Source organism: Muntiacus reevesi, chromosome 1 (assembly GCF_963930625.1).
Source record: "Muntiacus reevesi chromosome 1, mMunRee1.1, whole genome shotgun sequence".
In the NCBI taxonomy this organism is placed as follows: Eukaryota; Metazoa; Chordata; class Mammalia; order Artiodactyla; family Cervidae; genus Muntiacus; species Muntiacus reevesi.
This window is the reverse complement of record NC_089249.1, coordinates 15884998-15993522: the sequence shown is the minus strand read 5'-3', so window position 1 is coordinate 15993522 and position 108525 is coordinate 15884998. Positions and strand designations below refer to the sequence as shown.

The following is a 108525-nucleotide window of genomic DNA, read 5'->3' as shown; positions in this document are numbered from 1 at the left end:
CACTAGTTTTGACAGGTGTCCCTTCACTTTTCTTGAAAGAATAACATGTCTCTCCCCATCCCTGGGTAGCCCCTTTCACTTCTGCTATTGCAGTGAAAAATAGCTCCCAAAAAATGTAATGTCAGTAACTGGATCACACCATCGTAAACATGATTGACATCTTTTTTTTTTTTTCTCAAATCACATGCAGACTTCTTAAAGTCAGCTAGATACCTAGCCCTTTTCAAATGCCTCTCCTTAACAAAAATTATAGAATCATCTGGGTACTTAATCTAGCTGTGTCATGATCTGCGCCACCAAGGGTCCTGCTGGACTGTGTGGCAGAGCCAGTCTGCTCTTCCTGGCGCCCATTCCCCTTCCTGGAGCCCTGCAGTGCTGACAAGGCGCGCGCCGCCTCCCAGAAAGGCAGCAGGCGCTGATTCTGGGGGGGAGGAGGGATAGGTCATGATGTCTCCTCCATTAGTAAGGAAGAATAATACTGGGTAAGCAATTACTACTGTTTACCACAATGCATATAATGGAATATCATATAGCCATTAATTTTTGAAGAATATTTATTGACATGGGAAAATGCTTACAGTATGTTAAAGAAGAAAGCAGGATACAAATCTGTAAATACAGCATGATCCCAATCTAGTAGTAAAATAAATTATATACGCATAGAAAAAACACAGGACGGAAATACACTGAAACATTAACAGAGACTATCTCAGGTGGTGGGTTGTGGGGTGAATGGTTAACTTTAGCATTTTCTGTATTCTCCAGACTTTCCACGATGAAACATTTATTTTTAAAATCCAAAGGGGAAGGGAAGTCAACATAAGAGACATCTAGTACTGGGAGGCAGCAAGACTGATGGTTGTGAGGGGAGGTTGCATACTTATACCACCTCTGCCCACATCTTTGTTTATAAAGGAGGGACAGTAAGGTCCATCCTGTCCACCTCTCAGGACCAGTGGGTGTGTGAAAGGGGCTTGAAAGGGCCTCAGGTATTTGCTGATTGTTACTCTAAAGCAGCAGCTCAAGCGCCTTATGTTCAAACTTTCTTCTCCATAGTGAAGCCGCTCAGTCGTGTCCGACTCTTTGCGACGCCATGGACTGCAGCCTACCAGGTTCCTCCATCTGTGGGATTTTCCAGGCAAGAATACTGGAGTGGGTTGCCATTTTCTTCCCCATACCCTGTTTTTAAAGATTGGGAGGGATGTGGACACAGGGGCCTGCAGAGCGAAGCTGGCCAGTGTATTCTCACCACCCCCACTGCAGGTCACTGAGCCAGGACATGTCGAGGGGCAGGGCAGGGGGGCGGTGTTGGGCAGCCTGCAGCCCTAATCTCTGACCTAAAGGATTCCACGCCCTTATCTGAAATTCAGTACTAACTGAGCAAGTTTCCTGCTCATATTTCAACTTCATTTGGGTCACCTCCCTACTTAATAAGTTCTTTAAACCAGTTATGCTGAAATAGTTATTGCTTAAAATGGCCCGAGAATTACCAGTCTCCCAGCAATCCAGAGTCATAGGGAGGCACCAGGAGGACCCCGTGGGCAATGTAAAGGGGAAGGTGAGGTGCGGGGGGTCAGGCCAGCCCGAGCTGGAGTCTAACTTGCTGTGTGATGTTGGGTAACTTACTGTGCTTTCCAGAGATGATCTCTAACATGAGATGTGATGGAGGATACACAAGATAAAGATACATAAAAAGCCCAGCACAGAGCAAGCAATCGACAGATGTTGGTTCTCTTTCCATGTGCAAGATGAAGTCACTTTCATCTTCCCCCTCTGCAGATTCTCTCTTCAAAACAAAGCCTAGTGCCCAGCACAGAGAAATCCAAAATGAAACAGAACTCACTGAAAACAGAGGAGCACAGCAACTTAAACAAGACTGTTCACACACTAACTCTGCATAAAGCTGGCGAGATGGTATTTCATTAAACATGTCTTCATTTAGGTAAGCGACACTCATGCCAAAGCTATTTGATTGCAGAAATTATAAAAATATCTTAAAAATGCATTTGTAGAATGAAGTAACAAAAATACTTAAAATTCTTTTTTTTCTAAACTTTTTTTTCACTTAATCTAAAATTATGAATTACCAAGTTTCACTTTATTTACTGTTAAAACATGGGTCGCCCATAACTTCCATTCCCGTTATTTTGGATGAAAATCCTAAAATGTATTGTGTTCTTTCTGGTCTTTTTTTTTTTTTTTCTTTCTGGTCTTTTTATAGAGCATTCTGGATTTAACTTTATTAAAAAGAAACACAAGGTCATCATTATGAGAATTAGTTTACAGGCCGTACTATTGTACGGATACCTTCTGGGTCAACTAGAATGTCCTCTGGGAAACAGATGGTCCCAGACTTATGATGCCTCAAGTAGTTCTCATTCTCCCCACATTCCTATCCAGTTTTCAGTTGGATTTTTTTCTGCTTTCAGTAGGTCTGCCTTCCATCCAACAGCCTCCTCCTTTGACATTTTTCTTTTTTGGTGGACGTGAAAGTCAAGATAACTAAACATGTTAGAAATATATGCAAATTTTAGTAAAGAGGCAAAAAGTGAGATAGATTCTTGAGGCTCTCACGTAGAAATAAATTGTAAGAAACTTTGACATCTCTTTTGGCAGCTCAAAGGCCTTTTAAAACTGAATTCCTGATTTGTACTTTTTGCCAGAGAAGTGACTTCTGGATAAATGACATTTCACTAATACTCTGTGTACTTTATCCTTAGAAAAACTATTTATTACAACTGAGATAATAGATGTAAAAGCACTTTAAAAAAGCACAAACTGTGAAATAGTATTGTTTACCCCAATAAACAATAAATAGTATTGTTTACAAAGAAACACACACAAATGGCTAAATTGAATCAACCCCAATGTTTTATTTAATTTAAAGTTTTAAAAGGCAGTGGTTAAGCACATTATGTGTATATATATATGTATATACATACATACATATATATATATATAAGAGGAAACCAACCCCTTTTCAACTTTAGCCATTGATTAACTAGGCCCACTGTCTATTGCATGATTCATTTTCTACTTTTTCATATGACCAATCTGTTTTACCAAAGTAAAAACAGCCTTAATCAGTTTAACAGTAACTATCTGTGTTTCTTTTTTAAATAAATAAAGTTACCATTAAACTGATCACATATGGTAGGAAGGTAGAACACACACAAGCACACACAGTCCCCAACTTAAAACATGTGACATACGAATGACCTGTATGTACAAATGGGTGCTGCTGTCTCCTCTACCCTCAGCAGAGGCCGCAAGAGAACTCCCAGTACCCAGGGATCCCCATTCCCTCTTCCAGGTTGGAGGGTGTGTTTTCCTGGCACCCCTATGTTAGACCTCAGAATGCATGCTCCCCATGCAGCAATACAGATGGGGGTTCAGTTCTATGGTACTAGTGTTCAGGTTATTAGGGAATAAATAGGCATTGGTAGCTGCCTCAGAACTAAACCATCCTTTGTAACTTTATAGGGAGAAATGTATTCTGAAGTTCTAGATAACTGACAAACTTTTTTGAATGTAATCAGTTTGCAAATCTCGGGCTGTGTGTGTGTGCGTGTGTGTGTGTGCGCGCACGCGCGTGTGTCTCTATGGATTTATACAAAATTGAAACGAAGTGAAGAGTGGGGCTAGGCCTACGGAGCAGCTGCTTGGCTTCCATTCACTCAGTCCTGATCTAAAGGGTCACTCGCCTCAGCCCCTTTCAGCAGCGCATTCTGCTTCTCACGTGCCTCCGTCTCTGGAGAGATTCAGAAAGGGCAGCTCACACAAGTGTGAGGAAGGACACAGCTAAATCTTCTGTTAAGAATCTTGGCAAACAGAACTGCCAGATTCAACCAGGGCTGCTTTATAGAGTGAAGTCCTTCAGTTCCATCTTGACAGAATGGAATTTTTTTTTCCTGTTCCTAGTCCCTGCAACTCCATCTAACTGCAGCTCTGTATGAATGCCTCAATATCGCAAAAACACAGGATCACTTCTTAAATACGCTGGATTCTCAATGAGTAAACCAGTTAATGTGTTTCTAGCCAAAGCAAGGGCATAAATGTTTTAGAGAAAAGATTCCCCTGGAGCTACAGAGAAAAGATGCTGATAAAAGCAATATGGAGAGTTGAGCAGGTGACGCTTTCAGTCTGTGTCAGAGCTGGTCTCCTCGATGACAGAGTACTGGTTGAGTGCTTCCTCCAAAGGCGTTATTGTCCCATCAGGTTTTAGTCCCATTGGTTTAAGCAACTCCTCTCTGGAAAAAGAGATAAAAGAGAGAGAAAAAAGTATTCACCAGCATCACACACACACCCTCCCCCCGCCCAAATCCACATCCTTTAAAAAAAAAAAAAAAAAGTCTTTAAAAACCAAAGTATTTTTCCTCAAGCTCTCTCTGTGTGTTTGTAACAGGAAAGATGAAAGGGGTATGGAAAGAAAAAGAGGGAGATAAAAGACTTCATTCACACAGGCCAAACCTACTAAGCCAATTAAAAGTATGAAAAGTCAAGGTCTAAATGGGCTCAGGACAAGGAGCAGGTCTCTTCTGTTTTTAATAATTAACTTTTTTTCCTTTTGTGGATTTGTTTTAGTGAAGTTGGAGCTGCCAAAACTTCACCTGTCCCAGTGGACCAGTCATGTAATTAAATGGCTTATTTGATATGGATTGATTTCATTTAATGGAATAAATCTGCCATTTGATTTTTCCCTCTCCAGTCCCTAGTGACACATAAGTACTTATTGATTTCAAATCAGTTGGCCTTTCCCAACTTTCTCCCTCCCTTTTCTTTCCTTCTTTCTCTCCTCCTTTTTAAAAAAAAAACAAAACACCATTGCTTTTGTTTGTGGCAGTTTAATTATGGGATTGACAGCCATTTTAATCTCTTCAAAGCTCCCCAACTGCCTCTCCTCAGCTAATCCAATTATATCTACTCCACAAGTTACAGCCTCATCTAAAGATGATTAATTATTGATTAAACCAATCAAAAAGTGTTAGGAAAGATTTATTTAATCTTTTCATGGGCTCTTATTTATTATATGGAGATTATGGTGAATGTACCTGTTGAGCTGCTAACTCTAGTCCTCCTCCCACCCCAAAAAGTCAGCAGTGTACTTTACAAGGAGTCTTGAAGAGGCACATGAGCTGCTTAAAACTTATTTCTCACAGAAACGGGCATCGCCCCCTAAAAACATGTCTACAACAAGAACCCAGATGGCAGCAATTATAATGTTGGTGGGAGCTAGAGTGAAGGAAAATAATAAAGTCTCCTCTCCCTCTGCTTCCTTGTGGTTGTCCCTCAAGCCAGCACAAAGAAGGGCTCCCTCCTGGGAAAGGCCAGCCACACAACTGTGGGCTAGTGTTACAAGTGCAGAGGAACTTCTGGGGAAGGGGAAGGACAGCTCAGTGGTCACTGGATAAGCCAACAGGAGCCTAATCAAGCAGCTCTTACCAGAAGACTATTGCTGAGAGTCTGAAGACTCTATTAATATGGATGGTTGGTTGGTTAAATTGAGGTTGCTAAATATTTATAAAGTAGGAAATGTGTTTCGTGATCCCAGAATGGGGTCAGAATCATAGAACTTAAAGCGGCCTTAGAGATCATTTAGTCCAACTCCCTTGTTTAATAAAGGAGACTGAGTGACTTACCCAAGGTCACATATCTAGTGGCAAAGCTGGGCCTGGGACACAGTCCCTGAACCCCAGTCCGGGTCTCTGCACGTCTGGATTAACTGCTCTAACTGCACTGGAGGAACACACTATGAGTTCAGCTGTCCGGCAACTATGTGCTGAGAACTGTGTCATGTACTGGGGACAGAAGGAAGGCCAGGAACAGCGGCTGCCCTTGAGCAGTGAGTGAAACATACACGTGGAAAATAACTTAGGACATAATGGGGTAAATGCTGAACAGGATCAGGAACGAAGGAAATCACAGCTCCTGAGATGAAGCATCGATCTAATCGCCTGGGAAAGGTGGGAGCGGCGCCTCCAGGGAAGTGTCCTGTGCCAGGCAAAGATGGCACAGGACTTTCCCGGCAAGGGAGAATGTGTGGAGGGCTCTGTATGGTCCCACCGACTTGTGGTTTGTGTAGACCTTTCTGGATTGTGTCAGTTTCTTTCTCTGCTCTCAAGCCGGGAAAGGGCCCTGTGTTTGGGGAGGGTGAGGGTCAATGAAGGAGCAGCAGGAAGTAAGTCTGCAAGGGCAGTCTGGGGTCTGGGAGTCAAGTGTCTTGAATGTCAAAGTAAGCAGCTTGGGTCCTGGCCTGTAAGGAATGCCCGGCCAGGGTTGGTTTATAGGGAAGAATCTCTGACAGCAGTGCAAAGACACATCGGAATAGGGGAAACTGCGGCAGAAAGACAAGTCACAAGGATGTCACTGTAACAGTGCGTGTGAGAGACAGAAAGTTGGATTGTGGCTGTGGTTGTGGGAAGAAAAGGCGTCACTTCCAAGGTACAGCTGTCATCCACTGGGAGGGCAGAGTTGGTAAAGGGGAGTGAGGAAGAGTGTCCCCATGGCGCCCAGCTCAGATGACCATGTGGATGGTGACCGTTCATTTGAGCAAGGGCACAGCAGATGGAGCAGATTTGGGGGGCGGGAGGAGACACTGACATCTTTCAGGACAGTGAAGAACTCTGCATGACAACCAGGTAGAAATGTTTAGTGGAACTAGAGAACAGTCTGCTTCCACTGAAACTTCTCTCTAGCACCATTTCATACTACACATCTGTACTTTAGTAACAATCCTAGTTCTGGTTGTCCTGAAGGACTTTGTGATACTGGACACTGTTTACTAATAATCAATACAGAAGGAGAAGGGGACCACCTTCTGGGGTGAAACATTAAGGGATCAGAATGTTCAAAGGTTTGAAGGGGTTGGTGACTGCAGGAACAGTAAGGTGGGGTGGAGTGAAGGGTATGGGTGGGTGGAATGGGATCAGTAGATGAGACTGTATGAATTCTACCAAGATAATAATGAACTGCAGGGGGGCCATGCCATCACTCCTAGTATTTCTGCATTTCTCTGGTAACAGAATGATACTGGGGCTAGCCACCAGCTTGCACAAAGTAGCCAGTACTTTCTCATCCAAACCCAGCAGGAATAACTTCAAATAAAGTCCACAAGTTTCACCCCTACTCCCTAATCCAATTTTATAATAGAAATAATTAAGAACATTACAAAAGTTTTATGGCCAAATTATGAAAATTCATCTATAGAATAAAGGGGCTGATATTTTAATTCTGACTTGTGAGCTATTCTTCTCACGGGTTTATTTTTTGGATTTTATGTATCGCCCCTCTACTAACATAGATGCTCCTCTGAGGATATGAATTATTTTCTTTCTCACATGGCTACAGGATGCTATAGGATGTCTTGTCTTACTGACACTCCTATAGGAGAGGTGTCAGTGATAACTGGCCACATAATTATGCATTCATGCAAATAAACTAAGGCGGCAGTGTGATACACTGGAAAGAACAAAAAGGTCTAGAGTCAGGAAGTCTGTTTGAAGTCCTCGCTCTTCCACTTACCAGTTGTGTGATCTTGGGCAAGTCTCTGAGTCTCTGTATTCCCATCTGTGAAATGGGGATAATAATACTAGCTCTACCTACCTACTTCCTAGTGATGACTTACGGGGTTATAGTACTAGCAGTGGTAGTAGTAACAGCAACAATAATAGTGTAGATGAAAGAGTTCTATAAACTGTAAAGGAGTCCTAAATATTAGTTGTTGTTATTGTGGTATAGTGAAAGGCATATAGAGGTTTTGGAGTCAGACCTAGGTTCTACAGCAGTAAGATCTTGAACTCCCTGAACTTCAGTTTCCTTATCTATAGACTTAGGATAGGAATACCCACTTCACTGAATTGTCGTGAGGGTGAAAGGTCATTATACATATGAAGTACACAGTGCAATGGCTGGGATGTATTTGGAACCCGTGAGATGCATTTCCTGTCCTTTATGTGCTTATGGAAGGAAGGTTTCCACAAGATTGTTAGGGCACTCTTTGAGAATAAGTGGGGGAAGAATATGCAAAAGCAAATAAAAGACATGGTCCCTGTCCTCAAGAAGCTTTTGGTCAGTTCAGAAGGTAAAACACACACACATTAAACAATATTAAAGGAATTACAGAACAGCAGATCAACAGGCTTGAGATGATTAACAGGCAGAGCCCTGCTTTCCCTAGCTTGACAGTTCAATACATCCCTACTGTATTTGAAATTTATTTAAAGGCGATTTCTCATCCTGTTTGGGAATGGAAGGAGAGAGGATCACTTACAGATAAGTTTTCTCTTATGGACCCCGAGGCTTACTTTTCAAACCCCCATCCTAATGATTCTGATTTTCCTCTCTGTCATATAACAGCCCACAAATACCGAAATGAATTCTTTGATATAGAAACTTACTCCTAAAAGGTCTGAAAAATGAACTGGTTATACTAAACTGCTTCATTTAGTAAGATCTGTTGTATCTAGATCAGCAAGATGTGGACAGAGAATGGGAAGCATTAATGAATACCACAGAACTGTGATTTCACCAGTCATACGGTGCTCAGTATGTACACGTGGGAGGGACACGGAGGAGATGGGGATGCTGATCACAGGCTCCTGGCAGGAGATGGATTCAGGGCCAGACTGTAATGGCAGTGATGGACATAGATTCATGGGGAGAAAGGCATCCCGAAGCAGAAGATTAGTCAAGCAAAGGCACAGAAGCGAGAGTTAGTTGTGTGCAGGGACTGGCAAGCAGGCTGGCTTGGCTGAGATAAAGAAAAAGAAACCTCAAAACAGATATGGGGTACAAAAGAGGATTTGGATGGAGACTGCAATCCTGGGCTGACAAGTCTGGGTTACAGTACAGAGATATTTTGTCTTCTATTTCAAGGGTCCTATATTTTAAGACTATTTATTAAAAATAATTCTTATTACAAAGGTTGAAAGCTATAAAACAATATTGCTTTGACATATTAAAAAGAAAATATTCTACGCTGTATTCATTTTCATATCCCTATGTGTCTAGCACAGTGCCTTGCAGATGGTAGATCCTCAACACGTGTTTATGAACTCAATTTAGCTGCAGTTGATATTACCTTGTATTTTCACAGAAAGGAATCGTACAGTGTTTTATTTGACTCCTAATAAACAAACCCTGACCAAGAGAAAGGATTCACTTTCATCACCAAAATGTACAATTAGGATAAGTATTACCATTCTACAGGGAATTCTGCATGATGCTTTCCAGGGATTTCTCATTCTCTACTGGACTTGAGCAACTTGAGGACAGAGTCCATGTTTTATCTGGCTGTGATCTGCAGTATCTAGGATGGGCACATAATAGGTGCTCAGTAAAGTTCTACTGAAAGAATATAATACACGGGTCATAGCATAAATGGACAATGGTAGAGAACCACTTGCCACGAATCCTCCTCATACTATTTTAACTGTAATCATTTCGCTGATGAGTCAATGTCATCAGACATTCTGATCGTCCAGAAATCAAGGCCCTCTTTGTGCCACACAGCCTGGAATTTCCAACCACTGATTCATGTGAACTCAGCTGCATACATATGGGGCACCAGTGAGTTTAGTCTCAGATTGTCCACTAATGTTCTGGGTGTCCTTGGGCAAGTCATCTCCTTCTCTGGGCTTGAGTCTCCCCATCTATAAAATGAAGGGGTTGGACAAGATGATCCCTAAGATTCTATTCTAATTCCAAGAGTCTAAATATTAGGTTACTAAATAATTATGATCTACTTAAAAAGCTGCTAGGTTTTTAAGACACTAAAACTGCTAGGCTTTTGTTTCTAATCAAGATCTTCTAAACCTAAAAGTCAAGCACAGCAGCCTACCTAACTGTCACTGACATACACCAAGACCACAAGTTCTTTCTGCAAAGCTACCAGCAAATGATTAGAATGATTCCAAAAATAAATCAAAGCAATGGCAAATGTTACAAGGATGGATCTAAATTCAATCATGGCCCTCAATAAACAGGCCATTTCATGAAGAGTTACTGGTCCTAAATTATGAAGGTCCCATCTAAAAAGGATGGCTAGGTGTTAGATACATGTAGATCATGGTTAAACGAAGATACTGTATACTGAAATGTGCATCAGGGTTAAGATATTCACATAGCAATAACTCCTTCATACTTACCTTCAATGCTATACACAGGCCTTAACACAAGTTAAGACTGCCCTCGTTATCATCAAAAAGTACAGTGATGTCTACTGGATAAAGAGCCCATTCTAGGCACTGTGACAGTATCATGGCGGGCTTCTCATCTGATCAGGCATCTGGCCAGGGAAGAGATAAGCCTCCAAGAATGTTCAACTGGAACGAAACATCATTTAGAAATTTGATCTTACTAAACGATAAGGAACCATAATCTATAAGGGCTTGGCCAGGCACGAGGACACAGATAAAGCACGTCCAAGAAAGGAAACCTTATTTTGCCCCAGCCTAACCCTTAGGACTGCTAATGGAAACCAAAAAGTACTTTTTTAAAGGTTTAGGGGTGGGAGATTATGGAATTTATACCATATGTAAAGTTTTATAGTCTGTCTTTTCTTCCCCAGATATAGCTCCACATTTTCCTGAGCCACCATTGCCCTGTGAGTATGCTCCTCTGGGATGCCTGGGCTTGTACAACCTCGCAGGACCTTAGAGAAGGCTCCACCTTTCAGGCTTCTAGTTCCTACATAGCTTTCCCCCGGAAACGACAGTGCAGTATTGGGGCTCAGACACTAACCCAATAGCACACTACAGAGTAGGCCAGATGTGTGTGTGTATAAGACACCTTACTTGACCTGGAAACAAGAGAATACTCTTGCCCAAAGCACATATTTTTGTGCAATACAAACAAAGCATTCAATTCAAGTGTACTTGTTGAAAAACAGGACATAATTAAGCAGTTGGTAAAATGCATTCTTGTTTCCCACTTGCAGATCTCCCAAGAGTCCCTTCGAATTTACCTATACGAGTTTCAGCTTCCCGCTTGCCACTTAGCTTGATAACGACTCAAAAATCATTCCCTTGTTTTCAAGGGCTCTTCTTTCTTGTCTGCTCTGTGTACTACAGGGCAGTATTGACACATGGAATTAATGACAGGGTCTGTAATGAAACAACAGTCATGCAAACACCAGTCTGCTCTTTTGATAAAACAGCATGTTAGAGACCTATTCACCTCCCTCTAATTGAGTACTGCATAATAGTTCCAATCCTTTTATGTAACATATTTTGTTCTATGATTAGAAAAGAAGAAAAAGGGGGAACCTATGAAGCATTGCTTCCTTCAATCACCCCCTGATTAATTCTGATTTTAATGAGGGTGGCTGTTATTTAGGCAGGTTCTGTTACATACTTGTTTTGTTGACTTCTGTACAATGTATAACAAAACCCAGGATGGGATAATTGGGAACCATTTCTTTGGCACAGGGATTCCTGTTCTTAATGTAAGGTTGGCTTGGAAAAAAAGAACCCTGACATTTAAAATTAGCCATTTCGTATTTAATTCCCTTTCACATTTGGAAGATAGGATGAAAATTAGTATATAAATAAGGCATTTTAATTAACAGAGCTTTTCCAAAAATGCCTGCTGTGAAGGAGCCTCTGAGAGCCCGGAGAAGGAAGCTCTGTAATCCCCGCTGTAATTCTGAGAGTGCATCTTATTTCAACATTTCAGCACCAATGGAATAGTCCATCATCTACTGAAGGACGATGGATTTCCTCAAAACTTGTGATATTCTGAAGTGTTTTAAATGCTTTGTCCTCAAGAAATTAATAAAACTTTTGGCATTAGTTAAATGTTCAGTTATATACCATCAGAGCATGTTCTGTGCTGATCCTTCATCTTTAGTATAATCTTCCATCTGATGGCTTCCTAGTGCTGAAGTTATACTCATCTTTTACTAAGCCACTAACCAATAGGTAGGAAAGGTGTGGTGGCTTTTCTGTACCAAATCTGAGGTCTTCAAGCTCCATTTTTCAAAAACATTTCTGAGACCCTTCCCTCAGCCTCACTGTCATGCTTTGGGATTGGGTACAGTTGGGAAGTTAAAATATAGAACATAAAAATATCATTCCCAAGAGAAATGGATATGGTACATTGTCCACACCATGCATGTCCTTCCACTTTGGGAGTTGAATAAACAGGCAACAGCCTTGTAAATAGGGAAGCCTTTCTAAAGTTAATTTTCTTCACATGATCACACTGAATATAAGAATCTGTCAGAATATCTATTCTCTTTTCAAAATAATTAAAATATTTTATATTAACATAGAATTATAGCAATTTTACTGGTTTCCTTCATATGAAGCTGTTTTTGTTTTTGATATAAGCTGCTTAGGATCTGACTTGATATTAGAGGAAAGCTCAATTATGGAATGAAAAAGCAGGAATGGTCTCCAAATCTTAATTTTCTTCTCAGGTAAATATGCTTACTATCAGTCTTTGTCCTTTGAATCGATTTAAAATTTAGAGCATCTTAACTGAATAATCAGACTGACAAATTTGAGAGCTGTATGCTGGTAATTTTTTAAAAATAACATTTAAGATTTGGAGTCTGAAGTCTAAGAACCAAATCCTGACTGTTATTAACAAGATGCCTGATCTTGGTTTAGATACTTAATCACTGGTCCCATTTACGCCTCAATAAAATATCTCTTACCCTATCTAATTCACAAGGCTGTTTTCAAACTTAAAAGCAATGTACAAAATATTAGTCTTTTATTATTCTCATTTCTGTTAGAAGATCACATGCAAAGCTTCTAAAAATGTGCTATCCACCTCACATTAAAGAATATAGTTAAGAAAATACAGAGAAAGAGGTTAGGGATAGTGTTAGAAAAATAAAACTGAGTTTGACCCTTAAGTGAAGGTGATCTTTATTTCTTGGTAATTTCTCTACAGACCTTTCTATTTTGTTGTCCAAAATTAGCAAAATAAATATTAATAATAGGTCAGCATGCCAACTGACAGTGTTGAATAAAGCAGTAGAAATGGAAGTTCTGACATGCTCTTCTCGATTAGAAAGACTTAAAGGAGGAGGGTGACTAAGAGCAAGTAGTCAATGGAGATTATTCTTATTTGATGTTTCTCTAATAAACAAAAGTCATTTTGGCTAGTGCTTAAATCAAGAGCTCATAGGCATTCCTACTACAGAGTTAAGGGACAATGACTACTAATGAGCAATACAAAGATAGCATGACATCCTACTTAGAGGTGTCCAGACAGTGGAAAGGCCCTTTTTAACCTAAAGATGAACAATATCATATTTCTCCTTTACCACTGTAAGGGTATATTAGTTTAACTGGATCCAAGTTCCTTTAATTAAGCTTCTAAGCAAACTTGCAGTGTATTTTTAATGGGGTAGAACAGTGCTGTCTAACAGAAACATAATGTAAGTCATATATATGTAATCTTAAATGTTCTAGAAGCCACATCAAAAAAGTGAGAAAAGATAGGTAAGATTAGTTTTAAAATAATTTGCTTACCCCAATATATCAAAAATATTATTTCAACATAAATTCATAATAAACAATTGAGGTATTTTATATTCTTTTTTTGTACTGAGTCTTTGAATGTCTGAGTACTTTAACACTTAGAAGACATCCCAATTCAGACTAGCCATAGTCATATATGATTAGTGGTTACCATATTGGACAGTGCAGATCTAAAGGATTTTCTGATGTAAGCAATTAAGATCATTACACTTTCATACCCACAATAGATCTTACAATGCTATAAAAACAGGATCATATTTCTAAAATGTACCTACAAAGCATTTTCTTGATTAACTCATCAAGGTGGGAGTAATCACAGTTGTTATTTTTATAAGCAGGGTCAAGAAATTTAGTTATAAGGAGAAAATTATATAGTTATTACTTTCAGTCATAAATTACCTATCCCAGCTTTACTAAGCTTAAAAATAATATTTGGAGACTTAAGGGGAACTATTTCTATATTTGGTACTTGCATTTATTAAGGAAGCCATATCCCGCCAATACTACACAATGGCTGGCAAAAATATATTAGACAAGGAGTAGATAAGAAATGGAAGAAATGGAAAACAATTATTTATATAGATGTAAATTTTAGAAGATTTTGATATAGTTTATAAGCAAAAAGGCAATGTATCTTGTTAAACCGTGATGGGGTAAGTGTGGAGTAGAAGATTAATCAGTGCTGTTCCAATTAAGAAACTAAGGGAGATTAGAAAAGTCAAAACAGAACTTGAAACTTGAAATATTACTCCCCTTGGTTAGTTTAGGCTTAAGTCAGTCAATCCTCTCCCCTCTTCTGGAGGAGGCTGTGCTGTTATATGCAAATTGTGTGCGGTAGCTAAGGTGAATGCAATTGTATTAGCCACACTGGACTTGCTTAACTACAGACAATCCGAATTCTAATCTCCCACTTAAGTTGCAGGGACTTGTATTTTTTCCAGTTCAAAAAAGGAAAGAAGAGGTGGAGAGGCAGGCCAATTTCATCCTCCTTCCCACCTCTGTTCTCACATTAAAAATGTCAAATGAAGCTTTCTATAATCTCCATGCCTCAGGCCTTAATGCTTATGTCTGATAAATATTACAATTATCATTCTATATTAAAGAAATTAGGCACCCCATTATTTAAATTAGCCACTCATGGACCAAAGTACCTTACAGAATTCCTTTCCAGATCTGAATTTTATGACATCTGGTCAAGTAATTGAACTGACAAAAGTATACTTTAAAGTCTTTAAACCATGTAGGCTATTTTATTGAGCAAAAAAATTAACCTTTGATTTGGGGATCAGCTTTGACATTTCATCAAACGCACTGGGAAAATCACAGGGTACAAGGCACTGTACTAGCTAGACATGATGGGATTTATAGGGTTCATATTATTCTCAAACTCTTAAGACCTCCAGGTCCACTGCCAATCCCCTTACCTACAGCAGTCACAAACAGAATCCTTATACTAAAAAAAGAAAAATCACATGGAATACCACTGTCCGTTGGTATTCAATGGGAAAAAAATGTTTCAGCACTGATCTCTCCAGGGTCCTTAAAGATCTAGCTTAGATAAAGTTGCTAAGGTGGTGAGCAACTTAAGGCAGTGGCTATGTCCAGCCTGGAGGCAAAATGGGAATGTAATTTAAATTTTTGCACTGGTGGTTTTTACAGTTTTGGTGGTAAATAACATCTGTACCCTACACCAGGCTCAGTAATAGTACTTGGCATGACCAACCTTAGTCATCACTTTGGTAAGTGCTTTGGCACGGGCCACTGTTGCTAACCACCATCCTGGTGCAGGTCCTTCACATCTGCTCTCCTATGGATGGAAAAAAGGGAGTGTCTAGTGTCCATTCATTGGCCACATCACCTCCAGTCCTATCCTTTACTCACATGCCTTTCAAATCAGGCCCAGGAGAAAATGATTTCATTTTTGGAAAGGAAAGCTAACCAGACAAAGCTACAGTACACTCTTAGCACAGTAAGACTTAGTGGGATGCAGAACATCCTTAAGAGTGACAGCTGAAGGAACTAACCAATAGCACATTGCTGAAGAGGATGATTTAGGAAATATTCTGGCGAACACTGACTCTTAACAGACAGACACAGTAGCACGGTGGACAGAGCAAAGGTCTTGAAATCTGAAACATGAAGTTCTTAGCCTCACTTTAGCTAGAAAGACAGTGTATGTTTTGTAAACTGTGAAAGGAAATGTGTACATTTTGTAAACAGTTTTGTAAACTGTGAAAGGAAATGGATTTTCATCAGTCATTAGCTTGGAAATGTGTGGGGCAATTCTTTGGGCCTTGCTTCCCCTAATGATAAATCTGATAACTTAATCAGATTGTGATAAAATAACCAGAGCTCTTTGGAAGAAAGATGCAGTATGTGAATAACAAAGATTTATCATATCAACAAGAGTAAGTTTCCCTCCACCTGGAATGAATGGTCATTTCTCCATTTGTCAATTTAACAGCTCTTAAACTTCAAGGATCAGCACAATTGTTACCTTCCCTGTGAAAGAGTCCCTGATTTATCGCAACAGAATGAACTGCTCCTTTTCCTTGGGGCGCACAGTTCAATACAGACCTTATTTTGACATTACTTCCTTCTACCCTGTATTCTAGAATAGCTTATAGCCATATCCCACACTAAAACGTGAGTTTTCCAAAAGCAGAGATACCACATTCACCTCTGAATCTTCCTCATCTTCCTAGCACAGTGCCTTGCACAGAGTACCTGCTTAACAAATATTCCCCGAATTTTCTGATTTTAGTCTACCTTGGCTTTATGGCATCTTTTTTACCTCAAAAAAAAAAAAAAAAAAAAAAAAAAAAACAAAACTAAAAACAACAGCGAAAAGAGAGAAGGAACTAAGACAAACACGTAAGACGACGCATAAAGAATGGGTTCATTCTTTGCATTCCAGCTTTGGAATGCCCACTGCTGATCTCCATACAGTTTTGTCATTGACTGTTATTAGTGAGAGCAAATGTTAGAAAGCACATAAAGGCAGACAATGTAAAAAAAAACAAAAAACAAAAAAACCCACCACACATCATGGAAAAGTTGTGATTTAGGATTATTCTCAAAATTGCCTTAACTTTAACTTGAATGGCGAAATTCATACCATCAAAGCCGACACAAGACATATTTTGCTACGGAAAAATCAGTATCACCTTCAGATTGAGCTGGGAGTTGGCTGGATGTTTACTCATCCAGGGCAAATGGGCCAGTTGGATAGTATCTGTGTTATCTTTTAAGAACTCATATTACTGAAATGCAATTTAAGAAAAACGAAATTTATTCAACCTAACTAGTTCACTGTCTTCACGCTAGTATGCTCCCTTCTGGTCCTTGTTAACATCTCCCCCTCCACCTACCAGGCGGACTCTGTTGGTTCTCATCCTAACTGCTGTAGTTACACTGCTGTGTTTCACTTGCCCCATCAGATCTTTGTGAAGTACAAATCTTGTTTTTATTTGTTCATTCAGAACTTGTTCTTCTGCCTCCTATGTTTGCTCTAACAATATATCTTCTCTTGTACTGTAAATTCATTCAGAGTAGAAACATGTATGTATATTCTATACAAAGTATGAAGAATATCATATGCAGAGAGATAACAATGTCTTTTGAATATTATGAGCATGGTTAGCTGTAAATTCTAAGCTTGGGAAAATGATGGAAATTTAAAAGGAATAGCTGGAAGTCAACTAAAGTGTAGTCGTACTAGCTTTTTAGATATGAAGCTACTTACTTGTATGTAAGTCTGTCGCATTAGCAGCAGCATTTGAAAACTCAGGCTCTGTAGAGGGTCTAAATATCCTAACTTGTCACACTTCTCATGTCAGCTCTTCCTGTTTTTGAACATTTCTGCTCTAAGCTTCCTGCTGTGCTCTTAGCCTCTGACTGTTTCTTTATTATACCTTTCCCTTTCATGGTTCACTTTCTGGCTTTACCATTCCAGTTGCTACTTCTCTTGACTGAGGGATACTAGCCTTTGCAGAGTTGTTGTGAAAAAGGAGATGACCAGAAGAAATTCACCTTCCGGTGGCAGCTGCCACCAACACACAGAAGCACTCACTCAAGACGGCTTAAAGGAGACAGTGACTCAATATATGACTAGAAAATTGAGCAATTCAGGCAAGTGTGAAAGGAATACTTTCTAATAGCTCCTCCAAGATGATGTGTTACTTATTAGTATATATTTAGTTTAATTATTTTCAAAACTGGCTATTTTTGGAGGGGAAGGAGGTGTGAAGCAAGAAGGGAAGGGGAAATTGTTTTTAGAATCCCTAGTTAATACAAGTGCCTGCTTTCAGAAAATCCTTCATTTGAGCTATTCCTTTTCACCTTTTCCTAGACAGTTTAGAATTCTTGGTTTCAGCAGCAATCCAAAAAGAAAGAACTGCAAACTTGCACATCAAAAATGGATAAAAATTAAAAGCACCATGATTTGGAACAAAAACCAAAACAGACTAAAACGAAAAAATACAAGAAGCAGCAAAATCATCAAACCTAATTCGCAGCATCTTTTTGAAGACAGGGAGGTTAGTTGGTTAAATATCACAGTGACCTGGCAGCTACTCTCCTAGCTTTGAGAGTTGAAATGTTTAGGAACGCACATCCATAAGCGGCACATGTAGAAGAACCACAGTGGCCAAGAGAGGTCTGAGCTAGTGCTGCCTGGGCCAGCCTGTTCCAATCAACATGGCTCTCCAGAGTTGCTGTTCTATGGTAACTCTCAGTGAGAGAGACAAAGAAATAGAACATTTTTAGAAACCAAGCAAAAAATGGAGGGGAATACAATACCTGGAAAGTTTATCAAGCATGTTGACAAGTTTCATGGCTTCATATTCTTTTTGTTCTTCTGTCATTTCATCTATGGGGTTTGGCATTGGTTCCTCTAAATGACCAGTGATAAGATTAATGCTACAAAAAGAAAAAAAAGTTATGCTGTATGTTTTCAAATTATGCTCTTTCTATACTTTTCTGGTCCAAGTTTTAAGTTATAATAAGAAAGAGTATAATAGCCAAAAAATTGGCAGTAGCAATTTTAGGTATAGAACTGCTATAAGAATTTTTTTAAAAAACTGACTTTTCCTACTAATTTGCTTTGGGAAGTGGGTGATAGCTAACTTGCCAGCTTTCTTTTTTTGAAGGCATGGCTACTTTCTAAAAATTGGAAATTTGATTGGTGCCGTTAGGATAAATATCCTTGGATGCACAGCTTAATTATATAGGGGACAAATGATTTCAGAGAAGAAGAAACCTATTTTGTGATACAGCATAAAACAAGTATGTCAAAAAAATTGGAAAAATGATGACAGGCTGGAATCTGAAAATGAAAGCATGCCAATTTATAATCTCAGGAAATTAGTCCATTAGTGAGACCACAGAAGGCAATGAGTGTTTAAATAATAAAAGATAAAGCAGAACAATTTTAATCAGATTTGATCTGACCTAGATGAGAAAAAAAAAAAAGGAATGAAATCTAGTCTACCAAAAGACAGGTATGCCATCTGGCTTTCTGGAAATAGATTTAATAAAGTACTTAAAATGAATGTGTTCCATAAACTTTGTATGAAGTTCTAATACCAAACCAAACTATCCTCTTAATTAAAAGCCATACTATTTTTTTTTTTTAGGAGGAGGAGGTGAAATAAAAGATAAATCTTTCAATGGCTGCCAAATATCTATAGTTTAAACATCTTTCTGGAGAAGCAGACAAGAGGTTATAATATTCTGTACCATCCAAGTACAGTCAGTAATGTTTTTAATGATCAAATATCACTGCAAACAGCAAAGTGCCAGTAAATTACTTTCTAGGGTTTACACACACAAATGCTTTCAGGGGTCAGGCCTTAAGGATAGGCAGATGAGTGAACTGGTTAAGTAACGTGGAGTACTGTGGACTAGGGTAAAATGGAGAACAGTTCTAGTCTAAACAGGGACAAAAAATCATGTGGGCCAAAACCAAGACATTGTGATTGATTATGTCCTCACGTGGCCAGCTTGCTGGCCTGGCTTTAGACTTTTTACTTGGGCAAGTTGACTTCCTTAACTAAGCAGGGCTTTTCTAACATAAAGCAAGGGCTAGGTACTATAATGTTAGTAAAAATATTTCTTTTTCTACATTTCTTAGAGGCTGCCTGACAGATTTCTTGCAGAAGGACTCAGTGCTCACCATCCTCAAAAACTGGATCTCAAACATCTATTTTACCATTCTTGCATAAAGACCTTGGTCAAGGGCCATGGTTAAAAACTTCTTTTTCCTTCAAAGCAGAGGAACCCCTCACCCTTTTAAACAAATGAAATCTACACAGAAAGCTGATATGTGAAATAGATGAAAGTGGAACTGCTCAGGCAGAAGAGGGGCCAGAGATGGCCAAGGAGAGTGGGGGCCTAAGTGCTTCCCTTCTATCCTCATTCACTTGCTTCCTCTGAAGCCAGCCCCTATGGCACTTTCAAGAACTCTGGGGAAACAGTCTGAAAACCCACGGGCTTGTCAGTGATTCTTAGCCTTGGCTGTAAACTGCAATCACCTGAGAAACTTTAAAGACGTGACCTGGGCCTCACCTGAACCCAACTAAATGTTTTTTTCCCAGGCGACTGTGACACACATTGAGGCTGCAACCCCCTGGGACAGAGCCGACCTGAGACACTCACCGTGTGCTACCGGCCCCTCTCCTTTGTTTCAGGTGCTCATGCATGCTCAGCTGCTAGGTCGTGTCTGACTCTGCGAACCCATGGACTGTAGCCTGCCAGGCTCCTCTATCCATGCGATTTACTAGGCAAGAATACTGGAAAGGGTTTCTATTTTCTACTTCAGGGGATCTGCCCCATCCAAGGATCGAACCCATGTCTCCTCGTTTCCTGCATTGGCATGTAGATTCTTTACCACTGCACCACCTGGGGAGCATCAGGTACTCATAAAAGAAAAGAAAAGGCCTCAAGTTGGTGGCCATTAACAAAAATGTTGAACGGGGTCATCATATTTCCCAAAAGTCAGGAACAAAGAGGACCCAGATAAAGCTTCTGAGAAGGTAATTTTTAAGAAGTCTCCAGATGCTGCACTGAAAATGTAATTCCACCACTCATCTCTTATTTGCTTAGGCATAAAACAACAGGACATATTTTCACTGGTTTCTCTTCTGCTGCTTGTTAAATTAAAAAAAAAAAAAAAACTAGTCTTAAAAATAAGTAAGTAAAGGTACTTATTATAAGGCGCATGCCACTTTCCAAGCAGATAAAAGAAATACGGCCTTAGAAGAAGGTGTAAGGCAGACAGGTGTATTAACTATTTAGGTCATGCTCATCTGTCTCTTAAGAGAAGTCTTCTCTCTTCAAGCTCAATGGAAGGGTGACAAAAAATCAGATCCACACACTATTTTAGAATATAATGAAATTAGCACAGGCCATCATGTGCCTCAGGGAAAAAAATCTGTCAAGAAGGATACCACAGCACATGAAGTCAGATGATTCCTGGATCAGGGCACATTTGATTCTTTTCTTGGTTCTTTTAAGGGCTTAGTGGAAATGATGACTCCTTTCCGCAAGCTGACCTCAAGTCCGCTGCTGCTAAAATGATTTAACAACTTGCTGTGAAATTAGCTACTAGAGTCATACAATCCTTTGCTCACTGAGCATAAAATTCACTCTTACAGAGTAAGAACTTACCATCTTTTACCCATGTAGTAAAACATTCCAACCCCCCCAAGAACACTCTCGGAATTGAGCTTTCAATCTTTTCCTTGAAAAAATATCCCCTGCCCCAAACCCCAACCCGGTACTCAGAAGAATATAATCACCACCATGGCACACAGAAGTTGCTGAACTCTGCCACTCAGAGTTATGGCAAAAATAAATAAATAAAAAACACCAATATACCGGGGGTAGGAGGCAACCTTAGACACTGTCTCCCCTCCTGCTCTCCACTTCAAACCAATCTCATGCAGTTTTCCCACCCAGAGAAAGAGAAAACAAATAGTCACCAGCACAGCAACAGAGTGAGGTTTCATAAAAGAGTATTTTTGCTGAACAAAAACTTGCCACCTTTATAACCTTAAGAGTATAGTCTGAGATGTAACTTTCCAGGTTTCAGGATCTTAACACTGAAATTCTGGGACTGGTTTTTTGTCCAAGACTCTGAGTCCTAAGATACTTTAAGTATACTAACTGCAGTAGATATTTTTTTGGGTAATTTTATATTTATCATAGTTTTTCCCACCTTGTCTCTGCTCCTGGCCTCCATATTTTCATCACTCCAATCCTAACTCTTCTGTGTAATATGTCATCAAGAAATTTGCATTATGTATAATGCCATTACATGACTGCAGCTATCGGTCTGAAGACAAAAGGATTAAGGCTTTTACTCTTCAAATTGTTGCTACATCTGGCCAACATCAATTGCATTGTACTACTCCACTTTAAAAAAAAGAAGGAGATATTAAATGTTCCCTGAGCTATAAGAAAGTTAACATCTATCTCTAAAAAACATGGGTCAAATTTTACTCCAAGCATCCTGGTTAACAAGCTGTAAAGTCAAGTGCCTGCAGAGGCTAAGGCAGATAAGATGAACAAAGAAGATACATTATCAAATCGAAGGAGCTTATGCCTGGTATGACAGGGGCCACAGTCACTCAACTCAGTCAGGTACCATGTGGTGCTGTAGGCCTAATGTTATCAGAACTTCCACCTTTTCAAAAGAAGTTAGGAATCTTAATTTTCATCTGAAAGATATGAATTCTAAATTATTTTAAGCTCTATGTAAAACATATTAAAAGCATAAAACCAAATAACCAATGCAACATCAGGCAAGTGAAGCAAAACCTACTTGTGGGCTAAATCAAGTCTGTGGACTAACGATCTGCAACCTCTAGGAAAGGGATCAGGGTTTTTAGGAGAAGGGATTTGTGAATCCAGATTAAGGAAGAAGAGGGCAGTGGGATGGGAAAGGAGACATTATGTACTCATGAAATTAGAAATATCTTTCCAGGAAAAACTCTCCATAACATCTGCCACCCACAAAACAATAAATAGAATGGAAATTTACCATACCCTGTTTTCTTGAATTCCATCCCTTGGCCATTTCTCAGCTAGATGTGGAGCCTGAAGAGGGCAGGGACCTCATCTGTCTTGGTTATCCTCATGCTAAGAAGGGGCTGACCAACTTAAATTTATTAACACCTTAAAAAAACTAATGTATTCAACAAAAATTTACTGACTGTCTACTGCACATGAGGCACTTTCTGGGGACATCTCAATGAATAAAAAAAATTCTCTCATGGAGTTTATCTTCTACTGGGAAAAACAGACTAAGTGAATAAGTAAATTATATGGTATGTTAGAAGGTGATAAGTGCTATGAAGAAAAAAGAGCAAGCGTGAGGTGGAGGGGTGAAGGTAGGATTGTGGCAATTTTAATGTGGGGACAGAATAGACTTTACCAGGAAGATGATAATTGAGTAAAGACATGCAGAAGCCAAGGGAATGGCCTTATAGCTATCTGGAGAACAGGCATTCCAGGCAGAAGGAACAGTCAATGCCGAGGCCTCAGACAGGAGTGTGTCTGGAGCATGACAAACAGCGAATCACCGTGGTGATAGCACAGTGACAAAGGGTACATGTACATCACTGTAAGGACTTTGGTTTTTAGCCATTGGAGAGTTTTGAGCAGTGTTAATGTCTGACTTACATTTTTATAAAGATCACATTGGCTGCTGTGTTGAGAACTAAAAGAATGACCAAAAAAAAGTAAAGAAGTAAAGTAAAGCAAAAAAAGTAACGAATGACAAAGACAGAAGCAACAAGACCAATTAGGAAACTATTTAAAATGATCTCAGAGGGAGATAAAATTTGAGCTTGGACTAGAATAGTGGCAGTAATGGTAGTGAGGGGTGACTAAATTCTGAATGTACCATGAAGGTAGAGCCAGAATTACCTGATAGATTTATGTGAATCAGAATGAACTCAATAAAATTTTTAACTTTCAGGGATATTAGGATTTATAAAAAATATATTTTATTTCTATTTCGGTTATATCAAAGAAAGATAATAGATGCTCTAAGAACAGGGAGATTACATGAAGGACAAACTTCTCTCTCCTTTTGACTGGCCCTGAAGAATATGGTAGCAGTTAAAACACAACCTTTGACTTCACACTTGTTAGGATGGATAAGATATTAAAAGAAAAACCTGAAAAATAATAAGTATTGGAGAGGATGTGGAGAAACCGGAACTCTGTGAACTGCTGGTGGGAATGTAAAATGGTATGGCAGTTCCTCAAAAAATTAAACATGGCATTACCATATGATCTAGCAATTCCCCTTTGGGTATATACCCAAACTCATACACTCATGTTCATCATTCACAGCATTATTCACAACAGCCAAAAGGTGGAAATAACCCAAGCATCCACTAATGGATAAATCAATGAACAAAATGTGGTAAATACATACAACTGAATGTTACTCAGCCTTTAAAAGGAAGGAAATTTTGACACATGCTATATATTATGGATGCATTTTAGAGACATTTTAAGTGAACTTCATCACAAAAGGAGAAATATTGTATATTATTTTACTTACATGAAGTTCCTGGGCAGATTCACAGAGAAAGTGTAACAATAGTTACAAGGGGTTGTGGGGAGAGGGGATAGATAAAAGTTTCAGCTGGGAAGATGAAAAGCTCTGGAGATGGATGGTAGTAATGGCTACACATTAATGTACATGATGCCACAGATCTGTATGCTTAAGATGGTAAATTTTATGTGTATTTTACCCTCAAAATAAGGTAAAGTGAAAAGTACGATAAAGCCTGCTTTGCCTACCTCAAAAGAAAACAAAACAAAACAAAATCTCAAAAAAGACCACCTCTGGAGTTAGGTCACCTGATTGCTCATGAACTGTGTGCCCTAGACAAGTTCTGGAAACCACTGAGCTTTATTTTCCTCATCTGTAAAATACGGATAACCTTTAGCCCAAAGTTTGCTGTGAAGACTAAATGAGATAATATTACGAAAGTTCTTAATGCAACACATTAGATACCAGTAAATGTCGTTTATTCGCTCAGCTGTGTCCGACTCTGCGACCCCACGGACGGCAGCCCGCCAGGCTCCTCTGTCTGTGGGATTCTCCAGGCAAGAATACTGGAGTGGGTTGCTATTTCCTTCTCCAGAGGATCTTCCCAACCCAGGGGTCAAACTCGCCTCTCCTGCACTGGCAGGCAGATTCTTTACCACTGAGCCACCAGGGAAGTCCCATTCAATAAATACCAGCTATTATTAGCATAAATGAGCTACTGGTCAAGAAGTAAGTAAGCCAGAAGTCCTTGAATCCAGTGAATTAGTTTATTAAGTTAAATCATCACCATGGAGCTGCACATGCAATCTTCATTAACTAAAGAAGCCATGCAACAACTAGGTTTTTTGTGGAGTTTGCTATGGTTAAATCCAGTCACAAGATATTTTGAAGAGATACCAGTTAATAATGGTGACTGAGGTGAAAATTTGAGAATTACTGTATAAGTAAGACAGATTCCACATTCAAGAAGTAGGATAAATTATGGAACAATGTCTTTGTCAAAGATTTTGTATTCTATTAACAATGCAAAGACATAGGGTAATGTGGTGTAATTCATTTATTAAGTATCATGGATCAGCAATATAAGTAGACATACTGAATACACATATATATACCAAGTTGCATGTAGGCAACTAAAAAAGCTCCAAGATACTTTTAAAATGACAGTGTTTTATATGTTTCTTATATTGGGCTGTTGGTTTCAAGTGATATCCTTGATATAAAGGATATAAAAATCTATGGTTGTAAATCTGTAGGAAATAAAATCTGAAGTAAAGCTCAATACTGTAGACTCAGATAACACACCTCTTGCTGGTCATTTACTCAAATTAAAATACAAAAGAAAAAATAGAGAACTCAATTTTCAAAGTGCAAAGCTGGTATGACTGTAAACATCACAAAGGTGAGTTAACCAGTATGCATGGCAGAAGAGGCAGTGATTTTATTTCCAATTCTGGTCTTTAGAGATCTGAATTTAGATTGTATTTCATGACTGCTTATAGGAAATTAATTCTAGCTCCTAGAAAGGCTAGTTACAACCTACTATACATAAATATACCATCATAGTCAAAACTAGGCAAAAAAACCGGAGAAATCTTCAAGTCCTAGTTCTGGTTTATTTACTTCAAGAAATACTAAAAACAAAGCTATCTCTTCATTTGTATAACCCCAACATATGGAGACAATTATAATGGGACTTGACTTAAAGCAGCATAACAAAATCTTGACAAAAGAAAACAAAGTCATTTGTGCTGAAGAAACTATAATATCTATACAGCTGCTGCCATAGCTGCTGCTGAAAAATACGTGGTCAAGAAGCAGACGCCCCTGAGCTGCCTAGTAGTGAAATAATCTCAAATGCTGGGTGCAATTATGAACTAGTGTAGTGTATTAAGAATGTAACAGGGCATCCGAGAGTTCTATCCACTTTGGCCATTCCCTTCTTCTGCCCCTCCATACAGCAGCTCTTTAAAGATACCCTTTTGGACTCAAAGGCTCCTATATGCCATATCAAGCCTGAAGGCAACTAGTCTAAAATGAGTCAAATGTCACTAGGTTGACATATCTGTCAACTGATGTTTGGAATGATGTACAAACCACAGTGATCAGTTACACTATACCACCTATACAGTCAAGGAGCCTTCATACTCAGAGGTAGAAAAGAAACAGGTATAAAGTTAGAATTTAGAAATGTGTGCTAAGTCACTTCAGTTATGTCCAACTCTTTGCGACCCTAGAGACTACAGCCTGCCAGGCTCGTCTGTCCATGGGATTCTCCATGCAAGAACACTGGAATGGGTGGCCATTTCCTTCTCCAGAAAATCTTCCCAACCCAGGGATCGAACTTGCATCTCTGAAGTCTCCTGCATTGGCAGGCAGGTTCTTTATCATGAGCACCACCTGGGAAGCCCTAAACATTATATCACCAATACAGTCAAGGGGCCTTCATGCTCAGAGGCATAAAAGAAACAAGTATAAAGTTAGCATTTAGAAATGTGGTTTCTCTTTTATACAGGAACAAAGCTTATTTAATTATTTTTTTTTACAAACATGGCTAGACATACACCAAAAACCTGTGTGGCGTATACTTGATTCTATGACTGTATTTTCTCTAAGTATGTTAATTGCAGAAAGCTATTTCCAGTCCATTAAATACATTTATCTTGACACAGAAAGGACTGTTGTGATATTAACTGTCTCTCATGGCCTAAATGTAAGCTCCATACAATTCTTAGTTTCAGATTCCACTAAAGGATTACAAGTTACCTTGGTGCATTAATCAGAATCCACTTATATTTTTGACAACGGGATGAGGGCCAACTGAATGAAGGGTAATTTCTTTGCTTCTGCCAATACTAACACTGTTTGTGAATAAGTGCATCATAAGAGAAGCAGGCTGTGATCCTGAGAGCACTGATTGGTGACCATTAATCAGGCGGTAGGGAAATAAGTCATCCTTTCAGATGCTGACTTTATAAACTTGACGAGATTGCTAAGAAGTTTTCATAACAATTTTAAAGGAAGAAGTTCTTTGAGCTTGTGGATCACTGTGCAAAGCACAAAGGATTATCTTGCTTGCAAAGCACTTTGTTTACCACCACTTCCATGGAAGTCATTTTAATAAGTATTTTAAATTAACAAATGAAATGAAACATCCCACTACACTGCTGCACCTGAAAGAGGGAAGATGTAAGAAAAAAACAGATGCAGATCTATCTGAAAAGGGAAGATGTGATGCTATGTTAGAAAGACATATTTACACTTGTAATGAGCAGTGTTTAAGAAACACAACAAGATTTCACAATGGTGACAATTCTGGCCACACTAACACACCATTCCTATTAATGATACAGGCCAGGTCCAAAGGCTGAAGAAGATTCCAACCAGGGATGTAAGGCCTAAGCACAAAATCTTTCTATGGTTGAGAGCCAAGACAATAACAAAATCACACATCATGGTCCTTGATTTCAAAAAACAGTGCTCTCCTGAAATCTAACATCACTTCCATAATGTAACACATTTCTATTTCCTGTACTATTGGGAGAGACCCAATGTTCTTGTATTTTTTCTGAGGTTTTTCTTGTTATAGTAGTATTCTTGTGTTTGCTAGATATATGTTAGTTGCTCAGTCATGTCTGACTCTTTGTAACCATGGACTGTAGCCAATCAGGCTCTTCTGTCCATGGAATTCTATAGGCAAGAATACTGGAGTGGGTAGCCATTTCCTTCTCTAAGGTATCTCTCTGACCCAGGGGTAGAACCCAGGTCTCCTGCATTGCAGGCAGATTCTTTACTTTCTCAGCCACCAGGAAGCCCTGCTTGATATATGACCAATGCCATTTTAGAAGTCATCTACCAAACAAATTCAAAAATACACACTGCGATGCAATAATATCAACCACTCATGAGTACTCAAGAATTTCCTATGCTAGCTGATTGTGTCCACATACCCTGGAACACACTGAATGCTTAATGTAATTTCTTCCTTAACTTAAAAATATGAGACTCTTTAAGTGGTATATTTTAATGTCTCAAATAGAGAAAGGATATTAAACTGATATGGAAATATAGTTTATGAAATGAAAAAAATCAAGAGCCAACAAGAAAAATTTAGAATGATGACTTCTATAATTATGCAAAGATTAATGTATTATTTTTCTACCTTAGCTTCAAATATCTGATAGAGATTCCCAATTTATAACATCAAAATGGTGTCAGTCTTAAGAGTTTAATGCTTAAAGTCACTGCTAGCTTTTTTCCCCCAAAGTCTTTATCTTCTGGGACACACTCTATAAGATCTTACCAAGGCTGAAAGATCTGGGAATGCCACAAGTAACACCACCTACTCAGACCTGATTTGCTAAGAATACCAGCCCTATAAGTTCTGTCTGATTAGGGAAGGATATTTTTTTGTTTCTTTTACATTGGCTTTGGCAAAGATTTTGTTTTTGAAACCACATCAAACTAGGGAGTGATCATCTGACAACCCATTATTTTCATTTCAACAAGGCATAATCTACACTTTTAAAAATGGGCCATATCTTGCAGATAATCATTTTTCCAGCCCTGATCAACTACTACATGATCCACACCACACTATAGAAGACTGTGGGTAGAAAACAGCATATGTCAGTGCCATCATTGATAGGGAAAGGCATACCCTTTTAACATTCCCAAAAAACTGAGCTCAAATAACTCCTAATAAGTAGAAACTAAGAAAATTACCTGGGATTGGAGTTGAGAGGGGGATGAAAAGGATGGGAAGGGGGCAGAAGAGAGTAGAGGTGGTTCGTTTTGGGATGAGAGACAACTAGTGTCTTTGACTTACAAGCACTGAGTCAAAGAAAACTTGATAAAAGTCTCTGGCTTGCCTACCCAGCGGACTAATGCCTCTGCTAAAAGATGGTTCCCTAGTTGCTTAATTAAAATTTACCACAGAGCCAGATTTCTTTCCTTTGGCTAGTAATGTGCCTTGTGGCTTTACTTGATTGACTTATAAGGGCTTTCACACAAGAGGAAAGATCAGAATGTATGGAACCTACATTCAGATTTCTGAGAAAGACTGAAGCATCAGATAACCAACTTAAATACTTGGTCTTGGTTATACCTTATAAAATCTCAACTTATGGAAAGAAGAGCACAAAATGAGCAACAATATCCTTTAAGTATATGACAGGAGACGTTAAAAAACACTACCTCTCTTAATACTTAGGAGAGGACGATGAGCATGTTAAAAGTATCATGCAGCAAAACATTTCTTGCAATATTATCCTTCCTCAATCACTTGACATCATTCTCTAAGGCACTAGCTATGCAACCGTCTCTAAAACAATATTAAACAGAAAGCTTCCAAATCCACAAAAGAAGAGAAATACTTGGAAAATGAAAGACAAAGGAAGTGAAAAGCAAATAACCAATCCAAAGGCAGACAAAGTTAGGTGAAAAGAAATGTGATACTATACTTTGGTTTTGCATTTTTGTATTCTTCAGTGTCTGTGTCCTCGTCCTCTGAGTACCAATTATCTCCTCTTCCTCCAGCCAAGAGGCCCCTGGCCGCCAACAGTCCTGCAGCATTCCCATAGCCAGTGTATTTCAGGAGACTATCCACTGCAAAAACAGAACAGGTTTTTAGACAGGAATCCTTGAGTGCTCACTGTCATCACCAACGAATCACCAACACAGGGAAGCTGGACATACAAGCCATGGTAGTAAATCTTAAAAGTTGAGAGGTTGTCAAAGTGTGGTAGTAGTAATCCCATATGCTCTGAGGACCAGAACCCTTTTATAAGGTATCAGAAATTAAAATGGAGCTGTTTTGAATACATTCTGTGGCAGGAGTGGGGCTTTTGTGACTGCCAGGCCATTGGTAAGGGTGATGTTTTAAGGTTTTGATCACAAAATTGTTATCTTTATTCAGTTTCAGAGAAATGATGATTAGAGTTAATGAAAGCCAGACTGGGATTTTACCAATATAGCATATAATGAAAAATCTTTCTTATTGCTTTTATAGGAACTAGAGGGAAATAAGGAATTAAGATAAGGAATAACAAAACCTAAGCGAAAGTAAAAGATGCTCAGTCGTGTCCGACTCTTTGCGACCCCATGGACTATACAGTTTATGGAATTCTCCAGGCCAGAATACTGGACTGGGTAGCCCTTCCCTTCTCCAGGGGACCTTTCCAACCCAGGGATCAAACCCAGGTCTCCCACATCGCAGGCAGATTCTTTACCAGCTGAGCCACAAGTGAAGTCCTAGAAAACCTAAGGATATTAGCAAATGTAAACAGGGTAGGCTAAGTTACTGCTTTTTCAAAGAAGTCAGAGAAAGTATGGAAGCACATTATACCCAGTGAGTATAAGGCCAGGAACTGCTGGACCTTAGTGATGGCTCTACCACTTCTTAGCAGGCAGACCTTAGGTAAATTATTTTGCAGTTCTTTACTCCAGTTTTCAGATATAGAGAACTGGAATAATACCTACCTCACAGATTAATACATGCAACGTGCTTAGAAAAGTATCTGGTATTAGGTTGGTACAAAAATAACTGCTGTTTCGGACAGTGAGTTTTAAATCATTATAACTAGGCTCAAATGCATCCTTATTAATAAAAATAGGAACCATTACCATGAACACATTTTGCCAACAAAAAGTAAGTTTGTTTATTTCTATAGTGTAAAAATCCATGCTTCAGGATTCCACAAACTCTTGGAAAGCATTTTCTGCCTTCTGCTGGTTGTGGAAGCATTTTTCCTTGCAAAAAGTTGTCGAAATGACTGAAGTGGTAGTTGGCTGGCGAGAGGTCAGGTGAATATGGCAGACGAGGCAAAACTTCACAGTCCAATTAGTCAAACTTTTGAGGCATTGGTTGTGCAACCATGCAGTCAGGTGTTGTCATGGATAAGAACTGGGCCCATTCCATTGACCAATGCTGGCTGCAGATGTTGCTATTTTCAGTGCATCACATTGATTTGCTGAGCATACTTTTCAGATGTAATGGTTTTGCCAGGATTCGGAAAGTTGTAGTAGATCAGATGGGCAGCAGACCACCAAACAGTGACCATGACAATTTTCTGGTGCACATTTGGCTTTGCTGAAGTGGTCTGGAGCATCTTCTCAGTCCCACCACTGAGCTGGTCATCACTAGTTGTCATATAAAATCCACTTTTCGTTACATATTACAATCCGATTGAGAAACAGTTCGTTGTTGTGTAGAATAAGAGAAGACGACACTTCAAAATGATGCTTTTTTTTTTTTTCAGTCAGCTCATAAGGCACCCACTTAGCTTTTTCATCTTTCCAATTTGCTTCAAATGCTGAATGACTGTAGAATGGTCGACGCTGAGTTCTTGGGCAACTTCTCGTGTGGTTTTAAGAGGATCAGCTTCAACGATTGCTCTCAATTGGTCATTGTCTACCTCCAATGGCCAGTCATTATGCTTACCTTCAAGGCTCTTGTCTTCTTTGCAAAACTTCTTGAACCACCATTGCACTGTACCATGAAGGGCACGGAGATGATGTAGGATGAACAGTCCAGGAAAGAATTGTTCATTAAATTTACAAATACTTGAATGACAGAGTATCTCCCTCGACACTGAAAATAGGTAGTTTGAGAGCAAGTAAAAGGAAGTCTGCTTTCAAAGGATACGAAACCAGTGAAATTTATGCAAAAGGAAATATGGATTAATAATGCAGGTAGATTAAATAAAGTTTACATTAGTCACTTTTCACTATTTTCTACATTAAAACCTATTGGTAACTGTGGTCTCTTTGGTACTAATTCTCAATAGGTGCTGGGTAGAATCATTAGAATTTAATGAGGGATCATGGTGGTATAATTTGAAAGCCCTCCAAACAAATCTGATATGCTCTCTCTTGCCATCAGTTCTTCCACAAAATGGAGTGATTTAGATAAATTAATGGATTAATGGATTATTGTATGTGTATGCTCAGTCATGTTCAACTCTTCCTGACCCCACGGACTGTAGCCCTCCAGGTTCCTCTGTCCATGGAATTTTCCAGCCAAGAATACTGGAGTGGGTTGTCATTTCCTGCTCCAGGGGATCTTCCTCATACAGAGATCGAACCCATGTCTCTTGTGTCTCCTGCACTGGCAGGCAGATTCTTTACCACTGCACCACCTGGGAAGCCCTAATGGTTATTAGGGGAAGTGAATAAACAGTGTATACAAATATTCATGATATTCATGACCCTAGACATGGTCAGTTACAAAGCCACTGAGGCTGAAGGATCATGTATCTGAACCCACAGTAACAATGACGCTCTCTTCGCAAGTTTTTGGATAAGATTTATTTTTAAACAAATACAGATATTTAGCAGTTCTAGAAAAAAAATACTCACTGAAATTGTGAAAGTCTAATTTGAGATGCTATGAATAAATGGTTTAAATAAATATACTAAAAAAATAACTAAAAAAGACACAAAATTTAAATAACCACCTACTGTGGCTAAAAAGTAAAATAGTTTAAGAATATAGTTTATAAAAGGCCAAAACAGGTTAAAAACAAGTTAACAGAACACTAAATAACCTGCTTTCCTATGCAGAAAGTCCTCTTGGAAGCTAGTGAAGGGTAAAAATTCCTAGCACTTTTATGAAAATTGTGCTTACTTAAGTTCATTCACTGGAATAAACCTTCTGTGTCAACTCTGTGATAGTTTGGGTTACAAAGACTGTTTCAGACACACCTTGCTTTCAGAACAGTAGATAAGGCTATAGCCAATAATTTAAAAATCAAATGAACATTTGCTAATAAGATAAACACTTAAAAATTGGCGTTGGGAAGGGGAGACAAATGGACTACAAAAACCACATGGTGAGGAGGCATTTTCTTTGTGAAGTTCTGATTTATATTACTGATATCTGGTGGAGTGTTTCTAATTACTTTTTAGTCCATTTTTTGAATATTCTCTATAACATCCTATTTGATATTGGTGAAGTAGTAAAAGGAAAATGGACTGAATTTGAATGTTAAGATGAACTGTTAAGGCAAACAAAAGATCTTCTGAGTGATCCTTAAAAGAAAAAAGAAAGAAACACAACAAATGTTTTTGTTCTTTGTCACAGTACTCATTCATGCACTTAGATGAAACTGCTGCAGAAAAGAAATAAATCAGTATACGGTCAGCAAGTTACAAGAAAGATTTCACCATGATTTTATCAAGATGCTAGAGGGCATTATGAATAGAGGAAAGCAACCACAGCAGCACATGGCAAAGTCAGAACTGCACTGGTAGTAATGACATTACTGCTTATACAAAGCATGGGTTTTATCACACTTGACTAAGAAAAAAAAAGGGGGGGCTTTGCTCTTTTACTGAGGAGAAAGAAAGGCACAAGCAGATTCTACCAGAAACCATTCCCCTCCCTCTGTTACATAGAGAAGGATTTATAGTACTTTTCCTTTCAGCTAAATGCTGTGACGTTTTGAAATATTGTACTAGAAGCTTCCTCTGACTAGTCTCTGTACTTCCAATCTCACACCCCCTCCTCTCCTGGTTACACACAACTCCCTTATATCCTTGTAAAGCAAAAATATGATGTAAGCACCTTCCTGGATAAAACCTCCAAAACCTCCCTGAAAGGCTAAGCTCAAGTTCTAAAACAGGGCCTAGAGGGATCATTTTCTTGCCTCTGCCTTCCTTCCCAAACTCATCTCCTACTGCTTCTGTGCAATGCAGATTCCTCACACTTTGAACTAGTCTCTTTTCTGTACAGAACAAGGCTTCTTCCCACTTCTCTTTTCTCTGGGATGAAGACTTTCTCTGACCTTTTCCACACCAACCAATCATTTCCTCTTCCAGGTTGCTGCCGTACCTGGCATATTCTCTTATGGTGCTTACCAAAGTATATTACAATCATTCCTTTATATGTAAAAGTTCATAAGACAGTGTTTTCACCACACTGAATTCATAGACAACATTAATGTTTGATCTTTCATTAAACATTTATGGGGTACCTACTACCTGTAAGGTACTCTGTTAATCACTGGGGAACCAAAGGTGAAGAAGACAAGATAGCTAATCTAAAGAAACTCAATGTCTAGAATAAAAGTTTAACAAAAAGTTATAATATAACAAACGTCAGAAGCATTTTAAAAAGAGAGAGGAATAAGTAAAAATGGTACAAAGCGGAGAATGATGAACTCTTCATTGGATGATCTTCATACAGATGACACAGATGAAGATTATGATCTTCAAGAATACATAAAGCTCATATGCTAACAAGGATGAAGAAGCATTCCATGCAAAAGGAACAGCGTCTGCCAAGCCATGGAGATGAGCCAAGGAACAGTGCAGTATAATCAGGCAAGAATAAAGAAGTCTTTAGTATGATTAAGCAAAAAGTGCAGGGTAGGGAGTAGATTTAGGATACACTATAAAGCTAGGCCATGGAGGTAAAATTTGTATTTTACCATGGAGGTGACAGAGAGTCATTCAAAGTTTTATAAGGGGGAATGCCAATAGGATATGTGTACTCTAGAACAGTCCGTCTCTCAGTCGTGTGTAAGACAGAATGAAGAAAACCTGACCAGATACAGAAGGAGAGTATTATTTTAATAGTTTATTAAGAGGGATGCAGATTTGGAAATCCCGCTCAAATAGGCTGAAGCAGAAGCCAAGGGAGTGGATAATACTGCTCAGGAAGCAAGGTAAAGTGAGGATGAGGCCAGATGAGAACTTTAGAGAAAGATAGCAATTAGATGTCGACAAAGATAGGAGTGAACAAATCAGACTGAAAAGAATGAACAGAGGTGGGTCAAAAGAAATCTAGGAGTGTGTTGTAGTAGAGACAAACAGTGGTCAACAGTATCAACTGTGACACAAGAAAGATGCTATTAAGGTAAAGACTAAAAACTATCCATTCCTTTTGAAAATTAGTTGTGGCTTCCCTTGTGGCTCAGACGGTAAAGAATCTGCCTGCAATGCAGGGGACCAGGGATTGATCCCTGGGTTGGGAAGATCCCTTGGAGAAGGAAATGGTAACCCACTCTAGTATTCTTGCCTGGAGAATCCCATGGACAGAGGAGCCTGGAGAGCTACAGTCCAAGGGGGTCTCAAAGAGTTGGACAGGACTGAGCAACTAACACTTTCTTTCTTTGAAAATTAGTTACTTTGTGACCTTACTGAAAAGTGACCTTACCTTCCTTACTGAAAGCATTTTCAGTGGACTCTGGGAAGTAGGGAATGGTGGAAATGCCTTACTTGCTGCAAGTTGAAGTCTGAGTGGGTAATGAGGATACTGAAAAGAACAAATCAGGAAGAGTTAATAAAGGAACAAAGGGTTAACACTTGATGGAGCAAAGCTTTTGAGAAGACAAGAGAAAAGATCATCAGGAGAGGGAAACTGCTTGGTTTCAAGCTAGACACTCCTGTGCCTGAAATAAATGAGACAAAAGTAGGTGTATAAAGGTGTGGGGCTATGCGCTGAGAGAGTTTAAGCCTTATTTATTTCTGCAATTCAGCTTCTGCCCTACCACAGTGCCTAACACATGCTGAGAATTAATAAATGTGTTAAAACGAGGGGTTTGGGGAGGGGGGAAATACCCCACAAAGGCTTGTTGTTTTACAAATTATTTTCTTTTATTAAACTATGTGAGGCTTGTGTTAGGGCCCCTGTATAAAGTACATAATTGGCAGAACAGGTAATAAAAATTTAGTTTTGTCAGGGCTTAACAAAAGAAGGAGGCAGCTATTAATTGTGAGACATGTTTAGCCCGGCACAGAGGGCACTTGGATAGCTGTTTCTGTAACAAATCTTCCAGAAAGTTTTGAATTTGTATCTCGCTCTGTTTCAGGTTTCATTCTTAATCTCATCTCTGTGTTCCTAGCCCAATTTGACTGCTTGTGCTGTTTCTACTTAGTGGTCTGATCTTTGTGCCTGGATCATGATAACTTAACTTTCAAACTCAGCTTAAGGACATTCATCTTTAAGAGGCAAGTTCAATCACTCTGATAAATTATTTTAAATTTATTTTATTGTGATATAATCTGTCTCCAAACCCAACCCAAGCTCCAAAATCTTATGATGACTTATAAGTTGAATATGGACTACAAACTTTTTGGTGGTTTTAAATTAGAATTAGAATTTTAAATTAGAATTAGTTGACAGCATTTAAAAACTGAGGAATTTTATGTAAAAATCCAGAGTCCTGGCTCCTCTTGAAAAATCTAGATGATTTGGTAATATTGGCCACATGTCCCTTCATGGTAACAAGCAGCTGGAGCTAAATAGCAGCAAGGTCCTCTTTCCAGTCCCCCACATTCCCCTTGCTCCTCCACTCCCAACCCACTGTCTCCCCAACAATTAGCTAAGTGTCAGGTTTCACTGATCATCTTATGTTCCATCCATCTGACTTACTTTATTAATTTTGTAGGCATCTGAATTTGTAATCCTTGATAAAGAAAGTAAATAATACTGAGGGCAGAAACCTCGTTTATCATGTATACCTTTGTATTCCCAGGGTCTACCTCAAAAGTATTCAAAATTTGAATAAGCAAATTTGTATTCCAGAAGAATACTTTTACTATTAAAGTCTAACTGGAAGGAAAAGCAGATGAATATAAATAATTGTTAAAGATCAAATGAAAAAGATAAAGTTTTGCTAACATGCATTTGGGGCTCAAAGTTAGGACTATGAAACCTTGAATACTGAGTCCTGGGGGAACAAAGTTAGCCATTTCAAATAAAAAACAATTAACAAATTCATTTTAAATGTATATACAATATGTGTTATGACAGTAACACATACGTGAGGTGATTGATTATATTTATATATATACATTTATATATAAAAGACACTTGCTCCTTGGAAGAAAAGTTATGACCAACCTAGACAGCATATTAAAAAGCAGAGACATTACTTTGCCAACAAAGGTCCATTTAGTCAAAGCTATGGTTTTTCCAGTGGTCATGTATGGATGTCAGAGTTGGACTACAAAAAAAAGTTGAGCACCGAAGAATTGATGGTTTTGTGATGTTGGAGAAGACTCTTGAGAGAGTCCCTTGGACAACAATGAGATCCAATCAGTCCATCCTAAAGGCAATCAGTCCTGAATGTCCACTGGAAGGACTGATGCTAAAGCTGAAACTCCAATACTTTGGCCACCTGATGTGAAGAACTGACTCATTTGAAAAGACCCTGATGCTGGGAAAGATTGAAGGCAGGAGGAGAAGGGGATGAGAGAGGACAGGATGGTTGGATGGCATCACCGACTCCATGGACATGAGTTTGAGTAAGCTCTGGGAGTTGGTGACGGACAGGGAGGCCTGGCGTGCTGCAGTCCATGGGGTCATAAAGAGTCGGACATGACTGAGCGACTGAACTGAACTATAGTTAGATTTATAAAATTATTTAGATGTATATTTAGAAATGTAATTTATGTATTTAGGTAATATATGTATTTAGATATGTAATTAGATATGTTATATATATTTAGATTTTAATTACAGATGAAATAAACTTCATTTTTCCCCTCTTAAAAACTTTACAAGTACACAAGAAAAGCATGCTCATTGTAGAAAACTATAAAATACAGAGAACTAAAAAAAAATCTCCAGGCATTCTACTACTTAGAGGTACCAATGGATAAGATTTTGATGTATATTTTGATAAACAATTTTTAGTGAATACATACACATGTGTGGTTTAGATGTATGTGTGTGTATACACACACACACACAATTATACTTGAAAAACAGCTAATTTCTGATCTCAGAAAAATTGATTCAATTCAGGAAGTACTTACAGACTACTAAATGCAAGGCACTATTCCAATCACTTAATTTTACAATATGGGATCTTTTTTCATAGAAATAATTGAACTGCTTAAAAGAGCAGATGTTAAATGAGCTAGTCTATGAGAACAGTTGAGGATAATTACTGGTGACTCTTGAACAACACAGGTATTAGGGATGATGGCCCTCCAAGCAGTTGCAAATCCTCCCATAACTTTATAGTTGGCCTTCCATACTTGCAGTTCCACATCTGTGAGTTAAACTGACTGTGGACCGCACAGTACTGTATTATATATTTATCTGCATGTAAGTGGACCACGGACAGCAGTTCAAACCCATGTTGTTCATTTGTATTGCATTATGGGTCAACTGTATTATGAAAGGAAATATGGCAGAATGGAAACATAGGACTCAAATTTAGGCTTAGCTTTAAGCAACTGCATGACCTTGGATAAAACCCTTGCCTCATTTATGATATTGAATAATAATAATATTTACATTATAGTCCTTATGAGAATGAAATGAAATTATAGCTTAGAATGTTTGACACATGATACTGCAATAGTTGTGTTTATTATCACTATAGTGATATTGATCTTATTAATATGCTATCTTAGCAGTAACTTAAGTGGTTGTATCAATTAATCAGAAATGAAGGTTAAGAATTCAATGAATCCAACTCAATAACAAAAGTTCCCAAACAATTCAATTAAAAATTAGGCAAAGAACCTGAATAGACACTTTTCCAAAGGCATACAGGTGCCCAACAGGTACATGAAAAGGTGTTAAATGTCACTAATCATCAGGGAAAATCCAAATCAAAACACAATGAGAGATCATCTCACATCTATTAGAATGGCTTTTATCAAAAACAAGAGATACAGGGATATGGCGGGGATGCGGCAAAGACAAAACCCTTTTACACTGTTGGTGGGAATGGAAATTGGTGTAGCTACTAGTTACTATTCCAAGAGTCATGTACAGATGTGAGAGTTGGATCACAAAGAAGGCCAAGAGCCAAAGAATTGATGTTTTTGAATTGTGGTGCTAGAGAAGACTCTTGAGAGTCCTCTGAAGTGCAAGGAGATCAAACCAGTCAATCTTAAGGGAAATCAATCCTGAGTATTCACTGGAATGACTGATGGTGAAGCTGAAGCTCCAATACTTTGGCCACCTGATGTGAACAGCTGACTCACTGGAAAAGACCCTGATGCTGGGAAAGACTGAAGGCAAAAGAAGAGGGCGGCAGAGGATGAGACGGTTAGACAGCATCACTGACTCAATGAATTTGAAACTGAGCAAACTCCGGGAGATTATAAGGACAGGGAAGCCTGGTGTGCTGCAGTCTGTGGGGTCATAGAGAGTTGGACATGACTTAGTGACTGAAGAACAACTAGAGAAAACAGTAGTGGAGGTTACTAAAAAATTAAACATAGAACCACAATATAATCTAGCACCCCACTTCTGGAAATATATTCAAAGGAAATGAAGTAATAACTGAGAGAGAGCTCAGCTCCCATGTTCACAGCAGCATTTTTCACAATAGCCAAGAAATGGAAACAAACTAAGTATTCACCAACAGAAGAACAGGTAAGACACACGGAGTTGGCCCTTAAAGAATCCCAGGGTTAGGGATGTCCACTCTTCATGCAGCTGAAAATCTGGATATAATTTTATAGTCTGCTTTCTGTGCCTGTGGTTCCACATCCACAGACCCAACCAACTGTGGACCTAACCTATCATGGGTCATGTAGTACTACAGTGTGTATTTATTTTAAAAATATCCACATCTAAGTGAACCCAAGCAGTTCAAACTCATGGTCAATGGTGAACTGTATATAAAATGGAATGTTATTCAGCCACGACAAAGATGAAATCTTGCTATTTGCAACACATGGATGAACTTAGAGAATATTTATGCTAAGTGAATAAGCCAGACAGAGAAAGATAAATACTGTAGAACTCACTTATAAATAGAACCTGAAAAAAAATTCAAACTCATAGAAACAGAGAGTAGTGATTACCAGAGGGTAGAGGGTAGGGAAACAAGGAGATCTAGTCAAAGGGTACAATTTATAAGATGAATAAGTTCAGTTATAAGATTAATAATTTCTGGGGATCTAATGTACAGCATGATGACTATAGTTAATGATACCCTGTTGTACACTTTAAAGTTGCTCAGACAGGAAATCTTTTTTTTTTTTTTTTTTAATTTTATTTTATTAGTTGGAGGCTAATTACTTCACAACATTTCAGTGGGTTTTGTCATACATTGACAGGAATCAGCCATTGAGTTACACGTATTCCCCATCCCGTCAGACAGGAAATCTTGAGCGTTCTCACCACACACAGCCACACACACACAGACACACACACACACACACACAGACACACACACACACACACACACACACACACGTAACTACATGAGGTGGTGAATGCGTTAATTAACATGACAGTGATAATCACTTCACAGTGTATATGTATATCAAATTATCGTGTTGTATACTTTAAATATATACAATTTTATATGTCAAATATACCCCAGTAAAACTGGTGGGGGAGAAAAGAATTCAACTGACGGACGATTTTTAGAGAAGTGAGTGAAGTTTCTCACCTCTAAGCTACCTATCTCACAAAACTGGGGTACTTTAAAAAGTGAAATATAAAATCTGCTTAGTTTGGGACTTTTACTAGTATTTTAAAAACTAGGAGATGAAGAAAGAAATAGGTAAAAATACCTGAATAACTTGGTTAAAGTTCTTGTTTGGAGAACTTTTGCAGAGCAAAATAACCCAGTCATTTAAATTGTTAGATATATTTCAGAAGACAGTCACTTTATATGAACTTATAGAATAGTATTTATTATAGTATAGTTTTTAATTTCTTTCTACTTTTGTCTTACCATTAACTCAAGGTTAAGGGATGTATCTTTAGCATTTATAACTCACATTCAATAACTTTTTATTGATTAAAGAAGAAATGAAGAGATCAAAACTCCTGTAGCTTTAATTCCAAGAGAAATTAAAAAGAGGAACTAACCTAGTCCTTTGCCTGGTTATCAAAATAGTAGCACCTTAATTACGTAAGTCGATTCTTCATAATGACTCCAGGTCCTGACTCATAAGGATTAAGAAGTCTGGGTTAAGAATACAGGAGGCAAAGTTGAAATGTGAGTGTGTTTAGTAGTGTATCTGTCCGCATGCCTCAATAAATTCAGAAGTGTATAGAAAAGCTTTTAAATTATTAATTTTTATTATCTCCTCAAACCCTCTAATGTAACAGATAGACAATAAGTTCTGAAAACAGCAGAACAAGATGGCCACTAAAAACAGAAACATTTCGCAAATACCCTCAGAAAGGTGAAAAAGTAGAGGGCAAAGAGTTTAACCTACCTCTCTCTTTGCAGAGGACAAAAAGGAATTCAGCAGCAATTTGCTTGACTCCCAGGTCAACATGTGTCATGAGGCGCACCAGCTTATTTCTCACAGTTGAGCCAACTTCAGGTCGATTTGTCACATCTCTCAATGGTGGTAAAACCTAATGGCACAAATGCAAAACCATCATCAATCATTTAAGTGCTAGATTAAGAAAGAATGGTACCATCCAACTAGTCTTTTCTTATAATGTCTACAAAGCTCAGTTTTGTAGGAGTAGAACAAACATTAAAAAAATAGTTTTCCAAATAAAATAAAACTAAACAACAACACTGACTCAATGGACATGAGTGTGAGTAAACTCCAGAGGTTGGTGATGGACAGGGAGGCCTGGCGTGCTGCAGTTCATGGGGTCGCAAAGAGTCAGACACAACTGAGCGACTGAACTGAACTGAACTGAAACAACAACAACAAAACCAAACCTCTTATGATTTCATTTCATGTCTGCAGTGAAACTTCATCTGAAGAGAAACAGCTCTTCCCTGACCACCATGACATATTCAAATCCATTCCTGGGTGTTTGCTCATCTCAGGACCTTGGGATGCCCCAGCTGCCTCTACCAAAATCCATTTTAAATTCTGGGTCAAATTTCCCTTTCTCCCTCAGAGACTTCTTTAATACCCTGACTCACTGATTTTTTCCTTCTTTTAATTCTTGCAACATTTTCATTAGTAACAAAACAAAACAAAAAAATCCTGTACATATGTTTTCTAGTTGTTTTCTTTATAATAAAATGGTTATTATTGAGCACTTCCTATGTGCTAGTTGCTGTAACAGATGATATACATACATGCTCTGTAATCAACCCTCACAGTCACCACACAAGGGAGGTGGTATCAACACTGTCATTCCTATTATACAGACTGGTCCCCAGAGGAGTTACAAAACTTGCTTGGTTTGTCTGTTTGATAACTCACTCACTCACCTAGACCCTTGCTCTATTGGTTCTCCTATTATTTTACTGCTGGCTTCATCTTAGCCTCTGAGCCAATTCTCTTTTATTCTCTTGTTCTTTAAAAAAATATTTTTGGCTGTGCTGGGTCTTAGTTGTGGCACATGGAATCTTTAGTTGTGGCATGCTGGATACTTAGTGGGAGCATGTGGGATCTAGTTCCCTGATCAGGGATCAAACCTGGGCTCCCTGTATTGGTAGCATTGAGTCTTAGCCACTGGACTGCCACGGAAATCCCTTTCCTCTTGTTTTTTAACTATTGGAATACTCAGGGGTTGAGTTCTTGGGCAACATTTCTTTACTATTTTCACCCTCTGTTGGTGATCTCATCCAGTTTTATGGCTTTAAATGTACTGCTAACTCCCTAAAGTATATCTCTATCTTGATTTCTTCCATGACCCCCAGACTTTAAAAAGCTTCTCAAATTTAGCATGTCCTGAACAGATATTGAAGCTCTCAACAAAGTTGTTTCTTCACAGTTTTCCATCTCATTAAATGACAAGTCTATTCTTCCAACCTGGGCTTCCCAGGTGGCGCTGTTGTTAAAGAACTGCCTGCCAATGCAGGAGACATAAGAGAATCAGGTTTGATCCCTGTTGAAACGATTCCCTGGAGAAGTGCATAGCAACCCACTCCAGTATTCTTGCCCGGAGAATCCCATGGACAGAGAAACCTGGCAGGCTGCAGTCCACAGGGTTGCAAAGACTTGGACATGACCGAAGTGACTCAGCACACTCTTACAACTGTTTACTGCAAACAGCCTTAATTCCTCTCTTTCACATCCCACATCCAGTCCATCAGCAAATTATTTTGGCTCTACCCTTGCATTATATCCACAACCCGACCACTTCTCACTACCTCCTCTAGTATTACTAAATTCAAGGTACCAATATTTTTCACCTGAACTGTTCCCACAGTCTCCTAAGTCATCCCTGCTTCCATTCTGGTCCTTCTATGATCTATTCTCTACAGAGCAGTTCCTTTGAAAGTCAGGTCATGTCATTCCTCTTCTCAAAGTCCTCCAGTTCCCATGGCCTCTCATCTTATGCATAGTAGAAGTGGAGATCCTTGCAGATTCCTTGGGTTTCACATAATGTGTCTTCCTGCTACTTTTCTGACAATTTCTTGCTCACACTGCTACACTTTCACAGATGGAACTCCTTAAACTCACTGAGCATTTTCTTGCCTCATGGTCTTTGTATTTGCTGCTCTCTCTGCCCAGAAACCCTTTTTCTAGAAACTGGCTTGGCTCATTCCCTTACTTTCTTCAGGTCTCTGTTCAAATATCATTTACAGAAAGACAACCCTTGATCATCCTAAGGAATTCACCTTTAGCATTATCTTTTCTCATCCCCTGCTCCTGGTCTAGTCTTCCTCACAGCACTTATCACCACCTGACATAGTATACACTTCTTTCTTAACTGTCTACCTTCTTCCACAAGAGTCTGGGGGCAGGGATTTCTTTCTGTTTTGTTTACCACTCTCAATGCCTGGCATATTACAGGTTTCAATAAATATTTTCTGTCTGAAGGAAGAATGAATTAATTCAAGTAACTTTTTAAAAGTACCTTCTATAGGTGAGGCACTATGCTAGGAAATGAAGATAGACACAAGTCAAATTATAATTTACTATGCCAGACTCTTCATGTGCATATTACTTTTATTTAATCCATTCAGCTGATTTCCTTCCTTCCTTATCTCTTTATATACTAAGTGCCTACCATGTATCAGGAGATTTAAAAAAAAAAATCAGAAAGGAAATCTCAGAAAACTGAATAATCTACCCAAGTGTTTATAGGATCCATATTTCAGTATCTCTGGCATGACAGAGCAAATTGCTATTTGTGCCCTGTAAGCATAAAATAATTACACAGTAAATTCTTATTATTTGATTCAGCTAACCCTACTGAGTTTATCTCCCATTTCTAGAGAAATGAGACATGAAACAAGAGATTTCATGTAGTATGTACCTAAAGTTCCAGAGCATAGTATCTATTAATAAAGGTTATCACACAAAAATTTTATTAGCTATGTTTTCAGTTCCTTAAAACAAGAAATTCTGTAGTTTTTATTGTTATATATCATGCCCACACAAACTGCATAAGTCTGGATCATTTCTGGTGGTGGTGGTGGTTTAGTCGCTAAGTTGTGTCTGACTCCTGTGACTGCATGGACTGTAGCCATGTCCCACTCCACTGTCCATGGGACTCTCCAGGCAAGAATACTGGAGTGGGTTGCCATTTCCTTCTCCAATGGATCATTTTTCTCAAAAATTTCTATTTTCCCCCAAATTCTACTTTTCATTAAATTTTTTCTTTTGAGAAATCTTGTCCAGTTCTTTTTTCAAACTCATGAAATCTTCATCTCTTCTATATGCCTCTCCAGACTAATCCAACCTGAATCAGTAATTTCTACCATCTGTTCTCTTTCTACCTGCCCAAATACTGAACATTCAAGACCAATTTACTTTGGGTATGCACAAGGTAGATTTAAGCAGGTATTAACCACTGAGAATGATAACTAACTAGCCATGGTTCCATTTACACTATTACCAAAGCTAATCATCTGTTACTTGAGGTTCTGCCCTTCTTGATCATCATAGTCTAGAGTACATCTTCCTCAGAAAGAAAGTTGATTTTTGTATTGTGTTATCCTTCTCTAGTTAACTTTTTACTTGTTATGTCTCCTTTGTACTGCAGTATTTCTTTGAGGACAAACAGTGGGTCTCACAGTCTTTTGTGCCTACAAAATGTATAGACCAAGGCCTTCATATAAAGAATTTGTTTAACAAACAGGATATGTTCGGGGTATCCTGCTTAGAGATAGCAAAATCTAAACAGTTTAGTGGAAAGTGGATCTCCTATGTGAAAAGCTAAAATATAGGACACAAAATATTTTCATGTATTATTCTTCACTAAGTCTTTCTAGTCAGAATAGATGTCTTAAAATAATCAAACTTGGAAATGACCTTAATTCAATTATCTAATTTATTTTGCTTAAATGATTATTCATGTTTGATGATACCTAGTCCTCTAATAGGAGAAGGCAATGGCAACCCACTCCAGTACTCTGGCCTGGAAAATCCCATGGGCAGAGGAGCCTGGTGGGCTGTAGTCCATGGGGTTGTGAAGAGTTGGACACAACTGAGCTACTTCACTTTCACTTTTCACTCTCATGCATTGGAGAAGGAAATGGCAGCCCACTCCAGTGTTCTTGCCTGGAGAATCCCAGGGACGGTGGAGCCTGGTGGGCTGCCGTCTGTGGGGTCGCACAGAGTCGGACACGACTGAAGCGACTTAGCAACAGCAGCAGCAGTCCTCTAATGGACTATAAATTCTTCAAAGATACGAGTCCCTACTTTCTAATCTCTCCTTATCAGCAATATCTATTAATATGCTCTACACAGACCAAAGTGTTTATTAAATCTTGACCATAAACATACAGAGAAAAATGAACCTAGTTCATTTATTAAGAGAAATTCTACATGACAATAAACAATGGGGTGAATGGTGGCGCCATGTATTGAATGAGGAAAGAAGGAAAAGATAGAGGGATGGAGGACCACAAGTCAAGAGATTAGTTTCGGATATGTTAAACTTAAGATACCTACTACCCATCTAAGGGGAGGAGATAGGTAGGCATACATTATATAAGTCTGGAGAGTTTAGGGGACAGTCACAGCTAGAGATAGAAATTTGGGAGCCATTGACGAATAGAAGATTTTCAAAACCAAGATTGTTAAATGAGATCAACAAGAGAACAGACATAGAGACAAAGATAACACTGTCTTGGGGAACTCAGAACACTGCGAAGAAGAGGTTCCCTGTTGTGTCCAAGAAACCAAGTGAAGAAATTACTTCAAAAAGGAGAGAACACTTAATTATATCAAAATGGTATTGGGAAATTAAAAAAAAGATTTGAGAACTATTAGATCTGGCAATATTGGGTTGATGACTTTTGATAAACACCTCTGTAGTGGACTGGAAAACATGAAAACCTAATTTCAAGGGGTTCACAAGAGAATCAAAATGAGCAAAAAGGAGAGAGAAGGTGAGCACAGAAAACTCTCCTGAGGAACACTGCATGAAGAAGAGCAGAGAAATGGGGAGGCAGCTTGAGAAGTGGGATTAAGGGAAGGTTTTTCTGCCTATAAGATGGGAGATGTGTTTGGGTACAGACAAAAATGATCCAATACATTAAAAAAAAAAAAAAAAAGGATGAGAAGAAAGAGAATAAATGTAGGAGCAAAGTTCTTGAGGTGAGAGGGAAAGGGTTCCAGGATATGAGCACAGAGGCTGGCCACAGAAGGAAGCAGGGACAGTCCATTCCCTGTGACAGAGGGGAGACATAGGATATGGTGGTACAGACAGACAGTAGATGCAGAGGTGGGAAGATGACTTCTTACCATGAACTCTAACTACTACCATCATAACCTTCAGCATCAGTTCTCTTTTGGGATGGTCTCCTCACATCTACTCACACTCCTCTGGCCTATCTAGTAGCCAGAATATCTTTAAAAATAAATGAAGTCACACCACTTCCCTTCCCAAATCCATCCAGTGCTTTCTTTCCCACATCACTTAGAAGAAAGTTGAAAGTCCTACACAACCTTACGTTGTTTGATTCTTGCTTACCTCTTGTACTTTATCCAGCACTCTCCCTCTGGCACAACATTGTCTAGCTTTTCTGTTTTTTCTTAAGCATACCAAAATATCCTCTCATCCAGAGACACTGAACTCATTCTCTCTGGTACATTCCTCTTCCAGAATATTCCCAGAACTATTCTCAGAGATTATCCTCTTCTAGATATTTTCAAAGATCCTTTTCATAGTTATCCAAGTTTCTGCTCAAATTTTCTCAAGAGAGGCTCTTCCTTATTCCCTTAAGTTTTCCCTTTCTCTGTATCCTTCTTCAGAACACTTATCACTACTTGCCATTGTATCAAGATACTTATTTGTTTACTTTTTAATCCCCCTACTGTAAGGGAAACTCCACAAGGCAAAGACTTAATTTGTATTTCAAGGCTTAGAACACAGCATACAAATCTCAATAAACATTTGTAGAGTAAATGAATGAATGACTTAAAAAATATACAGGGTCACTTATTTCTGGATTAGGAAGATTTCAAAGATTAACACTTAAGTTTTTTGAGTTTCTGACATTCTGAAAGGAAATCATTGTGAAAGAATTCAATTCATTGATTTTATGTTAAAAAATACATATAAGAAGACTAACTTTGAGATGAAATATGCATTAAACAGTTACCTGATCTTTGAGAAATTTTCTGATGTTTCGATGGGCTCGGGAACATTCTGTTAACAAGCTGAGAACTGGAGTGAGACCCTCTCTATAGCTGCTTCCCTACAAAGAAACACATGCTGCATTAGTTTATAATAGTATTACTTTTCTTCATATAACTGAGTATATTAATACTCCTCTTTTTGAGGGGGAGATATTTTATGTTACCAAAGCTGTAAAAACTATTTTACAAATTATTTTCTTAAAAAATTTCTATTTCATGAGTTTTCGTCATGCTTACTAATGCTTATTTGTATCCTTCTTGATTTTTCCTGCATTTTATAGGATTCTCACTGGCTCAGACAATGGGCTGAAAGGCAGCAAAGGTTTTCATGACCGACCCAAACTAACTTTCTGCCTTTTAATATAGTTACTTGACAAAGACAGTGATCAGAAAGGAGAAAATAAGCAGCTTACAGAGGCAATTTTCCTTTAAAGGTGTCTTTTGGGTGTTATGGAAAGTATTTATCATCAATTTTTTTGGGGGGAGGGGGATAATTTTTACTTCTAGAACTTATAAAATACCTACACTAGAAAATTACTTTTTCCTTTGTTTTCAGGCACTAGTCACAATTTTGGTGTCACATCAACACAATTTTCAGCTTTAAACAAATAAATTCACTTGGTTTCAGCAATCTGTCATTTATGGTAAATAAAAAGCTTTCCAGAGTATAAATAATTATTCAGGATATCAGCTATAAAAAATATAGATTCAAAAATCACATCCTGTGATGTTGGTATATGTGTACAATTACATTCTTTAGAAGCATCTTCTCCATTTTATCAGTATTACCTTGTCTATTCTCTTCTCCATAAAATTGAGTAAGACATGAATGGCTTCCATATTCATACCATTGTATACCATGGTATTGCTTTTCAAAACTGTTTCTTTCTCAGCTGTTTTATCACTGGGCAGTTCATCTAGAGTCGTTGCTTCTTGGGCTGTTTCTTCATGGGTTAATGGACAAATGAGAACATCCAAACAAGAGACCGGAACATTGCTTAAAAGGTTGACTGCATTGCTGAAAAGCAATTTAAAAAGACAATATTTTAATTTGATTGAATAGTCCTTTAAAATGCAAACACAGTAAGACTTTTAGGAGTCAATTAAAATTCTTCTTTTTCAAAATAAGCCTTTAATATTATTTGGCATTTACTGACTAAGAGACAGAAAATAAAGAGAACTGTTTCAAATACACACATGGCAAATTAGAAAGAACAGATGTTAAATGGACATACACAATCACATGATGTCATGTCACTTTCTGAAATGCTAAAATAGGAATTAGTGAGCTTTAACACTAGCTCTTTAACTTTATTATGATACAATACTAGTCTTGCAGTTTTTCCTTGGGGTTTTAAATCCTTTTGTGGATCCACTGGTGTTTTATTATTCCTTAGATTACAACATAAAGCATTTGAGAAGCACTGTATATAAGCAGCTTATCACGGCGGCAACAGCATTAAGAACCAAATATTGCAGGATTAAGTTTTGTCCTTCCTAGATGTAGAAATACAATTTTTAGATCATCCCCTTTTTCATAAGACATTTGCCGAAAATGGTAAATGGTGCTTTTTCTCTCTCTCTCATCCCCAGATTTCTTTAAAAGAGGCCAATATAGCTATTTCAAGTCTTCATTCCCCTAGGCCTTTCTTGCTATGTATTAATGGAATCACGAGCCTAGTATGTACACCAGTAGGGGGAACCCAAACCTTGTATTTTTTGGTATTCCCTAAAAATTTTGTTCTGCTTGGTGTGTAAGAGATTAAAATGACATTAACAATTTAAAAATCAGACATGCTCTTATTTAATATATTTTCCTTCAGGTATTATTTCATATTTTTTCATTTAAAAGGAGAGGTGGTGTTCTGCGCTAACTGGATCTTAAAAGCCTGTGCCTCAGAACTTCCTGATAAACAACAATGGAGAGACAGGCATTACATTTCCTAGTGACAGAGAAGCAGATCTAAAAATAACCACATCCTGACTAAAAATAAACTCTTGCAAATGCAATTTAAAAGTCTAACCACTTGGAAACCAAATTCAGGGCTTAATCTAACTGATGCGGTCTTAATTTAGACCACAGTAGTTTCTTTTAATTTAGATTATAGTGACACCCTCAAAAATAAAAAATAAACAAAAACAAAACAGAAATAAAATACAAAATATTTTCTCTCCTCTGCCCTGAAGTGTGGCTACATTTCCCTAAGAATGGGTATTTCTTTTCTTTCTTTTTATATTATGGGAAAAAAATTTTGTAAGAACTCCAGGTTTAAAAAGTAGACAATGGAGAACAGTAAGTGGTTAAAGGGCATCAAAAAAATCAGAACCAAGAAGAAAAATAATTTAACAAGTCCTATGAATGAATGGTTCCTGATAAAATACAAGTTATTTGGTTCTACCCACAAAGAACCTACTACAGCTGCTGCTGCTGCTATCACTGCTGCTACTATTCAACAAAGTCTCTTTTTGGTTATTTGTAAATGATCACAATTGGCTGAAATACAATAGTTTTCCCTCAAGCCTTCCTTTAAAAATTTTTGCAATTATCTGTAGATAATTATCTATAGATAAAAATATTGCTCTTAACTTAAACATTTGAGAACTATTATTAGATATCATAGATTTACTGGGGGTAAAAGAAAAAAAATAGAACTCTTAATTAATTTCTAAAACCATAAAATCCATTTTGAAATGTTACTGGTATTTTTTCAACACAGAGGGCAATAGGCTGGTATCTAACACTGAGACCACACTGAAAAGTTTAAGGTGATGCATTACATTATAAAGGACTGCTTCCCTTTAAATTCATCTAAAATTAGCAGTTTCTAGGAATTTGGTAAATTTAAAAAATAAAATGTAGAGTTTGAATCAACAAATATTTGGAGGTTTTAGACTTTTCAAGAAAAGGTTCAATTTTCTCGTTTCTTATTGAACAACTGGGTTACCAAACAACTACAAAATTAATTTTCTGGCTCACTATGTTCAAGCTATTCTTTTTAAGTAAGGAAAGCCAGCTTTTTGAGTTCTGTCACTTCTCTGACAGTTTTATTTGTGGTAAAAGAGTGTATGAAATTCTCCAGCTACCAGGAAGTCAGTGGCTATGCACAGATCTGCACAATGGTGTTTGCATTCCTACTCCAGGGGGTAGAAATACTGTGTATATTACTCTCCCCTTTTCAGCCTCCTAGAGATCATTAATCACTGGGACATGACATCCTCCCACTCAAGCTCCCAGCCCCCTCCTGATATGCAGATTCAAAAGCAGGGCCTATTTAGAGCTCCTTAATGCTCTGATTAAAGTCTTGTTACTTGTGGGAGAAGGAAGGCAATATGAAATCCAGTCCTGTATCAATCGCTGGGCTAAACATAATTTAATACCAGATGACACTGAGGAGCATGATAACAGTATAAGCAGACCTACAGCTGTTAGCAAACTTTTCTGGTCAAATGTATCTTCTTTATATTGGGAGCTCACATACCTTTTTTCATGGCTGGAAAATCTATTTATATCAATCTCAAGATCTCCAAAAGATTTTCAGAGGTAAATACCTAAGTTTACCTTAATCTAACTCAATTCAGTAATTATTAATTACTTATGCCAGGCATTTTTAGACTGGTATTATGAAGAAAACAGAGGTAAATCCCTCCCCTTCTGGAGCTCATTTTCTAGCATGCAGAGATCAGTCAAAACAATAAAGCTGATTGCGTAGAAGGTGATAAAAGGTGTGAGAGTAAAATTCAAGAGGGTAAAGGGACATGTGTACGGTCGTTTAGCCACACAAACTTCTTGGCAGTTCTTCACACCTGCCGCTGCTCCTGCCCTGGGCCCTTTGCTTCTGCGCTATTTCCTGGACCGCCCTTTCCCCACACAGTCAAAGGGCTCACTCATTCCCTCACTTCCTTTAAGTCTTCGCTGAAATGATACCATCTAGGTGAGGTCTGCCCAGATTACCCTATTCAAAACTACAACTCATCAACTTAGTTGGTGAGCCTTGGAGAACAAAGGTCATACTCTCTTTATGTTTGTTGCCTCTAGGGCTCAACATAGTGTCTAACACATAGTAAGTACTCAGTTTATAAATATAAACCAAAATGAAATGTTCCAATTTTCAAACATTTATCAAAAGTCTGCCATGTGTGAGACATTATGCTTATTTTTTAACATTTTGTATTTGTAATACGTGTATCAGATCAGCACACTGTACTCCTTAAATGCACATAATGTTATATGTCAATTATGACTCGGTAAAGCTAGGGAAAAAAAGACATTATGCTTAGCACTGTAATGAGGTGTCATTAGGTGCTAAACTGCCCCCTTAAATATGTGAAATAAAATGAATTGGTCTAAACAAAGAACAACAAAAAAAGCAAGGAAGCAAGTACTTTTCAAATACACACTGGCACTTTTGGATACAAAAAAAAAAAGAAAGAAATCTTTGTAGATGCCAATGTGTTGAGTGAAAGAATTAGGCTGAGAAGTTGAAGGAAATTAAATCAGATCTGGTCCTTCCCTCTCCTTTCTTCTCTAGCATGCGGGCCATCCCCATCTTCCCCCTTCTCTCCAAAATAAAACAAAACCACAACCACATCCACAAGCAACTCTTCTTTTTTTTTGGCTAAGTGTTTAGCATAAGCTTACTGATTATGGACAAGAGGGCTGAAAATACTCTCAGGCAGATAGCAGAGATAGACAGAATTAGGATGTCCTTTAATGGAGCCACAAAGGTGGGTCATACCAACAATTTACTTTTTACCATAAATACAGACAAAAGGAAATGAAATAGAACATATAGATTTTAGAAACTATATAAAATTCAGATTAGTGGTAATAAAGCTGATGTCAGGGTCAGTTGTCTTTGTCAGCTAGTTCATTTTATCTCTATGTCCATGTCCTCCTGATTTCTCTAGGGGAAAAGAGAAAGGCACTGTCTTACAGAGACAACGTATCAGAGAAAGCTTCTGCTCAGCCATATTTTTACTCACTTGTCTCCTAGCGCACCTTAGCAGGCTCCTGATGTGCCTGCCAAGCATCGGGCTTGATAAAATCTTAGATTAACAGAAAAGAGATTTCACTACACAATCACAATATATATAAAGAAACAGCTTTCTAAACAAAATATCAAAATTGAAGAAACTTTAAAGAAGAGATTTAGAATGAAATATTGACTCTCAAAGCCAATATGCTCATTATAATAACAGTAACAGAAGCAGCAGTGGCAGTAGGGTTGTGGTGCTGGCAGGAGCAGCTTCTCCCCCATTTACTGAGAACTTACTCCATACCAGGGAGGGATGGCTTTACTAATTTCTCATTTAATCACTATTACAATCGTTTGAATTTGCTGACAACGCATAACCATCTACCACACTATCTAGGTTTACTTATTTCATTACATTTTTCTTCTTAAAAAAAAAGCAAAAACAAATTTACAAAATAAAGGTAAAAATGGAATGAGATGTTGAAATATGAAACATTCTGATTTATCTTTAAAATGATGCTTTTAACTACACACATTCAGAGCCACTACAACTGGGCAGAATTCAGTAGATGTTACAATTCTAATAAGGTTCTTAAAATAACCCTTTGAGGCTGATAGAGTTTTTCTGCATTTAAATAGATTAGCTTAGAGTCATTACTGCTCAAATGATACTAATCACTTTAATTCTGATTAAAGGGACATGCAAGGCCAGTCCAGATAAACTGTCATGTCAGCAGCAACCTCAATCTCCAAGGAAAGCCTTTTAGAAATACATATAAATCTGTCTGTGGGTTTAGGGACATTCCTTCTTATTTACAGTAGAGCTAACACATAATTTATCAGAGCAACTTATAAGATAAAAATAAATTTAAAGCAAAATGTTTTTTAAATTTAAGAAAAATAAATATTTAAAGCAAATATCACCAGAAAGTAAAATAAAGACATCAGATTACTTTAAAAAAAAAATCTTTTCTTGTTAAAACCTCTATACAGTTTTGCTCTCTTTTGATGAATACTGGGTACTGTTTTAAAATATTAAATTCACTCTTCAGAGAAATCCTTAGCAATGTTTTTGTGACTAGTGTAACAATTGCCATATGAGAAGACTTTCTTCTCATCTCCTTGTATGAATGTCATTTAACTTGCAATATCAGATTTCCAAAATAAAAAAATTTATATCTGGGCTTATAAACCCAGTTTCTTTTAGCTTTAATATCTAGGTTTCCAGTGTTTCTTGTTATGAAAAAATTAGTGAGACAAAAATGCTTAATAAAATCTTTTTTAGAGGATTTGAGTTACTGCAGTTAACCTGATTATTTTTTAAGACACAGTTCCAGATATTTAAAGGAACTTTTGATCTGTAGCTGCAGAAAACAGTATACCTTTTAACTGTGAAGAAAACAATTTTTTGAAGGCTTGCAGGGCAGAGTACATAGGTAACCCACTGACAAACTGAGTACAATATCAAATGATAAACTGCCAATCATAACTAAAATAATATGGATATGACTGAAAAATAACAAGGGTATGTTTTATTTTACAGTCTGGTTGTATTTCTATACAGTTTTACTTAAGCTATATTTTGGATATACTATATATTTTGGATATACTGTATGTACTGTGTATACTGTAAATATAATGTATGTTTTGGATAATTTCTAACGGTAATTTCTATTATTAGAAGAACCCAATTTTAAATTGTTTTTAAAGGAGATTTAATGCCAAAGTTTACAAATTTGAATTTATTTGAATTGCTTAAAATGCCACTTGTGTTCTTACAGAATAAAACACCATAGACAATCTCATGTTAAAGTCAGAAGTGTTGTTACTACTAATCTGACATAAAATAGAAAGTAAGAGAACTAGAAAAATGCATTAATACTTCTTCAGTTGTTCTCAGAGAATGATAACTTTTAATAGCAGTCCATAATAGCTCTAGTAGGCAAGTCACAAAACTTGAACTATTTTTTTATATATTGATACTTGAGACTGTGACCCAATTCTTAAATAAGCTTTTAAAATTTAATTAACATTGCTTAAGATATACTTTTTGATAAACCCTCTTACAATGAAAATAGAGTATTAGTTTAAGTGTAGTAATTAAAATCAGGGTTCAGCCCCAAGCTCTTTCACTTATACACAATCTCAGAGAAGCTGCTTGATTTTTCTATGACTTAGTTTCATCACGTATTGAAAGGGAAAAATAGTACCTACCTCATAAGATTGATGTGATGATTAAAAGAGGTTAGTTTTTATAAAGCACTCAGCATAATGCTACGCACAGTATTCAACAACTGTGTGCTATTATTATTGTTGTTCTGGGTTTTATTGTTGAATGCAACAAATGCCAAATTCTCTTCTCTTGTTGAGGGGCTCAATATAACAAAGTCAAAGGAAACAGAATGAAAATTTCTCACCAGGGCATAGTAATGACTTTTGACCTACTGGCTACCTGATTTACTATAACATTTCCACTTTCTTGTGTTTTTAACAATTAAAATCAGATGCATAAAAACAATAAGAACTGATTATGTCTTTCATTGAGATACCAACAGAGGTTACTTACCTGTGTAGCTCTTCTGTTTTGTCTTCAGTTGGACCTACGATTAGTAAACAATGGCGAAGGACAGCTGCCATGACGCGGAACTGATGAGACTCACTCTGTGGCAAACAGAAGAGAAGGAAGACTGGAGATTCAAAGAACGCTTTGACAAAGAGTCTGGTACATTACCACGCTCCTGGGAGCCATCCTATGGCATATCAGACCCCCAAAACACCTGTTCTCATGCCATACATAATAGACACCAGGATAGTCCAGGAACAATTTCCCAGGTAACACTAAGTGAACAGTCATCTCATATGAACAGCTACAGCTACTGCCAGAAATGGCTGAAACCAGAAATTGTTGATCTGGCCTCTCCCTTATGACATGTCAGTCAAAGAGAATAATGATCAGATCCATATATTAACTACTCTGTTTTACCTGATCACAAGATTCAATGCAACTGGGGATCTTTTCCATTTCCAGAAAGTCTAGATTCTTTTGTTGGATAGTATACTGTTCCAGTTTACAAGTCAGTATAAAAATTCAAACAGATATAATACTATCAGATATTTCAGAAGCAGGTTGTGTGTTCTCAATAAAAATATCTTCTCTCTTAAATTTCAAAGACAATGGATTAAAACCTACTAATCTATCTACTTCATTTTATTGAATCTTCTTAATCTCCTAATTCCTCCCAATCTTGCTCCTAGGCTCTCCAAAGTGACAAGCAAGTGATAAAATACAAGCAATCTGAGTTTAATCTCCTATTTTCCTAATGTTTACTCATTGGTAGTAGTATTAAAGACAGGTAGAGTCAGATAGCTCAGCTGGTAAAGAATCTGCTTGCAATGTGGGAGACCCCAGTTTGATTCCAGGGTGAGGAAGATCGGCTAGAGAGCGAATAGGCTACCCACTCCAGTATTCTTGGGCTTTCCTTGTGGCTCAGCTGGTAAAGAATCTGCCTGCAATGCGGGAGGCCTGGGTTCAATCCCTGGGTTGGGAAGATCCCCTGAAGAAGAGAAAGGCTACCCACTCCAGTAGTCAGGCCTAGAGAATTCCATGGACTGTACAGTCCATGGGGTCGCAAAGAGTTGGACACGACTGAGCAACTTTCACTTTCAGAGAGTCAGAGGGAAAGCAAATAATAGGAAATAAACTAAGCTCTGAATAATCATTTGGCTTACCTCTTTATTTTTAATGAGATCTTGGGCCACTACAATTTTTTTAACCATCTGCATCAAGGTCGTATCTTTTTTATTTCAGATCTTTAGTAATTAAGAAGACATATGAAATTAGTGATAATTATCTATTATAATCAGATCCTGGATATGTTACATTTTAGGAAGTTTCCAATTACTTCAAAAGCTATTAAAAACTTTAAAGTTTTGTTTATATATATATATATATATATATATATATATATAATTGATTTCAAGTCTATGTAAAGTGAAATATGGCTACACATTATACATATATAGGACTGATGCTGAAGTTGAAGCTCCAATACTTTGGCCACCTGATGTGAAGAGCCAACTTAATGGAAAAGACCCTGTTGCTGGGAATGATTGAAGGCAGGAGAAGAGGGTGACAGAGGATGAGAATGGTTGGGATGGCATCACTGATCCAATGGACATGAACTTGGGCAAACTCCGGGAGATAGTGAGGGACAGGGAAGCCTGGCATGCTGCAGTCCATGGGGTTGTGAAGAGTTGGACATGACTTAATGACTGAACAACAACATCTTATATTCCTATATATAACTTAGCCCTTCTAGAAAGATGCCTTTTATAAAATCTAACAAATAACAGCACAGTTTCATTACTCATAATGTAATATTTTGAATATCTCAATATTTCATATGTCAATACTGAAATATTTCAATATTTTGAAATAACACTATCACGTTTGATTTGGAAAAGATGAAGGTCTCAATGGCATGATAGAAAAAGCACTGCAGTTAGAGTCAAGAGTATAGGTTGTGACTTTAGGCAAATCACATAGCTTCTCTGAGTCAGTTTCCTCTATGCAGCTCTACAAACATGAGACTGCTGGGGTTACAAAAGGATTAAAGAAGCTGATATACATGAAAATGCTTAGTACTTTCAATGAAACATTTGAGGGTGAGGGGAAAGGATGAAGTAGGAAGAAATCAAAAGGGAAGACTGATAGAGCTCAAATGAGTGATAAGGAAATTATTGTGTGTTGGGGAGGGGGGAACCAGTGGAATGCTAGAGATGCTAAGAGCTTGGAATGAATGCTGTTCTACTTGCCATCCATCTTCAAATGCCTGAATCAAAATCCTCTAATATGCAAATTACTTTTACATACATCACATTACATGAAGCACACTGAAATGCATGTGAAATTCATCTATTACTTAACTCTTGGGGTTCCCTGGTGTCTCAGATGATAAAGAATCGCTTGCAATGCGGGAGACCTGAGTTTGATCCCTAAGTTGGGAAGATACCTTGGAGGAGGGCATGGCAATCCACTCCAGTATTCTTGCCTGAAGAATCCCCATGGAGAGAGGAGCCTGGCAGGCTAGTCCATGGGGTTGCAAAGAGTCGGGCACGACTGAGCAACTAACCATGGCAGTTAACTCTTAAAAAGATCATATTTTCTTTGGTTTGGATAATTAACTAGGAATACACTTCAACACTAGATTTTTCTTTATTTTAAATATCACATCATTCTTTTCTCCTGCTGATGTCAACAAGCCTCTTGCAAAACTGCATGCTGGTCTTTCCACTACTCTTTTCACTTCTGCAAGTGAAAATCCTACTTCTTTCCATCCCTTCTCCTCCAGTCCCAATCTTTGTGACACCAATTCCAAGGTTGTACCTTGTCTGCATATCCTCTTTTACTGTAAATACACTAAATTCTATTTCTGTACTCAAAATAAATACTAAAGTCCCTGGAGTTTTTGCCATAGTTATCGCTGATTCCTTTTCATCCTCCAGGTCTCAGAGAAACCCCTTCTTGGACCACCTTATCTAAGTAGATTCCTTCTTTTATTATTCTCTTTCACTGTGTTTTGTTATGATTTCTTTCAGGGAATCATAATCTGTAATTTCACATGTTTATATGCTTACATAGGCATTGTTTTCTCCATCTATTACCTTCACAAGTTTAGAGGGCATATGTTTAATAAATGTTCAATATTTTTTAATGTAAATAAAATATAAAAAAGTGCTCAAATCCTAAGTGTACAGCTAGATAAACTTTCACAAAATGAGCACGTCCATACAACCAGCATGAAAACAAAGCAATGGCAGGACTGAGAACCTCAGAACTGCCCTCATGACCTCTTCAAATGAGCTCCTCAATTGTAATTCTAAAAAATAACATCATAGGTGAGTGATTTTTGTTGTCATGAATTTTATATGAAGGGAATCATAAAATAGAGACCCTTCTGCATCTGGTTGTGGGACTCAGCCACTTTGCTCTGTGCAGTTGTAATTTGTTCATTTTCATCACTTGAGATTAGTGTTATTGGAAGTGCTGGTCTGCACTTTTTGCCACTGATCTGCAATGCCATGAGGACAGAAGGTACACTTGAACATTTAGAAACTTTTCAAGCAGTTTGACATTGTGTATAATACTGTATTATAAAAGAGTTCCATTTTGACATCTAGGGAAAACAATCTGTTTCCTCACAGCTAGGTTAGGAAGTCACTGCTGAATATGAGTATATTATAATTCACATATCCATCCTACTCTTGCCAGACACTTGGGCTATACTGAAGAGTGCTGCTATGAACATGTACATACTCTCTTACATATCATCTGGTACACTGGGTCATATACATAAGACACACTTTAGGAAGTTCCACAAAACAGTGTTTCAGAGTGTTGGTACCAGCTTATACATCTACAGCCATGCCCACACTTGATAGTATCAGCCTTTTAAATCTGCCATTCGGTGCATGTACAGAGATTTTATTATGCATTTTCCCAATGGCTGATAATGTTGAACACATTTTTTTCTTATAAGTAATTTGTATAGCTCTTTTATGAGGTGCCTGCTTAAGCTTTTTGCATATTTTTCCATCGGGTTGATTGACATTGTTTGTAGAACTTCTTTAAAGCATTCTTGGTAGAGTACCTATTGCATATATGTATTACAAATATAATTTCCCATTTGGTAGCCTGCTTTTTTACCTTCTTCTCTTGACAAACTCATTTTAATGAAAGCCAGTTTGTCAATTTTTCCTTTATGGTTTGATCTTTATTTTGTACTGTTTTAAAAATCTTTCGTATTTAAGAAATGTTTGATTTATTTAAAATAGAGTCATGAAGATAATCTTCTGCTTTTTTCCAAAAGCTTTTATTACTTTACCTTTTACATTTTTAAATCTCTTACCCATCACAAATTAATTTTTTCTGTATGGTATAAGGTAGAGATTTAAATTTATTTATTTAGTTTTGGCTGTGCTGGGTCTTTGTTGCTACATGCGGGCTTTCGCTAGTTACAATGAGTAGGGGCTACTCTCTAGTTGTGGTGTGTGGGCTTCTCATTGCAGTGGCTTCTCTTGTTGCGAGCACGGCCTCTAGGCATAACACAGGCTCAATAGTTGTGACTTGCTGGCTCCAGAGTGTGGGTTCAGGAGTTGTGGCCCACAGCTTAGTTGCCCCGTGGCATGTGGAATCTTGCTAGACCAGGGATCAAACCTGTGTCCCCTGCATTGGCAAGCAGATTCTTAACCATTGGACTACCAGGGAAGTCCCTAAATTCATTTTTAATTGATTACAAAACTCACCTTTTCCCACTGCACTTCAATGTTACCTGTATCATAACTCAGTTGACTATATATGTATATGCTTGTTTCTAAACTTTTTATTCTATTATTAGTCTATGGCTCAATAAATATTTATTGAATAAGAGCTATCATTTAAGATGTCTTACTTAACAAAGGTTAGAGTGGACATGATTTCCTACTATCAGTTATTCTGCTGGGTGACTACATAAATAAACTCTTTGATCTTCACTGTCTTCATCTGTCAAATGAGATTAATATTCCTCCTGTCTCATATAGATGCTTGAAGGATTAAATATAGTTGCTCATTACAAAACAGTATACAAACAACTTATAAACTGTCATTTACTTCTTCAAGAGCTTAGATTTGATATTTTTAGGGCATCAACATTTTCTCCTCTGTAATCCTACTATCTCCAAAGATTGATAAGGAAAAAAAATCCCTAAGACAAAGAGAGGAGGAAGAAAGAGAAAAGCAAGCAAGCTTGTTGGGACAGTGGAAATCAAAATGAGATAACACTAAAAGAGAGGTAGAAATTCATGAAACTCTTTGGAATCTTTTTTTGGTGGGGGGACCTTTCTATATAGACTTTGCTTCTTATTTACAGATTCCACTACTGTACCATTACTTCCAAGTTCAAGTTGGTTTTAGAAAAGGCAGAGGAACCAGAGATCAAATTGCTAACATCCAATGGATCATTGAAAAAGCAAGAGAGTTCCAGAAAAACATCTACTTCTGCTTTATTGACAATGCCAAAGCCTTTGACTGTGTGTATCACAATAAACTGTGGAAAATTCTGAAAGAGACGGGCATACCAGACCATTTGACCTGCCTCTTGAGAAACCTGTATGCAGGTCAGGAAGCAACAGTTAGAAGTGGACATGGAACAACACACTGGTTCCAAATAGGAAAAAGGGTACGTCAAGGTTGTATACTGTCACCCTGCTTATTTAACTTATATGCAGAGTATATCATGAGAAACGCTGGGCTGGAGGAAGCACAAGCTGGAATCAAGATTGCCGGGAGAAATATCAATAACCTCAGATATGCAGATGTCACCACCCTTATGGCAGAAAGTGAGGAAGAACTAAAGAGCTTCTTGATGAAAGTGAAAGAGGAGAGTGAAAATGTTGGCTTAAAGCTCAACATTCAGAAAACTAAGATCATAGCATCTGGTTCCATCACTTCATGGCAGATAGATGGGGAAACAGTGGAAACAGTGGCTGACTTTATTTTTCTGGGCTCCAAAATCACTGCAGATGGTGATTGCAGCCATGAAATTAAAAGATGCTTACTCCTTGGAAGGAAAATTATGACCAACCTAGATAGCATATTAAAAAGCAGAGACATTACTTTGCCAACAAAGGTCCATCTAGTCAAGGCTGTGGTTTTTACAGTGGTCATGTATGGATGTGAGAGTTGGACTATAAAGAAAGCTGAGCGCCGAAGAATTGATGCTTTTGAACTGCTGGTGTTGGAGAAGACTCTTGAGAGTCCCTTGGACTGCAAGGAGATCCAACCAGCCCATCCTAGGGGAGATCAGTCCTGGGTATTCATTGGAAGGACTGATGTTGAAGCTGAAACTCTAATACTTTGGCCACCTGATGGGAAGAGCTAACTCATTAGAAAAGACCCTGATGCTGGGAAAGATTGAGGGCAGGAGGAGAAGGGGACGACAGAGGATGAGATGGTTGTATGGCATCATCAACTTGATGGACAAGGGTTTGGGTGGACTCTGGGAGTTGGTGATGGACAGGAAGGCCTGGCATGCTGCGGTTCATGGGGTTGCCAAGAGTCAGACACGACTGAGCGACTGAACTGAGCTGAACTGAACTGTACCATTGCTTTTTTCTACTATGCAATCTGGAATATTTTCATTTTTGTTTGGTAAAGGTATCAATATCTTCCTACCTTTTCACTGAAAGCTGTAACTGATCTAATCAAGGTCTGAGAAAAAAGTCTGAAAGGAGAATACTTCACACCAGTGAGTCCTAAACAGGCTATGTTATCCCAGGGTAGTTCTAATTAGTTCAAGAAGGTTTAGGAAACTGGTCCTATGAAAATTCAATTTCAATTCTACAAAAAGTGAAACATAAATACACACGTACACACAAACGTACACTTGTACTCCTACCTGGAAATATAGCTATACCCTGGGTAGTATTTCACCCTGTATTTTACCCAGGCTATTTTTCAGTTATTTGTCCTTCTAAATTATATATGTTCAAAGATCTGTCTCTTTATAGGCAAAGATTAAATATTCTACCTCCACATCTTTTACAGCTAACATGGTGCTGGGCATAAAGTAATAAATGTTTTTTTGAATTAACTTACAAAGGGAAATATAAATGCCATAAAATAGTGTGCTGTATCTTCAAAAAAGCTAGAATCTGCTCTCTAAACAATGTTATTAAATGTTTTAGGTTTCTAGAAAAAAATTTTAATAGTTTTGAAAATTTTGAAGGTATCATAAACTTTCTTTCCTCCCCATCACTTTGGGCTATTTCTCTTATATATTTCTATTTATGCAGATTGCACAGACTGTATCACATTTTATTTTTCATAAAACAAATACTCACTTAAACATTTACTCTGTGCTAGGTACATTGCTTAGCAGAAAGACTAAGACAGTGAGGTCAGACATACCTCCAAAGATCTAGAATACATGGCATTTGTAGCATCTGTATATTCTGAGGTAGTTCTTTATTTTCAAACATACAGAAAATGGAGAGAAGAACAGTAAATAATATGACAAAACAGTTATGTATCCATCTGTTGACATGTCTGATTTTCCTATTGTACTGTTAGTTCTCTGAGGGCAAAGATGCTTTATAATGCATATTGTGTACCTAATACAAAACTCTGCATGTGTTGGGGACAAAATAAATGTTTGTTGAAAAAATGATTCAGTTAAAAGAGATCAGCTTTATTTTTAATTAAATAATGTCATGTATTTTTTTCACATTTCCTTCCAAGTCTCTAAAATAATGATGGAATCAATCTCTTCTGTTACAGTGTGACATTCCAACTGACTCCTAAAGATACTCACTGTCTTGTCTCACTCAAACAGCATCCTTTAATACTCAGACACTTGTACCACTTCTCTGTTTGTGCTTGGTTGTCTGGCTCTAACATGTGTGCTGGTTCTTATATTTTTTCATTACATTGAACGGATACCTAGGAAACACTGCAGAAGGGAACATGTGTTAAAAGTAAGGGATCTCTAGAGTAACATGCTTTCCTCAATGAGCCAAGAGATTTAGCAAAGTGTTAAAACAGGAAGAAGACAGGATCATTTCCATGAACTTTTCTAGAATTGACTTTGGGTCCTATAAAAGGAATCACTTGACCATTTAAAATACACTACTATCAGGAAAGGGAGAGAAAAAGACAAGGGGGAAGGTAGGGAGACAGACACCACATGTGGAAATAAGGCTAGCTACATTTCCTGATAAATGGAAAAGAATCTCCAAATTCTACTGATGGCATTGGCTTCCAGATAGGAATTTAACATTGAGGCATGAATCTAAAATGAACAAATTCCACTAATTTGCTAAACCTCAAGAAAAGTTTAATTTTCTGTTTCTGAGAATTATAAATGAACAGTCATAAAAATACCTACTGGAACAGTTAAAACCAAAACCAAACATGTTTTTTGTGACAACTGAGTTATAAAATAGGTAAAGATTTTAAAAAGTGAAATGCCCAGGTTTTGAAAGGTATAAACTAGCACTGTTCTTCTGAAGGTCAATATTTGGTAACACATATACATTTAAATACATATGATACATAAAAAAAAAAAACCCTAAAGTTTTGAAAAATCCTTTGGCGCAGGAATTTATCTACAAAGATTTTGTAAGAAAATTCACTGTATTACTATTTAAAATAGCAAACAACTGCAAAAAAACCCCAAATTCTTACACATAGGGCATTGGTTAAAGGTTGATGGATCCTTATGAAGGAATACTTTTAAGTATTTTTACACATATACTTGTGAGTGTTCTTTCATAAGGGCTTCCCTGGTGGCTCAGCTGGTAAAGAATCCTGCAATGCGGGAGACCTAGGTTCAATCCCTGGGTTGGGAACATCCCCTGGAGAAGAGAAAGGCTACCCACTCCGGTATTCTGGCCTGGAGAAGTCCATGAACTGTATAGCCCACGGGGTCACAAAGAGTCGGACATGATTGAGCAACTTTCACTTTCATTCTCTCATAAAGATTTATTATCTTTAACAAATATGAGAAGAAAGTGGTTATTAAAAATTTTTTTTTGGATGCAGAACTCTTTATATCCCAAATGAAGTCTAGTTACAACTTAAATTTAAAGAAAAATAACAATAGCAACAGCAACGATCAAAGGTGCTTTTTTAAAAGAAAGGGTGGGAACCTGAAACACTGTCCACTCAACCTCAGAGGTTACTCCTAGGAACTTTATGGGTTCAAGGAACACATCATGTAATCTACTACTCTTTAAGAACATTTATTGTGGGAAAGAAAAAAAGCAAGATGATAAAATGAATGCATTTTTGTAAAAAAAAAAAAAATACATATATATATATGTTTATATATTATACAATGAAGAATGGTTAGAAAGATATACAGCAAAATGCAAACAAGGCTTATCTCTGAGTGGTAGGTTTACAGGTAATTTGTACTTTCTTCTTGCTCATATGCTTTTTCCCTTAGACCTTTGCAGTATTATTTAGCAAGTATTTGTTTTCAGAATGAGGAAAGTATTATTTTTAAATCTGTATTTTAAAGTTGGATTCTTCCATACAGTCAGCTTTCCATATCCCTTTATTTCAGTTGGTATTTTAAAGTATTAACAATTCTTTAGATGATTGCTCACCTGGAGAAAGATCTCTTTAATCTGACAATCAAGTAGATATTAAAATTCAGGTAAATGAACTCTTCCTGACAAGAGGAAGAGTTTCTCTGCACCCTTACTATAGATTTTCTTTATGCCAAGTTGTAGTGTGTTAGTTGCTCAGTTGTGTCCAACTCTGTGAGTTCATGGACTGTAGCCTGCCAGGCTCCTCTGTCCATGGAATTCTCCAGGCAAGAATACCGGAATGGGTTGCCAGTAATACATCCTCCTCCAGAGGATCTTCCCGACCCAGGGATCAAACCCAGGTCTCCTGCATTGCAGGCGGATTCTTTACTGTCTGAGCCACCACGGAAGCCCAACTCAGTTTAGATGATCCCAATTTTGTTGGCCACATCCAAAGCATCATAGTCAAGTTGTAGACACCTCAATAAAAAGTACTCTATGATTTCTGTGTCTCTTACATGCTGTTCAATCTCTGAGAAAGGTTTCCTCCCCTCATTCTTTAAAAGGCCAAATCCTTCTCAGTCTTCAGATCTCAGGAGAGACTTTCAGAGGCCTTCTCTAACTATACTTAATATTCTCCATCATTATACTGTTTCTCTCCTAGCATTTAATACAATTTAAATTACATATTTGTTTACTAATTATCTGTCTCACCAATAAAACTGAAGTTTGCAGAGACTACCTGTACTATTCACCAATATATTTCACAATGCCTGGGTAATACCTGGCAATTGTTCATAAATATTTGTTGACTGACTGAATGAGTAAATGCTTGCTAAAATTTGAATTTAGAGACTTATGGAGACTCAAATGGTCTAAATTAACCTTTCCCATGCATGAGTGCGTGCATGTGAAGTCGCTTCAGTTGTGTCCAACTCTTTGCAACCCTATGGACTGTAGCCCACTAGTAGTCCATGGGATTCTCCAGGCAAGAGTACTGGAGTGGGTCTCCATGCCCTCCTCCAGGGGATCTTCCTGACCCAGGTATCAAACCTGGGTCTCTTAAGTCTCTTGCACTGGCAGGTGGGTTCTTTGCCACTAATGCCACCTGGGAAGCCCAACCTTCCCCATACTCTTATCTAAATGGGTTGGCAGACTCTGTTTTCAATACTGTTTACAACTTCTGATAACTTCAAAATAGCCCAGAGGCATATTAACTAGGTACATTTTACAAAGGTTGTATCAAGTGGATCCATGACTCACAAGGGGTTTGTTGAGATGTCCACTTCAGGACTACTGATCCTTTATGATGTATCTTTTGAAAAATAAACATCCTATAATACAGAGTACGTATCTGCCACTTCAACATTTTCTAAAGCCTCTTCCAGCCCTGCTATTAATTATAATTGAAGCACCCTAATTAGGGCTAATCTCGGTATACGGATATTTATTACACATCATTCCATACATATGCTGATATGCCACTGAACTATAAACCCTCTCTGTCAGGAATCTGAGAGGGTGTGAGCTACTGTTTTGGACACAATTTAAATAACAGGGGCTCCAACAATGGCACAGCAACAGTCTCAGAAAAGCAACTAAATGGAGAACTTAAAGCGACAGTGTAAGAAAAACCACCACAGAAGGCACCAAACAAGCACAGAGACACAACACTCTAAATACTCCCAAATATTTGGTTTCAAAGCACAAATGGAGCATGTGGGCTCTTTGCATCTTTTTCTGCCAAGTCCCAGGAAAAACTAACCATACTACAGTCATCTAAAACAGCTGTTAGGACTGATCTTCAAATATTTGGTTTCAAAATACAGACCTATTTGCACTTTAAAACTCAGATGCCTGCATACTGCTACTATAGCACCGCATTGAGATAGCCCTTCCAAAGTAGGGTGCTGGCAAAACCAGATCTTTATTCATGGTGAGAGCTGCCTCAGATGGACACAGGGAAATGGTAACTGAAGTCCTAAAGTCAACTGTCAGAAAAGATAATTTGCTCTGGCACCAAAATACTTTTTTTCTCTCTTTTCTTTTTTTAAGAAAGAGACTAAATTTTATGAGTTATTTAAGGTTAAAGAGAGGGGGTAAATGTGAAATGTTAAGATTGTAGAAGCAAGAGAAAACGTTCGTCCTCTTCATAGAAAACTGCTGACTTTCTTAAACTAATCTTGTTTAGCATACTGTTCTTGTGATACTCAAATATAAACTATCAAATCTTCCTCACTTTGGGTTGCTGGATGGTCCAAGCCACAGAAAAGGATCTTAGTCTAGAAATAAATCAAGTGGTTTAAAATAACCTTCCCATATTCTGGTGTAATTATACTGGTTTCCTAAGACTGTGTATCAGCATATATCTTAGCTGTATCCTACACTTCTGACAGTTATCTAATACTACAGAGTTAACACATCAGGAGACTGGTATGACAGGTGATAAACACAGTGTCTTTTACTCTTCTGAGCAGACATCCATTCTGACTGATTTCAACTGGCCTAAATATCTTAATGTTTCTTTAAAATAGCAGGCAATGAACATGCCTAGACCTTTATGAATCATTGCTTTGTTTCCCATCAACTCTTTTAATAATTTAAACCTTGTTTCTGAAAGAGGCACTTAAAAAAAAAAAAGACACACGACAGTACAACTCAGAAAAGGAACTAGGCATCTTATAAACAGCAGTCCATCCTCACCCTATTCTTTTGATAAGTGTCACACAGATGGAAAGAATAAGAGCTACAAATGGTTAAGAAATGTATCCTGAGTCATATAACTGATTAATGAGGGAATTGGAAACTTCTTCCATTTCCCTGTTTAGCATTCCTCTGTTTCAGGCAGCTCCCAAACCAATGAAATTCCAAGCAAATGAAAATACTCTTCTTGACCTTACCTCTTTATGCACCTTCCAACTGTCTACTGTCACATTGAAGAGAGCTTTAAGGGCCTCAATGGCACAGTCTGTCTCCTGAGGTGAGAGAGGAGGTCCATTATGGTCTATGGCCGATTCATATTCATCGGTCCACTTGATGCTAAAGGCACTTTCCAAGATCTGGGTTAGCAGCGGTAGTCCTTGGAGCTCGTAGCGCAATTGTGACCTGATGTCGGTGTGCAAAAGTGACAGGACGAAGAGCAAGCGCAAGTCAAAGCACTTAATGTCATTGATAAACTTTCGGTCCTTGCACTTTCTCAGGAGGTTACAAAGCTTTGCAGCAAGGTTAAGTTCCAGACTGAGCTGCTGTGCCATCTGACTGTTGAACACTATGTTACAAAGACATTTTAATGACTCCACAATAACTGGGAACTCTGACACCTTCTCCAAAGAATCATCCGACTCATTTAGCTTGGCTAGTCGCAGCAGTATCTGCATATTTTCCTTGGTTGTTACAGGAACTAAAACCTTTTTGTCTCTGGAGAGAATGCGGAGAACTTCCAGGCAGGACACTTGACATGTTGTTGGGATGTCCTTTAAAAGGACTTTAAATATGCCTTCGCAGAGTTTCTGGAAAACAAGAATGAGTATGAAAAACACGGTTATTTGGCTTAAGTGATTTAAAATGGACTGTTTCTCCATCAATGTATTAAATTGCAGTTCAAGATCTGCCTAGAAAAGATTTTTACTTTTTTAAAGTCACAGAATGTTAGAACTGAAAGACACCTTATATTTGGTGCACTTCTTTCACTTTACAGATTTGGAAATTGAGGGCCAGAAAGGTTAAGCTACTTGTATGAGGCCAGAATGAATTAGTGGGGTACCAACAGTTAGAGTATGGGTTTCCTAACTTCCAGCCTAATATTATTAGTTTAAAAGAGAATTAGTGACTTTATACAGATGAGTTTCAAATATTTTATATAAGCTTGTTCTCAAGAATTTTTAATATCAGACTACATATACTATGAGGATGGAAGGTAATCATCTGAATCATAGCTATTCCCCTCCTGGAAATAAAAATTAATGCCTCACGAACTGGTTCACATTTGGTCACAAGTATAGGCTCTTATAAAAAGACTTAAAGAAGCCTTCATTTTTGCCCAGTTTCAGCATTGCTAATGTCTTCTGAATTTATAGTACTATGGGCAGTAGTCCCATGTTATATAAACTTTAGAATTCTCTTTAGCTAATATGTAATAATTATCAAATGACCCCAGAGAAGATCTTTTGCTGACAACACTGTTAACAATTATTCCAAGTATTGGGTTCCAAAGAGGGCTCAGCTAGCATCTATGATTCCTTTCAGTCAATTGCAAAAAGGTGCCCCTCTCCACGCTAACTGCAGAAAGTGTTCCTACTGGGTGGTCAAATACCAAAAAAACCCTCTTCCTCCACGCAGCCCTGTGCCAGGACATATGGCTTGGGAAGCTCAGAGTGTGGGCAGGATCTTAGCTTTCCTTTATTCTCCTGGAGTAGGGCACAGATTACACAAATATACTAGTAGTCCTGGTTCCAAATCTTGCTACCACTATCTCAGAAATAATTCTTTATTTGGACCCAAAGTGTAATCTATCTTGAATTTTTTGAAAAAGTTTTTTCTGTCATTGCCAAATTTAAGAACCACGGATAATTCTCTTAAAAGTCAATGTCCAGTTTTCTTCTCCATAAACTGTAGATCTGGGTCTCTGAACCTCAAACCTTATATGAGGAGCAGCAGGTATAACCATTCCACTACCAACCATTTCTATACCTGTTACATTTTATAAAAACAAAAACAACAACAACTGTGACCAATACAAGGTTTTACAAAGTTTCTATTATTCTGTCATCAGACTTTAACTAAAAGAGGCTATCTGTGGGTCAAGAATTATGATCTTGGCAGAAATTTTAGGCCATGTGCATCTTCTCAGTACATCTGAGTCAAACAGCTATGGAAATGTCAATTTTAAATGTTCTGTGTTCTCTAGATGGAGATAGAAAGGAAATTAACCTAGCAAGCTAAAAAAAACTTCACTACATTGTTAACTCTATCCCTTAACAAACCTGATAACTAGAAGTGACTTCCACTTAATATTTTAATATCATCATAAAAGCATTTTTTTTCCCATGAATGCTGTTTTGGGATAGAGGAAAGTATAATATGCCCATTATTAAAAATATATAAAAAAGGAAAATTTCTCCAATTTCAGATTTTTCACATCCAAGACAAAGAAAAAAAAATCTTTTACACACTGTTTCTTATGGGCTATATTCCTGGGTGGTGGAGTTAAATAACCTTTGCTCCCATATAATTTTACCCAAGAAGGAATTATCTACATTCCTACTTAAGAAATACATAATAAATAAGATATTATAAAATATTATATATGTGAATTTGGAGTTCTACATATCTAATAAAACTCAGAAATCTTTAGTTCTTTTCTTTCTAAACCAAAAACAATAATAAAATCTCCTCTCCCCGCTCCAAATCTGTGGGTAGGAATGACTTCTTTCTTCCTCCACTGTCAGATTCAAGAAAGAAAAAGAGCAAAGTATGAACACAAATAGCCAAGGCTGTAAACCAAATGGACTGTTAAAACTCTGGGACATAAGAAGGCTACATAAAAGAGATTAGAGAGGCCTACAAAATTTATAGTTAAAAACTGCCTCACCTAAAGGCTTGCAGGAAATCCACAGCTGAGACTGTTTCAAGCATAGTTTTCAATCAGTTGTTTTTAGACATGTCATTTCTCATCACAGACTTGCCTCACATGACAACTGTTAGGTAGCTTTTTGCTATAATGTCTCTTGAAAAGTAATACCACTTCTTGGACAGTGAACCCCTCCCTTTTTTGTATTACAACTTAAAAAAATCAAAGACGTATTCAAAATATAAGAAGTGATATTTAACAGATACATTCATTGCTCTACTCAATACGATCATTTCTATTTAGAGAATATTATAAAGAAAAATTAAACCATGTACCGCATTTGGATGAAGCAGAAGTTTTTCTTTGCATACGAACACCAAGCAAGAACACTGAAGAGGTAGCATTCCTTATGATTCCCCCATCTGTTGAGTGCATGCACGACTCCTGTTTCAAAGGTGCTCTTGTTTCTTTATTTTGCCTTAACGGTATTTTCCTGTGCTATAACCAGTTGATTTTGATTTTACTCCTCCTAAAACATGCTTTGCTCTCTTCAAATGCTTTCCATAGCTCCCTGTGGCCCACAGAATGCAGCTGAAATAAGCTCAGTGTCCCCTTTCCTATATCTCTGTCATACACACACGCCCTTCCTTTTCTTTCCTTTCCAAGTGCTCCAAATGGACTGCCAGTCCCCTGACAATAAGTCCTGAACTTTCTCCCACCATTACTTCAGCATGGCCTACCCTGTCCCCATTTCCACCAGTTAGGACCCCACTCTTTTTCTAAGGTTTAATTTGAAGACTGAGGAGTCTAGAAGATTCCCCGGCCGCTCCCTCCGCTCTCCTTCTATACAGCACTTAGTTTCCACAAGCACTTAGTTCCTTATAGAGAGAGATGTTGGGGCATCTCACTCCTTCTCCAGTCTCCTTGAGAACAGAGGCTGTTTCACCTGTATCCCACTGACAGGCCCAGGTGTGCTGTAGCTGTTTTTAAGTGCAAGATACCCACACACTCCCAAAGATTATCTGCTTTAAAGTTTACTACCTGACTCTCCAGCCTCTTCCAAAGAACAATTCCTTTGTAGTCCTCCACCACCAGCCACCTCTCACTATCAAGCCTTCTCTTCCTCTTTTTGCAAATACAATAAATCATCATTACATAACATTTTAAGTACAAACTATTATTATTAACTTTCTAAGTATTTATTTATACAAACTTGTTATCACTGTTCAACTGTTATATTTTTTAATCTGAAAACTATTTTGGTATCTTAGATAACCATGAAACATAATTTTTTTCCATTAAAATTGATAGAAATATCTTCTGCTTTAAAATCTTTTCACTAAGAGGTAAGGTTTTCAGGAATGAATTAAAGTCATAAAGCAAAGCTTAGGTGTGCTCATAAAGTATAAGTACTTCAGAGAGGCTGACAAAAAGCCCTTTTAAAATGCTCATTAGGTTGCAGTGCACATGCTCAGTAGTGTCAGATTCTTTGCAACCCCAGGGACTGTAGCCCACTGTGCATGGTATTATCCCAGCAAGAACACTGAGGTGGGTTGCCATTTCCTTCTCCAGAGTATGTTCCCGACCCAGGGATCAAACCCACATCTCCTATATTGGCAGGTGGATTCTTTACCACTGAGCCACCTGGGAACCCCCCACTAGCTTAGTAGCCATGGCTATTTCCATAAAGTTAGACTGCAAGACCCAGCAGCAGAGACTCAAGATTGAAATTCTCAATTTTAATACCAGGTATTGTCAAAAAACTTTTGGTAGCTTGCTCCCGAATGGAAACCCTAGAGTATACTATAGTAATGGTTTTCAAACTTCAGCATGCATCATAATCTCTTGAAGAATTACTTGTTGTTGTTAATTTTATTGAAGTAGAGTTGATTTATAGTCTTGTGTTAATATCTACAGTACAGTGATTCAATTATACATATATATGTATACATCTTTTGCATATTCTCTTCCATATGGTTTGTCACAGGATACTGACTATAGGTCTCTGTGCCGTGTAATAGGCCCTTGTTGTTTATCCATCCATATATAATAGTTTGTCCCAAACTCAGTCCTTCGCTTTCCTACTCACCCTCCTCCATGGCAAACCACAAGTCTGTTCTCTATGTCTGAGTCTGTCTGTTTCACAGATATGTTCACTTGTGTTGTATTTTAGATTCCACATATAAGTGATATCATATGGTATCTGTCATTCTCTTTCAGACTTATTTCACTTGGTATCATAATCTCTAGGTGAGGGCTGTTGAAACACAGGCTGAATCAAAGTTTCTGATTTAGTCGGTCTGGAATGAGGCCAGAATTGGGTCTCTTAACAAGTTCCCAGTCGATGCTGTTGTTGCTAGTTCAGGAGCCACACTCCAGGAACCAATGAACTACAACTAACAATGGATTGATAGAACTTGGATATTGGGGACCAGGGGTTAACTGAGAGTAACTGACCAGATAAGCACAGAAGAGCAGGCAAAGTTGAAAGCCATTAGCACAAACACCTTAACTTTCCTCAACTGTCGTAAAGACGTGTCAGGGCGGCAGGAATAGGGATGGGATGTCATTATCTGGTCACATTACTTTTCATAAATGTTAAAAATCACTTGAGGTGTAAAGTGTATTACTTGTTTAAGATCAGTGGTCCTGGGCCTGAAACTTGTTCAACTTATCATAGACTCCAAAACTAGAATAGGGTTGTGATTAAGGGCAGGGGTTCTGGATTTAAATTTGTGTTTAAAGGCTGACTTTACTGTCTTCTAATGGTGTGACCTTGGAGAGTTACTAAATGACATCACATATGTAAAGTACTTAGAACAGTGCTTGGAAAGCATTAAGTGTTCAGTACTGGTTATCATTTATATATTGTTATAAGGTAAAAATCTCAAATCCTCAGCTTAGCATTTATGATCCTCCAACCTGCTTTGAGTCTTCTCTTCCATACTGCTCCCTTATCAAACCCTCCTCTCTAATTATATTTCTTTCAAATTATTTTATGTAGAGTTTGTTGTTTTTTTTGTTTATTTTCTTGCCATCTCCCTTTTATATGCATCAGTCCTTCTCCTTCTTTGACTAAGTTTTATCCATTCTCCAAAACTAAGCTTAAAATTAACTTTTGATATAAAGTTTTCCCTTACTACTTCAGCCCCCAACGTTCTTCCTTCTCCAAGGAACGCCCATACCAAAATTTGTAGCAATCCTTGGTATTTAGTGAATTCTCCCTGTTTTTTTATGAGTTTACCTCAACTACTAAAAGCTCTCTGAAGGTAGAGCTTCTTTTATGAGAGAAGAAAATGTACTGTAGAGGCTTTTAAATCAGAAAAACCTGGATTTAACAGCCAGCTTTACCACTATGATTCAGACATTTTTTTACTTCTGTGAGCCTCACTTTCTCATTTGTAAAATGGGAATAATATCACTTACATCTCAGAGGGCTGTTGTGAAAGAGTCTCTGGGACATAACAAGCACTTTTTGAATTGTGACTATTATTATGTTTTATTTCTTCATAATCCTTGCAGCCCTCAGCAGAGCAACAAGAACACAATAAGCACCCAACATATAAACTGACTATACTAAGAAGTTTCCTGAATTTAAAGCATTAGTAGAAGTCAACTAATGTTGTCCCGATAGTTGCCCTTTCTAAGAAGGAATGGGTGAAGCAGTAAAGGCTGCTCTTGTGATTGTACAGGTAAGATGGTTTGCCCTATGGTGTAAAAAAGTCTTTTTATATGAGAAGCAAAAATTATGTGTCTTCATATAAAGTTCTCTTTTCTGAAGAGTTAAAATTCCTTATACATGTTCTTTAAAATGTAAAATGCATTAAACTATCAAAGAAAATAGAAAAGATGTTTATAATTATACTATGCAGTATTAACATTTTATATGCAGTGGACAGAAGGATTTATCAGTAGTCAATCTACTTGAGTATCAGTAACAAGCACATTACTTCAGCCTACAGAATCACAATCATCATGTGTAAATAATTTTGTTTCCTGTCTTTTAAATTTACTTTTTCCACATTGCTATAGAGTCCTTATAAACATAATTTTAATTTGAAAGTGAAAGTCGCTCAGTCATGTCCAACTTTTTGAGACCCCATGGACTACACAGTCCATGGAATTCTCGAGCCTAGAACACTGGGGTGGGTAGCCTTTCCCTTCCCCAGGGTATCTTCCCAACCCAGGGATCACACCCAGGTCTCCTGCATTGCAGGAGGATTCTTTACCAGCTGAGCCACAAGGGAAGCCCAAGAATACTGGAGTGGGTAGTCTATCCCCTCTCCAGCAATTTTAATTTGATGCAATATTAAATATGACTCCTGATTTCAACAGGTGTTTAGCATGAAATATAGCAGAGTTCAGGAAAAGCAGTGGACTTAGTATCAGAAGGGACGACTTCCTAATTTTAATAGTAACACTGTTTGCTTATGTGCTTTATAGTTTACAAAAAACTTTCATATATATTCCTCAATCTAAGGAATGCTTACTGAACACTGACTATATGATTCTTTAAATGACTACCTAAGAACACTTAACTGAGAAGTAGAAGGCCAGGACTCAGTCCAAATCATCTGACTCCAGTGTGATTTCCACTTAAGTCCATGATCACATTATGCTGTCTCCATTTAACTGTGACCCTCAGCATGTCACTTTATTAGATTTTCTTCTTCCTCTATATCATGCATCAAGACTCTTTTAGGCAACCTTCTTCCAGCTCCAGAATGGTAAGCTTTTCACTATCAATTTGAAAAACCAGGATTAGCTTTGACTTCAACTATGAAACAAGCGAAACAGGCTATGACATGTATATGACCATTCAAATAATGAATCCATCATGATTTATATGCTATCCTAAAAGTTGATTTCTTTTTTTTTTTCTAAAAGTTGATTTCTAAAAATATTTTTAAAAGAGAAAAGTCAAGTTTTATATACAAAGAAAATGTCTTTGCTTATAATACAGACATCATAGTTAGTCTACTACACTCTGGCAACCCCAAAGAGGTAGTAAGAAAATACCTTTGAGACAAATATTACTACTCAAAAGTGTCTGCAGATTGGTGCCAGTTCACAAACTGTTATCAGACCATCCCTGGTAGCTCAGCTGGTAAAGAATCCACCTGCAATGCAGGAGACCCTGGTTCAACTCCTGGGTTGAAAAGTTCTGCTGGAGAAGGGATAGGCTACCCACTCCAGTATTCTTAGACTTCCCTGGTGGCTCAGACGGTAAAGAATCTGGCTGCAATGCAGAAGACCCGGGTTTGATTCCTGGGTTGGGAAGATCCCCTAGAGGAGGGCATGGCAACCCACTCCAATATTCTTGCCTGGAGATCCTCATGGACAGAGGAACGTGGTGGGCTACAGTCCTTGGGGTCACAGAGTCGGACACAACTGAGCGACTAAGCACATAAAAAGTTGAGAATATGTATTCAGAAACCTTTATGGTGATTTGACTTTGCTATCCAAGCATGTAATTACTTCTTTAATGATTCATTTTTATTGTACTTTCAAAACTACTGGTCTATTACAAATTAGAGGAAAATTAAAAAACAAATAAGCAAAAAACTTGGTCCTTCATCACAAATAATGTGAAGGCACTGCTCTAGAGAATGCATTTTATCCCGTATAAGTTTTCTTCAAATATATAATGAAGGCAGTAAAATTAACTCAGATCCCAGAGTAATGAGGAAATATTATAAAGCCTCATAAACAGACTTTGTTTTTGTTGCTTAGTCGCTAAATCGTGCCCAACTCTTTTACGACCCCGTAGACTGTAGCCCACCAGGCTCCTCTCTCTGTCCATGGAATTTTCCAGGCAAGAATACTAAAGTGGGTTGCCATTTCCTTCTCCAGGGGATCTTCTGGACCCAGGGACTGAACCCACATTTTTTCCTTGGCAGGTGGATTCTTCACCACTGAGCTACCAGGGAACTTGTTAAGACTTTAATTATTAGGCATTGTGGTAAAAAGTGATAGATGTTCATCAAAATCCATCCTCCCTTTCTTAAACAATAAGAGAACTGTGGCAAGTTTCATGACTGCCTGGTTACACTACACTTCTCAGCTCTTCTTCATGGCCATATGACTGAACTCTTGCCAATGGAATATATGAGGACACATTGTATGCCCTTTTCAGGTTTGGGTCATTGTAATAGTGGGCATGCCTTCTCCCCTTTCTTGTCCCCTTCTGCAGTCCAGAACCTGGAAGTGGCAGCCCAGTATAGGCTAAGACAATGTTCAAAGATATGATTTGACAAACCTGTAAAGAAGCTAGGTCACTGAATCAACTCATGGAGCAGAGCTACTCACCTGCATGGTTGATCACCTATGAAATGTTATTTGGAAAGGTAATAAATGCCCATATTCCTTAAATCACTTCTTCCTTGGGGGTCTCTTTGTTGCAACAACTTGGCTTTAAATTTAAATAAGAATGCACCTTTGAAATACGGTGTCCCAATGATGCCCCATATAGGGCCTCTCCTACCATCATTCCATAAGTGACAGAAATGATACTGTACTCCCTGGTGGTTCAGACGGTAAAGGATCTGCCTGTGATTCAGGAGACGTGGGTTCAATCCCTGAGTTGGGAAGGTCCCTTGGAGAAGGGAATGGCTACCCACTCCAGTATTCTTGCCTGGACAGAGGAGCCTGGTGGGCTATAGTCCATGTGGTCGCAAAGAGTCAGATATGACTGAGCAATTAACATTTTCAATGACTAAGCAACTACTCTATATCTAATACCAAGACTCAGACCAACTTGGCCTGGTTGTGCCATGGTTGGTTTGTATATTCATTTGTTCATCTACTTATCCATTCATTAACAATTCACCAAATGTCTGTTTACTAAATTCAAGATAAAATGGGAATGATCGTATCTACTTCACAGGGCTATTGGGGGAATTAAATAAGATAGTATGTATGTGCTGCCTTAGAATAAAATACTCAACAAATGTTATTTACCATTATAACCATAATGTATATGCCATAATAGAGAATTTGAATTGCCAAGTCAGAGAGACTTCACTTTGCTATTTTATTACCTGTGAGATCTGGGCGAGTTATTTTTTTTTTCTGAGCATAAGGCTCATCACGTGTGAAATGGGGATAATACCCATATACTACAGTGCTGCTTATTAAGTGAGAGCACGGTACACAGTAAGAGACAAAACTGTACATTTCTAAGAACAAGACCTCTAAAAATGGGCCAATGACTGAACAACCAAATCAAACATGAAATGCCAGTGAACAGAGAAAATGAGCACTGAGAAAGACAAGGACTAAACTAATGTCTGTTTTATTTATAAGAAACAGGAAAATGCAAAACTTTTCAGTTCAACTTGGAAAGAGGGGCAGAGCACACACACACAGCAGAGGCAGTGAGTTCAACTTGGCAGTAACCCTATGATAACTACAGGCCAGAAAACAGTTGAAGAGCCAAACAAAATGAGTATAATTTCCAGAATCAGAATATTAAGAGTTATAAAGGGCTATAATGACTACTTAACATCAATAAACACTAGCAGTGCAAAAGGTTCTATTAAAAAATGGGTTTTGTTGAAGAATAAATGTGGGAAATTTATAAGCTTATTAAAATATTAAAGATTCTCAGATGAACTATGGAAAAGAAACATGTTTTTAAGCTGACACTTCCTTTATTTATTGACCATAGAATCCTTTTAGAAAATAATACCTAATAACATATTCAGGATTGTCTGTGTGTGCTCAGTCATGTCCAACTCTTTGAGACCCTATGGACCGTAGCCCACCAGGCTCCTCTGTCCATTGGATTCTCCAGGTAAGAACAATGGAGTGGGTGGCCATGCCCTCCTCCAGGGGATCTTCCCAACCCAAGAATGGAACCTGTATCTCCTGCATTGCAGGTGGATTCTTTACCCACTGAGCCAACTAGGAAGCCCATACTCAGGATCAGGGGATTTATTTTATAGATAATGAAAACTGACTCCAAAGGAAGCTAAATGATTTGCTTAAGTAGCACAGAAAGCTACAATGGAAGAGGGGACTAAGATTATTATTTGACCCCCAGTCCTACTCTCTTTTCATTCTACTGGTATCTGGTGACAAAATAAATAAAAAATGAGTGTTACAACATTCAAAGAAATTCTGGGATAAGCTAGGTCTGTGAAAGGAATTATTGAGGAGTGATTTTTTTTTCTCCTTAAACAGACAAGTCCTAAAACATGGTTCTTCTTCTTATTTACTGTTTCTGGTCTTCGACTGTGTGTTGAAATACCTATCCATTCTCTTTAATAAGAATTAAATACTTTCTCTTTAATAAGAGTGGATTCTCCATCCCACCCCCACCTTCTTGTCCATTATATCTGCAGTGTTAGCCACAAGCTTGATTTAGGCTCTCACTGTAATCAACCAGTGTTCCTAGAGTGATGGGATAGGACCCTGCTCTTAAAATAGGCACATTCATCTGGGAGATTTGGCACAGTGCCAGAGATACTTAAAGTCACAGGACAATCCTTGTGCATCCTCCTTAACTACTGTTTTACTAAAAGATTTATCAAGGGTGGGTGCAGGGAAGTGTTTCTACATGAAAATAAACAAATGTGTTACAACTCACAATACAAAAAGCAATGAATTTTTAAGATAAAAATTCAGATGGGAAACAATTTTGTATTTAAGGCAAAGTCCCTTGAATGATGCCTCCCTGGCTTCTCAGGGTTATGCCTACACTGTTCTCTGATGGATGTCACTGGATATATATTCCACAGGGATCTAATTTTAGTTCTTAACTAGAGATGAAGGTCAGACACCTAAATCTGATAGTTCTAAACTTTTGCCCTCTGTGCATAGTAATGTGTGTGTGTGCGTGCGCACATGTGCACACACACGTGTATGCACAAGACAGAAAGAGATGTATTAAATTCCAAAATAAGCTTATTATAATCAATAGTTGGAACAATGCTGTCAGTGCCAGAAGACAGACCTATTAAAAAATAGTAATTTACAAAGACCTTAAACAATGAATGACTTACTTCCAGGATTGTACACTGTGCTTCTAAGAAACTTTAGAGAGGATTCTGGAGGTCAAATTTGAAATCTCTTTATAAAAAGTGAAAGATGAGATTTTCTAAATAAATGTCCATGAAGCTGGTTTCAATTACATTTAGTTTAATATGATATGATATCTATACACTTTGGGGTTTTTTTCCCCTACTTTTACTATGGGAGGCAATAGTAATTATCACTTTTTAGTTAATGGATACTGTCCTCGTGAATGAAATTTTTATCTCACTTCCTTAATTTCACCTTTAGCTCCCCTTCTTGCACATATACATTTCTTTCAGTAATAACAATCCTTCTGGCTATGTTCTATATCATGGTGATCCTGCCAAAAGACTGAGAGTTTCATAGTAACAACAATTATGTAAGTTTGGCTCAAGTTTCTTTACTAATTAGCAATCCCGAGAAAGACATGATGCATCATCAAGAGTTCATTAACAGATGGGAAACATAGCTTAGGTATAAATGAAAACTTAAAAACCAATCAGCTGCCTTTCCCTTCTTGATAGAGAGCAGAAATGGGCATGTCAAAACTTTTAATTTCTCTTCAAATATAGTACCAGCCAACTCTGGTTTTCTTACTACTTAAGCAAGAGTCTTTATTTTTCAGAAAACGCTCTTCTTCACTACCTATACAAAACATACTTTAGAATTTTAAGTTAATATGCTGACAAATACAGAAGCATTATCATTTGTTGCATTTTAGTTTGCCAAATAAGGGAACATTATCACATTTAATCTTTACTGAGTTCTCAGCCAAGTCATAGTTTGATCATGTAAAAGCACACTAACAAAGCTGGAAGAGGCACATCCTGTCACAACATACACTCTGTATCTTGGTGACTGGTACAGATTCTCATCCCATGGATCTCTACAGCTTTTTGTCTTTTTCAGTGTATTAAAGTGTTACCTATATAAAGTTTCTCTGGAATTTCTTTGTCTCCAACATCATCTACTCTACAACGCTCAGCTCTTCACTCTGAAATACTCTATCTCTAAATCTCTAGATCTCAGCTCTAGTAGCCCAGGCCTCTATAGAAGATAATCAAGGGATCTGATGGTAAGTTGAAGTTATGGACTAAATATTTGTATTCCCATTAAATGCATATGTTGATGTTCTAACCCCAGTGTGATGGTATTTGGAGATGGGGCTTTGAGAAGGTTATTAAGGTTAGATGGGGTCATGAAGGAGAGGCCTTGGTCTTACGGGAATAGTATTCTTTTGATAAGAGACACCAGAGGGCTAGCTCACTCATTCCCCACTCACTTCCTTCTCTGCACAAAGAGGAGGTCAGATGAGTACACAGTAGAGAGCAGGTGACTATAAGCCAAAAGAAGAGATCTCAGAAGGAGATCTACCTTACCAACACCTTGATTTTGGACTTCTAGCCTCCAAAACTGTGAGGCATAAATTTGTTTTGCTTATGCAACCCAGTTTTTGGTATTTTGTCATGGTAGCATGAGCAGACTAAGACAGCCGAGAATAAGGACAAGAGTAAAGTTATTTCGGTGAGACAGCTGTGATGTTAGAGGTCTTCAAAGGCACAAGAACACACGAGTGGTGTAGCAGAAAAAAAGCGCAGAAACAGTTTGGGTTTTTTCTAATTCCTAGTTCTATTATTTTGTGAATTTGGATCTGGAGCAATTTATTTATTCTACCTGAAGCTAAATTTCATCATGTGCAAGATATAAATATATCTATTTCACAGAGTTATTGTGAAAGACCTATCTATATTATTAATATTATTTAACATGAACAGCATCTGAGACAACATATTGTAAGGAGTAATACATCTCACAGGTTATTTATTAGGAAACAGTACAACTGAAGTAAGGAAAGCACCTAGGTTCAAATACTAGATTATATGATCTTGGCAAATTTTTTTAATCACCGAGCTTCATTTCCTCATCTCTACAAACAGGAATAACATTTAGGGCTTATAAATATTAAATGAGATGATATATTTAAAAATCTCTAGCACAGTGCTTGGGATAGAATAGAGACTTATGCACATTACCTCATAAAGATGGCCAGATGGGCGAGCAGGTCAAGTAATATTAACAGGCACACTGCGCACAAGCACAACAGGGCTAGGAAATTTTTATCTGTATTTTCCATCTAATGCCAAAGCCTCTTGAAAGGTAAGTGCTGGTGTTACAACATGGCAATTTTGTATCAGTTTTATAGATTCTACAGTATCCATTTAGAATCTATAGAGTTCATTGCTGAGCACTTGTGCACATAGCCCTGATACAGGCACAAAACTTAAAATGCTCTCAAATTAAAATTCAAGTACATACAAACTATTCAAGAGAAATAAATACTAACCAAGTGACAAAAGGTTGAGTTGGGGTTAGGGGGCTATAAAAGCACATTAACTCAAGTTACTTATAATACTATGGAGACTGAACATATGTAAAATGAATAAGGACTGTAAATGTATTTCAATGCATAGCAATTTAAGCTGTGTTAAAGATTAAAGGAGTAAGCTACATATAGAGAATTTAGTTAGAAAAAGCTTCTTGATAAATCTGAGTGTTGGGTAATAAGTAGGGGAAAAAATGAAAGAGATGGAGCAGGGGAAAGAAGGCAGAAGACAAACTAAGTGGTGGACAAAGGCAGAGGCAGAGAGGGGTAAAGCAGGAGGATCAATTATAGCAGATGTAGAGTTCATACAAGTAAAAGCTGTCTAACCAAGTTTTCTAACAGCAAAGTGGCTGCTGTGGAGATCCCATTACTGAAAGTATTCAGTCAGATTCTGGTTGATTACCCTCAGCACAAGAGACGTTAGAAGGAATCACTGTCCTGGAAGATACTCTGGGTCCCTTATTATACTGTAAGTTCCTGAGGAACCGCCCTGCAATGAGAGCCACTGAAGGCAGGAAAGGAGGCAGAGGGCCTAGTTTGAGTCCTAGATCCTCCACTTATTGATCATAACCTCAGGGAAGTCAACCTCTCAGTTTTTCATCTATAAATGGGGAACTGGAAATGTTTGTTCAGCCTGGAACTCTTTCAGGTCCTAAGAGTTTTCAATCAGCCAAAGATGTACATGTTATGCCCTTTCTCTAGTACATGGCCAAACAGTGTAAGGAAGAGCTAATTGCTGAGAAGAAAAAAAAAATCAAAACCCTCCATTTTAGGCAAAATAATAACCATAAAAAAAAAATCTGCAGCATGCCTAACTCTGATAGGTCAAGTACTGTACTACTTATGGGGAGGGCTGACACTAGTTACCCTATCCAGTCATACTGCAAATCCTGGGCTTCTGTTTTCTGTCAATGGTTTTAATTAGCCCAGTGTCAAAGTTTTGTTTATGCTCTGCAACAACTCTCAAATTTTGGAGAGAGTTGGAGCCTACAATCAGAAAAACAGAATCAATTCATAAGCTATACAACAGGTCAACTCAATTATTAATGAGTGGCAGTATGGTGCAGGACAAAGTCCGTGGACCAGACTGCATAGGCTTAAATCATGTCCTCCCACTTCACAAGTTTAGGCAAGTAATTTACTTCACTAGTTTAAGCAAATAACTTCTTTGTGTGCCTTAGTTTCCTCATCTGTAAAATAAGTAAGAAATTTATTAGCTTTGTTATAAGGATTAAATGTGTTAATATTCATATAGTGCTTGGAATGGTGGGCATGTAGTATTTAATAACAGCTTTATCAATACATAATTTATATATCATAAACTTACCCTGTTAGCAAGTATACAGCTTATTGATTTTTAGCATATTCACACTTGTGCAACCATCATCACTGTTTAATTTTAAAATATTTTCATCATCCTCAAAAAAAACCCCAATACCCATTAGCAGTAACTCCCCATTCCCCGCTCTCCCTAGCCCCTGGGAAACCAATGATCTACTTTCTGTTATTACAGATCTGCCTATTTTAGAAATTTCATATGAATGGTATTGTACATTATGTAGCCTTTTGTGTCTTCCTTCTTTCACTTAGCATAATATGCTCAAGGTTCATCCATGTTACAAGCCCTTACAAGAGTTACTTTTATCCTTTTTTATGGATAAGTAATATTCTATCGTATGGCTATAATACATTCCATTATCTATTCACAAAATGATAGACATTTGGTTTGGTTCCATTTTTTGGCTATTGTGAATAATACTGCTGTGAATATTCAAGTACACAGTTTTCTGTGGACACATATCTTCATTTCTTTTTTGTAGATACCTAGGAGTGCAACTGTTGGGCCATACAGTAACTTGGTTTAATCCTTTGAGGAACTCCTAGATTATTTTCCAAAGTGGCCACACCATTTTACATGCAGTAAACTATCAGTAATGTTTGAGCATTCTGATTTCTCCACATCCCTGTCAACATTTATTATCTGACTTTTTAAATTTTAGCCATATCAGTGAGTATAAACTGGTATCCTATTGTAATTTTGACATTCATTCCCCTGATGGTTAATGATGTTGAGCATCACGTGTTGATTGGCTATGTGTATATCTTCTTTGGAAAAATGTATATTCAGATCCTTTGCCCATTTTAAAATTCAATTGTCTTTTTATTATTGAGTTCTTTATATATCCTAGATACAAGTCTCTTATCAGACATATGATAGCAAATACTATCTTCCATTCTGTGGGTTGTCTTTTCACTTTCTTGATAGTATAAGCACAAAAGTTAACTTTGATGAAGTCTAATGTATTGATTTTTCTTTGGTTGCTTGTGCTTTTGGTGTCCTATCTAAGAATCCACTGCCAAATGCAAGTCATGAAGACTTACCCTACGTTCCTGCTAAGAGTTTCATGGTTTTAGATCTTACATTTGGGTCTGATCTATCTTGAGTTAAATTTTGCACATGGTGTGAAGTAAAGGTTCAATGCATTCTTTTATATGTGGCTAAGTTTCTCAGTGCCATTTGTTAAAATATTACTCTTTCCCCACTAAATGATACTGGCACCCTTGTCAAAAATCTGTTTATCACAGACAGATTGGTTATTTCTGGACTCTCAATACTATTCCATTGATCTACATCTATATCTATATGCAGGTTTTTTTCCAGTAAATACATACAACAAGATCCACAGTTGGTTGAAACTGCAGATGCAGAACCGTGGATATGAAAGACCAACTATAAAGTTACACATGGGTTTTTGACTGCTCAGGGAATTGGCACCCTAAACCTTGAGTTGCTTAAAGGTCAACCATATGTATGTTTATCTATCCTTGTGTCATTACACACTGTCTTGATTACTGTTGCCTTATAATAAGTTTTGATGTTGGGAGTTGTAAGTTCTCCAGGTCTGTTCCTTTCAAGACTGTTTTGGTTCTTCTGCATCCCCTGAAATTCCATATGAATCTCAGAACTGGCTTGTCAATTTGTACAAAGAAGCCACCCAGAGTTCTAAGAGGTATCTCATTAAATCTACAGATCAAAATGAGAAGTAGTGCCATTTGAGCATAAGTCTTCCAATCTATGAACATGGGATGTTTCCTCATTTCTTTACACCTTCTTTAATTTCTTTTTAAATCTTAGTTATTTGCATTTGGCTGTGGTGGGTCTTCGTCGCTACATGGGCTTTTCTCTAGTTGTGGGGAGCGGGGCCCATTCTCCAGCTGTGCTGCATATGCCCCTCACTGTGTTGGTCTCTCTTGGTGTGGAGCACGGGCTCTAGGGCACTCTGGTCCCAGGAGCGGCAGTGTGCCGGGCTCCGTGGTTGTGGCTCCCGGGCTCCAGAGCACAGGCCCAGCAGTTGTGGTGCACAGGCTTAGCTGCTCCACAGCGTGTGGGATCTTCCCAGGTCAGGGATCAAACCTGTGTCTCCTGCATTGATTAGCAGGCAGATTCTTTACCCCTGGGCCACGAGGGAAGCCCTTAGATCTTCTGTAGTTTCTTTCAATAGCATTTTGTATTCTTCTACAAAATGGAATTATTTTCTGAGTCATTTCCTTAGTTGTTGTTCTAGGACTTAAATAGCTTATATATGTATATATTTTAACAGAATTAGCTTCAACTTACATTAATTCCAGTGAGGTGTAGAAATACTGCTTCTATATGATGCTGTCCCTTTCCCCTCTTTGGTGGCATTACTGTCATACATATCAAAAATGATTACTTGGTATATAATTTTGTCTTTTGAAGTCACTGAGGAGAAAGGACAGCTGGTATATACTTACAGCTTTTGTTATTTTGGCCTTCTTACTTATAATTTTCAGTTCTCTAGAACCAAATAGTGACTGTATTATCTAGAGTCACTTCCTTAGTGCAGTACAGCTTTGCTCTCATCAACCTTTGTGCTATTTCCGACAAATATATCATGTTTCTGTATGTTACTAGCTGAACAATATATTAAAGACATTGTTTTATACACAACTGTTTTTAAAATCATTTAAAAGAATGAGAAGAAATATGCATTTATATTATCTTTTATAATTACATAATTACCTTTACTAGTTCTCTTTTGTTTCTTTGTGTGGATTCAAATCACTGTTTGAGGTAACTTGCTTTCTGTTTGAAGCATTTCTTGTAAGATGGGTCTAGAACAAATTCATTTTTTCATTTATCTAAAAATGTTTTTATCTCCCTTGCAATGTTAAAAGATAGTTCTGTTGGATATGATTCCTGGTTGAGGTTTTTTCTTTGAGTTCTTTGAATACATGATTCCACTGCCACAGGCCTACATTTCTGATGAGGAGTCAGCTGTGTATCTCATTGAGACTATTTTGTAAGTGATGATCCATTTTTCTTTTGCTACTTTCAAAATTTTCTCATTGTGTTTGAGTTTTAGCATTTTTATTGTGATGTGTCTATGGATCTTTTTGAGGTTATTCTAACTCAGACATTATTGAGCTTCCTGGATATTTAAGTTGTTTTCCTGTAAGTTTAGTTCGTTTTTAGACATTTCTTCAAATATTTTTTCTTCCTTTTTCTCTCTCCTCTCCTTCTGGTACTCCAATTATATGTATGTTGATACATTAACATCATCTCATATTTCTCTGAGGCACTCATTTTCATTATTCTTTTTTCTCTGTTCTTTACCTTGTTTACACTATTGATTTATCTTCATATTTGCTCATTCTTTCTTCTGACAGTTTGAACCCAACACTGGGCCTCTTTACTGATCTTTTTCCCATTATTGTACTTTTCACTTCCAAAATTTCCATTTGGTTCTTTTCTTTTTAATCATTTCTATCTTTGTATTGATATTCTTCATTTGTTGTGATGTCATCAAATTTTGTATTACTTCTTTAATTATGGTTTCCTTTACTTTCCTGAATATTTTTTCTTCTTTTTGGCCACACCACACAGCATGCAGAACTTCCCCCAACCAGGGATCAAACTCAAGCCCTCTCAAGTGAAAGCACAGAGTCTTAACCACTGGGCCACAAAGGAAGTCCCTTCTGAATATATTTATAATGAATATGTTGACGTCTGTCTGTTAAATCCACCCTCTGGTTGTTCTCATAGGCAGTTTCCACTGCCTGCCTTTCCCCAGTGTATAGGTCATTCTTTCCTGTTTCTTCACATAGCTTTGTTTTGTTTTTTGAAGTCGGACATTTTAGATAATACATCAACACTGGGTATTGCCTATGTCATCCGAGATTTGCTATTGTTATTTTTCTTATTTGCTCAGTGACTGGATGAATTATTTCAGTTGAGTGTATTTTCCTCCTCCTCCCTGCAGATGTAGCTCCTCTTGGGACTCACCCTTTTGTGTGCTACAGTCATCCTGGGATGACAGTGGCTTTGGCAGGCCTCTCTTTGACTTTCTCTTCCCTGACCACACCCAGCTGTTAAGCTCCACTAACTGCAGAATGATTGATCTATTGTCTTCAACAATGTCCTGGGGCATAAATTGCTCTACAGACTGAACCAATTTATTACAGTTCCTTTGAAGAGATAGTTCCTGAGGTACATATTTAAGATTTGTTCTAATTACAGGAAGGTTCCTCCCAGCTGTCTTTCCTCCTTCCTTTCTAGCAAACTAGCTAGACTTCTGGTTAGCCCTATAACTCCAATCAATATGTCAGTCTCCTCCCAACTCCTTCTCCTTTCACTGCAACCCATACCTTCAGGCAGGAACTTCACACTGTTGCAAAAAGTTGGTCCCTCTGGGGACAGATTCAGAGCTTACGGTTATAAGGTCTGCTTGTTTCTCTTGGCAAAATTCCTGAACCTTGGTTCTGATGCTGAGGGCAGAGACAACAGCATGCTTCTTTCTGGGTGACACCTCCTTGAGAGTTCAACTGGAGGAGACAGGGGAGTAGCAGGCCCGAAACGCCTCAATTTGCCTTCCAAGGTGGAATCTGTTTGTCCCACCAGCCAGGGCAAGGGCAGTTGGTGACCCAATATTCTCAATGTTGCCTTACTCAAGGTAGAGCCCATGATCCACAAGTGGAGACTGAGTGAAAGAAGAGAGACCCCATCTCTCAGCTATAACTCACCCAGAATTTTGTCTCAGTGACATGTGGCTGGGGCAGGATGAGGAATGCTGGCCTTACCCCTGTCCCTACTGGTTAGTGAGCCTTCCAACTGAGGACTGAGGAAAGCAGGAGCTCTGATCTTGGCTCCATCAGTTTGCTGTTGTTCAGTCACTAAGTCATGTCCAACTCTTTGCAACCTCATGGACTGCAGCACTCCAGGCTTCCCTGTCCTTCACCATCTCCCAGAGCTTACTCAAACTCATATCCATCAAGTCAGTGATGACATCCAACCATCTCATCTCACTCTCTGTCATCCCCTTCTCCTCCTGTCCTCAATCTTTCCCAGCATCAGAGTCTTTTCCAATGAGTCAGCACTTCGAATCAGGTGGCCAAAGTATTGGAGCTTCGGCATTATCCTTCCAATGAATATTCAGGGTTGATTTCCTTTAGGATTGACTGGTTTGATCTCCCTGCTGTCCAAGAGACTCTCAAGAGTCTTCTCCAGCACAACTGGAAAGCATTAATTCCTCGATGGTCAGCCTTCTTTATGGTCCAACTCTCACATCCATACATGACTACTAGAAAAAAGACAGTTTTGACTATACAGACCTTTGTTGGCAAAGTGATGTCTCTCTGTTTTTTAATAAGCTGCCTAGGTTGTTCACAGCTTTTCTTCCAAGGAACAAAAGTTAATTTTGTGGCTGCAGTCACCATCCAAACAGTGAGTTTGGAAGCCAAGAAAATAAAATCCGCCACTGTCTCCACTTTTTCCCCATCAATTTGCCATGAAGTGATGGACCAGATGCCATGATCTTACTTTTTCGAATGCTGTTTTAAGCCAGCTTTTTCATTCTCCTCTTTCATCCTTATCAAGAGGCTCTTTAGTTCTCTGCTTTCTGCCATTAGAGTGATGTTATCTGCCTATCTGAGGTTGTTGATATTTCTCTCAGCAATCTTGATTTTAGCTTGTGATTCATCTGGCTCTGCATTTTGCATGATGTACTCTGCATAGAAGTTAAATAAGCAGAGTGACAATATACAGCCTTGACACATTCCTTTCCCAATTTTGAACCAGTCTCTATTTCTATGTCCAGTTCTAACTGTTGCTTCTTGACCTGCAAACAGATTTCTGAGGAAGCAGGTATGGTGGTCTGGTATTTCCATCTCTTTAAGAATTTTCCACAGTTTGTTGTGATCCACAGAGTCAAAGGCTTTAGCATAGTCAATGAAGCAGAATTATTTTATAACATTTAGAAAATATTATAAAAACATTTTATAGATGTTTTTCTGGAATTCCCTTGCTTTTTCTATGATCCAAGGGATGTTGGCAATTTGATCTCAGTTTGGAGAAGGGTTTCCATCTCACTCCACTGAAAGTGGGAAGTAAGGGAGCAGGTCTCAGTTCAAATACCACAGATTTTCACTTTTCTGACTTTCAATATATTTTCCTGAATACGTGTTCCTTCAATGATTCCATGCTTTTAGGACTATTTCCAGATAATTTAAATGGCTGTTGTTGTTATTGTTTAAATAACCAGTTTCATTGAGGAGCAGGTTCATAAAGCTCTCACACTGCATGGCCGGAAGCAGAACTTCTTGCTGAGTTTTTTATATGAGAAAAAGGATCTGAAACGCTAAAGTACAAATTAGAGATACTACTCTTAACATTCCCAGGCAGAAAGTGATCCATACAGAGATCACGTATGGACTGTCACATCTAAGGCTTACTAAATCAGAAGGCTGTTCTGTTCTTTCTCCCTACATTTAGTCCTTCAATACCTTGGCAACACATCTAAAATAAAAAAAGGAGTCTGGAATGAAGTCTAAATTATTTTACTTCTGAACTACTGTGAGGCATTCATCCTGGCCTATGATATAATTCAGCCCTTCTGGTCAAGTTTTATGCCAGATCCAGCTGGATAGAAACTTTAAAAATAAAAGTTTTAGAATGTATTTGGTAATATGTGTGTTTGTGTGTTTTAAAGAAATCGAGATGTTAAAAATGACTATCTTTAAAGTTATTGGTTTCTAAATGAGAACCGAACTTGCATCATATATCAAAGTGAAGACATCAAATAAAATTTGAGTCAAATTTGCAAAACACACAAAGCTTGTTTTGTTTTGGTGAAAATTGGAGTTTAACAATTTCAAACAACTATGCTAAATGTAAAAGGCTTTTAGAACAAGCATTCATCCCTCAAGCTATTCCTAAGCATGGATTCACAGTATACGACTGATGGTTCTATCTTGGCACATTTTCTTTGGGGGACTCTAATATGGAAAATTACCCATTCATTTTCTATAGTCCACAATGACAACCCTCAGTATGCATCTGTAGCTGAGAAATGCCAAACCAAACACCATAGGAAAATAGCCAACTTAGGAACCAAGGCCTAACACAGGACCTGGCACACAGGAATTACTGAAAAAATATTTGTGGACTACAGAGATCTCTACTAATATGCCAAGTACATCCAACTTTGTGGAAAAAAGAAGAAATATTTCAAATGGTAGAATGGACTTTTGTGTTCAAATAAATTTATTTCACTCCATAAACCAGCTCCACAAGGGATACTATCTCCAAACCTAATAACACTTTTATGTTCCCCCAAAAGGAGTATGTAAGATAATCACAAAGGGCCAATTTTAGAGAGAATAAATGATTTAAAAATATATTGGTCTTTGCTTACATCCCAAATCACATAACTCTGAAAGAATATATTATCACATATGTTATCATCATATTCTTATACTTGATCTACTGTAATGAAAAAGTTTAAAATATAGAAAAGAGAAATGAAAATATCATCCACAGTGATAATACAAAGCCACTATTTAGTGAATTTCCTTATAGACATTTTTCTTTGTATACTTTTTATTAGTTTTACATGGTTGTGATCCCACTGCATGAATATTTTTGTATTCTGCATTTTCAGTAAACAACAGTATGAAAAGTGCTTGAGAATCTACTGCCTACTTAAGAAAATATCAAACTCAAAACCAAACCATATGTACAAGTCATAAGAATTCTGGTCTCCACTCAATCCCCAATCCCCTTTATTCATTTAACAAGTATGTATTGTAGGTGCCTATTTTGTGCCACATGCAGTGCCAAGGACTATAAGTACAAAGAAAAGTAAGTTAGAATTTTTGTCCTCAAAGAGTTCTCAACTCAGTAATTACCCTATACCTTCACAGATATATGAACTTACCTATGTCAGTTTGAAGCTAATGAAATAAATGCTTGAAATTTAACTATTTTTAACTTGATTCTTTTCAGGAAAATAACTAAATACCTAAACGTTTATCTCAGACAACAACTGAAGTTTTCTGCATTTGATATGGTTGTAGTCTTATAGGTGAAAGAGCTGCAATTCTTTTAATCATTTTATGATAGGTATTTTTCAATATTTATTGCAATTAGTTCTCTTTATTGGCCTTGAGATCAGCTGTGCTTCAGAAACCAATATAAGAGTTTTCATTTCCTTAAGATGTAAAATTTCAGATTATTCATCATACCTTCCTCCATCCTACATATTTGCATGATACATTTGTTTATGAGTTGGTATATAGTCATAGCCATCTATTTAGGTAGAGAAGATGTAAAGTAAATGCTTCAGTAATCACAGGTGCTTACACCCAAATATATCAAGAGCCACATGCACCTGGAATTATTTGCATTCTATGCACAAACATCAGAAATGTGTCTGTCTTTACTTCTCTGGAAAAATTTAAGCACTCCTAGTTGGAGAAGAAAATGGCAACCCTCTCCACTGTTCTTGCCTGGAGAATCCCAGGGACGGGGGAGCCTAGTTGGCTTCCATCTATGGGGTCGCACAGAGTCGGACACGACTGAAGTGACTTAGCAGCAGCAGCAGCAGTTGGTAATTTCCTTTGATATTTTTCTATTTAAGTCTAGTCTAGTTGCCTAAATGGTGTCTCAAGGTATAAGAGATAAAACAAGGTACTGAGTCATAATTTCAAACCTTCTGAAACATACCTCAAGTGATAATGAGTGGGAGCCATGGAGCACTAAGCAGTGAGGAGCTGCACATAATAGCAAGAAAATCTGTTCTCCGTGTGAGGCTCCACCACTTACTAGTGACGTTTGAGTGTTAGCAAGTTGTCATTAACATGAGCCTCAGTTTTCTTACCCATAAAATTGGTATGGCAATAGTCTCTCCATACTTGTATCATTACTATTTACTACTGAAAAGCAAATCCTTATAAAAATGTAAAATGCTACACAAATGTTAGGAATTAGGTCTAAGGATCATTACTTTATAACCAATTCCTAGAAAGTTCACATAATCAGTTTTATTTTTTGAAAGGCTCTGTTCCCTTACATCTACTTATTGGTTGTCATAAGGTTTTACATAAGAGAGGTGTGTTTTTCAGAGCAACAGCACCTGTAGTTTATGGAAAGGGGTGATGCTGTTACCAACAAACTGGTAGAAGGCTCCAGAGACATGTTTAGAAAAGAGAAAAAGAGAACTAGAGCAGGAAAGCAAATTGGATGGTAATTTGAGTTCCTCCTATTTTAAGACTGGGTTTAATGTGGAGACATGCCTATTATTCCACGTCTCTCTACACTGAGAACTTAAAAAGCTGTTAGGATACAGATCCTTTAGAAAAGTCCAATAATTTTGATTTCAAAGTCTTTATGGGCCTTAGGCATGAAAGAGTCACTAATGGTTTTAACCTTTGGAGACTGAAATAGTTTTGTTTGCCAATGTTTTTACATTAATGAAGATTACCTAGCTAGGTCCCTAATGACATCTGTTTATATCAGACCTCCCAGGAAGCAGCAATCTATATACTAAACCAAAATTAACACCAGTACAGTAGTTATGGTCACAAAAAATCTAAAAGGCAGTAAAAGACAATACCTTGATAATGTTAAGTTTTGCTACTAACCTACAGGAAATAAACATGCTTTACTAGCAACTGTGTAGGAATTTTTCTTCCCTTAACTGAAAACCGTATGGAGGGAGGGAAATCTCTGTATGCATTTACTTTGACTAGTGAAAGCACTGTCAAAGATTCTAGTGTCAGATCCACAAGGTACCACAAATCTATGGATATAGTATGGATTATCTCAACTAAACTAAACAGCAGCTGCCTTCCTAGCCTGAATACCTAAAAAATTCTTTTTTTTAACACCTGGCTTCTTTTTCCTTCTCACTTGACCATCTCTCCCATTAGCACATAATAGTCTCTCTCCTCCCTCTCCCTCTCTCTTTGACCACAGTGCAGTATTCCATTATGCAAATCTCTGTAAGTTTCTACAAATATTCCCTGCTTCCTGGAGGCTTTATTGTTTCCAATCATCTGCTATTATGTACAAAGCTTCAATGAGTAACTCTGCTTACTTTATTTCAATCTATCTACAGAAGAGATCTAAAAGTGACATTGCTTGGTCAAAGGGCAAAATGCATCTGTAATTTTGATAGATATAACTAGCTTCTATTCCACAGGGACTTGTGTTATTTTCTACTCCCACCAAGTGAGTAAGGTACTTATTTCCTGAAAACCGTTTATCAAAATGCACATGCCTGGATTCCATCCCCCAAATTCTGACTCGATAGACAGTGATGGGGCCTGAGCAGGCCTGTTGAAAAAGCTCCCCAAACAGCACATCCCTGGCTGAGAACACTGTTCTAAAAGGTATTCTAGTCTTGTTTACATTGTTTAAATGCAAAAGAAAATCAGAGTAAATCTTTAACTTCCAAAGTTTATACTCCTTGTCACTCATTCAATATAACTTTTCGAGTACCTGTTCTGTGTTGGGCATTCTAGATGCCGAGGATATAAAGATAAATGTTATCATAGCATCACTCTTCAGGGAGTTCACAGAGTCTAACAATGAGAAACACACATACACACATATAAAATTAAGAAACAAATAATAAGCATAGGATTAGAGATTTACATAAAATTTTATAGGAATACTGAAAAGGGGCACTTCACCCTAATAGGAATGCCAGAGGAGGTTTCCTGAAGGAGAAGCTCCTAGAGCTGAGTAGGAATTAAACAGCTGAAAGGGTGAAGAAATATACAAGAGGGCATTCCAGGCAGCAAACACCACATGCAACAATAGGAAGTAGGAAACAGAAGGGATGTATATGTGTTTGTAACTGGAAACATTTCATGTTGCTAGAGCATAAATTACAAGGGACAGAAGTAAGCAACAGGCTGCAAAAGCAGGCAAACTTCAGATCACTGAGCATCGAGGTCATGATAAGAAGCTTGAACTTTATCCTATAGACAAAGAAAGTCACTCAAGGGTTTCAAGGTTGGGAGTGACACAATCAGATTGCTGTTATAGAATTAAGGACAATGGACTGGAAGGGCGCATAACTGGAAAAAGAATGAACAGTTAGGAAACTGGTACAGTAGTCCAGATGAAGGTATGAACAAGGGCTGGGATTAAAGAGGGAATGCACAGAGAAATCTTAAGAGGCAAAATGAGTAGGATGTTGTCATTAAATATGGGAGTAGATGTGAAGAGAGGGATGATTTCAAGGTATGATCAAACCATTACCAGCAAAGGACTGGACTTAAGCTATTTTTCCAGCAGCAATCATGGGTTTACAAAGATTCAGTCATGCTCTCTCACCTGGTCTTAATGTTTGTAAGGCTAAGGACAGAAGTACAGGGCCCAGGAAACACTGAGCCTGAACTGGTGAGCTTCTCCTTGAACATCACGTTCTAATCAACTAAGTAAAGCAACCACAAGCTACCCCAACAGGCCAATGTGACATTTCATGATCCGATCTCTGATGCACCCTCTCTTATAGTAACTCCTCTAGTGATGAGCCTCTTGATCCCATTTTCCTCTTTACCTGTGAAGTCAGTGACCAAGATGATTGCTAGCTACAAAAAAAGCTGCCAGCACGGAGAACAATATGTGGTTGAGGCACAGCAGCATCAATAGCTGTTTCCCCAAAACTTAACCCAAGTCAAGCTTGACTTTATAATATTAGCAATTTTTGGCAGCCTGCAACCCTGCCACCAAACAAAGCCAATCTCTGGAGAGGAGAAGATATGGGGGAGGGTCCCCTCTGAACCCTTCCCATTCCCCTGATTTATGCAAGTGTAATGGTCCTATGGGGATGGAGCAGGAGGGTGTTGTGTGTAATTCATACTAAACCTGGCACTTGTCTTTCTTCTCAGAGTTCCTAAAAACCAAACTCAGGGGAAACTGAAAACTAACCCATCAGATGAAATCAAGTCCACTGTTATAAAGCCGTGAATGAAAATACACACAGACACACACACCACACAAAGTAAAACCAAGGCTTACCTTTCTTTTATCTTCATCTGTTGATTCAAATTTGAAAGTAGCCCTATGCTGAAGAGGGAAAAAAGGGAAACAATGTCATTTTAAATATACAGATTTTTCATTTTGGCTATGTTAAAAAATATCTGATGTCTATTAAAAAAAGTTGTCTTCCCAAATCACCTCAATATTCTTACTAAAGAAAATGAGAAGTAAGCAAATAACTATAAAGCAGTACAAAAAGACTAAAGCAAAAATATATACAGAAAAGAACAGAGTACCGAGCCACAAACCACCCAGGGAAATCTGGAATGCTTTGCATAGAGTATAAAGCATTTGAGTTGGACCTTGAGGGATGAATAGGAGTTTGCCAGGAGGCAAATGAAAGCATTCTAGGGACAGAAACAAAGGCTCATGTGTGAAATGGTATGATATATTTGTGAAATAAGCAGCTCTGTTGGAATGAAACACAGGACACATGTTAGAGGATGACAGAAATGGAGAAAGAAAGAATGGGAAAGTAGACTAGACAGAGATTTGGAAGGATCTTCCAATGTTGTTCAGGAGTTTGTACTATATCAAACACACTAAGAAATCATCAGAGAATCGTAGATAGGGAAGGACAGTAATTCTGTAAAAATGAGAGTTTACACCATGGTTCCACCACTTACTAGTTAAGCAAGTAACAAATTATAACTGTATTTCTCATGTGAAAAGAGGGGTACCTACTTCACAAAGCTGCTGTGAGGGTTAAAGCCGCTAAGGCATATAGTGTACCATCTGAGTGCCTAGTACATAGTAAACAGTTAGCATTAGGATGATAATGATGATGATGCCAATGATATTGAGAAAAAAATAACTGAAAGAAAAGGAGGGTCACAACTCTCCTGAAATGATTGGCAACACTATTTTTTCTCTGTAGCTGAAACAGAGAATGGAGTAAGTTGTCCACCATCAGAGAGTGGCAGTAACCCAAAAAATAGAGCATAAAGTTCCTCATTCTCTTCTCAAGTTTTATTCAAGAAAGCCAAGTGTACTTAAGAATCCTCTAAGTTTTTTCCTTTAAAAAAAAAAAAAACTTTACTGAACATCTCTCTGCCTTTCCTTTGGATTTCTCATTGGCAACACTGACAAACATTTATTGGCAACCCATCAGGAGTTAAATACAGTAAGTACTAAAGATATTATCATTACAGGTGGTTCTGCATTGACAGCTTTGTAGAAGAAGCGATTTTTGAAATTAAATGAGATTGAGAAATGTTGACAGAGAAGCAGTTCTGAAGTACAAAATGGTCAGAGGGAAGACTTAGAGGTAATAGAGAAGGGCCATTTGAGGAAACCTAAAGAGAAGCTGCCTCATATATGGCTTGCAAAACAATTAAAATGGATGTCAGAGGGTGAGGGTTTGGATTTAAAAATTTATACCTGAACTGACATAAAGGTGACAGGCCACCAGGGGAAGACTCTGAAGGAGGTGTAAACAGTAGCTTATTCTGGAAGAATATTTTGAGCAGTAGCCTACAGACCAGATCAAAGGAGAACAAGGCTGAGGACATAAAGCTCTCTGAGAAATGGGCTTCAGTAATCCACGTGTAATATTGCTGGAGGCAGTATAAATTGACACCATCTTCAAAAAATGAAAGTGATTTGGCAACACATAATAGCAACCATAAAAATATTCATATCCTTTTGACCCAGAACATCTACTCCTAGAAATTTATCCTAATGAAATCACCCAAAGGGCAGAAAAATTATATTCACTGCAGTGTTATCAAATGTTACAAAAGAAAAAAAGAGACAACCTGAATATCTAACAACAGGAAACTGATTAAGTAAATTACTGTGCATTCATCTGAAACATTATCATACTGCAGTTTTTTTAAAGATGGCTAAAAAGTTCTGTAACAACATGGAAAATTATTTTATGACAATAACTGTAAAAATAGTAAAATATCAAATTGTATGTCTACGATGACAGTATCTATATCAATGTATGGATGGATGCATTCAAACAAAGGCTTGAGTGTTAAAAATGCAAAAATAAAAACTATACAGGGTTGGTGGAATTTCTGGTGGTTCCTTTGACAAAACTTGTTGGTATATTGTTTTTATTATTAAAAGAAAAAAAATTAACAGGTAAATGAATTAATAAACAAACAAGAAAAGAAAGAAGAAAAGGAAGGAAGAACAAAAGCTTTAACTTAGAAATTTACAGACCCAAGGTTTAGTAAAAACTAACACTGAATAAAAGATAAAGAATCAGTAGATTGTTCTGTTGGTTATAAACTGAAGCCTAATAAAGGTTCACTACAAATGAAAATACATAATTGCATTTAGAACTAAGAAAGCTTAATTTTTGCCATCATATGTGAAATATTAATTCCATATATTATCTGGAATAAATATACCTAGTTGCCAATATAATAGTCCTCCTAAACTTTTTTTTTGCATTTGTGGTAAGGAACAGAAAAACAAATCATCTTTTAGAAAGACCCTCACTAAGTTATGAAAATATTTTTTAAAAGGTTTCTACATTGTGAGGCAATAAATTGAATTTAGAACATGCCAATCTATTCAGAAACTCAGATCCCTAAGGTTGTTTGGATTTAAAGATGTTGCCTTCTTTAAGGCAGGCTTCTCTTATCCAACTTAGATCATACCTAACCTATTCTGTACCGGGCTTCCCTGGTGGCTCAGACATGAAAGAATCTGCCTGCATGGGTCCAAATCCTGGGTTGGGAAGATCCCCTAGAGGAAGGCATGGCAATCCACTCCAGTATTCCTGCCTGGAGAAAACCCATGGACAGAGGAGCCTGGTGGGCTGCAGTCCACGGGGTTGAAAAGCATCGGACACGACTGAGCGACTAAGCACGCACAGCACAGCTCTTCTCTCCCCCTTCTGAGGCTGAAAGGGACGCGGATCCAGCGTTTCTGGCTGTGGATGCCTTTCTAGAACTGCTGGCCAACAGTCAACCACGTCACCTTCTTTACATGCTTAATTTCCAGATGAACAGGAGCAACAAGTCAAATATGAACTGAACAGTAAAACTTTAGAGACCAAGTAAGTTAGTAACAGCTCAGTAACCCATCCAGCTCTTGAGGACTCCCCTCAGCTCCCCCCGACCCAGGTTTCACATCCCATGAATAGGCTAGGCTCAATAGTCAGAAAGCACTGGTTTGAGCCCAGTCCCACTGTTTACTGAAAGTGTGACCTTGGTCAAGTTATTCAACTTTACTACCTGTCAAGAGTTTCCTTATCTTTGTGTATAGCACCTTGCACATTGCAGGTGTTCAATAAGCAGACACTACTGTTGTTACTGCACAGTCTATGGTGAGGCATCTGGCCAAATACTGATCCACTAGACAGCTAGGATTTATTTCATAGATTTCCAAAGATGTACTCAAACAGTACCAATGCAAAGGAATCAACCTAACTGGAATGGTGTCTGTCTCTGCGTGTGTGTGTGCGGTGCTGTGTTTCAGAACAGAGGTTATTTCTAGAACTAAAGCCCAGTGACTGAGATTATATAGTCCAATCTGGAAATAAGAACATGGACAACAAAGGGACAGCCCCTACTCGTACTCCTCATCAGAAATCTTCAGGATGAACCCAAAGAGTCAGAACTCAGCCTCAGAGTGTAAAACAAAATGTCCTCTTACATGGTCCAGGATGTTTATACACCCTATTCAAACGTGGAGGCTGTTTTTCTAGAACTGTCTCCAAATCAGGTCCCTATCAATTGGATTCTTCTAGCACATAAACACACCTCACTACTATCAGTGCTGTTTTCCTCTCTAATGAGGACTCATCTCAGAGACCTACCTACCTGTCTGTATCTTAAGTAACTTTTACCTTTCATTTGGTCATAAACCTGTCATACTTACATAATGGAATTCTACTGGAGCTTGCCAAGGGGTAATCATATGCCCAGGTGGCCTCTATGGCAGCAAACCACCTCTGTAGTTATCATCATAGTTGATGATGATGCTACACCAGTTTCTTCTCCTATTAATTCAGAGTATTGGACCCAAAGATCTTTGAGGTTCCTTCTAGTTCAAATATCCTGGATTCAAGGAACTAAGATACTTTTATGCACCTCAAGGCCCCAGATCACTGTTTACTGTTGATAATCATAATGAAGGCAACCAATATCTCTACTAAATCTGTTAAAAGAACAAGATACATGGCACTCAATACATGCTAACAGAGGAATTGAGAGGAGAGGAAAAGGGCAACCACTCTTCCTATTTTTAAAAAATACTTTCCTACACTGAGTCAATTTGCATTATGCCCTTGAGAAACAGGCAAATTTCCTTTTTTCTGGGATAGATCTTCCTTCTCCACAAGATAACAAGATCAGTGAAGTAAAGAAGAAGGCTTGAAAATCAGAATCTCCTTAACACAGTAGAAATTAGATGTTACCTGGAGCCAGACAAGTAAATGTTGCTCTAAACAGGGTACAAGGTATTTTACCAGCCATTAATAAGTGCCAAGGGTCAAGGAAAAAGAAAAACTGAAGTATATTCTCTATTTTTTTTTTTTAATCAGGCTACGTCAACTCCATGCCACAGGGTTAATCCCTGACTTTTTTGTTTAGAACTAACAGCTATGGGTTTTTCTTCAGTGCCAGGCACTGTTCTGATTTATACATATAACTTATTTAATCCTGACAACAATGTATGATGCAGGTACAATTATTATCTGTGTTTAGCAAATGAGAGAACTGAGGGACAGTAAAGTTAAGTACCTTGTTCTACACCACATGGATGGTAAATTGGGGATCAGAGTTCAGGCAATTGGGCTTCAGAACCTGTGCTCTGGCCACAGGACCTCGTGAGAATCTTGATCATTAGGGAATGCCTCCTAGATGCCTTGTACAGTATTTGGCATTATACATCAGTTAATTTAGACCTCATAATAACTTAGGTGATGGAACCCTATGCTACACAGAAGGAAACTGAGACTCAGGCTTAAAATAATTTATCCACAGTCATGAAGCTAATAAATGGCAGATTTGAAGCAAGATTTATCTGACCCCAAATTCAACCTTCTTTCCACAATACTTGAGCCTCCTTTTGAGAACAACAAACTAATCATTTTCTCTCTACATCTTTCATTTCCCTTCTTGGTTAGACTCTTTAATGCCTCATAATCATTTCATTCTAAACATTTCTCATCCATTTTTCCAGATAAAGAAAACGAGGCACATGGTAGACCCAGGCACATTTTTAGAATTTCAGATTCCATTTCCCAGAGAGTGAGACGATTAATTTGACCTCCTCATTCTTATTGCCAGACCACTACAACCATACTTCCCCTTCTTCTTCATCTGCCTCTAAAGTCTCTTCCCTTGAGGAGCAAAGCCCCACTGCCAACATGAAACGCAGCTATTTTCTTTGTTCTCTGGATCAACTGTAATCAGCATTAAACATGAAAGTTCTTTTCTGAAGGAGTTGGCCGACCCAGTTCACATCAAGCCACAGCATTCTCAAGGCTGGCCCCCAGTATACCACCCCAAAACTATACACATTGGGCATTACAACTTTAAAACCATTCCCAAAGTGAAAGTTCAGAACTTAAGCTCTGATAGCACTTGGCCAGGAGTAGTAAATGAAACTAACCTGGAGGGAGACCAAGGAAAGGAAGAGATAAACTGGAGGAAGCAAATCTGGAGTTCTAACTACTTTAGTCGTGAAGAGGAGAAATATTGAAGGAGGTGATGAGATCCAGGTAGAAGTTTTTTCCTCCTCCCTTCCTACAGAAGAAAATTTCTATTTATTGCTGGATACCTGGGATATAAGTGCTAAATAAACACCTGGTGATTCAACACAACAGCCAAGTTTTCTGTTGCATTTTGTTCTTTTGAAAATCTGTTTGTAGCTGCCTCAAGTCTTTTTTGGAAAGCAATTATAAATCAAGTTGCATGAATATACAGTCGGGCCTCCATATCTGCAGGTTCCACATCCATGAATTTAGTCAAACATGGATCAAAAGTATTTGAAGGAAAAAAACAAAACAAAACTGGAAAAGCTCCAAAAAGCAAAAGTTGAATTAATGGGCAACTAGCTATACAGTATTTACATTGTATTTACAATTATTTACATAGCATTTACATTGTATTATTAGCAATCCAGAGATGATTCAAAGTATAAGGGAGGATGTGAATAGGTTATTCCCAGGTGGTGCTAGTGGTAAAGAATCTGCCTGCCAATGCAGGAGACACAAGAGATGCAGGTTTGATCCCTGGGTCAGGAAGATTCCTCTGGAGTAGGAAATGGCAACCTACTTCAGTTTTCTTGCCTGGAAAATTCCATGGGCAGAGAAGCCTGGTGGGCTACAGTCCTTGGGGCTGCAACGAGTTGGACATGACTGAGCGACTGAGCACACAGCACACATGCCATTTTATGGGCTTCTCAGGTGGCTCAGTGGTAAAGAATCTGCATGCCAATGTAGAAGATGCGGGTTCAATCCCTGTTTTGGGAAGATCCCCTGGAGAAGAAAATGGCACCCACCCCAGTATTTGTGCCTGGAAAATCCCATGGACAGAAGAGCCTGGTGGGCTATAGTCCATGGGGTCACAAAAGAGTTGGACATGACTGAGCAACTAAGCAACAACAACATGCAATTTTATATAAGGGACTTGAGCATCCATGAATTTTGGTATCCACGAGGGAGGCAAAGGGTCCTGGAACAAATCCCCAGCAGATACCAAGGGACGACCATAATCTCCACAATATGTACACCTGTGCATTAAATGAATTTCTCCTAAGTTAAGCAGATATGTAACAATAAAGCATATCAGAGACTGAAGAAGCTAAGATATGAGGATAACTGAATCCATGCAGCCTCCCAAAGAAAGCAGCATAGTACTGTAAAAGAGCAATCAGAAAACCGAGATTCAAATCTCAGCCCCATCTCTCAATGACTGTTTGGACTTCGGGCAACAACATTATAAATTTTCTCATTTGTGAAACAGGGAATACAGTCACTTTCCTCACAGGATTGTTGAGAAGATCAAAAGGGAGTGAAGTTGCCTGATTTTTGGATATTCTCCACATAGGGCAGAAATGGCATACTGGCAGCTCCGTGATGCAAAGCATAGGTTAGTGCAGTGGTGGGCACATAGCAAACACAGAAATTATGAATGGAAGCAAATGAAAGGAAGAAAGATGTTATATCTAGGATGTGACATGGTGCTGGGTGTGTTTTCACAGAAGTCAGTCATTTCTACAAAGTAGTCTTCTAAATGGAAGAATAAAGGTGTGGTATGTCACCTTTAGAAGAGAGCTTGCACAACTCCTGGAAGGAAAAGTAATGGAGAGCTAACGGTTCTTGAAGAGACATTCAGAGAAATGACTGGGATATAAAAGAAGATACCTTTTTAGTGTAGAGTTGTAAAGTGGAAAGAATAATGAATGGTTTGAAGACCTAGGTTGGAATCCCAGCTCAGAAGTATGACCTTGGGCAAGTTACTTAACCGATCTAGAATCTCAATTGCAAAACGCAGATAAAACCTCACAGGACGGCTGTCAAGATTAAATAAGATAAAGGATGGGAAAGCTGATAATGCGATACAAATAACAGGTATTATTAGGAGTTTGTCTCCTCCCAGGTACAACACAGTAGGTCCACGACCTTGACGTGATTTCAGTTCCTCGTGCCTCGGTTTTCTCATCTAGAAAATGGGAAGGTTGATACTATCTACTCTACAAATATTCTGAGAATCAAGTTAGACCATATATGAGACATCACGCCTTGAAAACTGTACAGTGCTGTACGTCTATAAAGAACTGCCATCGTGGCCGATACGTCTTAAGCATGTCAAAGGCCGTGTTTATGCAAAGAAACACATATTTTTATGCTATGCAGGTGAGGAAGCCTCGCGTGCATTTCTGCATCCAAGAGTGGGGCACAGGGCACAGACAGACATTCACGGATTCCGGGGGTGTGACTTGCACGCTTGGGAAGAGGACCGTGGAACAAGCTGCTGGGCCGGAATCAGAGTGGTGGGCGCCAGGGTGGGGGCAGGGGGGATTCAGCATGCACGGATGGAAAAGGCTGGGGGCACAAACACGCATGCCCAAGCCGGAAACGTTTTCGGGGGAGAGCAACGCGCATCCCCGGCGTGAGGGGGGGGTTGGGAGGGATGCGATATGCAAGCCCGGGGGGGCGGCCCAAGGGTGCTACACCGCACGCCCGGGCCAGGGCTCTTTACCTTATCGCTGTAATCCCTCAGGACCCGCTCGATAGCCCCCGCCTCGCCGGCCCGGACGATGTAGAGGGCGCGCTCCTCATCCATGGCCGCAGGTGCGGGGGAGCCGCGGCCGCTCTGCGCGCCCAAGCCGCTGCCTCCAGGTAAACGCCTCGCGCCCCCGCTCGCTCGCTTCTTCCCAGCTTCCTTCCTTCCCTCCTTCCCTCCCTCCCTCTGCCTCCAGCCCGCCAGCCTCCGCCCGGGCAGGCCCGACGTCACCGCCCCTCAACTTTCACCCCGCGACGTCACCGGTCCCCCAGCAACCGGCGCTTTGCCGCCACCCCTGACAAGGCCCAGTACTCGGTAGAGGCCTGGCGGATGGCCTAACGTTGAGGGTCAGGCACGAGACCCTGCTTGCTCCCCTGCCTCTCCCTCCCTCGGAGAACAGTCCAGCCTTTTAAGTGGGCTTTCACAGACAGAGATGTTCTCTCCTGACCCTCCTCTATGAATCATTCTCCTCAGCTGACGAGAGCGACCCGGCTCTTCCCCGCCCCTCTAAGAGCCACCAGCTAAATGAACTACAATTCCCTGCGTGCGACGGGGTCATTCCACTCTTCCATCTAATCTACTGGAGTGCCGAATGGCATGTCGGGACTCGTAGTCATCCAGCGGGAAAGACTTCCCGCCGAAGGCATGCTGGGAACTGTGGTCTTGCAAAGGCCGGAAACGGGAGTTCAGCGGCCGCCTGAGGCCAGAGGCCCGGAGACCGTTAGGGGGAGGGTCCAGACGTCGGCTCTGCCTCCTTTTTGTTCCTTACCAAGCTGACTGTCCTACTCGAGCCCGGGCTGGTCGGACTGGTTGACAGCCGCGGAAACTGGCACCCCTTGGTGGGAACTGTCATGCGCTGTTTTAAATTCCCTCTTTTCTCGTTTAGCGGTTTCGGTCTCTTTGAAATTCTTTCCTTCCTTCCTTGTTTGCGGTCATGCTATGTATTCAGCTACAATAATGTGGGAAATGGTAGGCAGCTCTCGGATAAAAGGGGACTCGGCGGGGTTTTTTGCCTTCATAATAATAATAATAGCCGCCATGTATCGCGTGTTAGGGACTCAAGAGTCAGTGTTAGGTGACTTCTCAAGGCACTGAGATTTTTGTGGAACCGTAGGAGTGCGAATAGGTTAAGTAATTTGTCCAAAGTCACATAGCCAGTAAGTAGGGAATTCGATATTTGTATCTACGTCTTTCCTCAAAGGCAGGTCCTCTACGACCGCTAGTAAATGTAATTATCTGGTTATCCTAGTAATGGTAATGATGATGGTGATGATGGAATCTCACATTTGCTAAGTGTTAGCTACATGCAGACATTCTGTCACATACTTTACCTATGTTATCTCAGTTTCTCACAAACCAAGTCAACAAATACTAGAGAATCTATGCTGTGCCAGACACTGTTCAATACAGTAGAGTACAGTTCAGTGCGTCTACAGTGGACCCCAAATGAAGTCCCTACTATTATGGAGCTTCCATTTTAGTCGTTAACCTTATGCTCAGTTGCTTCAGTCATATCCGACTCTTGGTGACCCTATGAGCTGTAGCCCACCAGGCTTCTCTGTCCATGGGATATTCCAGGAAGTGATACTGGAGTGAGGTGCCATGCCCTTCTCCAGGGGACCTACCCCACCCAGGGATCAAACGCACATCTGCCCCTCCTGCCTTGCAGGCAGATTCTTTACTGCTGAGCCCCTGGGGAAGCCCTAAGCTTGTGAGGGAGGTTCTATTCTTAAGATGAGGAATCTGAGTCTTGAAGAGGTTAATAGGTTAATTTACTGATCGGCAGAATTTGAAAACTGAATTTGAGCTAGGATCCTGTCTATGCTCCTTCTATTCTCCCACACTATTTTCTAGAGTGTGGATGAATTCTCTAAGTAACTTTCAGTTTTCCATTCCAAGCTTCCTTTACCAGAATCATCTTGCATGCCAGCCCTGCTTTCCTCTCCCTCTTGAGCTGTGCTGAAGAATTAGAAGGGGCAAAAACTTATTCATCTAATAATTATTGAGTTTCTTGTATGTGTCAGATGTTGTGCTAGGATCTGAGAACTTAGAAATAAGAAGTATGGAATCTGAGCTCATGGAGCTTTTGGTCTTTTGATGGATCGTACATTTCATGCAGCAAACCTTTATTGAGCATATTTGTTGAGCCAGATATTGGGGTAAGGGCTGTGTCCATAATGTCAGAAAGATTTTGGTCTATCTTTTTAAAAAGCACCTTCTTAGGCCATGGTTTAGTAAGCTATATTCCTCATTTAATAGTAATTTCTTGCAGTTATCTTTAATTGTTTACAAAGCATTCTACTGTACACCATCTCAGTGGATCATTGAGCAGGGTATTCCCATTTACATATAGGAAATCAGGCTCGGATTGGTTAAATAACACCTACTGAGACTCAAACCAAGAACTGTAACATATAATATTTGGTTGCCTACCCTCTGTCCAGTACTGTACTACATGGTTTTTGGATAACTGTATATTTATTTTTGGAGCAACAGCTCCTGAACAGGATACTAGCTAGCATAAAGTATCTGAGTAGAGACATTTATTTTAAAGAGAGTCTTATACACATGTGTTTGAAATGTCTGTTTACCAGAAATAGGCTTATGTTTTTAGGCTTCAACCCTCTACTTCTAAAAAGAGATTTTAAAAATGTGAAACCACATGAATTAATGGCTTGGGAAATTGCACTTTAGTAATTTTAATTAAGCACTAATATTCTGATTTTATAAATCAAAAGGATCTTTGACTCTAATTCAAGTCATCCTTTGACCACTGACGAGACTCTGGTCCCAGAAAAATTAAGTGACTTGTCCAAAGTCAATAGTTAAAAGCAGACTCTGGGACTAGAGCCTAGACTAGCTAAATTCTGGATCACTACATCACTTTACCTCCCTGAATATTTAGTTATGTGATACTTTCAGTGACTAGAGTTTCTAGTTCAGCAGTAACTCCAGTTCCTGTTGATTCTTGGCTGGCTTGGTGCCAAGGAGTTGGGATTTAGAGTCTGGGTAATCAAAGCAACAAATATTTATTCACAAGTCACTGCTCTAAGATATAATAATATAATTCTGTATTTATGTTTGGATAGTGCTGTACTGTTCTCAAAATATCTCCACATAGATCATCTGACTTAATCCTTGTAATAGCTAGAAAACGCAAGGTCAGTAGGATAGGCCCTATCTTCCTTTTTATAAAGAAAAGGGAAGTTCAGTGTATGGATTAGCTTGCTCATGAGCAATAAGTGCTCATAAGTGGTATAGTTAAGGGCTAGAAATGCTCTGGGCTCTGATAGCATAAAATGTTACGACCGTATGGGTCAGGGCCAATGAAAAACCCTGCAAATAGATACTAGTCATTTATTTTGGACTTTGATATATCCTGTGCTGGCATTTCCTCTGCCCTAACAATGGACTGGTCAGAATGTGCCAAATTAAAGGTCTTATAGAAGTATCTGGCGGTAACAGCTTTTAAAATCCAAGTCTTTCACATGTAATATTCTTTATACATTTTCTTTAGAAGAAATTTAAAAACTAAACAGCTTGGCCTACTCACTACAGCTACAGAATTGGACTTCAGAGAATTTCAGTAATTCAAGATGCAAAGTGTCACTCAACAACCACCACGCCACCACGGGTGGTGGTGTCCTCCACCAACATCATCTGGTGTCCTCAACTGTAAAATAAAGGAACTGATCCAGATAGTCTTGTTCTGTCTCAGTTCTAACATTCTATGATCTAAGGACAACAAAAGCATATTTGAACATGCTCATTCTTTAGACCAATTTATTAATGAGAGTGAGGTTTTACATATAAATATGTGCAAATCAAATTACAATGTGATGTATGCAAATCATGGCTTGGGCATACCTGCAAGGATTCTGATTTAGTTGATCTGTGGTGAGGCCTGGGTACTGGTAGTTTTAAAAGCTTCCTGGTTGATTCAGGTGAACACCAGGGTTGAGAATCACTGGACCAATATTCTGATAGACTATCAACCACTAAACAAATATAGTTTTTTTGTAGACTAACAAACTTTTAAGCATGTGACTCATTAATTAGTCTTTGAGAAATCAGAATAATCTAGGAGGTTAAAAGTTACCTTAAATTCATTTTCTATTAAGAATGAAGTTTCTTTTCTGTAGCAAAGTTATTTGACATGGTTTGTACCTTTAACAAATAATTTGGGGCTCTCTGGAGCATAGCATTGTCTTCAGTCGGTTCAGTCATTCAGTCATGTCTGACTCTTTGCAGTCCCATGGACTGTAGCACGCCAGGCTTTCCTGTCCACCACCAACTCCCAGAGCTTACTCAAACTCATGTCCAATGAGTCAGTGATGCTATCCAATCATTTCATCCTCTGTTGTCCCCTTCTCCTCCCATGTTCAATCTTTCCCAGCATCAGTGACTCAGTTCTTCACATCAGGTGGCCAAAGTATTGGAGTTTCAGCTTCAGCATCAGTCCTTCCAATGACTATTTAGGACTGATTTCCTTTAGGATGGACTGGTTGGATCTCCTTGCAATCCAAGGGACTCTAAAGAGTCTTCTCCAACACCACAGCTCAAAAGCATCAATTCTTTGATGCTCAACTTTCTTTATAGTCCAACTCTCATACTGGAAAAACCATAGCTTTGACTAGACGGATCTTTGTTGACAAAGTAATGTCTCTGCTTTTTAATATGCTGTCTAGGTTGGTCATAGCTTTTCTTCCAAGGAGCAAGCATCTTTTAATTTCATGGCTGCAATCACCATCTGCAGTGATTTTGGAGCCCAAGAAAATAAAGTCTGTCGCTGTTTCTACTGTTTCCCCATCTACTTGCCATGAAGTGGTAGGACTAGATGCCATGATCTTAGTTTTCTGAATGTTGAGTTTTAACCAGCTTTTTCACTCTCCTCTTCCACTTTCATCAAGAGACTCTTTAGTCTTCTTCGCTGTCTGTCATAAGGGTGGTGTCATCTGCATATCTGAGGTTATTGCTATTTCTCCCAGCAATCTTGATTCCAGCTTGTGCTTCATCCAGCCCGGCATTTCGCATAATGTACTCTGCATATAAGTTAAATAAGCAGAGTGACAGTATGTGGCCTTGACATACTCCTTTCCCAATTTGGAACCAGTCTGTTGTTCCATGTCCACTTCTAACTGTTGCTTCTTGAGCTGCATACAGATTTCCCAGGAGGCAGGTCAGGTGGGCTGGTATTCCTATCTGTTTAAGAATTTTCTACAGTTTGTTGTGAAAAACCACAATCACAGGAAACTAACCAAACTGATCACATGGACCACAGCTTTGTCTAACTCAATGAAACTGTGTAGGGCCATGCTGTGTAGGGCCACCCAGGACAGATGGGTCATGGTGGAGAGATCTGACAAAATGTGGTCCACTGGAGAAGGGAATGGCAAACCACTTCAGTATTCTTGCCTTGAGAACCCCATGAGCAGTTTGAAAAGCATTGTCTT

General features: G+C 38.3%; 1 protein-coding gene across 5 annotated transcripts; it reads right to left on the bottom strand.

Moving 5' to 3' along the window:
- Nucleotides 1-2849: 2849 nt before the first annotated feature.
- RIC8B (RIC8 guanine nucleotide exchange factor B) lies at nucleotides 2850-103418 on the bottom strand. Of its 5 annotated transcripts, XR_010663617.1 has the most exons (14): nucleotides 103049-103418; nucleotides 94857-94904; nucleotides 67457-68065; nucleotides 55051-55145; nucleotides 48298-48526; nucleotides 47472-47567; nucleotides 41212-41356; nucleotides 29526-29670; nucleotides 18294-18413; nucleotides 15217-15300; nucleotides 10964-11102; nucleotides 10146-10322; nucleotides 9198-9307; nucleotides 4133-4250 (listed from the first exon to the last, which is right to left on the bottom strand). XR_010663617.1 is itself a non-coding variant. In XM_065938423.1 (10 exons), the coding sequence occupies exons 1-10, from the start codon at nucleotides 103130-103132 to the stop codon at nucleotides 4139-4141; spliced, it is 1683 nt and encodes a 560-aa protein (XP_065794495.1). In that variant the 5' UTR covers nucleotides 103133-103342; the 3' UTR covers nucleotides 2850-4138. The 5 variants fall into 5 exon arrangements, 2 of the variants coding, with proteins under 2 accessions (XP_065794495.1, XP_065794496.1); XR_010663614.1 differs by lacking the exon at nucleotides 9198-9307 and having other exon boundaries at nucleotides 2850-4250; XR_010663619.1 differs by lacking the exons at nucleotides 9198-9307; nucleotides 15217-15300 and having other exon boundaries at nucleotides 2850-4250; nucleotides 103049-103417.
- Nucleotides 103419-108525: the final 5107 nt, after the last annotated feature.

Excerpts from the sequence above, each read along its gene's own strand:
- RIC8B (XM_065938423.1), bottom strand. The coding sequence starts at position 103,132 with ATGGATGAGGAGCGCGCCCTCTACATCGTCCGGGCCGGCGAGGCGGGG. Across the intron at positions 94,905-103,048 it reads TGAGGGATTACAGCGATAAG|CATAGGGCTACTTTCAAATT; the intron begins GTAAAGAGCCCT and ends TTCCCTCTTCAG. Across the intron at positions 29,671-41,211 it reads TGTCCTCTGCAAAGAGAGAG|TGGATAGTCTCCTGAAATAC; the intron begins GTAGGTTAAACT and ends CTGTTTTTGCAG.